We start from the raw sequence: 143,373 nt of genomic DNA on the forward strand, positions 1-143,373 counted from the left end.
CGAATACTTGACGATAACTGATAGGTAAACGAATGTTCCTGCATAGTGTTAGCTGAGATATGTTTTTTAAATTTGTAGAAACTCATTAGTAGAAGTATTTTTTAACAAGTCGCACAAATTAACGTATGAATTCGATTTGAAGTATAGTCATAAAGATGGTTTTAAAGCGTTGATATAAGATGAATAATCAAACAAACAACTTTGATGGGTATTCTCTCTGGCGTTTTAAATTTCGAATCTGATCGATTACAATAAATCACATAACACATCCTTCTTTTTATTTGTGTACTTGCTTATTTATCTATATTTAGCTAATTACTTTGTGTAGTTGTCAAATACCTCGCACAACTGGTATATGTCGAAATTACATAACATTATATTTTGCTGCAAAAAAAAAAACAATCAAATTACTGAAAAAAATAATTAATTAATGTGAAGGTGCATCTCTTTCTGTCTGGTTATGAATATATGATCTTGCATCCTGTCTTTATTCTGTGGCTTGAATTCTGACGAAATCCTAGATAAGTTTAGATTTAATCATTACAAGGTGTCTCCAGTCAGTACATACGATTTTTCTACTTCGGTTAAGGTTTGGGGAGGCTACGGTTTTGGATATTTATCCTTGTTTTCTGACGAAAGCACATGTTTTAATAATTAACATATTTTCATTTTCTTAACAACACAGATTGTATACTTCAAAATCATTGTTTGTAGGTTAGCGTAATTAGTTTTTTAAAAGCACGTGAAATGAATTCAAAAATAAATTGATATTCTGAATTAATGAATCTTCTGATTTATCTATAAAATCAATTTGCGAGTTTCTGTACATCAGTCTAATAACGTTCTAGTCATTATCTTTGTATCAGTTTCATCATCACGATGCAGTGTTCTGTTTTCTTTGATAACGAAGACCCTGGGGAAATTCTTTTTCTGCTTCTTAATTGAACATTGCAGCGTTATAATTTTACTGTCTCATCAAAATGCAACTTTAATACACTTTTTTACGGTACAAGTATACAGTGTAACAAGGGCAGTAAAACACAGGTTGATCGTTTGCAGTAAATCATTTAGTAAATCAGCATTTACCTGTATCCTGTTTAAAATTCGGAAAACCATGGCAGTGGTTAATACGCTCAGATATCACTTAGACATTCTCGAGCTCGAGTAGCCCGACGATTCAGAAAAACAGGTGAAATTTTAAATTATCACATATTCGGAACATTAGCAATAAATATTTGTTAATGTCAGATTAATGATAAAGGCATTACTTATAACAATATGCATTATTGCATGTAAACGTAGTCATTAAACCTAGAAGCAGCAACGATAAATCCTATCAATTTTTACCTAATTACGATGTTGTGTATTACGCCACAACGATGACTGTCGAAGATGACCTGGCCGGGCCCCAAAACTTCCTATCATAATAAATAATACATGTTTTTTTTTCGATTTTTGAGCGGAATGTGAACCGCATATATATAGTATGGAAAATTTCAGTCAGCAGTGCTCCTAATACATTTCGAAACCACATCTGTTGTCGGAAAATGTTAAAGACAACAGTGTCCTGTTTGTAAATTTAAGAATGCAAGTAACAAAATACTTAAAAAATAATTTCTGTTTACTAGATTAGAATATATCTATAGAAACGTCCGCTTTCTTTCTATCTGCTTTGGTGGTATTTGAAAAATCAGGGAAATGGACGTTCGTTTTAATTCACGAATGTTTATTTGCAAATAGCTATTTTTTTCCTCCGCGTATACACAGCAAAAATTGTATTGCTTTTGATGCATGCGTATCGAAACAAAACAAAACAAATTTATCTTTCATTCGCCGTTACAATAGTACAAAGCATAATGGAATATTCATTTCAATTTATTTAGCAAAATGACATATAATCATTAGATATATGAACTCCTGCAGGAAATCATCTACTTTTGGTTTATTTAACCGTTCTGATTATTTTTTTTCAGTCTGAGAGTTGTATGCTCCATAATCTAATTAATTGCTAACCTCTGTCTTCCACTTTTTGTGCACGGGTTGGAATAATGAAACAGTTACCAAACTGAACAGTCTGTGTCTAAAATCTATGTTCGAACTAAACCATAATCATATTTTATTATATTTAATATTTAGAATACAAATGGGTCTGCCAACTAAATTCACATTAAACAAAACCTTGATCATATTAATATTTAAAATTCAAGGGGAAAATTAAAGTTATATTAGAAACCAACAATATTTCTATCACCCTAACGTGCACTTGCATATATGCCCTAACGTAATTAGCAAATACTTTGATAACGACATCCACAATCTGTACTGTCTTGCGCTGATATATTGGGAGCTTATTGTTTTATACATAACCGCATGGGTATTATTAGGTTTCTAACTGATTTAATGTTGCTCTAAGTGTTTTCACGCCTTGGAAGTTATCAGACTTGTGGAACTGGCGGGAACACATGTTAAGCGTGCAGTTTTAAAGAGGCAGCTTCTGTGCCATATATTTGAACATCACGTTCAGTGTTGAGTTCAGAGAAAATGTACAAGAGGTGTTAAAACTATACTTGAACACTTAACAAACATACTGATATGTTCAAACATCTGTGTTTTACTGGAATCATTACAGTAATGAATCATTCTGGAGTGCATATATCAAGACGGTAAACTTTAAGATTAATTGGTAGTATATGTGTCGATTTTCATACATTCGTCCATGGTCAATTTACGAAAATTGTAGAGCGCCTCTGTTATCATCTTTCAGGATTCCCGTCATACCATACGTTATTTGAGCTGCGAACAGAGGTTTTAGAATCCACTTCTCTGGAGTTAGGAAACTGACTTTTCTAGTTTTAAGACTGAATTTTTTAATCTGGGTGGAATACCAGCCACTATAATGATATCTACGGGAACAGACTCTAGTCACATTGTTCTCCCTAAATTGTCCAGCAAATGCTGAAAATCGTTTTAAAGAGCAAGTAAAGTCTGTTGAAAAGTCAAATCTCAGTTTTGCCTTAAAAATCCTATACCGAAATAATCAGGCTTAATAATATTCAGGTTCAAACAATCATAGTCACCTCCTCTTACTGAGTTCAACTGCCTATGCATTCCTCCTACGTAGAGCATAGTTTCATCAGAAACTACAAAGAAAATCAAAATTCTTATATAATCTCCGGGAACTTGCTCTTCGTTTTTGTGATTAATGCAGTAATGAATTAAAAGTACTGTTTTCATCATTTTAGCACATTATCTTAGAACAATAACCCAGTAAATAGTTCCGACGAACTCCTATCCCCAATCTGACTGAACCAGCTTATTGACTCAGGATATCATAGAAGCGGTATTGTTAATAACCATATGTTTGGCCGCTGTATGTCGTTTTTTTAGCATTTCCGTAATTCTACCAATACCATTTATATTGCCTTATAACCCTATTGAATGAAAATATTTAATTTGCATATAGAAATATAATAGTTGTGCTCAAATACAACTTTACTCATAAACATGAATAAGTTGTTTGTCTTCGAAAGCCGAAATATTGTTTTCCATTGCTTGTCACCTGTTTTCCGCACGTACAACTTCAATTTTTTCAAGTCAAAATGCATGTATCTATATTGAAATGAAGAACAAATATCGAAATTCTAAATGCATGCTTCTTATAAGATTTATAATTCACAGTTTCAAGTGTTTGTTGAACACTTCTCAAATTTATCTGTTTTGCCATCCTATGCGTTAAGGCAAATTCGTTAGATAAAACGAAAAACGATCAAGAAATGAACACGTCACTTAGAAATGCAGAACCATTAAATGTACTTTGGTGCAAGATGTTGTTTCTCCTGCACACTGCGAGAATCAATCTTAGGATATTAAGGAAACGTGTTGCAGGACTATCATATAATAAACAGATGAATAGACAAATAATGAAACGAAGAAATTTTAAAATTGGTTAAAAGAAAGCTGTAAATGTTAGTGCTTTTTTACGTTATAATTTTAAAGTTTTACCGGAAAAATGGGCTCACAATGAATGAAACCTAGAATAAGGACTATGAAATAATAGTTATTATGGCTAGCCAAATAAATGATGCAGGAACAGAATTAGACGAGTGTTATCCGTCGAAAACAGGTAACCGCGTTAGACTAACATGCTAGGTGTCCCAATGAGCAATATGTAATTGTTACTTGAATGATCAACCTGCAATTCACTAACTTTGCAATGTATTTTGTAAGAGATAACTAACATGTAAGATTTAGTTTTGTACATTTAAATCGTTTTTCGGGAAAATACTTTACCGTTTCTCAGATAAACTTGATTTTGTCCTCAACTGATAGCGTGTCATCACAAGCTGATATCATGAGCGATACACTTGACATCTTTAGAATACGTTATTTTAAGAACACTGAAATGTTTTTCTTGAGATGACAGTTGATCAAACTCTATGGACTGAATCATGTTGTGGAAATACTCGAAATAAGCCAGACGCACCATTGAGTAAGTATGAAAAAGCAGATATGATAGTTTTGATACTAATGCTATTGTAAATTGCTAGTCATTGAATGAAAAACTCATAGTCGTAAGATTCAAGAAACTGAAAATATTCACAAACATATAAATTTTTATGTAAACATACATTTAAATAGAAAATGTTCAATATTTCTATTTGACGAAGTGTTCGGTATAAGCTTGAGTAGTATTAATCAATTTACAAATCTGAATGTGCAAAGATGTAGTTCCACTACATTTCGTGCATCACTATTTTGTCAGAATTATTTCACTAAAGATTCTAATTTTAACAATATTTCTTAAACGCGTGTGCAGAATTGAACTGCGCGTGGCCAAAAATTTAATAATGCATATATCAGAGAAGTTATACATGTGTAACGTTTGCATGATGTTCTATTGAAAACCTCTTCGATTACAACATTGCGTAATTATCTTAGTAGAAATGTCAGTTGGAACATAGTTATGAACTGAATGCAAACATGCTACAGAAAGGAGTGTAATGGTTTAAAGCTTACTAAGTGCTCTGAAGTACTTGAAGTGTTTTGTTAAGTGACATGCTATCTTAATTTGTTTTGCTTTAGGTACGTGATGATACAATTTTTGAAATATGTATTTACTCAATCACCTTATTTATAAGATTGTTACTGTTTAATCAGAATTTTAACTAACGGTTCATTCTAACAGGAATAGAAAATTTTGTAACTGGTTTAAAGCTGGTTCGATATGTATGGTAGATATTGCAATTATAGTTCTAAACCTTTTTGGCATATAATTATGTAGTATTAAAATATTTATCAAATAATAATCCCATCTTTTCCTTATTTTACAATACATTTGAAACACTAAATACCTTTAATTGTTTGAAGTATATTTGGCTAATATAATATAATGTTTTGCTGATACGTTTTTTTCTATTTATTTTTTAAGAAAATGTATTTATAATAAAATATTCTGAATATGATTTTCAGAACGTGCAACGTTCAAAATTGTATGCTATAACGAAGTTGGACACTGGTATGTCCGTTCTGGCCAGAAATACATCTGAGCCAGATATTTGCGCAGTCTTGATCTGAATTAGTCACCTACTGGTTAAAAACCGGTTTTGGGGACTATTGGATTGCATTTTCCGTCTATATGTCCGTCGGTTCGTCCGAAATTTCGTGTCCGGTCCATAACTCGGTCATTCATCAAGGCATTTTAATAAAACTTGGCACAAATGTTCCCCATGACAAGACGACGTGTCGTGCGCAAAACCGAGATACCCATCAACAACATACATGTTTGTAATAATTATAATCAATGTAGATAAAAATGAAGAGGTAGTAGTGGAAGAAGGGGAAGGGACCAAAAAATACAAACATACAGGAGAACGAAACATGAAACAACGGTCCAGCAAAAAAGCAGCGTGTAAATAATTGGATAGGTAAGCTTGTATATATGGCATGCCAACCTCACGCTGATCCTAAATTCAGCTGTATTGACGATTAACAATCAAAGTCTGAACAGCAAGAACCTGAACTATTCTAACGACACTGGCTTCATCATACGAAGTCTTGATTATGTAATAATTAATGTTGGTAGCATTAATCATTTGACGAAATTTTTAACATACCGCTTTTTTGATATTTTTACGCGCATTAGTTTTGCGTCAGCCGAGCAGTTACACTGCCCCTACGAAATTGATCCCGCTCCATCAAGCAAGTATCGGGAAAATGTTTACCTCTACGGCAGAAAATGGAATACTACCCTCAGGAAAGTAACGATTGAAACGAGACTCGCCGCTAAACACCACTCTTGCCCACAGTGCACGAGATGTTTAAGCCCAGTGGCGCCGAAAGTTACGAAAACAGTTATCAATAATCAGATCTACGAAAGCACTTAAACAGTCAAGACATGTTTGCCTAGATATACCGTATTAAACTTTGGTACTTTGAAGTGCTTTTGAATTTGTTATGTACAAACTTCAAATACCGGCCTTGAAGTGCAGTCGTTTTCTTTGGCCGAAAGAAAGCCGTCTCTGACGCTTTCAGATCGGTGGAAACGCTGTCGAAGACCAATAAACATGTTGGGATGACAAGAAAACTTGCAACGTTACTTACACTAACGCACGACACAAGAAGCTCAAACATTGTCAATTTTGCGAAGCCTTCGCATCTTGTAAATGGGTCAAGTAATTCTCTGATTAAATAAAGGTTCCGTAATTTGGTTTTAGAAACACAAACGTGTAAAAACGTTCAAAAAGTTGCGTAACATCATTCTATCAGTTTCGAGAAGCAAATATGAAAATGCAGTTTCTGTTTTAAGTCAATAGATGACTTTCAGACTTGCATACTAGATAATTATGTTGGTTATTGGTAGTATTGCCTCTCATAAATATTTATCTTGGCTGTGCATCACGCAGTCCAGTCGGCGTATTGGTATGTAGGCCTATGAAGATTTTTAGTAGCACACTGATACGGAAATTAAACACTGTACCTTTGAATAAATTTTGATTCAGAAATTTACTAGTATCATCGTGTTGCAGAGACATGGACCTTTTGTATAATATCAGAGGCCTAATTTCGTGCTTTTCGTGACTTGCCTATCTGTATTTTTTTGATAACACGACGTCTTACAGATTGGAGTGTATTAAAGGCATTGCCTCAACACTGCGCTTAACTATTTAGGGAGTCATCGTCTTCATACGCGGTCACAATGTGTAATTCATATTTTTGCCGACTTTTTAATGGCAATGTTTACAAGAAAAATCTAAACTAGACTTTGAAAAAACCGAAAATAAAGTGCTTTAAACCAATAGTTTTCGGTATTAAAAATGTAACTTGTCATAGTTTAAACAGCACTACTGTAATAAGTCATTGTTTGTGCCACAGTTTGAAGTTTTACTGCTAAAATTTTAAATCAGTTATTTTTTTAATTCATCAATGATGACAATAAAATGTGTTTTAACTAAATTGTTAGTTACTTTATACAATTTGCATCTGTATAAAACCTTGCAATATTTTAGAATTATTTATTTCAATTTGGGTAAATTCTAAAATGATACTTTTCTGAAAAAAAATGTTTATCCTTTCGAAACGCTTTGTTCCCCAGCAGTTATCAAACTATCCGACCCTATATTGTTGGCATGTGTTAGTCACTTCAAAAGCTAGTTTTGATGAGATTTTATATTTATAACGACAAATTATATAGTAGTTTTCTAATATCAAATGTTTGAGGAGAACCCCAGGCTTTCGTCCAGATGATTATTTTAACCATGGGACGATATCAGAGAAGAACTACCTTCTTTCTGCAAGCCAAATGGAAATATTCCCCGAAAAACAACACGAGCAGGACTCGAAGATGTTGCCATAAAGGCCTCTCAAATATTTTTAAAACGTGATCAGTTACCTACTCCATCCTTATTAATTAACAAACACTAATGGCATGTACATGTACTGAAAAATGATAAATATTGATTTTCGATATTTTAATTCAAACGTGCTGCTGCTACTGTCGCTTTACTGAAAACTGCATAATATGAGAAAGTACGCTTGGTTCTATAATCAATTGTCATACGCTTCACAGCGGTAATTGAGAAGAAAACAGAAACCCAATTTAGTGCGATTTCTTACAATGATTCACAGCTACAGCGATTTTAAAGAATATAAATGGCCGCTATTAACACAACCATACCATACATATTTACGTAGTTAAGTGTTAATGGAAGGGCGTTTGTTTCGTTTTAGTAGAATTTTATGTTGTTCTATGGTTAGTCTCATCTAATTGTTTTGCAGTATTACTCATTTGATTACACTAGACGTTTGATTACTTGGAATTTTAGTCAATTCCATTATCCTGCGGATAACAGACTAGTGAACGAAAGGTGTCGACCTTTATAAAATGGAATGCAATTACAATATGACTAGTTAGGCAGAGTGGGAATTTGTTTTCAGTATGCGTGTGTGTTCGGGTTTAACGTCTTCAGTCATATAGTAGACGGTGTCTACTTGTAGCAGTGAGCACAATGCCCAACTTTATAGTGCTGCCTCACTTGAATATCACGCCGTAGACACGTGACATGATACCTCACCCAGTCATATTATACTGACACCGGGCTGATCAGTCCTAGCACTACCCTCTTAATGCTAACGCCAAGCAAGGAAGCTACTGGTACCATTTTTTATGTTTTTGGTATGACGCGGCCGGGGATCAAACCCACGACCTCCCGCACCCGAAGCGGACGCTCTACCACTAGGCTACCGAGGCGGTTTTGTTTTCAGTAGTGTACATATACAAATGTATTTGTTTTTTTTACTATCAGGTTGATATAAATTAGCAAACGTTGGTACAACAGAAGCGTTTAAGTCTCGTCTGCTACAGTCTTCTTCATGAATAGGCACATAGTAGATTGTCTAAAACCATCTTTAGAATCCGGGTACGCAGATGACTATTTAATTTAATAATAAAATTATTTATAATACTGTATCAAAATATTAGCATAATTACCAGATAACTAACAAAGAACTGTCCAAATACTAATAAGCGTACTGTATAAACTTTTGCCTTACAAAAATATTTTACTGTTTCTGTCCAGTATGTGTTGAGACTTGATCGAAGAAAATGCTTTGAATCTGACACTGCCTTCGATCGACTTTTTCTACAAAATGAATATAATGACATCTTACACTCAACAAATTTCTTCAATTTGGCGGTTTAGGGATAAGTACATGTTTACTTTTACGAAAAGGAAAACGTGGTTCTGAAATTATTACAGCATTTGCATAAATGATTTTTCCTTTCTCTTCCCAACCTAATATACTCGTACAAAATTAGATTTTGAACCAAGTGGAATGTAAAGGTTATTTCGTACCGTATTAGAAGCTTGAGAATCTGAAATCTGAGAAAGTGTTATACTGAAATGGGGCTTTCCAAAGACGTCAGATGATTCAGTTATACTAAACAAGTGCAGTCTTATATTTATGGTGAAGGTCCCGTAATGATAGTGCGCACTTTATGATACACGAGTGTTTTTAAAAAGACCAATAAAAGTGGTTTTGTTGAAATGCCAAAAACCGGTACTATTTGAATTTTTCCTATGAACATTTTTTTTTAATATTAGATACATCTATTTCAACAAATGCTTATAACTTCATCGATCATTTATGCCGCCATGCCAATTATTTATGGTTGAAATGGAATATGTGCATAACCAATTTAAAATTTGTATTCAACTATGAGAGCCAAGACCGATAGCAATGTAGGAATTAAATTTTTCATATTAATTTAGTTTTTTTCTATTTTGGCTTCTGCACATACAATATTGCATATTTGATACATAAGAGAATATTAGGTTACTGTCTTATAAATTTAAATTTATTAAGTCGAAGAAAATATAAAAGTTGAGGCTCTAGCCGAGACTTTTATTGTTTCGTAGACGAACTTAATAAATTTAACTTTATAAGACACTAACCTAATAGTCTATTTATCCTACCTTCTGATCTAAAATCATTTTTATTTATTCATAGAATAGTAGAGCTATTGGACTCGCCCGTGCGTCGGCGTCGGCGTCCGCGTCCCAATTTGGTTAAGTTTTTGTATGTAAGCTGGTATCTCAGTAACGACTTGTGGGTATGGATTGAAACTTCACACACTTATTCACTGTGATAAACTGACTTACACTGCACAGGTTCCATAACTCTATTTTGCTTTTTTACAAAATTGTGCCCCTTTTTAGACTGTTGTTGTCATTCAGTTGACAAGGCTGTTGAATAGCCCAGCGTTGCTGTCCTCCGACAGCTCTTGTTAATTAAAATTCAGAATTTACCACCAACTAGATCTCCAAATTAAACAAAAAGGTCTTTAAACTGTCAAATATTATAAAATAAAAGCGGAAAAACAAAGGCTAACCTTGTTTTGTTTTGTACCCGACCTCTCTGTTCTGCTGAACATGAATGAATAATTTTAATTTGCTGCCAAGTGAAGTTTTGATCCGAAGTTCAGTTGCAAGTCGGATACCCATTCTCACCAAGCAAACGTTAGACGTAACTTATACACACGCCATAACGCCGCTTGACAGAAAAAAAAATAGGCAAACCGATTCCTTGATGATCTTATTCAATAACATTACATTCCAGATGCAATATATTTCTTGAAACAAATCCTGAACAAAAACGCTATAGATGAGTCATTTTCCGTTTCTTTCTCCGAGCGTTTCCGTTATAAAAACTTGTGGTAATTGCAAATACGGTATGCATAGGCTATACATTAGTGACATGGTCTCACGTACCTAATAAAAGCGCGTTTATAAAAATAATTCAAAAAAGTAGTCCGGCAAGCTTTATCAAGTCACTGACCTGATAAAGCAAAATTTATAAACACCCTGAATTTTTGCCTTTATTTTGCATAAAGGTAGGATAAAAAACAGTTACATGTATATTAATTTCAATTATTTTTTCAAATATTTATTACTGAGAAAATATGTCGGATATTCTAGAAGTATAACAGAAATTATACATTTTTATCATACATTTTTTATATTTTAACATGGACTTATTTTTTCGCGGCAGCGTATGCCATATGCAAATAGAAGCCACAAAATTATGGGTACCCATGCTTTGTTATCGGATATTGAGTTTATTTTAGGCTCTGTTTTACGAAAACATAAGCTAATTTCTAGATCAAATATTTGCTACAAAGATTTTTCTCTTACTTACCTCAAACTCCCAATTTTCTTAAATTTTCCTTTCCTTTACACAAACACCGACCATTTTGCGTTTTACTTTCTTAAAACATGTTGTTTGTTTTAATTAAACCGACGTGTCCGATACCGTTTGAAACTTTTAACACTGGCAGCAGCGTTAAGAGGTTCGCGCAGTAACAATTGTTGAAAATGCCCTAAATGAAAAGTTCGGTAGCATCACAGCTATAGCCTGCTATAGCTAGTCATGTATGTTTCTAAATGTAAAATTATAGACACTATAAAGGAGATAAATGTGTCTTTCTTTGTTTTGTAATCCTCGAAACAAAATAGTGTTTGAATCGGTATTATATTACACGAGCCAAAAGGTGAATCAAATCAGGTGTATAAGAAGGAATAAGCATACCTGTTTATAATTACAAGACTGATATGACTGAAAGACACTCGGTAAGCAATAATTGAAAGGCAGATAGGAAAATAGCATTTAAATACCTTCTGAGAACCCATCCGTCTATTTATCAATAGGTTGAGATCGCTTACAGACAGATATTGAGTTGGAATTTTTGTTAATTAAATCTTATTAGTAAACCGTGTATCAAATTATTACGTTATTACCAAGTTACATCAAGGAAGTTGTACGGAGACTGGCTGTCTGACCAGCAGCGTAATTATATAGAACCTGTTATCTCTTTTTATGAACTAACAAACTGGTGCTTTACATAAATGTTTTATCATTTCTTTGTGTTTTGGTCGATATGTTGTGATTTCTGTACTTGTTGCAGCAGCATACTATGTGGCTCACTACGAGATGACGGATGAAGCCCACATCATTTTATATGTAATAGCTTAAATTTCCAAAATTAGGCTTAAATTATATGTTTAGAATATTACCATGTTTTTAATACACTTACTGTACTTCAGTGTCTACAACTGAATTGGTATGGCGTTTTTTAAATGTTCAAAGTTTAAAATGTGTCCATTTACACTTGATGCCAATTTACACATCACCATTAATCCAAAGAAACCAATGAAAAAAAAATCAAACTATGGACTCACACATAACATATGTAAATGAATATAGCAATTAACCCTAACCCAAAAAGTAGATATAAAACACATTGTTTTACGCTATTTGTACTTAAGGACTAGCGCACTTTTTACTACGTGTAAAAACACTTTTCACTACCAAAGCTGAGCAGTTGAAAGACCATTCTACAGATATTTTCTAATTCTCCACATTGCTTATTAATGTGTTTTACAGTACACAATTCCAAGTGACAAAACCAAGTGACATTTTAGCATGCACAACTAATGATAACAATTGATAATTTACACTCTTAATTATATGCAGAATCACAACAGCTATTCAGCTATGAATTTTGCAACTGAAATATTAGTCGTTCTTGATATTTCTATTTCTCATCTCTGCTATGTAGGAATTTCATCAGCATCAATTGACTAATAATATCCGTTTTCTGGTAACATCCGACTGACGTGTTAGGACGTAATTAAACAGTAAGATAAGGACGTAATATCACTGCTCCTCATAAGCATCAAAAGCGCTTTGATTGGCTCGTGTGCAGTCTTTATATTAAAAACTAACACCATAATGTTTTCATAAATTACCTGGCATTTATTTTCTAAAAGTGTTGCTTTAGATGAAAAGTATTGTGTCTGGCTTTAAACAACGACTAAATTTATAGCACAATTTAACTTAAAGAGTACAGCTAATAAATATGTTGGTTAAATAACATTCAAGTTCAGCTAATGAACACTCAAGGTATTGCGTTTGGTTAAATAACCTCAAATAAGAGCAAATGAACATGTAAAGGCATTGCATGTGGTTACGTAAACAATAAAAATAGAGTAGGCATTGCTTGTGGTTACGTAAATCGCAAGCAGATCAAGTGAACATGTTTCAGGCATTGCGTTTGGTTACGCAACCTCAACGTAGAGCTAATGAACATGTCGTTTGAATAACAAAAAGAAGCGTATTTCCTGTTAAGAAGAATGAAAAATACGTTTACGTTTGAAAATAAATGTCGCGAAACACAACTTACAGTTTTCTTATTATGTGCGTTATATATAGTTTCCTTTTCACTTGAAAAATTAAAACTATTAAATTAATCTTCCGAATTTCTGCATCAAAGTAACAGATAAATGAGCCGTGCCATGAGAAAACCAACACAGTGGGTATGCGACCAGCATGGATCCAGACCAGCCTCCGCATCCGCGCAGTCTGGTCAGGCTCCATGCTGTTCGCTTTTAAAGCCTATTGGAATTGGAGAAACTATTAGCGAACAGCATGGATCCTGACCAGACTGCGCGAATGCGCAGGCTGGTCTGGATCCATGCTGGTCGCATACCCACTGTGTTGGTTTTCCCATGGCACGGCTCAAATTAGATTTCACGTTACACCAGAAAGTAGAAAATACAAGTTTCAGATCTTCAAACATACCAATGCCTAAAATCTCAAAGACTAAAAATCAAGAGTACACCTAATGAACCTATTCCGAAATTTTCTAGGACTAGTTGGCTTAGCTTTCCTGCTTGTTTGACACTTTCTGGTAGCATTAGATAGGCCTTGAATTGCATTATACTGAATACTTTAAGATAAACATAAATTCATGACTGCTGTGTGTTTACTCTAGCAAATTATGTATTAAAATGTAAGAAGCAGTGACGTTTTTTTTTCAAGTACATAAGATGTTCAACCGATACTCTCATCCTATTTAAACTGTGTTCGCATTACGACGCATGCGATCGCTACTCTCGAAATTTAAAGTAATCAGAATATGCACATTAGTCATACTATTGCTATATCCTCACAACCAGTCATTATGCCACTGTTATGTGATAGCAGTAGATATGAAAGCTTAAAGAAATCCGCAACTTTTAATGACCGCTGTTAAACAAATAAATTATTTTTTCAGAACTTGCTCTTTGTTGTGTTTTGCTGTGTGAAATTAGCAGCTTGATATAAGATAAATTTTAGTATCTAGAAACATACGCAGTAGCTGCTGTTCAGATATCGAGGCAAATCCATCGAAAGAGTAAGACATGCCGCCATGGAGGTCTCTCAAATATTTCATTTGAAAGGGTTGCTACTGCTGCTGTCGATTTACTGAAATAGATAACATGAGAAAGTACTTTTGGTTCTATATTGAACTGTTATACGCTTCACATCGATTATTGATAAAAAACAGTAACCAGATTCAATTGTCAAAATTGCCCTTACCGCTGTAAACACAACCACAACATACATCTTTAAAGTACGATGGCCGATCAAATGTTACTGAAAGGTTGTTTTTTGGCCTATTATTCTTCCACGTTGTTCTATGGCATTTATCATCTTAATGGTCTACGGCAGTGCTCATCTGACACCAGACATTTGCTTACTTGTGACTTTACTTGTTGGGGAATTTGAATCAACCCCGTTATGCCGTGGAAACAAGACTAGTGATTTAAAAGTCTCGGCCTTTATCAAAAAGATCCTTATTTGAACCAAACTTAATCAAGACCGATGAGTCAGAGTGGGAACTTATTTTCCAGTAGTGAGTATAAACAAGCATATTTGTGTTGACATGAATTAGCAAACATTTGTACAGCGGAAGTATTTAGTCTTATTGTCTACACCTTCACCTAGTAAGAGTCTATATTAAGTCTTCTTCAGGAGTAGGTACATATGAGATCACCTCAAACTATCTTTTAAAAACCTGGATATGCAGGTGATATTTTAATTAATAAGTAATTAAGTAATTGACGATCCAGTATAAAATAATAGAATAATTATCAGATATTAAACATAGACAGACTGTCCAAATATTTGCTGTATAAACGTTACCTCACTAAACTATTTTACTGCTGTTGGCTTATCTCATCAGTGATGAGACTGGATGCAACAATTGCTTTCGTAGTCCAATCATTGCTTTACCACTTGACTGTCTCTACGAAATGAATGTAATGACATCTTACACTCAACAAATTTCCTCAATTTAGCAGTTTAGGGAGAAGGACATGTTTACTTTTATCAAAAACGAAAACGATGTTCTGAAATTATTACAGCATTTGCATAAATGATTTCCTTTCTCTTTACCGACCCGATGTCTACTCGTACAAAATTAGATTTTGAACCGAGTGGAACGTATAGGTTATTTCGTACCGTATCAATAGTTTAAGAATCTAGAGATTGTGTAATAATGAAAAAAGGCTTTCCAAAGACGTCTGATGATTCAACGATACTTGTGTGAAATTATTTTAACAAGTGCACAGTGTTATGACTAAGAGTCTGTAATGATACTACGCACTTCATTTTTTGAAGTCGTATTTACATCTACTGTTTGAAATTGTATATCAAAACAAAATGTTTGCTCAAAAATGATACATAAAAGTTTTTCTTAAAAACAATAAAAGGCATTTTCTAGATTTTTCTATGGATATGATATGTTTTGTTTTTTAATTTTACATATATCTACTTCAATATACACTCTATAAATTCCATTGATCATTGGGGTAACGTACGGACAGGGTAAGTGTATGGCCAATTTGAAGTTTAAATTCAAATATGAGAACCAAGCACTCAAGCAAACTATGAAAAAGATTTCAAGACAAGCTGATTTAATTTTTTTAAATCTTGACTGCAGTTCAAAAGATATTTCATAATTACTGAAATTCTAAATTTCAGAATTCACAATTTTTTGTTGTTTTTATTTTTTTAAATGTCTAAGAAAATTTCACGGACATACTAAAATGTAACAGAAATTTCAAATTTTGTACCAAGTTTTATTTCAATGGACTTCTTTTCGCTTTTTATAAGTAGATTATATAATAAAAACAAAACCATACACATTATATGCATCCAATTTTTTCTAAGATATTTAGAAAAAGTACTTGGATAAAGGCTATATTTAAAAAAAACTTATTTCTAGATCAAAAAGTCTTTTGGTTCGCTTATCTCTGACAGCCTATATTGATAAATATGTTTTCCTACACAACTGTCGTTATAGCATATAGTAGTCGCAACTTGACCGCGATGGTTGACCTTAGGCTGATTATTCATATCGATTATTTCATTATAGTAATCAAGGGTGCTTAGGGTAGCCATGTATATTTATATTGAATTAGTTTGTATACATTGCAGTATCAAAGTATATATACTTGCATTTGATCAGTTAAAACTTTCCAATACACTAATTTATATTTACATAAATTTATATTTCCTTTTTCTCGTGCAGCTCGTGTTTTACGTACACTCCTTTTCAAGTAAGTAAGTAAGTAAGTAAGTAGGTACTCCTTTTCAATAATAGGTTGTGCCTCATTATGTATTATAATGCAAAGGTCAACCATCGGGGTTGAGTTGCGTTAACTATACTTGAATCTTGCATAAAAATAAACAGTAACAACTATATACCAAATTTTCTTTGCATTCCTTTTTCTTTCTTATAAATGGGCATCACTTTGTTCTTTGCATTTGCTTACCGACGTTTGCACTTCTTAGCACCTAAAACATTTTCATTCGTAATAGTTTTAGTACCATCCGCAACTAGTAACAGACCGGCAACTGTGATAAAGGTTTCGCAGTAACAATGGTCGGAAAACCCTTTAATAAAAAGGTTCAGTAACATCACAGCTATAACCTTGGATATGACCGCTTGAACAAAAATTTCACTACATTTATGTTTTTGGACACGTTTCGTTATCACTTTAGACCCTGCAGTGGAAACCTTTTTTATATACTTTGTAATTCTCGAAAAAAAAAGTTTTGAAGCAATATCATGATAAACGAGTCAAAAGGTGAATCAAATTGTGTAGAAATAGCCATACATGTTTACAAATAGCAGATTGATGTGATTTAAGGATCATTGATAGGAAGATAGGTAAGTAGCATTATTACATCTATTAAGTTTCTTACTAACGGCCCATTCGTCTCTTCATAAAAATGTTCAGACTGCTTACAGACAGGTAAGGAGTTGCATTATGGTCAATTAAATCTTATTAGTTAAACGTGTATCATATTATTACGCTAGTAAAACAATTACATGACGGAAGTTTAAAAGAGACTGGTTGTCTGACCAAACTGAACGAAACCTGATATCTGTTCTTACGAACGGTACCGACTGTTGTCATACGTAGATGTTTTACGTTGTGTTTGATATGTCATAATTTATGTACATTTTGCAGCAGTTTAGTATCTTCCCACTACAGGACGACGAATGGAAGGTCACATCATACTATATTTTTTAGCTATCCCAAATTTAGAAGCCAATGACTTGTTTAAGATATTGTCATGTCTTCAATATAATCATTTTAAACTACAACTGGATTGGTATGATCTTTTTTAAAAATGACCAAAGCTTATATTATGTCCTTTTGCACGTGACGCCAATTTACCCATCTTTATTAACACAAAGTAAACAATGTAAATAAGATTCCAATTTGGCGGCTTGCAAAAACATATAAAATGTAAATAAATCTATGTATTTACAATTAGTGTCGATATTACATTTTACGATATCTCTGAGTTATTATATACATTTAATACAAAATAAGGCATTACATGATGCTGAGGTTAACATGAATAATTAATGGGAATTCCTTTAACTTTGATGCAATCATACCAGTCAAACGTTTGAACAATATAAGGAAAAGGAAACCTTTTCTGATACAAAAATGAAAGTTCATCTTTTCTGTATTTACGAAAGCGTTATATTCTATAGCATCGTACTCAGTTGCAAATTATTCTGGCTAACCAGGATAAATGAGCCAGATCATTATTGCGCCTGCCACTTAAATATTAAATAAAACTCAATGAGTCGTCGAACATTTCTGAAATAGTGTGTGTATCCTTGTAATCAAACAAAATTTATGTAAAAATTTGCTGTGTGAATTCTTGTAGATGAGTAAAAGGGATAATTCATTTGAAAAAAAATCAACATTTGACATGATGTGTCGATCCTTAATTATAACCTCAAACATTTAAAACGTAAGTACAAAAACTGTAGAAAAAATATATGACTCGTTTTGCTGATGACAGTTACAGTCTAAATCTACACCAAGTACATTGATCATGGAATAATATCAGGATTAAGTAGAAAATTTTGTTTTGATCTTAAAGAAACAATAATTTGTGTTTTCCATAAATATTCTAATGTTGATAGCAAAATTGATTTTTCGCAAAATAAGGGAAATCCGGTAAGGGAATGCTTGATAAAACTGAAATATTTTAACAGTTTATTGCATTTTTGCAGTAAATGTTTTTAATCAAACATCATATATAGGCGCCAATATATGTATGTTCTGGCTATTCGTTCCATTGAAAATTATGACGTTTTTTTTTCTTGAACCGCGTGAGGAAAGATGTCAGATGTACGATATAATCGCTAAGTGGTAGAGTGCCGCTATCTTGACGACACCCGTGTTTATTTGAGGAGAACGTTCCTTAGAAGACTCACAGTTGTGTTGTCTGTCTGGTGAAATGACCGCGAGAATAGTGGTGGGATATTGGTAGAATTTCTATTAGCTACAATGATGCGATGACTATAGGTTGGTTTCAGAAAATGTTTAACTTCCGAAAAATTGCATACGTTTGGGTCAATTTCTATTTATTACTCATGTTTTCATTTGACTTCTTACGTGTTTAATAAGCACATTTCGTTAGAATCCACCATTATTACCTGCTTAAAAAAGTACCAGGAGGTTACACGATTTAACGTCATATAGTTCCATGCAGTAGAGATATTTAGCTTTCATCAGCAGTTACAAATATTTATAAACTATTATCGATACAAGAACAAGCTAAAGAGCAATTATGAACAATATTATAAAATATCATAAAACAACTAGAAATTAACAGGTAAATAATGAAGTAGTATAATTGCCTCTATTTGGCATTTTGCATTGGCTTCAAGATAAGTCAGGTTTTTATATCAAGGTTTATAAGGAATTGCGTCTTGAAATTATATGTTAAATATACCTACACGGAGTCTATTAGAAGGGTTTGTGCGGCTTAGATACTCATACGCATGAATTACTGACGTATACGTACGACTTATTAATCATAGCTAATTAACTTATTCGTACGACTAACTTATTCATATGTGCGTACTTACGACCTACTAACATACAAACTACTATGTACGGCTTAGTAACTCCTCTGCATGACAAAATAAATTCTACGAAGAACATAGAATACATATGAGTTAGTAGGTCGTACATATGACTTTTTTATGCCATACGTATAAACACATTACACGCTAGGGCGTTGGTGCTCATATTTTTTATATGTGCAATACGTTACGATTTACGACAGACAAATATATGCAACTTTCTGGATTGGATATTCCAACCAATTTCATTACACTGCGATCCATAACTTACCTTTATTTATAAACAAGATAAAGTTTTGCTTACTTAAGTTACACAAGGGAATTTTATGTAGAAGTAGACATATTATTAAGTTAACTGATACCACTTTAATATAACACAAAGTGTTGATTAATAAAACAAACGAATTATTGATATGGAAATGGCACTAGTACATCTCCTAAACATCAGAAACATTTAAGTTCCATTGAGTCTGTCTCCCTCACCTCGGTCTGATCTAAATGTATGTGTCTCTTTTTCGTAGACAGGCATGCACGTGCTTTCTTTCAAACGATATAAACATAATTAACATATAAGTAACAAAAGAAATTAATATTCGTCCTGTTTTTTTAAATTATGCTGAGATTAATATAAATAATTTGGTATTTCACCCGATGTCTCTAAATGCGTTTTCTGACATCTTTTTCTCAGGGGATCTCTCCCAATTTGTTGTTTCTCACGAAGTACAGTTCTGCATAAAAAGCGAGGATGGTTCTGAAATGATTGCATTATTTGCATAAATGAATTTCTTTTCTCCTAACAGACTTCTTACTGGTGCAAAGCCAAGATGAACATATTTTTGTATTCAAGTGATCTTCGTATCTATCAATATCTCTACATTAGTAATCTTGACTGTTCAATGATGATTATGTTAAAGCATGTTTGAAACGGTTTTAACAAGTTCAAAATCTAATGACGAAGATTGTTTAGGTTTTCTTTTTCACAGGTTGTCATACTGATAATTATATTCAGGAATAACCATATCTGGTCACATATACTACAAAATGTATATGTATATTTATGATAAAAAGAGATTTTAGGATCAGAAGTAATTAATAGTAAATTAACATTATTACCTATGTAAAGTTTCTTGCTGAAAGCCAATCCGTTCGACCATAAGTAAACTAATATAGCTTAGAGACATAAGTCTGATATATAGAACTAAACGAATGCTTTAAATCGGTAAAGGGTATATGAAATTATAACGCATAACAAAATTATTTAAAGCAGGTTTTAAAGCGACTGACAGAGAAAAAGCACCTGATATTCAGTATGAACTAATGTTCAACAGAAATAAGCTTACTTCTTGGTGATGTCATAGTGTCTTTTCGCAGCTGTTTACTGTTGCTTTTTGACACCATGTACGTCGTGACGAATGAATTCTGTTTTTGTTTTTGTAGGATTTAACGTCGCAGTTACAATAACACAATTACAGGTCATTTGGCGACTTTCCAGCTTTGATGGTAGAGGAAGGCCCCAAGTGCCCCCCCCCCCCCGTGCATTAATTATTAATTCATCATAGGCGGGCACCTGGGTAGACCCACCGACCTTCCATAAGCCAGCTGGAAGGCTTCCACACATGAAGAATTTAACGCCCCGAGTGAAGCTCGAACCCACATCGGTGAGGGGCAAATGATTCAAAGTCAGAAACCGTAACCACTCGGCCACTGAGGCCCCTCTGATGAATGAAAGTCATGCTGTCTTACATTTACCAGTTCAAATTAAGAAGCCCAGGATGATGCACATTTATATATTTAAATGAGATTGATTTATAATAACGCTTTGTAAATACTTTTTTTCTATATACATATCCTATTGCCAATGAGATGCATGCAAATTTTGTTTCAAGTATATAAAGCTTTATACAAATTTTATTGGTCAATGGTACCTCTGTTAAGTGGCTTGACCTGATGTTGAATAGTTAAGACGTTCTTTGTTGCTCTTTGTTGCGCCTGTTATGTTCACATACGCTATTTGTGCTCAAGAGGACTAGAACACTTTTTATTATGTGTATAAATGCGATTTTCACCTTATCAGATGAGCATCTGAAGAAAATGCTACCAATATTTTTATTTCTCGACCTTGCAAATTAATGTGTTTTGCAATTATACATAATGCTTAATTCAATATAGGAAAAAAAGGCATCAGCTCTAAAACAATGTGACATTTTAGTATGCATAACAAATGAATAAAATTGATAATTTACACTCTAAACTCCATGCAGAACCAAACCACTAGTTCAGCTGCGAAGTATGCAGCTGAAATGGTAGTCGTTCAGGAGATTTTTAGTTTATCCTTAAACGCGATCGCTTCTCTGCTATGTAAGAATTTCATCAATATTAATTGACGAATTATATCGTTTACTGATAACATATATACTGGCGTGTTAGGACGTAGTTAAAACAGTACGATGAGGAAATAATGAAACATCATGTGTTGTAATTTGGTTGGGTCGTTCATTTCATTAAAAACAACACAATGCAGTCTTCATAAATTACCTGCCATTCGTTTGTTTAGTATGCTCACGAAACAAAAAGTTCTGTTTCAGGTGAAAACTGTTGTGACTGGCTTCAATCATTGACTGAATTTATTACCAAGATATAACCTAAAGAATTCAGCTAATGAGCATGTTGGTTAAATAACCTTGAATTAGAGCTAATGGACATGAAATGCATTGAGTTTGGTTAAATAACCTCAAAGTTGAGCAAATGGCATTGCTTGTTGTTACGTAGTAAACTCAAAGTTGAGCAAATGGCATTGCTTGTTGTTACGTAGTAAACTCAAAGGTGAGCAAATGGCATTGCTTGTTGTTACGTAGTAAACTCAAAATTGAACAAATGGCATTGCTTGTTGTTACGTAGTAAACTCAAAGGTGAACAAATGGCATTACTTGTTGTTACGTAGTAAACTCAAAGGTGAGCAAATGGCATTTCTTGTTGTTACGTAGTAAACTCAAAGATGAGCAAATGGCATTGCTTGTTGTTACGTAGTAAATTAAAAGGTGAGCAAATGGCATTGCTTGTTGTTACGTAGTAAACTCAAAGTTGAGATGGCATTGCTTGTTGTTACGTAGTAAACTCAAAGGTGAGCAAATGGCATTGCTTGTTGTTACGTAGTAAACTCAAAGTTGAGATGGCATTGCTTGTTGTTACGTAGTAAATTCAAAGTTGAGATGGCATTGCTTGTTGTTACGTAGTAAACTCAAAGGTAAGCAAATGGCATTACTTGTGTTACGTAGTAAACTCAAAGTTGAGATGGCATTGCTTGTTGTTACGTAGTAAACTCAAAGTTGAGATGGCATTGCTTGTTGTTACGTAGTAAACTCAAAGTTGAGATGGCATTGCTTGTTGTTACGTAGTAAACTCAAAGTTGAGCAAATGGCATTGCTTGTTGTTACGTAGTAAACTCAAAGTTGCGATGGCATTGCTTGTTGTTACGTAGTAAACTCAAAGTTGAGATGGCATTGCTTGTTGTTACGTAGTAAACTCAAAGGTAAGCAAATGGCATTGCTTGTTGTTACGTAGTAACTCAAAGGTAAGCAAATGGCATTACTTGTTGTTATGTAGTAAACTTAAAGTAGATCTAATGATACATATTTAAGGCATTGCATGGCTGCGCATTTTGTAAAACAACCTCAAAGTAGAGGAAATGAACATGTTAAGACACTGCGTGCGGTTACATTAACGCAACGTAGAGCTTGTGAATATGTTAAGGTACTACTTTTGGTTTAAAAAACTCCAAAAATAGCTAATGAACAGTTCGGTTGATTAATTTCCTGATAAGGAGGATCAAACTTTACATTTACTTTGCAAAATTCTTAGTAGTGCTGTGTATATTTTTCTTTTCAGTTGAAAAAAATATAAATATTTAAATTAATCTCCCGAGTTTCTACATCACATTTATACAAGTCATTCGCACCAATGCCTTAAATGTCAAGCACTAAAAATCAAGAGTACACCTGATTAACCTATTTCGAACCTTTTCAGGACTACTTGGCTAAGTTTTCCTGCTCGTTTGTATGTTTTTGACTACTACACACTCGATTTGATATTTGGTAGCAATAGATAGGCCTTGCATTGCATTATACAGAATACTTTAAGATAAACACTTTAAATACTTAGAAATCCTGACGGTTCTGTCTTTTTTTTTAGCAAATTATGTATTATAATGGAAGAAGCAGTGACGTATTTTTTTCAAGTACTCAAGATGTTCAACCGATATTCTCATCCTACTTAAAATGTGCACGCATTACGACGCATGCGATGGATACTCTCGAAGTTTAAAGTTAGCTGAAAATGCACGTTAGTCATAATATTGCTATATCCTCACCGATAGTCATTTTATGTGATAGCAGTAGATAAAAAAGCTTAGGGAAACCCTTAACTTTTAATGACTACTGTTAAATAAATAAATTACTGTTTCGCAACGTGCTCTTTGTTGCATTTTGCTATTTGCTTCGCAGACAAGAAATGACTCATTTTGTAAAAAGTAACTATTAGTATATAGCAACATACACTGTAGCTGCGACAAAGGCTGAATCATATCTGGCGAATTTTAATTGCTTTCAGGACGTAACTGTTGTGATACCCGATAGCTACGGGTAACTGATAATTTTTACGACCAGCAGGTCCATCATAACGATTTCTCTTGAGCCAGATAAATGGAAGTAGGTATTTAAATATTAATAAGTATTTCGAAAAATACAGACGGTTAAGATGAATTACTATAAAGATTGATTTAATTGCCCAATTGTAAGAGAGTGATAAATAAATTTTATTTTCAATGCGGTAGGTTGTAAAGTACAATCTCAAGTTATTTTTGTACTCTAATAAAATAAAATGTCTGTGAGAATATTTACTGACAAATTTAACAAAACGTAAGTACTCAATTCTATGGGATAATAAACCAGAAGAAATTGCACGCAAATGTAATAAGAAAGACTGTGGGGAAGACAGCCTTCAGATGGAAAATATAAATGTCTATATAAATTCAATAAAAGAAGGTTGGTTTAAAAGTATAACAATGCGTTTCGAAGGAGATATACTGTAACGGAAATTCATACATTTGGTGTAAGTTTGACACATTAAAACTTCATATCAGACGTAGAAAATGTATCAAAAGAAATTTATTTTATTTCATTAAGTCTAAAAATAAAAACATAAACTTAAATGGTCTGGTGCAAAATGTAAAAACAAATATTATATATGAATTTAGAAAAGACCGGATTTTCACTTATGCAACAGTTTGAAATATGTAACACAGGAAAATCAGCTTTTCCGTCTGTCTGTCATTCCTTCAGTCCATCCGCATTTTCATATCCACAATAATTCTACCTAACATCAAAGAGTTTTTATAACATTTAGCACAAATGTACTCTATGATATGCAACATCAAGACCCATTGCTCAAGGTTAAACATTGGTCAAAAGCCAAGATTTTTGTGCTCCATTCCGCTCCATAATCCAACCATCCATCAAGGAATTGTTGGCACATTTTTGTTTCCTTCTAAAAAGCCGATGTTTCGTGTGCAAGACCCCTAGCTTAAAGGTCAACGTCACACTTGGCGGTTGGTTAAATGTTAATAGGGTATTAACAGTTAATTCGGTGTCCGCTCCATAATCTGCTATCCATCAAGGGATTTTAATTACTTTGAGTGTTTTATTAAAAAGAATAAGTTACTTAATACGTTATATATGTATTCTCTTAACTTAAAATTGTTATTTTGCTACGCTTTAATAAAACATCTTGAAAACATTCTGCCAACATGTTACTAAAAGTTTACTTCTAAACTTTAGTAACACTTCGCCCGTTCCTCTTTTTTTCTCGGTACCGACACCCAATTACGTTAATACATGTGTATATTATAGCGCGAAGAGGTTTCTCAACACCTGTTTCGTTGTTAATGATTTGCTTTTAAGAAATGCTGTTGCGTCTTCTTCAATCTGTCACCGCCTGTTTGCATTGATTGAAGCATATCACGAATAGCTCAGGCTTTCTTACAAAACTATTCAACGTGATTGCAAAAACTGTAAAAAATACTGAAATCTTTTAATGTTTGAACTCATTCGCGTGTCTGATAGAGCACACTTCTTGTATCAGTGGAGTCATTAAAAAGATAAACGTATATGCAAGAACATAATATTCATGTTTCAAACTTTTAACGAAATATAAATGGTAATTTTGTAGAATAAAATGTTTTAATTATGCAAGGACTAAGTTTAAACTAATTAAAAAAGGAAATTGATTGCGTATAAACATGATATAAATATACATTATTCATTAATTTGCCAAATTTAGCCAAATTTGAGCATCCTTTTCAAAAACATTTTTTCATGTTTTGAATAGATACTGAGTTGCATATAAAATGCTACCTGGTATAAATATCATTCAAACTTCTTTTATTATTTTCGTTTGCTTCTAGCATATTTATACCTTCACTAAGATCTCTATTGCTGGTACGCGTGGTCTCCTTGAAAAACATAACAGTCGTTTAAAAGATATACATTGAAAAATATACGAGTTGATAATATTTTAGACTCGCAGATTGTATTAATACCAAGATTGCTGGCACTGCATGAAAGCAACATAGTTAGCAAAGAAATTATTTGCCTTACAGAAAAACAATATAAAATATTTTTACTGATGACTTCCAAAGTATACCTGGAGCTTCTCGTTTAGTAAAACACCTCAGCTTCGTTTAGGAAATTAGTTTATGTCTGTCTACTAACAGTTGTAGCGTCACAAAACTGTCAATATAGACACGACAGTACTCATTATCTTTGCTATTATTTTCTATGTTAGATATGAAAGGACCAGCGGCTGATACTATGGGAAAAGTTCCGTTTTCACTACTAATCCAGTAAAACAGTAAGAAATATTTTAGTTTTATTGCCACTTTCTATATCATCTACGGATAAATCTTATTTCTAGATCACATTCAAAATCCTTAAGTGTAGGTAATTAATAAATCGTGTCTCAAATTATTAATATAACTTCTTAATGAATGAGTCATGTAACTTAGCAGAGATTGACCTAATGACCACCTTGTTACCTGAACGAAAATAATCTATTTATGAACTGCTAATAGTAAGCACCATTTCCCCCTTAGATGTATTTTCACTACTTTTTGAACTGTTTTTAATTTGATTTTATTGTTATAAATGCTACAAGATTTGAAAGAAAATTTACTACCTCCTACACTTAATTTAAACGCATAAATGTAATATTACAACATTTGTATAGTTCTTAAAGAGAAATAAGAGTGGCACATATTTTTAGATAATAGGATATTTTTGAGGTTTTCCTTAAGGATGTAGGATCGACTTTTATTTTTCTAACGTTAAGATTTTTTTCATACTCTGAGAGCTTTAAGAACATTAGTTTCTAAGACAAATAAGAGAAGAAAAAGCAGGTCACCGAACTCGTTTTAATTTTATTGGGCATTTTCTTCACCCACTGAAATTTTGTAATGGTGGAACTTTATATATAAACATATGATATACCACTAAATGTTACAGGGATTTTAAGTCTTACCGTTTACTATGAATACAAGGTTATATCAGTATTATATAAGCATAAATGTCACCAACAAATGTTTTTCATTTTTACATTCTGACATAATTACCCCAACCTTTTTATTTTCAATGGAATAAACGTATTTAGATCTACAAAAAAATCTGACGTTAAGATTTTCAAAATATTTACAGCTTTAATGACACGCAAAAATGCTTCAAAATGGAAAGAAATAAAGTTGGGGCCACCGTGCATCTAAGAGATTTATGTAGAAAAAAATGTTTAAAAACTTGTGATTTTTTTTTTTATTTTCAGTTCTTTTTGTTTAAATTTAAATTTCCTGGAAAATATAATGTGCTATGTTGAAAACATTTATTTTGGTTGTAGCTCATCATTATATATAGCAGTCAGAAAAATGTCAAATCGCAACAAGTAGAATCGGTTTTGCAAAATGGTACATTATTATCCATATTTTAATTATTTAACATTAATTTTTGGCAAAATTTTTGTTAGAAAGAAATATTCGAAGAAACATTTTTCAAAATTGCGGATATCCTGAAAAAACGCTCGTACATCCTTAATTGGACGGGAATATTTAAGGATACAGTTACAGAGATATACATTGTAGATGATGATATATGAAGCATTAGCATTCTACGAAGATCACACCTCATCCGCTGCGTATGCAATAAATACTTCAGACAAAGAGAACTATAATATCGGTTCTAACTATAAAACGCATACCTTTACAAAACTTACACTCGCAATTTCATTAGAAACCATGGTAATTGGAATTGCATAAGTACGACACAATGCCAGTGTTTCAGACAAGGACTGCAAACGATTTATAAGATATTTATTTCAAAGTATAACAACGATCTCAGAGTCATCGCGCATATGCTAATGGCTATTACAATAATACTAATTTTCTAATCGATACATTTATCTGATAAGAGCGAGGTTAAGTAAACCTCTGCGCTTACTATCGGATTGGCGTGCTGTAGGGTGATTATTATTAGTTGGTAGAAAGAGTCTCATTAATATTTTTAATTGGCTGTCTGGTTCAGTTTGTATTTCAAACGTTGGCTTATTTTAGATGACCTAATGAAATAATCCTATAACAGATATACATTAAACCAGAACATTACATGTTACCACCGTAATGTGCATAGAATTTCGAAAACAAAATGCGGAATTTGGCAACCTGGTTCATTTGGCTGGCATTGTTTCTGTTGCTTAATTTTATACAAAACAATTATTAAGAATGAAACATTTAATAGTTAAGACAAGGGAAATAACTAAAATTCTGGGATGCCCGATGTAAATTTGGGCGTGCATAAAAAAGTATTAGGCTGTCTGCTTTGGATATAAATATAATGACTTTCAGAAGATCTAATGCATATTTACCATGTTAATGACAGATAGGATGTTACTTTTTACGTGAGTGTTGTGGTGGAGCTTCAATGCAGGCTTCAAGCATTCCACTTTCATACGCTCTTACAATTTATAGTATTTGTAGTAATTCATTTGTATTGCAAAGGTACTTTCATATTTGAGCTGTTGAATAACTTTCCTTTTCTTTGGGATATAGACATTCTACGCAAAGTACATTATAAATGTTTTAAAACTATGCTGCCCAAATTTAAAGCTAATGACCAGAATACTGCTTGAAATCGTGCCAAAAAGACTTAAAAGAAAGCCTGAATTAAAGAAGACAAATCAATGATGCAGCGTTTTAAAATATAATGTTCTTTCAGAGATTCACAGTTTAAGCTAGAGCAAATAAGACCGAGACATACATTTGTATTCTACAGTATACACATTCACATTTAACTAACCAAAACAATGCAAAACGTCATTGTGATGTATGATATCCCATCTTGACATGTCATTTACGCCAGGACTTTAGGTTAGGTTGCTGTTTTTTTTATTATTTGTTACAACGTTAAAACTATAGACCCCTTAAAGAACACATTTGTGGCATTATACTGCAAATGAAAAACTGGTAAAGGTCGGCCGTAATCAAAGCAAGATCATTTTTTTTAAATGAAAAGGAATAACCAATAAATGATCTAAATAGCGAATAGACTGAGGTGCAGCTACATGTATATACCGGAATCAGCCATTTATTACAAATAAACTAGAAAACATCATTATAACCACTCCAAAACATCAGAAATATTTAAGTTTTATTAGGTCTCATTGTAACAGCTCCTTCCGATATGAGTCTTTGAGTCTTTATCACAAGTAGACACATACACAACCGCCTCCAAAATCACGAATACGTAGGTAAAATTTTAATTAAGTTCTTGATAAACCTGTATCTATTTAGTAACACAATAACAAAATAAGAAACATAGACGCATTGTCTAAACACATTTGGCGTACTATATGAACTTACGTTTCACAATAAATAATTGTACTACTTTTCGCCTTCTCTTTGAAGTTTTGATATTGCTAAAACGTCCTTGGTACACCACCCGTCTTTAAAATACTAATATATTTTTTCTATTAGAATCAGCAGTACTCAAACATTTCGCTGTTAAGAGTGCTGATCAGTTATACCAAATAAGAATAGAGGCTTTGAACATATAACATTTGCATAAATTACTCCAAATTGCTCCTACAAAATTAGATTTTGAATAAAGTGGAACGTAGAGTTTTATTCAATTTATCTTAGGTCGTTTCACTTAGACCTCTAAGGAAGGTCTTATTTCTAAAGAATTCAAACTGTTTAATGATACTTCTGTGAAATATTGTATCAAGTGCAAAGTGAAATGATAGAGACTTTGTGATAACGCCATGCACTTCAAGTTTTATTTACTTTCGGAAGATTATATCTAGCTTTTAACATATATTTCATCACAGATATGAAGTTTTACTATTAGAAATACAAATCGAAAAAAAAATAAAAAAAAAATGTCTCAGATCGGTTTAGAATACGTTGTTTCTTTCAGAAAAAATAGTTGTGGTCATGTACCTTTGAAAATGCAACCACTGTAAAACGCTTGAACAAAATAATGTTGTCATATGTTCTACAAGGCGTATCAGATAGTTCAGTTGTGTTTCAGAATCTGATAAGTGCACTACACTTTAGACACCTAATAGAGAAGCATCCTATATTCGTTAACATTTGAATAGAACCAGTATGTCAGATGGGGAACTTGTGAAAAGAGAAGTGCCAGGGATACGCGCAAGATTTTTATATATCTGCACATGTTCACACCTTCACCGTATCCAATGTCAAGGGCGGTGAAAGACCAAAGATGCAATTCTTAAACGTATCCTTCAGTGGTGATTATACGAAGGAATAAGTGTATCTGTTCACCAATACAAGACTAGCTAATATGATTGCAAGCACTTATTTTAAGATTAGCAATAATTGTTCAGCAGCGAAGTAAAGTAGCGTTATTTCCGCTGCTAAGTCACACACTAAAGTGCATTCGTCTTTTCAAAGGTTAACCCAGATCGATTCAAGACAAAAAACTCAAAAACGAACACAAGAGATGATATTATCATTGATTACTAGGTAGAAGTAACTGTGTATCCAATTATTACGCTAAACGAAACTGCGTACTATTGTCTCACATAATACATTTTTGCTGCGTTTCGTTTAATATGCCAAAGTTTCTTTACTTTTTAAGGCGGACAAGGAATATTTCTATTCATTCAATGTTTAATGACTCTGAAACCAACGAATAAGCCGTCTTGGTCAAATACTTTGTACTGATCCTGGTGCTGGTGAAATAAGATTTTAAGCGAAATTACTATCGGAGAAAGGTGAAATATGGCTTTCAGATTGCATAGTAATTTACTAGATGACAATCTAACAATGAAGTTACCAAACACTTGTCATTAGTAATATTATTTGCCACGGATTTATTTGTACTTACCTTTGGTGGGCAATTAGTAAATGAAGTAAAATTTTCATTCATTGTCCTAGTAAACATTCGGTGGTGTGAATGTAGCTAAACCCAAACAGAAAATGTATTTCACACAATTCAACTGGTTATGTTAACTTCCAAACAATTTTAAGCAATATTTAGTTGTTGTTGTTTTCTTTTTCGGGTTTTTTGTTGCTTTTGGGAGGGAGCGGGGGCTCGTGGAGAGGAAATTTAAACTGGAAATTTACCAAAGTCCCTTTTCGAAGTACGTTTCCTTGCATTATAGTCTACAATATTCATAATATTAAGTCTAAGGATTTAAATGTGACTGTTATTCTTGTTTATTTTTATTATTGTTCGCAGTTTATGCAGCAACCCTTTGTTTGCATTTCAGCGATGCTCAGTTCATATTCATACTCTTTAACGTTCAATGTCAATTGTATATGTAAACCCAAAAAGTAATACCTCAGAGTTTCAAGTGTAAGAAAATGTTATCGATTAATTATGTCTAATTTGGTCACACATGCAGAGGCTCATATCCGCCACTCAAGTGGGAGGTCCTTCGATCAAACATAGTCTAAACATTAAATAATGAATATTCAACCTCACAGTCCAATCCAATTACATACCAAAGGCTGCATTCGAGAAATTTGACCACATTTTAATTTTCTTCTCGTATTAGATGTACAATTAGCACACAGTCGGGCTTCACAGCAGTTAAGTTCTTCGGTATATTCTGTTGAAAATTATGTTTGAAAGAGCAGCCTTGTATATATGTTTGCACAGTAGTGATTTATCTGTTCATGAAATAATATCTCTGTTACACTCAGTCAGAATGAGAAATACAACACAAGCATAAAATTTAACTGCATCCACAACTGAGCAATGTTGCAAAAATACAGTATGAAGAAGAAGCTATTTCTTGTGAATTCTGTGTATATCTGAGCAATCAAAAAGATATATTTTAGTTTTTGTTTTTGCTGTTGGTATTGCGCTTAACGCCACAACGACAGAGTTATAGGTCATATGGCGACGTTTCAACTTTTGATGATGTAGGAATACCCAAAATACCACTCCAGCAATAATTTAACGGTCGTACAACCACCGACTTTCCGCAAGTCAGCTTGGTGGCTTGCTCACATGTAGAATTCTATGCCCCAAGTGATGCTCGAACCCACATCGGTAAGGGACTTGTGTTAGAAGTCAACGGCATTACCCACTAGTCCATGGAGGCCCCCAATATAAATATTAGTATTTTGCGCCAACCGATCCCTCGGGATTCTGCAGATGTTGTTTCATGGAACAAACGTGTGTTATCGCTATTCTTGCATAAAACACAACTAAAGTGCTGGAAACATCGAAAACAACAAGACTCTTCAGTTGACATTAGCCGATTGAAGTCGGCTGTTTCAGAATGTTATGGACACATGTTTCATTTATGCATTTCCGGGGCCTACTTAAGTAAAAGTACATATTTTATACATGTCGAGCGGACATTTACAAGTGCAGCATTTCTTGGCATTGAATTACTTTAACATTAAATATTTGTAAAATAAGTATGATTCCCCTTTTCTTCGATGTAATTGGAATACAATGAAAACTTTAGCTTTACACGAAACAGGTGCCGTGCTTGGTTAATTCAGTCCCTTTTAAATGTAAACAGTATCGTGTATTAGGAATCGCTACCGATATTCTTCATAACTGTAAAAATGATATCGTTAGGCCTGGTTAGAAAAAATTTCTTTGCACCCCTCCCCGCCGCGGTCAATGTTTAATAAACCAAAAAAAAGGATTTTTCCAACATCGCAATAATCAACATAGATTGCATTTAAAAACTCAAACATGCTTTGTGAGATCTAAAATTAAATTGACAAATATAAAATATTTATCTTCTTTTCATTAAATGTTCAATAACTATGGGAAAAAATCCTTCAAACTTAAAGTTTGCTTCAGCTTCGTCATGTTTATGCTTTATTTTACACAATCATCATCAGTAGGCTGCATAGATGTGTAAAGTAGAAAGAAACATTGTCAACTTTCTCGACTCAAATTGATTTTAAAAACGAAATTGTATTTTTCTAAATGTTGTTTGTCTATCATTTTCAGGGATTAAATCGCGACGCGTAATAATACAGATATACGGAAAGTCGATGCAGTCGCGTATCAAGACAGGAAGCACCCATTGCAAGTTGAAAGTAAAGTAATCTAAGGTTGAAAAAAAAAATGGCATTTAGTGAAAAGGCAGATAAAAATTTTTTATGAGTCTCTGACCTTTCGGCTTTGTCTTAAACTGATTCGGTGTCCATTTTAGTTCTACGTTGGACCTGGTACAGCATATCCTAAACGTTCACCAACAGCACGAAAATCTCTTGTTTGTACATGTTTTTCCCCTATTTGTGCATGCCCGAAATCGACAAAAAACACAAAATTTTTATTCAAGAATATATCAACCTTTGATGGCCTTTGTCATTCAGTTATCAAAATTATATCCTTTTTCAGAGTAAAAGGATATATAATCATTAAAACAGACTGGAATAGAAAAAAAATATTTCTAAATAAGCAGAGTTTAATTTATAGATAGAAAAGAAAAATTATTGACTAATTATCAAAAACAATTTTCTTCATTGGCTCTTTTTCTCCTACAGGTCGAACTTGGTTTTCTCATGTAGAGTAACATGTGATGAATTAATGATGAACTTATAAAGTGATACACTAATATTGACATGAACTTATAATTAAAAAAAGTTTTTGGTAAGTCGTGTATATACATAAGAATGTTGTTGAATCTTCTGACCAGCTGCAACATTGAGGAGAAACTGCATCCGTGGCCAACTTTTACACTTATCTTATCGACTTGCTTATACGCTACCTGGAAATATTGAAAAAGAATAAGATTCTTCCGAATGAAACAGAGATAGAAGGTAGTGTAGCTTGGTCACCAGCGTGAAGCTGCATCAGCGCACAATTTTATGCATCTCTTGAACTGCTTGATCGTAAGATAGCGGAATATATTGTAAAACTATAAATTTGACTGAAACATTCATTGCGTGTAGTGTAGATCAGTGGAATGCTTTCGCTATTATCAAATACCGGATAAAAGTGTGTAACTTATAGTGGAATAAAACTGAGGTCATCGGTACTCGTGTGATGACTTATGTGACTGTATCTTCGAAGAACCCAGGTAAGACAAGACATAAAATAATTGATTTTGTTCCTGCACCACCGCTTTATTTAATCCCTAAATTGTAGTGATGGTGTATGCTCTAAGTATCCATTACAAATCCTGTAATGTCATTATTTCATTATGAAAATGCTATATACATGTCAAGGTGATTTCAGCAAAAATTGCAAAGAAAGTAAAGAGAAATAGCTCCACAAAGCAAGAAAAAACTGAGGACTATTTGAATCCGCCATTATGCGACTCCATTTTTTTCGCGCCATTTTTCCATTTAGTGTGTGTATGCTATAACTGCAAAATAAAGAATGGTATTTTGGAGGCAGAATACATCAGAAGTTTGACATTCACAGGATGACATATTTAGCCCTCACATCTTTCATGGCGTTTACATAATTATTACATGTATATTAATTATCATCTCTTGCAGCATGGTTAATCACTCTCCATTTTTTAAGAAAGCAAACAAAAAATGTGATATGATAAAATAAAGAAAAGTTAAATTTTATCGCAATTTTAAAAATGCAGTACTACTGGGCAGTATTGCAGCGTTTAAATGATAAATAAATACAGTAATGCATTTATCTGATAAACAAATGCATTTTTTACTTAATACATTGCCTGAGTGCATAAAATTTTGGTAAAAGAATAATGGATAATTATGTAATATTTGTTGCTATCTTTTTCAATGGGAATTTAAACAAAATTACGACGACTGAAACTAAAATAACCCTCCAACAATGAAACATGAAGTATTGAGTTTTCAAGTTATAAGAGGAAATAGAAGGTACACTTGTACAATGTAGAAATCATTTGTTTGTTAAACCACCGTATAGCATGAAGCAGGATTCAAAGAGGCCTGTTCGGTAATGGTTAGGCACCAGATAGTAAGATGATTTTATCGTCACAATTTAGAGGGTTCTTCAAAAAATGTAAAAAGGTTAAGGTGTCGGCAGCCTGTGTATTATTATTATGTTCAACATTACTAATACATAAATATCTGTAAAGTACAAATAGTGGTACACCATCGACCATTTACATAAAATGAAAATAACAGTCTCTTTGTGTTTGTATATTGCAATGTCTGGTTCTCCGCGTACCAGAGCGTTTGCAATTGCTCGCACAGAAAGCAAAATAAAAAGCCCTTGTGATTCAAAAACCATGGTCTGTTCTGATGTAATATTTAAACAGACTTAGCGTAATTCCTACGTAGACAGGTCAGAAAACGTATACTTCCATTGAGCCGCACCATAAGAAAATCAACATAGTGCATTGCGACCAGCATGGATCCAGGCCAGCCTGCGCATCCGCGCAGTCTGATCAGGATCCATGCTGTTCGCTAACGGTTCCTTTAATTGCAATAGACTTTGAAAGCGAACAACATGGATCCTGACCAATGCGCAGGCTGGTCTGTATCCATGCTGGTCACAAACGCAGTGTGTTGGTTTTCTCATGACGCGGCTCCATTACAGTCTATTCTGAATCTAGTTTTGTATGATATTTGCCTTTTATAAGTATGCGGAAAAGCCACTATATGAATCTTCCAACACACATCGTCATACATAAAAAGTAAAATCATGTTGAAATGACTGATGACTTTTTTTTACTACGCTATAGACTAAGTCTGCAAGTACATTTAAAACTCTTATTTAACGGTACTTGTTATGAAATAGTTTAAATTAATACTCAGTTTTATATCGTCTGCTGCCATTCAGTTTCAGAATGATAAGCCAGCTTACAGAAAACCTTCATGATACGAATCAATCATAATAATAAATGTAACATAATAGCTGTTCAATGTTTACACTGGTGAATAATAAATATTGATGTAAGCAACGTTTGGCATTCACAGGTGACTTACCTATTCAAATACTTGAGGCTTGAACTGATATTCCCATTTTCTTTACCCTAAATAATCGTCATAGCATCTGTCGATCATAACTCTCGAAATTCAAAGTAATCGAAAAAGCAGTTTTGCCTTGAACGGGCCATATAATTGTTATAGCATCAAGATAAACTATTATGTAACTGCAATGTGTAGGAAACCTTAACTGATTAATGAAAACTGTTTAACAGGTTAATTACGATTTGTTTTCACAACTTGCACTTATATGAGTTATTGATTACAAAAAAATGTATAATATTTTACCAATTTACCCATACCATGTTAGATTTAAGAAACTGCGGAACGTGTTAGAATTGCCTTTGTTGTGACTGTCTCAAAAACGTAGAAAATGAAAAAAAGATCGAACAAGACGTTAACATTGATTGATAGTAAACGATGGGTGCATTAGCTCATTTGTAACGTTGTGAAAACGTTAAGGTAATTGTTTACTTTTGAAAGATCCGAACAGTTTGACATATAAGACAGCGTTGATTCGTAAACATCTAACTCCCGAATAATTTCCTTAAATGTCAGATCAGGCAGGAAACCACTTCTCACCTAACAGGAGGCTCGCCAAACAGCCGCATTGTCACGGTTTCCAGTAGAGTTTGAACCTTTGACGTCCCCTAAATCTTCAACCTCTCGTCCGCGAGGCGAATGTATAAACCATTAGGCCATGCTGTACGATATGTGTACCTGCAAGAACGTTAGCAAGATAGATGCACGTCAAGTGATTTTTATTCTAGTTAAGTAGTATGGTTTGCTCTCCATGTTTGCATAAATATAAAAAAATAGAAACAAGTCTAGCGATGAAATATCATGGATCATCAAGAACAAAATGAATCTCCTTGAATGAAATGACATCTTAACGACTTTTTAATGAATTAGTAACTATTAATATGTACGACAATGCCATAATTGATCATAAAACTCTGAAAGTTAAAAAATGGCCACCGAATGCTAAAATACTCGTATTCTAGGGCATTTATTCAAAATTTTACAGGGAAACTGTTTATTTCATTGAATGTAATGTACTATTGTAAGTGTTACAAATTTGTCTTTATTGCCTTATGCTTCAGTATAATACTTTAATGTCCCGTCGTTTTAAAAACGCGTCAGCATGTAATTAGTTCTGTTGAAACCGGTAATTTCATTAATGTGTGTGTTCATTACTTTACTAATTTCTCAGTTATAATTAATAAGATGTTAGCTATGCATCAGTATGCGAAATATATTTTCAGAAAAATGAATAACTTTATAATGCTGTAATTAGGATCCTTTTTTTTTGTATCTGCCAATTAATTGGTCGTTAACATATTACAAAGATTAACTGCAATGTAGAGGCAGATACGGTTTCTGAGATAAATAATAAGGACTGTCTACATGTGCTATTTCAAAGAGTTTAAAAGTGCTGCTTTTTTTCTCTTTCAGCTTATCTGGCCACTAAAAAAAATCTGTGTCCATCATTTTTAATTAATGATATTTGGCCATCCTTGTTAACCAAAGATGTTACAATTATCGGTTTCAAGTCAAACATAACAACTGTATCGGGAAGCGTACAAACCACTTGCGTTATAAAGTATGCATTATGAGAGCTTTTCGGAAAGTGAAGTAGAATCTTGAATTATATCGCATATGTAATACATAAATGTTTTATAACAATTAATAGAAAAAACCTTATCTGCTTATAAACACAAATGCCATAAACGAAAATATATTGCTTTTGATAAATGCTTATCATACAAAATGGTAGGAACACATTTATCATTCTATATGATAAATGACAAATTCATTTCATTTTTGGGCTTTTGTGAAAGAAATCAGTCGTTTATGAAGCTTTGAGCGAAAATCAATTCCGTTTAGTTTATTTAACTGTTTTACCATCATTCACACATACGTATTATATGCTATATAACCTAATTAATAGCTATGTTCCATTTCCATTATTTGCTCAAAAATGGGCAATTAGTGACATAGAATTTTAAAACTGAATGTACAGTTAATCTATATTTGGTGAAACATATCTAGTTTTACTCTGGCATTAATTTATTATCTCTTGAACTTACAGCCTAGTCAACCTCAGCAAGTGATTACCAACACATATCAAGTATAAAAAATAATCTGGTCTGAAGAAATCCGGAATATAAAAAGGTAAAGTTTTTTTGTTTAAAGTGGGTAGTCGACGAAAGTCCCCACCTGGATTATATCCAGCCGATCCTACGGCAGGAATCATATTTTCCTCCCCAGCATATAGTCTATGCCGATACTGCTGGAAACAGTGTCAATTTAAGTAAATCACCTAGCACTGAACACCAGTCGGGATATCAGCCGCGACCGGGAATCAAATCCGGACCGCTGGCGTTGTAGTACAACCTGCTAACCACTACGCCACTGACTCCCTAAAGTATATTAAGTTTCTTTTGAAATTAATTTGCTCATTATTTGAGAAAAATAACTAAATTAACTCGACAAAACAACCCCTTATCACTCCAAATGTTTGAATAAGAAGGAATTTCAAAAACGTAGAATTTGTATCAGAAAAAAAGTAGCACAGAGTTAAACTAGGACCATGTTCCGTTTTCGAATTTAGAGGGAAACCCGAGTAAAACTGATAAGCAGAGGACTACAGAAAACCATATGATAAACTTCATTTCGTGATGTGATTCCAAGCATTTCTTATCATGGTAATATGTTTACCGGAACGTAATTAAGAAAGACATAGACGTTAATTTTGATAACTGTACTTTCATCTGTTTATCTAATCTGGGCATTCGGAGGTGAAGTTATCTAACCTGTCAATCTAGCGGGAATACATCTTGACACATTTAAGTTATTAATAAGCGTATATCTTTGAAGAGGCAGCTTCCATTTCATATATATGATCGTCGCATATTACAAAGGCATATACAAAAGTAATAATAGAGGAAGATCCTTTAGAAGCATAGAAAGCAACCAAGGTAAATACTAGCAGACTCGATTCGATTGAGTCTGTTCATGAGAGGTTATTAATTTTGTTTTGGTAGTCATTTATGCAGTCTCTCCTAGCCTTTTTCATTATCTTATCTTGCGAAATCAGTAGATAAAAAGGAAAAACCAGAATGTACCTAACAGTTCTACAAGTAAAACTTTTCAACCTAAATAAATTCCGAAGCATGGAAACAAACATCTGAATGTGACATGTTGTTTTTACTTATTGGTACACTGTACTTAATGGGTGTAACTCAATAAATTTTAAGAAAATAAAGAAAATAAAAATGTGGAAAACCACAGGTCGCCCAACACGACATAAACGAAAATGTTGCAGGGTCGGTTTGATTGAGCCTGTTCATAGACGGAAATGGAAGTGAAAGGTATCCTCCACGCCCTCTAGCCCCGGTTTGAGCAGAACTCAACATTTACACATGTAATAAGTACCAGAATATAATTTAGAGACGTGTCGCAGTAACATATTACATTTAATGGGTCAATACACAGATATGAACGGGAACCAATTAGAAATTGGATACAAGAAGTATAAACTTAAATATCAAAATGAATGTTATTTTGAGTGATGTATATAGTTACATGTATTAAATCTGTAAAAATCTGTGCAACCGGGTCATAATTACATGAAATGTCAGAGCTAATTTCGCAATGTATTCGGTGACTTTTAGAAAGAGATTTAACTACTGCGTTTATGCTCGATTTATTCAGGTACAATTTATCTGAAGACATTTAAAGGTATCAGTCAGGTTCGAATGTTTCGGTGCAATCCAAGAAATACCTACTTTTTCTCATCTGATAGCTTGACTTCATTGAAAATGTACTTGACATGTTGATAATACATTATTTCCTTAATACCAAAATGCTAATGTCGTTGCTGTTGATCAGATGACATTTGATCTTAATCTTTGTTATTAAGATACTAGAGAAAAATCTTTGAATATCATAAAGGAAAAAAGCAGATATGTTTGTTATGGTAATTAGAGATGCTGCGTTGATACAGATAGCAAAGTAGATGTTATTACTGAAAGTATCAATCTTGTCTAAGCAGCCAGGAAGTTCACTCACTAGAGAAATGGAAACAGTATTCTGCATATTTGTACAACTGTCACACTTCCGTCGAAGATCGTAAATCATTATTGATATTCCAGTGGAGTTCTAATTAACATAATTCTCCTTAAATGTTGAACATATTTGGTCAATACATAGCCTGAACACAATTAACAATTTACATGTAACAAACAACTATTCGACTACAACATTCCTTCTTTTTGACTAATCCTTATTCAAAACTTTCAATAAATTAAATTTATACCCAGTCGAAGCATAGGCTTGAGCTCCTTCATGGTATACTGGCTACAGAAAGGATTCTTATTATATAGAGATGAAATAATTCCTGCAGTGTTTATATGAATATTCTGTTTTATTATTCGCTCCGAAGGTTGGACCTACCGTCTGCCTGTCCGTCCGACCAATAACTGAAAACACTTCGGTGCTTTATACCTTAAGCTTGTAGGCAGGCTGATCATAACCGAAAGAATAACTCTATTGATAAGGAGATGGTTGCCCAAAGGTCAAGGCCGATGTGACCTTGAGCTGAAAATCGGTTTCCGATCAATACCTAAAGAACACTTCGACCTTCAATTGTGAAAATTAGTATGATGACTGCATGATTATCAGTAGTCAGTAGATGTCCAGATCGTTTTGGTGGCCAGTAGGTCAAAAATAAAGGTTTCGTGGACCTTGAGCTGAAAATTGGTTTCCTATCGCTTGGCCTCAGTCGTCAAATTTCATAGGATGGTTACCCGTAGTATGTGGATGATCCCTGTGGGGGTTTGTGGGTGAGCTTTCTAGAAGAAATCAAATCACTTATAGCTCACATGAAATCTATTAATCAGCTTTCTAGTTACATAACAAAGAAAAAGGAAGTGACGTCCCGGACTTCACGCAATAAATCACATCAAAATAACGTCACAATTTACGTTACAGTTATGTTCGTTATTTCCGACAATTCCTGTTATTTTTTGGAAACATAGGTCAAAGGTCAGGGTAACTGTGACTTTGAGACTGAAAACGGTTTCCGTTTAATAACTAAAGAACGGTTTGTCCTACATTCGTCAAACCCCATGAGATAATTGCCTGTGGTCATTTAAGCACCCCTATTGTTTGGGGATCAGCAGGTCAAAGGGCAAGATCATAGTGATCTCGAGTCTGAAAATGGGAATGGCCATCATATGGTGCATTTGTGTTTTACAAACAGCTCCTCTGGATAATATGTTATTACAATCATTTTCGTACAATTAACTTAAATCCGATTTTAACTTGATGATACGCTGTAATGAGAGATCTTAACAAAGTGCTTCAAGGTCACTTAATTTTATTCATCATAATTATCATAAATCTGAAATTAATTAGAGTTTTGGTATGCGATGCATATCTCTATTTTTGGAGATTTTTTTCTTCTTTCATCTTTTTGTTTCTGCGGTGAAACTGCGTTGGGTACTTTTATTTTGGATGCAAATGTATATGCAAACATCTACACTGCTATGACGTTTCCATGCCTATGCCGTGTAGTTGAAAGCATGAAATACTATTAACTCTTGTCATTTTCAGTAATTGATTTGAGGCAGTAATTTCAACTACATATCCACGTTTATCTATTTGATTAGATATCATAGCACTGAGGCCGCTGTAACAGTTTGTAAAAGAAACACTTCGATCACTTTGAAAAATTTGGTGTATCCTTAATCGTTAACATAATTACCACATTATGAATTAAACTACATTCTAAAGAGGTCATTTTACTGACTTGCTTGGCAACTGAACGGAAACTATATAAATTACATACTATACCTCATATTATACATACTATCTCTTTCGAATTGCAAAGTAAGTTAAAAATTTAAAAGAGTAGAAGAAACGGACATTTATCGCCAGGCCTATCACAACATTTACACAAGCTGATTTTCCTTTCTCTTAGATGTTAAGCCAAGTTAAACGTTGAAGTATAGAGGCAAAATTGTTTTCACAACGTTTGCCAAGTTAAGGATGGAGTGATTCTACATGAAATTGATTTTTTTCAGTAATACTTCTGTTAAACAAGAGGAGACTACCTAATGAAAATGTTACAAAAACATCTGTGGTCATATTTTATTTTTTTTTCACGCGTCAAAATTTGCTCAATATTTTTTTACAAAAGACTGAGTGTGTTTTTGACGTAATCTTATATCTACTGACTTCCCTTCCAATTTGATATGATTTACTAATAAACGTTATTTATTGTAATAGGAAAAGATTAATTAAAGACATACTATCAATTGTAATGAACAGAAAGTTGTAATAAGACGTGTATCACAATGTTGATATAAATTATTTATTTAAATAAAATTACAGAGACAAAAGACTGCAGAGTATAAACGTCCAAACATTTGAGAAAAACTGCATCAAAGCATAACCTTTATGACTCTCTTGAACTGCCTGATGTTAGCTACCGAGAAATATTGTAAAACAATAAATTCAGACTGAGGTATATACAGAAAGTAGTGTAGACTGTGGAATGCATTCACGATGAAAGAACTGAAAGAAATTTCAGATAGTGTACCATATTCGAAAGATGATAAAACTATATTGTGGCTAGCTAGCGCTATCAGTAAACTCTGGTTGCCATTTTTGTTTACTTATACCAAGGTAAGACAGACATACATTTCGTTTTCTTTTCTTTCAGCTAGCCTTCCTTTTTGGGACTATAGATAATATAATACTAAATGCTAGCACATAAAATAACTAAATTGCAATGCACATTACATGCAATTACCGTCACTCTTACGCACAGTTTGAAAATATGGCCAAAGAAACTGATGCTATGAAGATATTTTACATTAGGCTATATTTCTTTTTTCACAGTTACGAAAATATACAGATATATCTCAAAATTTTATTTTTGTAAATTATATTTTGTGTCATTTGTTAGCTGACCGCTTCAGAGGGGCAGGTATACGTTTTCAATAAGTAAATGAGCCAGGCGAAACTTCAAGTAACGGCTTAGTCTGAAACGGATTGGTGCCTTCATGTTTAGATTACTGATGATTACTAGAAAAGTAATGAATTGTGCAGCACATCTCCACTCAATGTTTTGATAAAACATTATTCAGGTAATGACCAGTACAAATCATGTATCAAGACATAAAATTGTGCATCGTTGCTTCTTTGACGCTATAAACTAAGGCCAGTGTTTCCACAATACTATTCTGATTCCTAATGTTTTGACAGTACTAAGAAGTTTGACATTGTGATGATAGTGTACTATCAACAAATCATTTTATTTGCAATCGCCGATAAGCGATGTTCTTTCTCGCGTATATATTCGTACGTAATAGTGTACATGAAAAATGACAGTCGGTCAGGGTCTATAGTGAACTATAGTCTGTCCCACCTAATTTTGGACCTCAACTTTGGGCTGATATGAAGAAATGAAACGGAATCAAAGAACATAAAACACGTGAATAAAAAAAAAGTCACCCTCGAGAATTTCAAGGATTTTTGAAACAATCGTCTGGTTTTCCCGTGCGACTAAATTTCAGTTTCTCTATGGGAATTCGCTGTTGTTTATTTCTTGTCGCCATTGCCAAATATTCTCTATTTTGGAGGTTTTCGGGAAATTTTACGTGTTATTCCGTGGGGACGTTTCACACTTATTTTTTACACTTAGCTATTTTTCCTCCCGTGAGAAACAAAATGGGTTTGAAACAGAATTTACAATTTAGTAAACAAATGAAATTTTGAAAAATGTAAAAATGAAAAATAGAAAAAGAACTTACTTTGCACGAAAGAATCCGGCCATTAAGTAATGTAGCTCTAGATCTATTCAGTTATAAATTCCTTTAATCATTACTCCATTTATCCATAAATCCTTCCAAACGATGTCCAGTTAAATGCACAGTTTTCAAAGTCAGAAGTTTTACACTGGAAATCCATCATCCGAAAATTGATCCAGTCAATCTGCGGCAGTCTTTCGAAGAATTTCAGGCAAATAACTGAACTATGCATTTGAAACAATATCTTTAATCACAGTATTTTCCAAATGCATAATCCGGGAAGAACCTGTATGATACAAAGACGTCAGCTGCTTCAGCCTCATTAGAAAATAGCCTTCTACACATTTAAGCAGCTCACCATGACACAATAACTTTTAAACACTAAATTCCAATTATGTCATACAATATATGACGTCATTAAATATCTCGAGCGATCAATTGCATAGGCGGCAATGTCGGCTCTCTTACGCATAGCTACTCCAACACTAACTAATTAAGTATATATTGAAGCTAACTGAGACCCAAATTTAAAGAGGATAAAGCAAATTAGCCGTGTAGACTGTGCCAGTCTGGCTACATGGATAAAATTTAAATCAAAGGCGGGAATGATTCAGATTGCTTTAAGTTTAAGCCCAGACCTAAATCTTAGAAAAAATAGTTAATTTGTTTCCTTTAACATATCGATATGTACAGCTACTTTAAAAGAAAACGAGTAAAAAGGGATTTTTCTATCACCGACAAAAACAAATAACCTTGACGTTACCGGTTACGGAAGGTGCGCAGACCAGGATCCAGGGCCGGTTGAGGGGGCCCGTGCCCCCTCCAATTTGCTGAGAAGTGACCTATAGGCCTACTCATATTACTCATCAAAGATGCACCCTACTATTTTGGTAAAGGAATACTTTTTTCTCAAAATATGCACCCAGAAACGCACCAGAGGCCACCATTTTATACCTGTATTTCAAAATTTTCAATGGGAGAGCCCCCTGACCCCCCCCCCCCCCCCCCCCCACCCACTAACACATCAAGAGAGGTTAAGTAGTAACCCCTCCATTATTAGATCTATATTAGACCAAAAACTGCACCGGAAGCAACCATTTTATGCCTGTATTTCAAAGATAAATGCACCAGAGGACACCATTTCATACCCCTGATCCATGTTGTTCGCTAACGGTTTCTAATTGCAGTAGGCAGTTGACCAGCTTGCGCGGATGCTGATCGCAAATGTTGGATTTCTCATGGCGCGGCTCATATTTTTATTTTGTCTATAGGTCTACCATGCCTACCAATAGCACAAAAATGTTTAACATGCCACTTTGGATTTCACTGAACGGCCGAGTATGAGAAATAAAGACGCAAGGATGGAATTGAAAAACTGGTATTATGTTATTATAAAGAATAAAGGCAATTATTAATTTGTTTCACGTAGTCCCTTATATAGGCGGTTGTCTCAAATTGAAATATGTATATTTCAAATCATTAATTGCATTGAGGAATAATGTTTTACCTTGATCGAACGGTCATAAAAACACGGGTGGTAAACGCGCAATCCAATTCCCACTGGGAATACGCTAAAAATTGGTTGCGCGATATCCGGTGCTGGTGTTGCGCATCAATATATACAAAATCGAGGTAGGTGGGTTTTCGTTTTTGTAAATAATGACACATTTACGTGTGTTTAGAAAAAAAGCAAAATGCTATTCGACACAAAAATGAATAAAGATCATATGTGTGAAATACCAACTTATTAACTTAGGAGTCAGCTCTGTTATAATATCACGAAAACTCTGCTGGCTCGAAGGGTCAAAAAACATGAAATCATGAAAACAGCAAATTTTCTATATCTTGTGCCTTCTTGATAGAAATGTGACGCTTCTAATGATCAGACATGTGTAAAACAGTCATGAATATTACATACACTTGAATGAAATGTTGCTTTTTGGGGAAAGATTGGCAAAACATAATCGGGAATGGGGTTGCGCCCCGGGAATGTAGTTGCGCGTATACATTACATACATTATGATGTACATGAGCAACTCCATTCCCGATGTGCAACCCCATTCCCTATGATTCTTTGTCAATTATGTCCCTGTAAGCAGGGACTGAAGCAAAAAATACTGATATTCGTTACTTTATAACAGTTGAGTTATCATAAAAAGCATCAGATGCCCTCAGATTAGGCACATGAGGTCATAAACTTCCATTTTTTGTTGATTTCATACTTTTTTCACGCTTCGTGTCGCCTGAGTTTTTGTGATAATAGAACCGAATCATAAATTACAAACCAGATATTTTACACATATAATGTATTATCATATTTGTGTCGACTTGCATTTTGCTTTTTTCGAGAAAATTTATTCTTGTCTCATACTAAGCAATGTCATAACTTCACATGCCTCAATTTCGTCTTTTTGTACGCGCAACACCAGCACCGAATGTTGCGCAACCCATTTTAAGCGTATTCCCAGCGGGAATTGGATTGCGCGTTTACCACCCGTGAAAAAATAGTGAGCACCAGTCAGTACACAAACATGTATTCATGCTATTTAAAAGCAACCTTTTAACAGACGGTTATTATCCGAATCTTTGATACGAAACCAATAATGAAAATTAGTTAAATGGGTTGCGCGCATCTCCGCTGTCCCCACCTCTATTACGATATCTACGGCTGAAAAAAATGATACGCACTTGACTTGAGACATGTATTTATCATGTTTATTTTACGTCGATGCTAACGAGTAAGTACAAACACATTTTCAGAAAAAAGAGCTGAAAACCTGAAACGGAAATAACTTTAACTCGAAGTAAAATGTTAATTCAGGGTCTTCCATACAAGAAAATACTACAAGTTTTGGACAGAGTTTGTTTTAATTTTCCATGTCTGTTATTCAACAATAAATGACGTCGCTAACTGTGAGCAAACCCCCAAATGACGTTTGTATGGACGCCGCCATCTTGAAATGGACGTCGCGTCATTTTACAATGCAAGTCTATGGGGAAAAACATAAAATCTTGACTTTTAACTTCATTTTACATTTTTTCAAAAAAATGAAAAAGGTGCCTAGAGATATTAACCGTCTGGTATTAACGATGTCATTTTTGATAATTTTATATATAGTATGAATAAATTATCGGAGGTCCAAAATTAGGTGGGACAGACTATAGTTCTTGTTGCAGCAAGCATCTTGAGAAATATACAGACTATGCAGTATTATTATTATTATCATTATTCTCTTATAGTCTGCATATCAGAAATTTCCTTTTAGATGACATATTTTGTAAAGTAGACACAATTGTTTTAAAATATCATATTTATCAGAGACCTTGTCAACTGCAAATAAAAGTGATATCGACGAAAGACAAGAAATTAATTCCAGCAAAATCATCTAAGGCGAATAATATTATATATTTATCTGAAAAACGACCATGCTTTCTTTACCTAATTGCATTTTTCGGTGCCTAAACGGTAATTTTATTAGACAAATGTATTGTAAGTTACTTTAAACGTTGATCAAGTCTAGGCATTGAGTATATTTTGAAACCGCGCATCCAACTCTTTTTCCATTATGTTTATCAATATTTAATTGTACATAAGGAGCATCCCGCGCAAGATTATATAGTAATTGCATTGGAATATACACGCAACACGATACGTAAATAGTAACTTTCCCACTATTTTCACATAAAAAAGAATCAATGTTATATGTTTTCTTTCTAACAGAAAGTATGAAATACAGACTAGAAAAGCGTTTGAATGATATATTTTGTATATTGTCCTATATCAATCAGATTTTAAATAAGTTAAAGGCAAGAATGTCTCTTCCCTTCAGCACATGTACTCCACCATCTACAGAAACAATTCAATTCAATTCAAATTTATTCAGGCATAAGATCATAAGACATTATATATAACTTGTACAGTAAAATACATGTATACAATAATCAATATATTGAAAATGGTTTGATTAAAATTTTATAAAAGTCTTAGAATAATCAAGCTGATTAATCCATGAAAGATTTAGTCAAGTATATTTTATAGTTTATGACATAGAAAAGTAATATGATCTTAACGCCTGGGATAACCCATTAAAGTAAAACAAATCACTTATTTCCAATAGGGTCGGAACAATATGTGTTTTGAACTACTTTAAAGCCATGTTCAACTGTTTACTATTTGCTGACATTCGATTTGCTAAGCCATGAATGTTTACAGAAAGCCCGAATGTCCTATAATGTAAAGTTCTTTCTGTTGCACGTTTACTCGGGTAAATTATACACAGCGCAAGCTATGTTTCGAATTCACTGAGGAACTACTTATTCAAGTTCTCGAGGCTTTTAAGTGATATATTCCTTGTACTTATGTTTTATAATCATCACGGCATCTGTCGATCATAACTCGAGAAATTCAAAGTAGTCTGAAAATGCAGTTTCATATTATTGTTATAATTATCACATCCAGATCAGCCATCATGCAACTGAAATATGTATGAAACCTATAGTATACCTATAACCTCAACTAAAATTTAGGTTTTTCATAGCTTGCCTCAGAGCTTTGTTGCATTTCTGTACATCCTTGGATAACAATAATATAAATCTCTTAATACAAAAAAACCAATGTACTACCACATAGAAATAGAGTAAATATTATACCTAATTACAAAACTCCGACAAAATAGATAATTAATAAGGTATAAATTGCATTAATGAGGTAACATCTAATAACCGTGTTTTACATATCATTATCTTTTATTAAATTACTAAATTTATACATATATGCGTTTACACAATGTCAACACATGTATCTTTGCGGTGTTCTCTCTACACTAGTTAAAAACAATTATTCACGATGTCTTTTTTTTTTCATTCTTTCTTTTTTTTTTTTTTTTTTTTTTTTTTTTTTTTTTTTTTGATAATGTAGAAAAACTCTGAACATGTGAATATCGTTTGGTAAAACAATATTGTTAAATAAAAGATAGATATAGAATTAAAGAATCAAAATTTAAAACATTCGAAAAGGTAACTTAAGTACCGGAGCTAACTTTGACTGATCATAGGATGTAAACAAAGAGTGAAAGCATCTTGATCATGTAGGTACTTGACAGAAAGTGTAAGAAATATGTGTTCTTCGATTGTAAAATATCCAACCAAAACGATGCATTAACTTACCTCACTTATCTAATATAACCACTAAATCAAAAATGACTGCTAGATTTTGTGAATTTCGTCTATTACCAAATTTTGGAATCGGGCGAAAACAATACGTAGGTAAGTGATTTCCCTATGCAATGTTAAATAGATGAGAAGTTTTCAAAATTTTGTTCTAGAGTTAGTACCATTCGAGAGTGCGTACGAACAAGCTATTTTCTACGCGATATTTTTCTGTCGTACTTGCACTGATTAAATCACTATTTATAATATAGTATTTCTATATATGTGTATAGTTTTACGACACATTAATATGATTCTGAGTGTATATGCTTTTAAAACTAATATTAAAGCGACGTATTATCGTGACAAATTTGTGAAATCTGCAACATAGTTTAGAAAAATGATGATATGGTCAAACATTGAATATACAGTTCCGAGCAAGTGGCAAATTACAACCCGTTTTAAGCAATACAGTTTGTCACTACATTATTATATTTTAATCTGGCTATATTATGACCTTTTTTTACTGGAAATAAGGCAAGTTTATGGCATTACGACTTAACAATTGCACATTGTTATAACGCCGTCGTAAAGTCAGAAAATATCAAACATCAAGCATCATTTCTGTATATAACCTACCTTTTTAACATTTGCGCCTTTGCTATGGTTTCATCATATGATTTATAGCATAAAAAATTCTTATGAAAATACATTGAAAAAGTCAAGCACGTAACATCGCGAAGAGACAATGAAACTGAATCTATCTGCTTTAATATTGAATCATTATTTATATCTTATATTTATATCATTTTAAATGCGGGGGTTAAAAAGTGTTCATATTTACGTCATACTTTTTCTCATGTTGTAAATAATGAAGTGCAAATATAGCCACATTCTATAGAAAAGTATTGTGCATCTTTGATAATATTTTAGATATAAGTGAAAACACATAAATATTTATTTCACTATCTTGTCTACATTGAATATTTCTGCTAAAATTCAATCAACATTTAAGACAGACACGTCTTCAAAACGGGAGTTTCATGTAAGAAATCGAGAGACTTATACATAGAGAATAATAGGTTAGTGCCGTAGATGAGAAAGTTTATCTGGCGAGGTGGAGGAGGTTATCGGGTGAGCCGAAGGCGAACCTGATAACGTCCGGAGCCGAGCCAGATAAACTTTCTCCATCTTAGGCACTAACCTATTATTCTATTTATCTTGTCATTACTTCATTTTCCGATATTTGGCAATTTATTTTACAAAATTAAGTGTGCGACAACCGCTTTAATGACGTCATATTCGTAATGACGTCACTTATATAATGACGTGATTACCGGCAAAATCGCAATAACTTCTTCGTTTTTAAATAAAAACTCATTATTTGACCACTCATTTTCTTAGTTCGGACATTTCCAACACAATGATGATGGTTTCGTTGCAAAATTTCTTATGACAACAATATCGATCATAAGGTCACATGATCAACTGACCGTATATCACTGGTCACATGATCAACTGACGGTATATCAAGAAAGATATACGGCACCCTGATATCGGGTCGAAAATACTGCAAGTGACAGGATAAGTAAGAGTACACTGTAACATCAATGTCTTATTTTATAGTAATATTAATAGTAAAAACATCAAAATTGTTTTCTTGAAAATAATGGCGTAAATCTCACATAATTCAATGTGGAACATTTGCGCCGCTAATTATACAAATGTATATACAGTCATTCGATTGTAATGAAGAGAATATAGAAAGAAATAGCTTTAAAGTTGTACATCTCAATTTTACAAAATATGGAAAGTACGTTCATTTCCTAGTATTTGTTAGCATGAAAAATAAAAAAAAATGTAGTTCAATGCGGTAGTTGGCGTGTTAGGATGTGATTATAAAATAACAGACATTGATCATTGAAGAAGTACATGAAATATTACGGCCTCCCATAAACATCAAACACACGCTTTAGCTTTACCCTGCAATATAAAAGTTTAACTTGTTTTTTTTTCACGTATTGGCATCTGTGCGATGCACTTTTAGTGAAAGGAAAAACACACGCGGATGAAGCTGCATTAGCGCTCTACTTAAAGTTACGACTGTCTCGAATTGCTTTTGCATTTTATTGGTAGCACGCTATTGAGGTATATTGTATGATAAAATATGTGCAGAGACTGTCAAAATCAAGTTAAATGCTTTCATTATAATCAATGTACTTTCAATGCGAAAAAATAGATTGAACACAACAACAAATGCTATACACACCGATATGTGAAAAATTATCATGAATTTCAGAACAATTGAGACAAATTTTAAATAATCAAATACGAATAATACATTTACAATTTTCTAACAGTACAGTTAATATTACACAAGTATCTAAAGATCTAGAAAAATATATTCTTAAAATGTGGTATATGTTTACAATATATTTGATCAATAAAGTGTCTAAAGGACATTGGACATTTTTGTATTAGATTGCCTATCCAATAAGTGAAAGCTGAGCTAGGGCAAGACTTTTGAAAGAGCGTAAGAAAGATAGTAAAAGATCATTTCTGGATGTATTCTAGTAATTTGTACAAGTTTGTGAATAAAAACTTGACTTTATTGACATTTCTCCCTCCCATTTCTATTAAAATGAACAATAATCATTTTTCCGTTTTAAACATCCTCCCCAACCCCCATAATTATTATATACGTGTGTTGCAAAAAAAAATGGTGCTTAGTCACAGGAGGGAAAGTGTTCAAAATTGAAAAAAAAGAACTACCTACAGGGTGTGAGTACATTTTTGTTACATACAATATTTTTGACAATTATTTCATGCGTTTCCTAAACCTTACATATCGATAGTTTTTATTATTTTTTGTAAATATTTCAAACAGAAAACACTATAGTATATATATATCGAACAAAATGTCAAAATACCCCGACGTCACAATCACTAACACCGACACCCACATAAGTAATCCCGACATCATGGAACTAACCCCGACGTCGCCAACATTTATCCCAACCCCGATGCAAGTGGCAGAACTATCTAATCTTCTTCTTTTTCTGTATAATTTGTAAATGCAAGAGTTGCATAATATTGAAGTTACATCCACATTTATGTCGATGCTAGCTAGATAGGTTCTGTGCCATTGATAGACTGGGCCACTCAGTGTTCTCCTACCATTATATGTTGTTTTATTCTTTTTTGTATCGGAGTAATACAAAGCACATTTACCATTATAAAGGTGCATGTATATAGTATATAACTCTCACTATAATACCCGGTCAGTATTGTACATGTGTACTGCATGTGTCAATACAGTATGACAATAGATGTATAGATAACAAACAATAGGTTATAATCAATGCATCAGTTGTCATGGACACTCGGGTGAAAAGAACTAAAGTGCAGCTGTGTGACCAAAAGTTTTGTTCCACTTCTATTTTTTGCTTTTCAGTTATTCTAAAAATGTTAATAAAACTGATAATCTGCATTGTAAAAGTTTATTTATTGTTTTAAAACATTTTATAATAGACATAGATACCTTAAATGCATATGCTTATTTCACTGAAAATACACGTTGCACATTTTATAGAAACTATTACCCTTAGCCGCAAAATGCTAGAATTTCAACAAGACAAATATAAAATAAAAAAAATGTAACAGTTTGATAGGAATATAACTTATTTGTGAGTATTTGAAACCATTATCAAATTATCTGTTATTGAAATCATGAAATTGCATTTAAATTTAGGCAAACTCCGTAGCATTTTGTCCGATGTCCTTGCAGTAAAATCACATTATATTTATGAGGCAGGGACATCGTAACAAAACTGAAAACACTTCTTATTGTGTCACTTCGCTGAAATAAAATCAAAATTTATTTGACATTGAACATATTTTATAAAAAAAATCACTTATTCAATTACAATCGGTTATGTAAATAATAATTAATGTAAATGCATTCAGACATATTTTTAATATTTTGAGACAGTAGATTGAACAGTCTAGAATGCAATGTATACATTCCAAATAACTCGATATTCATAAGAATATCAAGTGTAAAACTTGAGTCAAAAAGGAAAATAGTATTCAATTTGCCACAACTTTGCTTGCAGCAAATATATGCTGCTGAAATTTTATCTGCTATTGTAAAATGCAAATTCAAACAAAGGTTCGTCAAAATATAAGGTAATTTAATACAGCGATAGCTAAAAGAAAATCTAGCCTGTGTATGCTTCGATGAACAATGAATGATATGAATAACATGAAGAAGCAGAGTTAAAGTTCAAGTAACGTTTTAGATAGAAATACATTAATGCCTAAATGTGAAATAAGCTTATGAAACCCAGCAATGACATACTTTGTGCAATACAAATCCAGGAACTGTTTTCAATGAAAAGGCAATAAATCAGTAAAACGGATAATTAAACAGTACCACTATAAACTAACGTTAGCGTTCTTCGAAATACTATTTGGTAACTAATGTTTGACATATCTGAGCAGTTTGACATTGACTTGATAGCGTATTATCAAACAAATCATCTGATTGGCAATCACCGATAAGCGATGTTTCTTCTTGCACATACATTCGTACGGAATAGTGTACATAGACTACATTGTTCTTTTTATAATAGTTAGTCGATCAAGGTTTATGGTGAACTTCTTCACTGGAGAAAATTACGGAGTATTTGATATTATCATCCGTGAGTATAAATCCTTGTGTAAATTGTAATATGCACAAAAACGCCTGTTAATACAAGTAAATAAAGATTTGTTGATAATTACTTAATTCTAATGTTTCATGTGATTATGTACGATTTTTTAGTACATCTAAACTTTTTTAGAAAATAAAACATAGTAGAATAAATTGAACTACTGAAACGTAATCAGTTAAATGTTATCTGTTCTCAAGCTGTACCCGTGCATTAGCATAGAGCCTTATCTCGCAGATAGTTTATGCCGCGAAATCCAAGATGAATGGATGGATGGGTGAATGGATAGACGGAATGACGGATGAATGGGGGAGAGTGAGAGAGACAGGGAGAGACAGACAGACAGACAGACACAGACAGTTTAATGAGGTAAAGCCAAAACGATAGTCAAGTAAGGTATTTTTCGTTTGTTTGTGCACGATTAGCATTGAAATCAAATATGTTATGATTTTCCTTAACATTTGGTATACAGAATGGTGAGAATTGTGAAATTTTAAGAGAAGAGTAACTGAATATTGTTAGGTGTAGAGTTGGTTATATATCAGCATAAAGCTTTATTATCGCATTATTGAGTTGATTCATGTTTTATATCAAGGCTCATAGAGCATCGCGTGTCGCGTTTGATTTTCTCTACATTTTAAATGGGATAACACACAGTAAAAGGTATTAAACTTACTTGTTTCAGTCTACATAGTGTAAAGGTTTAGGAGTATATCAGCAAAACGCATATTTTATAGACAAGGAACACAAGCTCTAGCAACAATGCACTGTTCATTAAATGCTCTACCGTACTGCCCCGTAATATTGGATGTTTTTCTCCCTCCCCCCACCCCCGCCTTTAAAAATGAATACAATTTGTAAAGAAATCAAAATAAACATTGCTGGAAACTACATTCCAAGAAGTAATGTGACATTTCAGCACTGGGACAAAAATATGTAAAGTTGTTTGAAAACGGTGTGTTTTAAAAGCATTGAACTGTCCGAAAGCCTGGCTCCTTTATGCAGTCCGTTTCCGGAGTTCAATGTATATATCAATTAATTGACATAGTGTTGTGTAATGTACATGTTTTATATGCTGTTCAGTGTCCATGTAAATAGCTCTTTCTTTCTATGATCTGAAGTTGCTTGAAGTTTTTTTTTTTAAATTGTGGGACTAACCGTTAGAAAAAAACATAGAGAGAGTACTAAAAATATTTCAGTTCCACAGCAAGCCGCCACCAGACAAAAAACATCAAATTAAATGTTGGTGATGTAATAGATTTATTCCAAACGTTTACAAATGGTTATTTATATTTTCATTTGCACTGTACACTTTAAAAATGAAGAAAATATCTTTCATATTATACTGGCTTTTTCTAACCTGGATGCTAAAGAAGATAAAAAGTAAGGGTAGATTTCCCGGAAGCACAGAGCACCCAAAACACAGCCATAGATCAAAAGGTTTTATAACGGGGGTATAAACTTTCTGAACATATCTGAGCATATTTTAGATGTTAAATGATTATAGATTATTGCAACAGAGGCCTAGATTGTCGCTTTTTTGTATCTAGATCTTACAGCTTACAACGACGAATTGTTATTTAGAAATAGGTCTAGTAATAACCAGTTTTAAAATGAGCAAACATCAAATACTTAGCATCGTTTTCTCAGCTTCTTTTAATGATAATAACATAGCATCATGCCACTTGCAACAATTTGACCTAGTTATTTACAACAAACCTATTTCTTTTGATCATAGTCTTAATAAGTTTTTTGCAAATATCAAACACTTTGCATCAAGAAAAGACAGTGGAACTGATTTTCTTGACGAGTTTCTGTTTTATTTTGGGAATTGATTAAAACAGAAGATTGGTGGTTATCTCAGTTAGAATAAGGTGATATATCTTAGTTACAAGCGATTGTGGTTGATCCTAAGAAACTGTTGAATCCCAGAATCTCTTTCAATTCCTGAACGTTTTGATATGTATCGTTACCAGTAAATGCATTTGTTTGTTTCACTTTTCCTATAGAATCTCAGTGTTGGCAATGGAATACAATTGTTATAAAATCATGCGATGCATCAGACGATTGATACATAAACAAATGTAAATTATGTGTAAAAAGGGAAGATAAATAGATACCAAGCTGTATTTGAGAACGAATCATGTTTGAGAGACTGCACGTATTGTCAATGCCTAATATCAGTAATGCCAGATCCTGGAAATTGCATTTTGTAGTTAAATTTGTCTTGGAAAATGTAAAAAGTGCAAATGTTTGCAAAGGGAGGATAAATCAGTAATTCTAACACGACCAGCAAATAACCTGCATACATGTAGAGCAAAATCTATCTCGGGTTATTCTGCAATAAACCACTCGCGTGCAATGACGTCATCCGATTCAGGTGCGTAGCACGGTCGTAAAAAGTAGTTACCATATTTTCTATCACTGTTGATACTTGTATGTTGTGTTAGAATCGAAATAATAAGTTCCCAAGTGTGATAATAATAAGTTCCCACGAAGGCCGTAGGCCTGAGTGATAAGAACGAAAAACTCGGGTTATTCTACGATAAACCACGTTTGGGAACTTATTATTTCTTAATTATTCAAAAGGAAGCGTCAATATCCTCAAATTGAAGTAAAACGTGGAAACATACACAAGGAGAAGATTATCCAGTTGGTAATAAAAACAGTTATTTATTTTCAAAGCGTATTATATCAATATCATAAGATGCACATGTAAACGTTTAGGCTATGCATCATTTGAAGGGTGTTCAAACAATTAATTGTACAAGATGGACCATATTTTCGTATGTGGTAATTTGAAAGGGACATAAAACATGAAATAGTACACGTTTAACCTGACAAAATACGTAAATTAAGCAATAGCAATGCAGGTATTTACAAAAGTTATACATATAGTAAAATATAGAATTCTGTAAATTTCCAAGAGCCCGTAACTCCTAAACAAGTACATCATGACAATATGCAAACGGTTACTTCTTATGGACACATTTCTGTAATACTGCGCTAGATGTCTTTAATTCTGCACAAAGAGTAATTCTGACTAGTTATATTTAGTTATTGAACGATTCGCCGTATTCTATAAAATTCCAAAGAGTCATGCTTTAAAACATTGTAGTGAGCTGGATGCTTTAATATCTACAGGTAAGATATTCCGACATGGACCTGAATACAGTAAACTTCGTTTGAACAGTTCTGATTGCGTATTAGGTATATGAAAATTTCTGTTCGTGTTTGATCGTAAAATTAAAGAGGTGTCACTTGTCATTTTCTTTTGATTGTACATTTCACATGTATAATTTGGTAACAGATTATTTGCGTCTGATAAAACAGGCGCTGATCAAAACGTTGCATGTTCAGACAATTTAGAGTTTAATCGAAATCTGAGTAACTTGATCCTAAAATAGTTCTACATGCACGTTTTTGTAATCTAAGAATTTTCTGAATATTTTTATTCATTGTACTTCCCCATATTATACAGCAATAATCTATATGCGGTTGAATAAAAGCTTTATAAAATAAAATTCTATAGTTTATATTAAGAAATTCCCTTATCCTTCATTGTAACCAAATGTAAGAGGATATCTTTTTGCAAATTACTTTAAAATGTGAATCCCACTTAAGATCATACTGTATGTAAATACCAAGGAGTTTTTCACTTGGACTTTGTTTTAACATAACATTTTTATACAAAACAGTTAATTCCTTATTTTCAAGTTATCGCGCATTTGTTGCATTGTTATAAGCATCACTTTTGTTTTCTCGGTATTGAGTTGCATACCATTCTCTTTGCATCATATTTCTAAAACTGATAGTGCGGAATTAAGATTTGCTTCCAAAACAGTTTTGTCATTTTGTATAGAGTATAATGTTGTATCATCTGCATATAGATCTGTAGATGATACTATATTTCTAACTGTGAGCGGCAAGTCATTTATAAATACAAGGCAGTCTGAAAGACAGCTAAATCCCCCGCCACTGCTATGGATAGTGAAAGGGTAAACCTTTGATTTTAGCTGTGACCTTGACCTTGAACTGACATGGCTGACTCATGAATTCTGCACAACGTCTTGATGAGGTGATCATTTGACCAAAGTTTCATGAAAATCCTTCAAGGCGTTTAGGAGATACAGAGCTGAAACCTTTGACCTTCAGTTGTGACCTTGACCTTCAGTTGACATGGCTGACTCATGAGTTCTTGATGAGGTGATCATTTGACCCAAGTTTGATGAAAATCCTTCAAGGGGTTAAGGAGATACAGAGTGGCCACCAAATGGAAGGCTCAAACTTTCGACCCTTAGTTGTGACCTTGACCTTGAGCTGGCATGGTTGACTCATAATTTCTGCAAATCGTTCTGATGAGGTAATCATTTGACCCAAGTTTTATAAAATTCCTTCAAGGGGTTTAGGAGATATAGAGCGGACACGAAATGGAAGGCTCAAACCTTTGACCTTCAGTTGTGACCTTGACCTTGAGCCGACATGGCTGACTCGTAAGTTCTGCACATCGCCTTGATGAGGTGATCGTTTGACCCAAGTATGATGAAAATCCTTCAAGGGGTTTAGGAGATATAGAGCGGACACGAAATGGAAGGCTCAAACCTTCGACCCTAAGTTGTGACCTTGACCTTGAGCCGGCATGGCTGATTCATGGGTTCTGCACATCGTCTTGATGAGGTGATCATTTGACCCAAGTTTTATAAAATTCCTTCAAGGGGTTTAGGAGATCTAGAGTGGACACAAAATGGTAGGCTCAAATCTTTGACCTTGAGTTGTGACCTTGACCTTAAACCGACAAGGCTGACTCATGGGTTCTGCACATCGACTTGATGAGGTGATCATTTGACCCAAGTTTCATGAAAGTCCTTCAAGGGGTTTAGGAGATATGGACCGGACATGATTTTGTTACGGACGGAAGGACGGACGTTCTAACGAAACGGTCTTTATGTGACTCCCCCATTGTTCTCTCTATTGTTCTAACAGTCACATAAAAAGAAAAATAGTCACATAAAGAGAACGGAATGAATGACATCAAAGAGAAAGTACCGTTATGCAGTCACTTAACCATCATTTCGCGGGCACGGAAAGACGGAAGTACGGACGGAAGGACGGACGGACGGAAGGACGGACGCAGACCATTCCTATAATCCCTCCGCCACGGCGGGGGATTAAAAAGAAATAACAGAGGCCCTAAAATAGACCCCTGTGGTACGCCGCATGTAGTTTTATTACAACTACTTGATAATGCGTTATTAATTTGCACTAACTGATGACGATCTGATAAATATGATTTGAACCATTTGATACATAAGTCATTTCATTTATAGAGCTCCATTTTTTTTTTCAAAAGAATACCGTGGTCAACAAGATCAAGTGTTTTTCTAAAGTCTATCATTACGGCTCCTACATTGTCCTTTCTTGTTCGAAGAAGAACTCTAAAACTATGGAAGGGATTCTATTATAACTTGACGAAATGGCAGAGCTAATAGGACGAAGTGCATTGTACAAGATCCTTAAATTTTCTTTACTAGAGGTTTGAATGATCTCCCTTTGATTAATTTACTTTCCCGGCGCATATGTTTTAAGTGCTCAAGGGATTTTGTTACAACTGAGGAAACTGCAGAGAGATGCAACATACAAGAACCTGACCTATACCGTTCGTGTTGTTTAAATTATCTCCATTTATTTTATCCGGAACACAACTCAAAAACAATTAATAAATACAATGTATATCTCCATTTAGTAGATGTACTTGAAACAACTGAAAGAAATTTAATTGAATTTCACGAGTGTGGCAAGGAACCATAACTATTTCATGAATATTTACCACAGTATTTCTTGACCACATTTTATCTTCTGTAACTAAGATGCAAATAATTCATGATTTGAAAGCAGCCATCTTTCGCAAGAAACAATGACCTTGGCGGGATCGACGGTTAGAACGTTCTTGTCCAGCCTGGTTGTTGTTATAATATAACAATTCCAGTTTTAATTCATTTCTGAAATTACGTTGACTACATAAATAAAAAAATATGTTTCATATGTTTTCCAAAAGCTCTTTGAAATCAGTTTCCCCTCAATGAAAGACAAAAGAATATGATAAGATGATAATTTTGGAACGTTTTTTTTCAAAAGGATATATAACTTTTTACCAATTTACACTGGTTATGATACTTGAAATATATTTGCTAGCAAACTCATTTGCTATGTTCAACATCATTACATACATTGTTCAAGGAAAATAACCGTAAACGGTTGCCAGCTGCGTAGAAATAGAATCAATCAACGTGTATAATTTCTCTCCAAGTATTATTACTTGCTCTATTGAGTGTTAAGTATACTGTCCGTATTTCACAAATTGGTACGGCGGAACAATTATTCATCGTCATCTTACAATTGATAACAATCGAATTGCCAACGAATGTGTAACACGCTATGAATACAATTTGGCCAGTGTGCCAATGTCATTAACGGCATTTAAACTGAGAGATCTTCAAAGAATGTGGCTCCCAAGTGAAATAAGCTGTGAAGTAAAAATACTAAATAATGATGTTTGTGTCTGCTGGCCTTTAGAATAATATGACTTTCAATGACTTTATAATGAATTTGTAAAAACATTTACGAATGATTTTAAGAGAAAATATGCATGGATCACGCACAAACTGTCTCAATCCAAGAAATAATGACATTGAAATAACAAAGTTAAATGTCCTGCTCAATCAAAAGCAGTGTCATACATGGAAAAAAAGACCTTTGCGATCATCCAGCCACAAAACATTTAATTACTTGGGAAATGCATTTGTAAACTTTTATTCAAATTGCTAGCAGTCTGACAGTCATTACATTGTAACGGATATTCTTCCGGATACTAACAGCGTAATGAGCAAAGGGACGTAGGAAAGTGATTTTGACAAGCCGTTTAATAATATCAGTTTGAAATAATATCAAATAAAAAAATCGAGAAAACCGCATCTAAGCACTTTGAAATTAGAAAACTGAGTCAAATATTTCAGTTGTAATGCAAACAAACAGTTAAATGCACTTTCAATATGAAAAATAAGACACACGTTTTTTTTTAACAATCATTGGTTTCTTTACGTCTCATAATATAGACTTTACGCTTCTTATATTTAAGCGTGTCCATGAATTTTAGATCTTATCAAAACCGCAAATGATTATTCATTTTTATTTATTTCAATGAGTCTTGCTATTACATCTTAAAGGACAAAGCAACCAAACTGATATATGTAGGATCACTCTGTATAAAATAAATATCCTTTTTCAACATTTTCATCATCGTGGTTTCGTGATTTCGACTTTAACCGTCGTAGTTTCGAGTTTTCACCATCGTGATTTCGACTGTCACCATCGTATTTTCGACTTTTCATCATTGTAGTTTCGTGATTTCGTCTTTCGAGATATGGGGTTCAGAAATAAAAATATGGATAGTCCAAACGGAACACCGTATTTCAAGAGGTAGAGACGGTGTATGTTCTTTTCCCCGTTATGCCAAAACAAATGATGAACTGCAACAATTTAAACACTTCCAACGTCCTTTGTATTGTTTCCTCAGTTACATAACGAGATAAGGTTTTCAAAAACAGCCTTTTGCATGATTTCTAAAATTATTATTTTATTCTACGTCGATGTATTCAACACTTAATTTACAGAAACAAAAACACAATTAGAGGTAAACTTTCATAATCAAATTTTGTAATATTTTTGTTCAAACCATCTTTGACTAATATGACAGAGGCCTGCTTTCCCTGTTGGATATTCTTTAACACAGCTGTACTAATAATTAGAGAAGTCGGGCCTCAATTTTTTTACAGCCTAGATAGCCTAGTGGTAGAACGCCCGCTTCGAGTGTGGGAGGTCATGGGTTCAATCACTAGCCGCGTCAAATATATTCAGAACGGGAATCCCGCGCGATCGGAAAAAAAGATTAATGGCGACATATACCAAACTGTTAGACAATTTATGTAGGTCACAAAAAGACATGACGCCAGTTCTGCAAGTGATGTAAACATGCCAGTTTCGATATATCGATATTTATGTAGTCTGTAATTGAACAAATCTCATTCTCTGCTACACATGAACAGTATCCTATACCTATTTGCTAGTCAAGCTTACGTATCGCGTGGAACTGCACAATGATTTCAAATATCCGTATATAATTAAATGTTATGATAAGCGTTTCCGCAAATAAGCCCCTACCTTTCTTCTAATGATTTGGACCCGGAAGATATATTCTATTTTGATAGTGGCCTTTCAATGGTTATGATTAATAGTTTCCATAGGATCTCAGAACTACATTGAACAATAATGGAGTCTTTTGAGCAATAAACTTTCCATCGTCCATAGTTTCCATTTTACCATCATATTAGAAAATGCCGGCCATTTTAGTCCAGTCTGTGGCAAGCAATTTGCCAAAAGGATATTTTTCATGATGGCTGAGTGATGAAACGTTTGCTTCCGTCTGGCATTCTGATTTCACTCTTGGAAGTTATAGGATAATTTTATCAGTGGTCAAGGGCTGTCAAACAACATTTTAAAACATTTTTGGAGAATTTTCATAACAATTCTACGACAGAATTCTTGCTATCACAAGTGTCTTCCTTGAAATAAATTTGTAAACCGCAAAGAACGTATGGCGACCATTCTTAGACCCCCTAATTAGAGAATGGTTACTATATATCATTATTAGCTATCTGTTTCTGATAAGCAAAGGTAGTCTACTTAAATTTATTATTCGTGTAAGAAGTCTTTTAGCTCTGTGCTTTTTAATGTTGAATACATCGACTGTAACATGTAAATGCTGTAGATATTAGCTATGCTCACTAATAGCTGCAGTAGAATTGTGAATGTCTGTGTACATGTAAGGGCCGAGTACATATGATTTTGTGACGAGTTGAGAACTCGACTATCCATTACAGGTTCAAATTGTCGCTCTCGCTTTCCACGCAAGGACCCAGAATGAACCAACGGCAAAGAAATATTTATGTACTTTACAAGAAGATCTTGATAATCAGCAGAAGCTGTTACTGTAAGTGTAAGGATTGAGTAATATTTTTTCCAAAAGAATATAGCTGTAGAGGAAGTTATTGCACTGGCATATTTTGTGATTATTGCCGAATTTAGACATATTTGAAATATTAAGATGTAAGACTTTCTGATGCCGTTTATCATTTTTCACCCACAGTGCATTGGCGTCTTTGAACAACTAATACTTGCGTTTGCCTGTCTTGACAGAAAACTAACTGGCCTTTCCTAAAAGCATCAACATGGCTTTATTGCTTTAGCAACAATAATTGTTTCGTATTTGACTGTGTCCTTACTTTTCAGGGTTCTATCACAATCTCTTTACAAAGATGCCAAGTCTGTCCAAGTGACATTAAATGCGTTCTCGAATACTAGAACAGAGTGTTGTTTTATGACACATTTAGACGCCGTACGATTAACATTCCGTACATAGTTTCGATATCGTGCAAAGTTTTGCAACAGGGGCTTATTGTTGGTTTGGTGAGACATATTGATTTTGTAGATATAAACAAAAATATTTATGACAACAATACTGGAGAGATTTTTACAAGAGAAGTTTACTGATGTATTTCAGACAGAGGCTGAAGCATTTCTGAAACGATTGTAAATGCTCCATCAGGTCAGTTTTCAGTAGATACAATTATGTATATTTACGGAAATGCAATATTTCATGGTTTAAGTGTTTCGCGACACGTCAATTTAAATGGGTCAATAGCGCCGATATATGAATGGTACAGCAGCAGCCAGCAACGAATGTAGAAAGTAACTGTTAAATGTGAAAGTGAAATCAAATATATTAGCTATACTTATTATTCTGTTTTATTCTATAGATGTGTCCATTTGTGTAACATAGAAAGACAGAGTTCACTCGTTCAGAAATATTCGTGAAATAGTCCACATGTACTACAATATTACAATATATTAATATACACTATTTTGAAGGGTCTGAGTTCAAGTCCCGGCGAGGTGATTGTGATTTTGGTTTTAAGTTTTTAAATCTATTGATATTATTTTCAATCATAAAAGATTATTATTTTTAGAAATAAACGGGTTTCTATATTTGATTTACATTTAATTACTATACAGTATAGAAATAACTTCACCAAAGCATTTGTTTTATTACAAGTTCCTTTAAAGATGTACTATGCTCAACTTTTACGTAAATATTTTATCATTTCATATTGATTTAAATCTAGAAAATCGTAATCATACATATTTATGTTTATGTTCATTTGTATTAAATAGAAATACAAGAGTTCACTCGAAAGAAAAGAGTTCACTTATTCAGAAATATTCGTGAAATATTCCACATGTAAAATAATATTACAGTATTTTAATATAATACATTATGTTTTGAAGGGGTTGTGAGTTAAAGTCCCTTTTACGTAAATAGTTCATCACTATAATATTGATTTAAATCTAGAAAATCCTCATCAAACATCTTAAACTTGGCTAAATATGTAAACTACCTGTGTATGCTGCAATCACAATTACATGTCTTTGTAGCAACAATCATTTGTTCAAAACAAATTTCCAGGTTTTTAGTGGCGTAAAGGATTTATACTGTTTTTACTTACATATTTATGGGTATGTAGCATTTAAACTTTACACACTACCCGACATACTCAAAAACATGTTTATTTTATCATTCCGTAGATAATATTGTTATTATTGTTAATTGTTTATATATTTTTATTATTCAAATTGGGGCATTATATATCTTTAATATTGTATAAATGACGTTCCGTTTATTCAAAATATTATAATGCGAGATAACTATGTATGTTTGTGATATAAACTACAAAAATACTCACTTTTAGAATCAAAGGCAAGCAACTCTGATCAATCATTTGAAAATGATGATAGATTTATTTTTTTAAATGGCCGCCATTTTGATGACGTCATAACTCGTCCAGTCGCAGAATTCAGACTGGCGACATGGCTTAGAATGAACTTCAGACATTACGGAACAAATTGGTATATGTTACCATTAATCTTTTTTCCAATCGCAAAATATGGCCCTAAGCGAATACACTATGATTTTAAGAAATAAGTAATGGCTATCTGAAAGAAACTGCTTCGATTGGAACAATTTACTTGTTTACTTCAATTATATAGCATGTCTGTAAGGCTTATTATATATTTCTTGTCTTGGAGAAACACTTAAATGCTTCATTTCTATAAATCAGCCTGCACGATAGAATCAGCGTTATTATTTTATAGGGATAACGCATGTGTTTTTGTGTAATACTCTCGAAAGCCTTGAAAACATTTTGCTCATGCCATGTGCCTTCGAGATTTCGACAGACAATGTCACGTCCAAAGAACGCATCTTATTTTGCTTTGTACTTGCTTCTGTTTTCACCGGGTTCAGACATCAACAAATCCCTCGATATTCTGAGCATTTCATAACACAAAACATATATCCATTAACGCTTGCCTGGCTCAAAACTTATACAAAGGTAAAAACAATGTATAGTTTGTCCACCAACTTAATCAAATGTTCATGAAATACTCAGGAACGCTAGTGTTGTTTGATCATGTAGTCGTTATTTCCTTTTGAATAATGCGTTGTAGGGCCGTAATACGTTTACGCTTTCACATGGAACGAGCACATTTAAAAAGAGCGTGTGAGCGCAAGAATCTCTTGGTTAACACACGTTAAATCTCCTGTTTACCCTATGGAGAAGAAAACAGTTTTATGCTAGGTTATATGTACACACGAGTTTAACGGGAACATACTGAGACATCCAATGCCTTGACATGCCCGACTTCCACTTTAGAAAGAGTGAAGACATGCCTACTTATAGCACGACTGGCTTCTAACTTTGCTCAGATTTCGTCCATTTTGTAGTTGAATACCAGGGAAATATTATTAAGCAACGGATTATGTTGAATTTTTATAGAACCGAACAATACCCTGTTGAAAGTGTAGTCGCAGATATAGAAGATCAAATATTCTTTGTTACAAATAAATATCAGACGCCACTGAATTCTCCAAAAAGACTGCCCTTTCTTATTATTTAAGAAATAACAAGTTCCCAAGTGTGGTTTATCGTAGAATAACCCTAGTTTTTCGTTCTTATGCGAAACAATATATCACTCAGGCCGTAGTTTTTCGTTCTTATGCGAAACAATATATCACTCAGGCCGTAGGCAGGCCTGAGTGATATATTGTTTCGCATAAAAACGAAAAACTAGGGTTATTCTACGATAAACCACACTTGGGAACTTGTTATTTCGATTCTAACACGACATGCTAGTATCAACAGTGTTAGAAAAAAATGGTAACTACTTTTTACGACCGTGCTACGCACCTGGATCGGATGACGTCATTGCACGCGAGTGGTTTATTGCAGAATAACTCGAGATAGATTTAGCTCTATACATGTATGTAGGTTATTCGCTGGTCCTGTTAGAATTGTTCTTTTCGTTCTTAATTCTGATATCTGGCCGCTAAATAAACGCTTGAGATAATGTGGAATGTAGTATCTGCCTTACAATTTATGTACAAGGACATTCATTGATGCAAGCATCAAAGACGCCACCAAGTTTTGTGTCCGACGTACATTTATTGCAATATGAGAAATCACCTAATTATTAGTTTGGTTAGTCTGACTGGTTACAAATTATCAACATTAGCTCATATATATATTATAAATTGTTAAAGGCATGAAGAATAAGCATGATAGAAAAGTATTACCATGCAATGCAAATCCTCTACCTGCAATGACATTGACATTGCGAGTAGGTGGTCCCTTTACATACAAAATTAAAGTAATTATTTCACCAACTAAGGTCAGCACCTGTAAAAAGGTCTTATATGCAGTAGCATGTGTATGAAGTTTCACAGAAATGCAGTTTGTTGGGAAATGGGGAAATGTTGAAAGATAATTATTTCAAAGTTGTGGTTCACAGAAACCATAATTTTTATTATCATATAATGTAATGTGTGTTTTCTATTCACTGATGAACTGGATAAAAATTGAACTTGAAGGGACAGAGATAAACGAAATTAAGATTGTAGCAGTTAAAACATCATATTACACCAAATACAAACACTTGCTGCGGTTCAACTAATTTGAATTTACCCTGGTAACAAGGTATTACTAACCTACCTCCTTAAGTTTCCTTTTAGAGCTGAGTATATCCGTATATGTATAATATCTGACTGTGTGTTCCGAGTGATTATACATTGTTATATGTATAGGAAACTAGTGTAATTCATTCTAATATAGATCCTTCTTTGGCTCTTGTTGTTACTTAATTTAAAAGTCGAACATATGTTTCATATGATAGATGATATTCAATTGATTTAAGACAAACTATTAATAAAGCCTTAACAAAGATGAACTTATAATGATATCACGAAGATGTTAATAAGAATGTATCAAACTATTGATATGGATATCGTACTGTCAACAAAGTTAGACGGCAACAGAACTGCTAAGATTGAACTTACGGTGAAACTGCTTCAGCGGCTAACTTTTTCGTATTTCCTCTTTTGCTTATTTGTTTTAATTAACACCACGATACAAGGGTATATTGCAAAACAGAATGGATTGTTCATGTCAGGAATGCAATTCCTTAAACCAAGATGTTATCGATTCGAAATAGTTGATCGTGCATAAAACCGAATGGTAGGTGCTGTAGATTTATAGCAACTTTTATTTCCTAAATTGTGGATAATTAATAAGATGATTCAATTCTATACATAAATTTCAAACAATATTTGTTAGAACAATCATATATCTATTACATTAAAAAATCTTAATTACAGCCGGTCATGTCATTATTACTGATCATAATCCAGCATACTGCAAGATGTTGCTAATCCTCTTGAAATACGAACATCTATTTTAGAAAAGCAGTTAATTGAAATATTCCAAATAAATATCATCTTAAGGATGTAGCTTTTAATTTTCAGGGTATCCATCATTTTGAAAATATTTCTTTCTAATGAAATTCATGCCAAAAATTAATGCTAAATAATCAAAATATGACTAATAATGTACCATTTAACCAAACAGATGCTACTTGTTGCGAAAAATAATTTTACCCTTATTTTTGGCTGACATTTGCCTAAAGTTAATGCAAGATGTACAATAGGGTAAGAGTCGGTAATTTCAAATATCTATTAATGTAGATCAGGTTTGGTTCTAATATTTTTCTGACTGATATTTATAACGATAAGATAATAAGGAAAAAACGATTTCAACATAGCACTTTATATTATCTAAAAAGTATAAATTAAAACAAGAAGAATTAGAAATATAAAAATCACCTGTTTTCAAGATCTTTCTAAATATATCTCTTAGATGCATGGTGACCTCAACATTTTTTCTTGTCATTTTGAAGCATCTTTGTGTGTCATTAAAGAGGCAAAAAATCTTAACGGCAGAATTGTTTGGTAGATTTAAAGTCTTTTTTATTTCATTGAAAAATGGGTGAGGTAAGTAAGAGTTGTTAGTAACATGTATGCTTATACAATATTGACATCACCTTGTATTCATAGTAACCTGTAAGACCTGAAATCCCTATAACATTATGTTGGTAATTATATGATTTATATGTATTATAAAGTAGCCCCATTTTTTTAGCTTTACTTAAATTCAGAAAATGCAAACGGTAGGCGAAGAAAATGCCCTATAAAATAAAAACGAGTGCGGTGTAATGTTTTGAGTAAGCGGACTGAAAACCGAGAAAAGTATATTTTTCTACGACTTCATTGACTGTTGGAAATATTGCTCAAGTTCGAATCACATTTGAGTCTACACACATTGATTCCTATGATAAATAGAATGCTAATCCATTATGCAATACAGCTCCGGTAACTATTTTCGATGAAACAGGTAAAATGTTACGTTTTAACCAAAATCATTACAGTGACTGAAATTGAAACCATTGCCTCTGTAACACTTGAATGTTCTTTGGTATCTAACATTTTGAAACAACTCAGAAGTTTGACATTAGGATGATGGTGTATTATCAACAAATCATCTTAGTGGCAATCGCCGATGAGTGATATACTTCCTCGAGTATAAAGTCGTATGGAATATTTATATAGGAAACGCTGTTCTTTATATAACCGTCGAGTAAGTTATCATGGTAATCTGGTTGATGATATAAGAGACGTCTGGATTAAATAATTAAATACGGAATATCCGATTTCTTCATCTGTGAGTATACAAAGATTCGTTTTCTGTGATATTCATGACAACGTTTCATGATAGGGGGTGAATATTCTAATTTTGTATACACCATTAAATGAAATCATTCGTATGCTTATGCTTCATTTTGAATTTTATACATCTGATATATGAAGAATCTGACATTATCAAATTGACTTTAAAAATACGTATTACATGTAAAGTAATAATATGGATAAATTGAAAATTTCGTGCTGTTGCAATGTACTTAAATGGAGACTTGAAAGAAACGCTTTTGTCTGATATGAAATAAGGCACTGCCGCAGTCGGGAATCAATCCGGCTTCAACTCATCCCATAATATTTGAAAACATTTGAGGGCCCCCGATAATGTTGTTATAACATCTGGCCCAACCCTTTTGTATATTTACATTGCTGTATTTATGTATGTGCTTGCTGTATGTGTGTGTATAGAATATGTATATATGTATACAATAAAATATGATTAAATTGATTAAACTAAACAATTGAAAAGAACTGTCTAATGACGGCACGGACAGAAGAGCACATTTTTCTAGTCAATAGTAAATATCTTATTCGGTATATCGCACGTTACCGTAGATGGATCGATCCCGATTTTCGTCGCATCGCGCAGGATCGATTCCCTATCAGTTCCAATACTGGCCATATTTGTACTGATGTGCAAGACGTTGCAGTTCGGACAAGTTATGTGGATGCTTATTAGACACAAGGAAAAAGCGTATTCTTCCAAAAAGTCCGAAGTCAGACGCTTTGTGCACGTGCCGGAAGTGCACATTTTTTCGATAGTATATATCTCATTCGGTATATCGCATGTTACCGTAGAGGGATCGATCGCTTCGCGACGAAAATCGGTAGGATCGATTCCCTATTAACAATTACATAACATATAAACAATGTATTTGTACTTGTCAGTGTATGCTTGTCTTGTCAGGATATTACCTCCGAAAATTAAATTATGATTTATAGGTCTGCCTGTTACAACGATGATATGTTTCATTACCCTTATCAGTTCTAAAGTGTCTGCTTTGTAGAAACAATGCAGATCTATAAATGTTAATTTATATGTACTTTCTAATGTAAATACATACATGTATACATGTACATACTTCTGAAACAACATATAATCTTTTTACAGCCCGCGCCTTTTTCATATTGTATTTGTCCGTAAAGTAAAAAAGAAAAGAAATTGTACAAATGTAGAAAAGTATAATTGCAACAAAATCGAGAAAAATAATATTGTACTGTGTCAGTTATAAGAGAATTATATAAATGTTATATCTGATTTCGTCTGCTCATTTATTTTGTATAAACGTGTAGTGGTCGACAATAAAGCATTGCATGGTGGAATTGAAAGATAAGAGCAAATGAGATGTCTAGGCAAGGCTTACATAACTTTATTTTCTCCTCAAATGCATCAGTATTAACAATAACGATGTGTATTTGCTTCGCGAAACGTAACTGTATTGCATGTTATGTTATGATTCCGTTTACCATTTAGACAGGAAAAAGTATTGTAAAGAAAATGACCTTCCAATAAATCTAAAGAAATATCATTTGGAAGCATAGAATTCAACTAAACAAAATAATAGCAGAACCGGTTTGCCTGAATCTGTTCTAGAGGATAAGGTAATTGAAACACTCCCCAAGCCCCCTTGTACCGGCTTAAGCGGAATGCTGTTACATAGATATTGAAAGGACTGCATGATGCCAAGGACCAGAAATTTTAACAACACTGAATCCAAGTACGGGGAAGCTTTCTTCGACCGCAACACGTAACAAAAGCTTAAATAAGAATAATAGAATTTCATCTCACGTGACAACACCAAATAGAAATTACACGCTAGAATGTCCAGGAAATTTTTTTTGTAAAATGTTTCAATCCCATAGTACACTCTGTGACATTTGTTACTTCAAAAACTTTAGAACTATATTTCTTGTCGGTCTCCTCTGCATGTGAATTCAACAATATATTATGACACGCTGATTCGCCGTGTGTTAAACGAAACAACTTAAAATATACAATTGCATACAAGGCTAAGCATTTTTATTAAGTGTATATAATTTTGCGTAAAAATGGACGTTTGGAATTCATGTGTCTTACTTACTGAAGTACTCAAGGGCTTTTCCTACTTAAACGTTATAACCTTTACGGCATCTGTCGATCATAATTCTCGAAATTCCAAGTAAATCATCTGAAAATGCAATATCTCTCATAAACTGGTATCATCATGATCAGCCATCATGCCACAGAAGTAGGAACACCTTGTCAATTAATTGTAACGTGAAAACAAATTGATTACGTTACACTAGTCTTTGATCTTTTTTGTTACGTTCCCAAAAGGTAATTAGCTCCGGCAAAAGTACATACTCGTATCACGAAACGAATAAAATAAATGCCGCAGTTAATTCACGAAAAGCATGGATATTCAGATAAGTCTTAATAATACATATTTACTTTATTATTCAATCAATTGCGAGCTGCTATCCACTTATACATTAGTAAGTGTTCAAAACCAAATTTTATTCGTAGGAAATAACTCCTGAAGCTGTATAAATTTTATGCAATTATGTGTCTTTGCTTCCTTAAACATATGCAGTTAGGGCGAGGTAACATAAACAAACAATTTGAATCGCCATTTTCAAAGATTAGAGCCTCCCAAAAACGAACAATTTGAATCGCCACTTTTAAAGATTAGAGCCTCCCAAAAACGAACAATTTGAATCGCCACTTTCAAAGATTAGAGCCTGTCCAAAACGAACAATTGGAATCGCCACTTTCAACGATTAGAGCCTTCCCAAAACAAACAATTAGACTCGCCACTTTTAAAGATAGAAGCCTCCCCAAAACGAATGCCTACAGCAAGGTATAAGCAAAGAAACAAGAGAAACACCTTAACGGGCCTAACGAAACAGGCCAGAGGACAAATGTCAAAACAGATCAGTCCCATTTGGTTCAAAGAATTATCTAACATGTTCGTTTGACACAATCAAAGAGCTTATCATTCAACCTTAAAGTTTCAGTACCAAACATTTAGTTTGTCTCGAAATAATCTTTATAACGTTTCATAATTTTGCCCGATATAATTATATACACGTCAGAATATAGAAATAATCCAATGACCGATATACACATGGGAGCAGGTACCATGGAACAACAAAGATTTACATTGTGTATGAGAATGACACTTCTTCTAAATAAAGCAGGAATAAAATTATATTGCAACTACAGACAAAACAGGTCATACATTTTCTCTTCAGTAAAACTGTTTGGAAAAGACGGCGCCACTTTAATATCATTATGTAGTCCTGTATGAAGAAACATGGTATTTTATCTTTCGTGCAGATTCATTCAAATATATGTGATTATATATTGAAAGTGCTCTGTATTATTGTGATTATAGACAAATTTGTAAAACAGAATTTTTAAAGTTGTATATCGAAGATGCCGCATTCTATAGAACGAATTAAACATAGGCTGATAAATAGTGATAGATAATAAACAGACTCTCACGTTACAAGAATGACAAAATTTTCTTCTGAATTCTACGGTAGGTATATTCCAAACATAATACTTACAAAATGTAACATAGTGCTAAAAGGGCAACCAAAAACTACTGCAGTACATTTAATTCCATTAAAAGGATTGAGTATCTGGATGCCCTGAAGACCACTTCTACTCAATACGGCATAAGGTATCGTAGCAGTGTACCAAATCGTTGTAATATATCGCAAATTTCAACTACGAGAATAATAACTGCAAAATGTTGGTATTACTATATATAATGTGTTCATTTCTCCTCAATACATTTTAACGTCTTTTATTTTTTGAATATGTACAAAGTATGCTTATAGGATTTACTAGTATTAACGTTCAAAGGAACCCGATTATAAAGACAAATTTCAGCGTTTTAATGTTAACCCTTTTGCCGTCAGGTACAGTGGTAGTGAAGCAAAAAAAAGCAAGTTGTAATGCTTCCGTATAACTTTTATAAGTTCAAACATTATTTCAGAACATGCAGCAGTATCTGCACGATTACATGATTTTACATAGATTTGTACCACTGCAGATCAAAAGGAGTTTGAATTAGTGCTACGTGTATCAAAATCTATTAAGAATCTACTTGTTAACACTGTATTTTAAAAATACTTTTTAGGAAAATTTGGTCCATTTATCAGCAGTCAAAATAGAAAACTTTTAACAATTTATTCTGTTGAATTTTGTGATAGATGATAATTCATCTTTTCTCAAGTTTATTCAAATGGTTGCGCTTTTAAGCATTGCAATATTTGTATTTTGTGGGTGTTGGTTCGATACCTGACAGCATCAGTATATGCTGTTGGTATTCATCTTTAACTAACACATCATCTTGTGAATTCATACATGTATATTCTTACGGGAGATAGAGATAAAATGAAATAATTTGGACGTTTTTTGCGTATTGAACATAAATACCTTATAGTAATAAGTCATTATTTAAAAAATATAAATGCAAAATCTGCATAATATATCTTTATGAAATTTATTTTAATTAATTTTCTTTAAACTAAAATCTTCAAAAAAAATTAAAATAAACATAAGAGCTTCCAATTAGAATGGCAAATATTTACACTTATAATTCGTCTTTGATTTTAAAGTCAGTATTAAATACAACATATTCATGCTATGCATATTCAGTCCGACTAAACCCTACTAGCGTTTCTTAAAATGTTTATGCAGTTTCCTGTGGTACATGTAATACTGTGTTTGAGGTAAACAGAACATCGTGATTTACATTGTTATAACATCATAGCAAAACTTAGTGCTCAAACGTTGTGAATGCGCGAATGTTGTGTTATAATATTTCTCGGGAAATTTTGAGTAAGAGAAGGTTAAAAGTATATTTTAGGAACATAACGATAAGAATAATAGTATTATAAACAGATTCATGTCATATAAAAGTACACTGCACCAGGCTATAAGCCAGTTTGAATGATAGTTTTACTGATACAGAATAAATATGCAAATTTAGTTTTTGCATCAAAACTCTTGATAAAAACTATATGCAATATGACCAACAAATATTTTTGTTAATTACTTAAGACGGGATTGGAATTCTGATATACGCTTGGTTTAATCAGTTTTCATTTCGAAAACAATTGAAGATATATGTATACAGACAAGTGAACTACAAGTCAGCTAACAAAAACAAGTCTGCAGTGCTCTTTACACACTCATAAATAGCTTTTATATATATAGTAGAGAGAATTTATACGAACTAAATCACCACCACAATATACCAGATCAATTACGGTAGAGCGCTTAGCAGTAGAAACGAACACGTACATGCCACAGCAAGTCCACTAACCTAATAAGACTCGTTTCGGTGCTGCTTTATATACTAGTCCGAATTGTACTACACATTCGTACTGGTTCAACATTTGCATATATATACTCAAATCTCTGTTTTCATGTCTCACAAATCAGCAGTGACATTTTAGTCTTTTTAACTGATTGGGACCAGAGAAGCTATATTTTCTCTCTCTGGAAATTAACTGGATCTCGAGGATACATTATATATATATATAGATAATTTGCATTAAGGGATATAATTATATTCAGAACAGTTGACTTTCCCATACGTGAGATCCGCTATATATATATATATATATATCCCTCTCCCCTCCCTCTCTCTCTCTCTCTCTCTCTCTCTCTCTCTCTCTCTCTCTCTCTCCTAATATATGGGACACATTAGGAGATTTTTAAATGATATATGGTTAAATACAATTAGATGTTGTGTGTAAACATATAAAATTTCATCCCGATTGATATTAACCTGCAACATATGTAATGCTCATTTTTCTGTTCTTACGCAACACATGCTCTACAGTTCGTTGACATGTCTTTTAAGGTTATTGCCTTTTAAAAGCATGAATACACACTGACATCTAATGGAAATCAAAGAAAATGAACTTATGTTTTTATTACATACATGTATGTAACACGACAAGATGTATTTATAACAATAGCAGTTATACTGATATTTCTGAATTACAATACGGGCAATTTGTCTTGATCGTGGATCAGTCTTAATCGGTTTGCCTCGTACACTTTTATTTCAATGGTTTAGATTTTTTTAAATTGCTATTTATTGCAACCATCTGAATTCTGACACGGCAATGTATTTTATGTAAAGGTCAATATTTTGATATAATATTGACCATTGACCCTTAACATATTTATTCATAAACGTATGTACTTCAAATTAATGATAGTAAAACCTTCATGGCGTTCCAGTTATAATATTATCATATTGTTCATCGGGACAAAACACAAGTTTATGCTTATAAAACCGGAGTTTCGACCCTAAAATTAATCCAAATTGATATATAGAAAAAAAAACAAATTGATTATGGTTCGTGTTACTGATGTGTAACAGAAATTTGACATGAGTTACACTGAAACACGTTTATAACTCACAATATACCACATTTAGTATGCAATGCTACAAGATAACATATAAATTCACAACGCTCACAACTACTTCAGTTAACCATGAGTAAATACTGTTTCAATATCTTAACGCATTGCAGGCCGCATTTCTAGTGCAGTGTAGATATTGCCGTATTCAAATGAAATATATTTGCTAATAAGATTTTGCCAAGTTTTTAAAAGGGCAAGTTTGCTCTAGATATGTGACCCCTATATTACTCCTAATCTCGAAATACTTGAGAATTTCTTCAAGAGTATTTATAGTATAACTAATTAACAGAAAAATGTTTATTATAAGCAAGTACATTAAGAACACGGACTGATTAAATCAAAGAAACAAATACTAATAATTCACTTACACTATATCGCTAGGATAAGATATTAAACTTAGATATTGTGATTCTCATGTAATATATATGTATGTGAAATATAATAATAATAACAATAATAATATATGGTATGTCGTCATGGTCTCGCTACGTAAGATGAACCTTTCTGTCTGCCAATAAACTCATTAGTTACGTTCGGCATCATTACAAAGATTGTTCAACGAAATTACTGTTGCCAGATGTGGTGTAATCGAATCAGTCAAAGAAAATGATTTCTGTCCAAGTATTGTTACTTGCTCAGTTAAGTGTTAAATATACTGACCGGATTTCGTAAACACAGCTAGGTTTGTATGATTCTCTGAACTATTTGATATTTGAACAGTCAAATATCAATTAGTCTGTCAGTAAAAGTGCAAAACTTGTAAATCAAGTTTTGGTAAGTCCTGCGAACGATAAGCAACATTTCAACTGTGATGTCGTCAACGGAGGTCGTCCTTTTTGTAAAATAACTAGCTGTGAAATAAGAACGACCTGAGGAACTTTAGTGTTCAAAATGCTAGGCGATCATGTTTTATTCCAGACATTCAAACAGTGAAAATTTAGTTGATTTATAATGTAATAGGAAATTGTTATTTTGCTTAAAATCTTCATTGTTCCATCAGCAGTTTCTCAATATGCCATAAATATTGACCTTGAAATTTCAGAATTAAAATGAGCCGTGCCATGAGAAAACCAACATAGTGGGTTTGCGACCAGCATGGATCCAGACCAGCCTGCGCATCCGCGCAGTCTGGTCAGGATCCATGCTGTTCGCTAACAGTTTCTCCAATTCCAATAGGCTTTAAAAGCGAACAGCATGGAGCCTGACCAGACTGCGCGGATGCGCAGGCTGGTCTGGATCCATGCTGGTCGCAAACCCACTATGTTGGTTTTCTCATGGCACGGCTCATATAATGAAATACAAACTTACCTTTGAGATAACATTTAATTGTTGGAAATACATTCGTAAATCTGCATTTAAAACTCTATCGGCCTGACATTCATTACACTACAGTGGGTAATACACTGTATTCTTCCTGTTATATTCATAACTACAGTGTTAGGAATAGTCTTACAAAGTCTGTTGAGATCAAATAATCTGTAATAATATTAATTTCTTCATACTGACACTGATATTTTCTCAGAAAAAATTTTCTCTCTAGGCTCATCTCAACAGTCGTTAGAGACAGAGGCAAGAGATATTGTAAATTTTTTCAGAAAGTGGTATCAGAGAGGATTGATTTTATGGCCAAGTGCTTTACATTTTATGACTCTAACGACTGATGCCAGTCTATGTTTGGAAATCAGAGCGACGTATCGTATCAAAGAAGAAACCGAGAATTACGTATCTTGTTAAAGAATAAACTGAGAATTTACATTATTACAGATGTACGTTGAAACTGGAAACAAAATTACAATAATCTAATGGTATATTGGTAGATAATTATTTTCGTGAACTGACAAAGAGTAATCAGGCAGATCAAATGAACTTCAAACAGAAACAGTTTCTTTAAAATACATTTGTAAGTACATGCTTGCGCATGAGAAGGACGATTTTAATTATAAACAGAGAATAATACTAATAGTTATATAAGCCTATTTCTCGCTAAAGAATTCGAATTAAACAATGCGAATTCTTTCGCGATCATATAATTATTACATAAATATTGTCATTTAGTCATTTTATTATCATATGAAGTGCCGTCTGTGCATTTAGGTTTACAATCACGAGAAAAACATCTGATGAACGTTGTGAAAACAACGCACACGTCTGTCCCGATGCGAATATTCTATAACTAAGAATATTGAATACATAGATATTTCAACTGGGTCGCAATCATCTTTGGCATCATGCGGTGATATTGCTGAATGAGACTTTGTGATAAAGTTGAAATATATTTTAAATTAGTAAATAAAAATGTAATTTGCTCTTAGCCAAGGACTTAGTGTACACAATAATAGCTTATGTAAACAAAAATATAACTCTTTCCTGCACCACAGTCTGATTTGGACGCATAAATATATGATACTTTGTGCAATAATGTAATATATAACTGGATAATTGACACAAGTGTAATGTAAGAAAACTACCTAATTTTCACTCATACGTATTACAAATCCTACTGATTGCGAAAATATATCACTTAGCTTGATGAAAGCAGACAGTAAGGTTAATATACGTAGACAAGGTCGGTGAAGGCAGTTTCTGGCCGAAACACAAATGGACCTTTACAGTTTTACAAAATGACGTGGCTCTCTAATATCGGCACGTCATTATAGGTCATTTGCAAACAAAATCGTGTATCGTAAACACGTTTTTCATACCAAGTAAAATAAATAGCTTACGGGCTGTTTGGAGTGGCTTATGCAGCTGGTCAAGATGGAAAAGTATCATGTTGTTGGTCATTTTACGCTTCATTTATCTAGTGATAAAATCATAATTGGGATTTTACGGTTGGGTTAGATATGTATCAAAAGATGACATTTACTATATAACAGACAGTTATTATTTGTAAGTGTCAATCATTTCATTTAGGTATTTATTGAAATACCATACTTCTAAATTCCTATCGCTTTTATGGAAGGAAAGCTTTAAGGATAAGGCAAACGTTTGGTACTTACAGAATCACTTTGATTTCCATATCCTTTCTGAACAATTAAGTGATGTGGTGAAAAACAGAAATCGGTCAAAATTCGAGGAAAATTATTTTTTATTGTGTTAATATAACTGTATTATATTTTAATGCAACGACATTTAATATAAGTCCCTTTTACTCAAGGGAAACAACGGTTTACTCCTTTTTCATACTTGTTTGTTGATTTCCCATTATACTTGTCATTAAAATTCAAATTGTTGATTTCCCATTTTATTAAGTCCCATTTCAATGCTACAGAAGGTAACAGTAAAAATATTAACTGCAATATATTTTTGTTAACAGTCTTCAATTCATATTTCTAGACACTTGTATACTTTTACACAAATATATAGGCAGCAGTTTCATCTTTCTTCCTGCTATTTATCACCATTTCTCTCTTTGTTAAATTTTAATTGGTTTTAACTTTTTATAAATATGTCTGTTTCTGGACAAATTTCAGTACTGTCACTTTTACAATCTACAAAAGGGTATTTTTGTATATCGTTCTTTTCAAAACGTTGATCTTTGACCGGTAGGAGGAACTGCTAAATTCCATCTGCTGTAATGCATGTTTTCCTATATCTAGAGGTTAGGAATGCATGATTTTACAGGAGATTATTATTGCGCAATGGTTGCAACAGTTTTTTTCTTAGATTATGAATGATGCAATTTCGCCCAGAACACTAAAACTGTAATGCTGTTTACCACGATTCTTTCGCTGGCTGTAAGTGCAGATGGGAAGATAACTGTTAATGCGGTAGCGAGGCAATCTTTTTCTTGCATGCAATATTCAACAAATAAAAGTGGAAATAGATTTCCTCATTGTACTTTTTTCTTACATTAACATATTAACAAAGCGTGCTAACTTTACCTTTCCAAACAGGAAGTACGTCTTGACATCTGCAGTGAAATTTATGTTTTGGTAAAATAACGTTTGGAACAAAGTAGAATTATGAAGGTATTTGATTTTTATCCGGTTTTACGTAAACAACAATATTAATGCACAAAATTTCTAGTCGTTTACCATAAAAGAGTTACCTTAATGACGGGGTGTAGCTGCAGTTTTCCAGCACCTGTGAAAACCTCGGACTCCCAGTCCGGTATGCAAGAATTCAAAATCTAAACTTTGAACAGGGAAGAAGACCTATATCTGCTTTTCTCTTCCTGTCAAAGACAATCGTAGACTTATTGCAAAATTGTTTTAACAACAAAAATGTAAGCAAATATATATATATGTAAGACACTAGTGTCATCTGTTACAATAAATTTTAGCTGCTACACGTGATCTCTGTAAGAGGTACATGATAAATTAAAGCATTATTGTGTTAAGTATATTAATGGCTTCATTTGTCACCGTTTTACAATTCATGTATTTCCATGAGCCTCACCAATAATTACAAATGTGTAATTAGCTGGATTTTGTGTTGTCCAGCGCTTTACTTACCGTTGTTTGAAGGGCATATAATCTGAGGTGGAGGCAGTGTAATGTTCTGATATTCAAAGGCATAGTTGATGATAATTTCTTTTGTTCTAAATTGACTATTTTGACACAGTCACCTTTGATCCTTGTAAATTTGTGGTTACGTTTGCTTTAAGTTAAAAAGAGTGTAAATATTGCGGTTGTAATAAAGAGCCATTGACACAGCCCTTACTAAGGATGATATCACAATTCCATTTCTATTGCACAAGCAGGTAGTAGGGACCTCCTTGGCATAGTGGTTAAAGTCGCTGACTTCGAATCACTTGCCCTTCACCGATGTGGGTTCGAAACCTGGCCCATGGTGTAGAATTCTTCATGTGGTGAAGCCATTAAGCTGGCTTACGGTAGGTCGTTTATTCTACTCCAATTCCTGAAACAATACCTGGAGAGGTACCTTAAGTATACATCCCCCAGCAAAAACTGGGGAAAATTTGTCGTTGTTGGGCGGCTCATTACTCAGCAAAATAAATATTAGATAAAAGTATAGAACAGCAAGTGCTATAAGAAAATACTCAAATTATATAGATCTACAAGTACAAAGTATCCTGACCACTTCAAATTACAAACGAAATCACGTTCATTGAATTCTGACTACTTAATACACATAGTACTACCACTCTCAACTGCTGGTAATCAAACAAGGTAACAAAATGTACGGACCATCTAATGACGAAGACCTACAAACGTTTTAAAGAGCTACACTAGTAATAAGAGAGTCAGTGCTTCAAACTGTTATACACTGTATCGTTAGAATCCTGTATTTCGGCATAGTAGTTATATTTCTGTGACACTTTAACGACTTCCTCGTGCATTCGTAATGTTTGACATTATTTATGCTTGTCATTCATTCTAACTCGGCTTAATTCCACGTTCGTTGAGACGTGACGTGATTTTCAAACAAAACGTTGACCTTTCAAATCATCTCACGTAACAGATTGTCAGCAAATTCTTGCAGCAGACAGGTCATTTGTAATTACAGGGGCAGAACTGGTGGTAGCCATCAATACAGAAAATGATCAGCGAGACTAGTTGACCTAAGACATCTTGTCTAGATATATTTACAAGACAAGCTGATGTTACTGCGCAAGAAATTTAAGGATTGAACATAAATACTCGTACAAAAAGCAATTAAAAATAGATTATTCAAAAACTCTTTTTTGTTGTCTTTTCTCTACATTATTTTAATTCCTATATTATTTTAGAAGTAAACGTATTTTTCTGCAGTTTTAATTCCATTCTGTATAGAAAATGCTAAGCAGACGGTCAGTCACCAGCAAACACAAAGACAGGTAAATTTTCAATTCCTCTGACACTATTATAGTACAATACAAGAAGGAGTATTCGTATTTTACTATGTCACATAACCTAAAGTTAGTTCCCGTCCTGGTACGTTTTAGCTCAGCTTTGTCCGTAACAAATAAAACAAAATTGGGCCGTGCCATGGAAAAACCAACATAGTGGGTATGCGACCAGCATGGATCCAGACCAGCCTGCGCATCCGCGCAGTCTGGCCAGGATCCATGCTGTTCGCTAATAGTTTCTCCAATTCCAATAGGCTTTGAAAGCGAACAGCATGGAGCCTGACCAGACTGAGCGGATGCGCAGGCTGGTCTGGGTCCATGCTGGTCGCATACCCACTATGTTGGTTTTCTCATGGCACGGCTCAAATATGTATGCATTAAACACGCTGATAGTCAGAGTTAATTAGCGTCTGGACATTCAGATTGGTCAATTTGCTGGAAGATAAATCGTGTTAGTCTTTTTTTTTAATTCCGAGGCGGCTATTAGATTATATACATCATTTAAATTCCCACAAGACAGATGAATGATCTAATCAATGGCTGAGGAAGATGAGACTGATTTGAATGATATGTTTCCTTATACACTAGTGACAAAACAAACGACTCTAGTATATATAACGAATGTTGCAATTCTGAAAAAACATTTACTATTCTGTCATATATATATATAATGGCAGAATACGCTACTAGAAAGTATGTATTAACATAAACATCGCAATAACGTACGAAAGACAGATTTCACAAACGATAACATCTTGAACTTAAAATTTGCTGTATCTGTTTGATTGTAAAACTTGATAAGTGTAAATATATCTCATCCAAAAATAGAAACAACATAAGTATAGCTTAATGATTGTGACATTTTGCAATCGTTTGTTTTGTATTAATATTTTTGGTTAACACATTTCGTGACGATGACACATTATCACAGCTTGACGGTTTTAAATGTCCACTTAAGACAAGATTTGAAGCTTTAATGTTTTTTCCCACGGGCATGGAAACACATATTCTATATCTACTTAATGGAGATGATGTGAACTTCCTGGTATACGTTTTCATGTTTTTGCTCATCGTGTGTCTGTTTAAGCTCCATTAAATTCAAATCACGTGCATGTCAAAGATTTAGATTACTTCAATATATTTTGTATTTTCACAAATTTCTTGCTTTATATTGTTCCTCTTCCGCCTCCTGTTTTTCAGAACTACTCTGATTATTCTTGTGTTCCGCTGGTAGTATCAGTTGGTGAGGAATATAAATACTTCATCAAAAGACACCCTGGCATTAGTTGTCGACCAGTGTTGCATGGCAACCAGGGCTTTGCGTACACTTCTCTCAGCCCTAGAACTCTCTGCCCATCAGAATCAGAGAGGTATATACACCAACTACTTAAAGATCTTATAAAAACCCAAACTCATTAACAAATTGACCGATTATTCTTGTCGTGTAAAATAATATTAAAAATGATTTCACCCATACGACTTTAAGTGAGTGATAACTCAATCCGTCTTCCTGTTTAGATTTATATTTGTTTGTATTTTCGGAATGTATTCTGTAAAGCTGAGAAGTAGTGAAGTTCCTTGTTTTTTCGGCGAACGCCGTTTAAGAACGAATTCGTGACCTGGACTGACCCATGCCACGTGACTGAGGTTTGCAAATCAGAATACTTTATAACGCATTATACATTGTGTAGATAGTTTATCAAAATGAAAGATTTATGCAACACTCTGTCTGATTGGACGAGAGGGTGTCTTTTTTTTCACTCTGCTGATTGTGCAACGCTGAGTGAAATGCAGATGAAGCGTTTGTCCTTAATAACGCTGTTTATAGTTTTATCGCTCGGTATATTTAGAAGAGTATTGATATATCTAAAAAGGATAAGTAAGTTTAATAAATATAATAAAAACCTGTTCAAATACCAACATATATGAATTTACAGAAAAAGCTGATAGGGTCTGCGTATCACATCAATAAGGGTGTGATTGGTCTTGTAGGAAGAGGTGTCTTCCAGACCACTGCTGTTATTATTCGTCGTAGAATAAACGAAACAAAATTGCACTCCTACGAAACCTTTGTGAAAAATTGAAAGAGAACAATTTAAATTGTTAAAGTGTGGTGTTTAGTTTTGCTGTTTGAAAAATGTTAGACAGATTATAGAATAACACAAACGATACGAAAACCTCATAAACTTCTTGTCTTATTACAATTCGCCGACCATCTTTTTTAAAGATTAAAGATATTTCTTGTTTGGCATGAAATGATTTTGAGAAATGTGCAGTGTTAGGAGACAAAAATGTGTATGATGCAGAGTCCTTTTTGAGGAAATATAGTGCAATTTCTTGTATATTAAAAATTACATTTAACTACAAAATACAAAGTCTAACTTTTATTACAATGTAAAACAATGAATACATAACAAAAGCACGTGTTAAAATACTTATATATAAACTTATATATATATATAAAGTCTTCCCGACTTGCCAAATAGGTAGGTGTTTGTTTCGTAACATGAAATATACATTTTACACTGTTTATATACAGTATGTTCACTACAGAAATAAGACCATCCAAGCCCCATAATTCTTAGCCATATAGTTAAATAGGTACCAAATACTATACCATAAAATCAAAAAGTTATTATTCAGTTTGAATATAAAAAAATAAGGAAAATAATTTGGAAAACGACTTTTGATTTGGGCAACATCATGTGTTAAGAAACTCGAGTCAGGCTTTTGCTGCGTAAAGTCTATATGTCGCGGAGTACACTATTTGTTACATTCAACATCATTTCAGATATTGTTGAGAGAAATTACCGTGGTCAACTGCGACTAAATCGAATCAATCAACGTATATGATTTCTATCCATACATTATTACTTTACAGATTGTTGCGTATGCTGACCGGAATTTGCATTATAGTGTGGCGAAACCACAAAATTATAGTTCGCCATCTTATGATTGGTATTTGCAATACAACGATAACAATCAATAGACAAGCGATCTTCTAGAGAACGTGTTAAACGCTACTTTCGTCCTCTCTTGCAGTCAGTGTACAAACTTTATTAACCGCATTTAAGTTGAGATGTCCTAGAACAGTGTTGTATTTTGCTAGTAAAATACCTGCAAAATGGAAACGACTGCGGGCATTTTTAATGTTCAAAATGCTAAATAAACATTTATTTTTCTTTTCTGGAAATCCAGCAGGTTTATACAGACTTCACGAAAAAGATTCAGAGAACATATCCACAGATTATGCATTAACTTTCTTAATGCCAAGAATATTGACATTGAAGTGTCAAATCAAGGTGTCCCTAAAAACTAGAAAGGCAGTTAAATCAATGGTTATAAGACACTTGACATCACCCATGCATGAATCATTTAATTACTATGGGAATTCATTTGTAAAGTAACATAGGCCCGACATTGCACGTATTTTAAGTGATTAATATCCGCCCCCGCCCCAACCCCAACCCCCCGTTAGGAACATAGGCAAGTCATTTCATGTCTATAAACTGAAAATAGCGCATCAAACCGAAAGAGAAACTGAGACAAAATAGTTAATATAGGATAATGTTTTAAAAGTTCGAACAGACATTAAATTGTTTTTACACTGAAATCTGAATGTTACAAAATTTAAACACTACAAAACGTATGTACTATCTGTTTATGCGCTGAAGCGACGAACTGGAGATTAATTTTTTCGCGAATTAGGAAAGTGTGACAAAGTGCAAAAAAAACATCTGCGACAAAACTATTTTAGCGTACAAAATAATAAATTGCTTACAATGACTCCTAATATAAATATTTGGTCAGTAGTGTTAGCTATATGGCTGGTCTATAACTAAGTTGCTGCTTAAAAGTCCACAAATGTCCTTGTGAGCAGGTCTTTAATTATTTCTTGCGGCCGGGGTTATTGCTTTAACGACAAAGACACAAAAGGCAGTGACGTTAGGTTTGCAGAAACTTCCGATACAACACTTAAACAGTTCATATCAATTGAATGAAAAGAAAATGGACAATCCTCAAAATTAGAAATAGGCGTGGACAACGCTGTACCCTAATGAAAGTAAAAACGTTTTCTTATAATAAACATATTGATTTTGTTATTCACTTTCTATTTAGAACACTTTCTTTTCATTGTTTTTGGTCGAGATAAAATAAGTTTTGAGAAAGTACATTTATTTATACTGTGATTGGTTTAAAGCAACAGGGATGTTCTGTTGAATCGAATAGAGGTCACAAAAACTCTATTTACTGTAATACAGACAGTTATTTTTGACTTTTGAAAATTTCACATACTAGTATAAAGTTTGATATAACATTTAGTGTGTTTTTGAAATATTTATTCAAAACACAAAATGACGCAAAACGTAGAGTTATTTCCCAGTCAAAGTGTATCTTAGGAGCTAAATTAAAAAACATAACCCAGTTGATTAATGTAGTGGCATTCTGTGTTCCATATCATCTTTAGATTGTCAGTGTAGTGAAAAACAAACGGCACTGGTCAGAATAGATTTGATTAAGGCAGTGATATTTTGAATCATTTTATATTTCATCAAAATCTGAACGAATGACACAGTGTCTCACAAAAACCGGAAACCGTGTTTCATACATTGTGTCACGAGCAGTGTTTTACAGTCTAAACATTTAAGGAGGGAAGAACATATGTATGTCATACCAAGTTGCACAACTGGTCGGACGACTTTTTTAAATGATCAAACTTTTTTAACAGATTTTCTAGCACCCTCTTTATTTTTTGACCCAAAAATTCGAGATGCCGCTTTTTGTATCGGGTACAATTTCTTTCTAAGATATACAATTGCTGCTTCATCATACAAATATCATGATATGGCAGTAATTGCACAAGTTTTCATTAACTAAAACATGTGACAGTCCATTTTTCATTCAAAGTTTCTTTATTTTCCCTTAAATACATTTACTGGTGTAATTATTTTGTTGTTTGGTATTTCATTTCCCGTTTTCAGCCGGGCTAGTATCAAGAAATATCAACACTTTACTAATATCTTAATATTCCTTGACTTAATTCATGTACGATTTTTCATTTAAAATAGGCTTTATTTTCGTACAATCGCTTTTGTATCTCTGAGAACTGTAGTGGACAGTTTGGCTAATGTAACTAGATGTTGAAGGCAATTATATTAAGCAAACAAAAGAAACAAAGATCCAAATGGAATAGCCACATTACAAAAACGTGCAATCACACTGAAAAGATCAACTGTAAAACTGTGTGAAATTTGAACTTGTTAATTGTGTATAAAGCCTCTTGTTTCGAAGTTACAGATTGGTGCAATATGTGAACCCCTAACACATGTAATGGTCCAGAACGCATGATAACTAAAACTGCACAAAGCCTCAAATGTGCAAAAATGTAGAAAGAAAACCTAACAAATATACTGAATGTGTCTAGTGTTATACTACTTTGGAATTCTTCTAATCCCCTAAATAAGTTACCATAAAAGTTTATTCTTACTGGTCCTATTAATAATTTTATAACTTAGTTTCTGTCAAAAACTTTGTTTTAAATAAAGAATTCGGTGCTCCATACTTATTTCTCACAGTGAACCTATCAATATTTTACGATCTCGCAATCGTTTAGTTAATTAATACGGTCAAATGACTTTCTGTTAATTATTTATGAATAATTTAATAGTAATTGAGTATAAATATATATTATGTATTTGTGTGTTTCAACCAGATTAAACGTTAATCTATTGTACATTTAGCAATGCAATTTAGTCTCGTTTCTGTAAACCTGCGATAAGAGTTTGTGAGGTTTGCCCTTTTTGTAGAGTTTGTTTTAAATCAGTTGGTATGTATCAATTTTAGTAATCAACAGTATCTGTGTTGGAGAGCTGCATCGCAAACATCATTTCATAATTACTTACTTATATTTGTTAGGCTTCAGTTTGCTTCTACAACATAAGTAAAATACTTTACCACACGTCATTTGTAATTACTGAGCCCATTGGTAGTTTCAGTATGTTAAGTCGACGTGTACCCTGTGTAAACTATGGAAGCCCTGGAGGGACAATTGATTTCCGTACTTCCCACTTCTAACTTCTAACTTTTGCACTTCTCACTTCCAACTTCTTGACTTCCTACTTCTTACTTCCGTACTTCTGACTTCTAACTTCCACACTTCTGACTCCCAACTTCCTGACTTTCGACTTCTGATTTCCAACTTCCACACTTCTTACTTCCGACTTCTTGACTTCTTGCTTTCTTCTTCTTACTTCTGCACTTCTGATTTCTAACTTCCGCACTTCTTACTTCCGACTTCCAACTTCCACACTTCTTACTTCCGACTTCCAAAGAGGGAAAGTTGGAAGTCAGAAGTGCGGAAGTTGGAAGTCGGAAGTCAGGAAATTAGAAGTCAGAAGTGTGGAAGTTAGAAGTCAGAAGTGCGAAAGTTAGAAGAGGGAAGTAAGAAGTCAAGAAGTCGGAAGTAAGAAATGTGGAAGTTGGAAATCAGAAGTCGGAAGTCCGGAAGTTAGAAGTCAGAAGTGCGGAAGTTAGAAGAGGAAAGTAAGAAGTCAAAAAGTCGGAAGTAAAAGGTTTGGAAGTTGAAAATCTGAAGTCGAAAGTCAGGAAGTTGGAAGTTAGAAGTGCGGAAGTTAGAAGTCAGAAGTGCGGAAGTTAGAAGTAAGAAGTCAAGAAGTCGGAAGTAAGAAGTGTGGAAGTTGGAAATCAGAAGTCGAAAGTCAGGAAGTTGGAAGTGAGAAGTGTGGAAGTTAGAAGTCAGAAGTGCGGAAGTTAGAAGTAGGATGTCAGGAAGTTGGACGTGAGAAGTGTGGAAGTTAGAAGTCAGAAGTGCGGAAGTTAGAAAAGGGAAGTAAGAAGTCAAGAAGTCGGAAGTAAGAAGTGTGGAAGTTGGAAATCAGAAGTCGAAAGTCAGAAAGTTAGAAGTCAGAAGTGCGGAAGTTAGAAGAGGGAAGTAAGAAGTCAAGAAGTCGGAAGTAAGAAGTGTGGAAGTTGGAAATCAGAAGTCGAAAGTCAAGAAGTTGGAAGTCAGAAGTGTGGAAGTTAGAAGTCAGGAGTACGGAAGTAAGGAGTAGGAAGTAGGAAGTCAAAAAGTTGGAAGTGAGAAGTGCAAAAGTTAGAAGTCAGAAGTGGGAAGTACGGAAATCAATTGTCCCCCGAGGGCTTCCATAGTAAACTGGCATTTGACATCATTACTACCGACGGATACATTTTACTTTGAAAGTGTAATCGTGAGACATCCTTCTTTTCAGGAAGTGATTTCTTTGTGACTTATAGACCACAGACATCATGTCTAATACAACCCGGCTTTAACCTCTGTTTCCTGTGGGAACACATTTAGATACTAGCGGAGTACACCTTTGAAATGTTGTACTAGAAAAAGTGGCCGCATATTCAACAACCTTCAACAACTCCACTCTTTCATTTTATTGACTTATTGCAGTGAAAATAAAATGTATTAATTTTACATTTTGGCATACAGACACTACATAGAAAAATGGCGCGAAAAAAAATGGTAGTCGCATAATGGCGGACACAAATACTCCTCAGTTTTTTTGCTCTGTAGAGCTATTTTCCTTATTTTCTTTGCAATTTTTTTGCTAAAATCACATGACAGATCTATGCTTGACATGTAGGTAGCATTTTCATAATGAAATAACAACATGACAAAATTGTTCATGGAAACTTAGATCATACACCACCAGTATAATTTGGGGTCTCATTTTTTAGCTGATCTTGCAGTTTGTGTGTTTGACTGAAATTATTTTTCTTGCATCAAACATGACCCCCACTTTTCTTTTGATTTTTAGTTAGCACTGACAATATTCTTCAAGAAAATGTACAGAAATTTAAAATGGGTCCTGATGTGTGCTGCGGTCATTGGAAATAGATCAATTTTATATAGAATAAAGAACAACAACTATTTAGTGTGTTATAACCTTTTAAAGAAGCGTAACAAGGATAACAGGATAACAGTGAATAGTAATTTTATTGAGCAGTTACACGTATACAAGATAATCCTACATGTACAATCAAAAGTCACATAGTGAGTGAATCTTGGTGCTGGCCGCCTTGTGGCCGTGCCTTCTGTTTAGTGGGCGAACAGGTGTACACTATACACTACATTTGTTCTCGCGTGACCGCAGTTATTAGGAAACTCGGTATTGATGAACCTATGTATACATGTGATTGTTGATTTAAGACAATCGCGGCTCAAGAACACTACTTTTGTACGTCAGAGAAATGTGTCGATATTTAACAGAGATTATAACAACAAACAACTTATTTACACACACAAACATATATATATAATCTGCATTTTCAAGGAAAATAAACTTAAAATGAAATTCCAGTCATAAGTCTTAAAATAAAAATGTCTTGTCTTACCCTAAATGTACATATACGACATTTTAAAGGTTCAGTATTATAAAAAATACTGGCTGTCGTAAAACTGCATCTCTTTTATGCACCTCTACTTATCAATGTTTAAGATGAATGGGCGGCCATTAGAAATCAAATAATATTAAAAAAATCAAAATCTTGTAAGAATGAAAATTCTCATATGATATCCAATGTACACATATTTTCGTATAAACCACATACTTAACGTAAACATACCAATTAACTAAGGAGGATCGATTTCACAAAAGATAACAGTTGCTATATATTGATTGTATAACTTGATAGTGTTGCTGTGTTAAACCACCATCCAAAAATAGTTATATATACAATAGATATAGGTTAATACTTGTGGTAACTTATTTAAGCAAACTTTACATAATATCTTGGTTGATGATGACAAATAATCATCATGTAACGATTGTATTTCGAGAGTAAATAAGAGTTCATTTCTGCTCTTTGGCAGATTTTCTTAATAATTTCACCTCTCTAGTTATTTTATACTAAGTTAGATAAATTGTTAAAGAAGGTTTTAGGCTTATTATAACCATGGTCATTTCAAACAAATCATTAGTATATTAAAAGGCTACATTTCAGATAAAAGGGGATATCAAGGGCATACACCTAAATCAACTGATTCTGGTTGTAAACCATTTCAGAAAAACTGCAATTTGAAAGAAAGGAATTTATATTTCCAGTACTATTTTTAGAAATATTGTGGGTTCTTCTGTTTAATCTTTGAAGAAATGTAGTAGAATGTAGTGCTTTAAGTATATCTGATGCAGTTTACTGTTGTTGTTGTTTGTTTTTATTTTGAAGAAATGCTTTGCATTGTTTGTATCTTATCAATAGAATTGAACTACAAAATACAAAACAGAATTTTGTCATCACAAGAAATATTCATTCATTCAAAACAGTTATATAAACAGTTGTAAGTAATAACAGACCTCGTAGAAATGATTAAATGATAACTTTGAAGAAAAAAACGAGAAACTTCGTAAAATCATTGGTACATTTGTATCCCTATGATGTTATTGGCGCCGGTAGCCGCTGACTAAAACCACGCAAGTTTCCATTAACAATGAGACAATGCAAGCTCTTCTTGATAACAACCGTTTAGACAGACTTTCTTTGTTAATGTTTTGCACAACCATTCATTTGAGTTATGCATTAAGTCTGACTTATCAAAGAAAATATGTGCTTAATATCTTTTTAGTTATACATTTGGGCTGTGCATTCGTTATTACTTGTTTAACTGGGCTCCAGATAAACTTTGAGAAATCTACTTCTAGATGTTGGGAGTAACAAGTACATTGTGTTGATCTTTTATTTATTAATTATTTTTCACTTTTGACAATAATTCGTATTTTCTGCTACAGTCAAACATTTAATAATTCTTACCGGATTTTAGTTATACGTCAACTTTCCAAAATATAGTATGTAATAAAATGTTCAAATATGTATACTAAAAACGGTATCTTTAACTGGCTTAAGGTTAAATCCTACTTTCCATAACTGTTTTTTATACATTTGTTATAGGTTTGAATACTTGACTTACATTGTGGAGAATCTTACTGAATCCTTTTAGTTATTTAACTTCGATTTTTGAATCCATTTAATGCCCTGATTATTTAAGTTTAGGCGCAGTATTTAAAGTAGTGCTTTTCTAACCGTGTAATTTTGCACATTATTTATTTAGACAGCTTCTTTACCTGTTTCGACATTAAATGAAAAAAAAAAAAACTTTACATGTGCATTTTGAAATTTGTGTTTTATTTGTTTAGCTTTGAAAACCATATGTAAGACTGACTTATAGCCAAATATTTTATCATTACACGTTTGCAACAGATATTCTTTTACATGTATTTTAAGCAGTAATGCGTTTTTTAATCCATTAGATCTTAAAAGATATTAAACACATTCCTTCACAGTAGCCATTTTGAGAAATGAAACGTTAAAGCATTTTGTTACATGACAATAAAATAAACTGTTTATAAACTACCGCAACACGATAGAAGAAATTATACAACTTTATACGCTTGAATTATTTGTTATATTGCCTTTTTAGTGTTTACAACATGTGGAATGTATGTCTGATTGTGTTCTTTTTATCTTATTGGACATTTAATTAAATTCTATTACCCTTTGATTATATTGAGACATGTATCTAGTTACCTCCGGTTATTAAGTGTATTGTTGATCGAAATTATTTGCAATTTAGACGTATTTACGCCGTGACAAAACGATTAATATAAAAGTTACTAGAGCCTGAAAAATACAGGAATTGTTTTTACTTTGGATTATTTATCGTATCGTGTAATAGACAGCTATCTGACTTGATGAAAATTATTGATGTCACGGCTTACGTAAAATTTGACCTATATTTATGAAATGAAAACGGTATTAGTAAATTGAAGTGAAATAAGGGACCCGCAGGTAAAGTTTTGATATAATCTCAATTAAGGCATATCTGTTATATATTAAAGCTATTTGCTCATAGATTTTGCGAAAACTGTGAACATGATAAAATATTTCCAGTATATCTGGTATTGTAAAATTAATAAAAAAAAAAATGAAAACGGCAAGCAACAATTAAATTTGTCATATTTAAAGATTTTTATACATTTTTTGTAAGTTTTGAAACAGTTTTTGATAAAATTCACTGATCTATAAGTTAACATACAAATACATTTCAATTTAAGAACGAGCCATTTTAATGAGCTTCAGTGCAGCTGCTGATGAAAGTTTATGTTCTCAAACTGCTCCAAATTTCTAAGATAGCTCCGACGTTAATTGTTCTTAAATGCCAGAATAATAGGCTATGCACATTGCCAGCATGTTTTTAATGTCTGCAAATTTTATTGTTTAATTTTTCTTCAGATTTTATTACAGGATTTGAGCCGTGCCTTGAGAAAACCAACATAGTGGGTATGCGACCAGCATGGATCCAGACCAGCCTGCGCATCCGCGCAGTCTGGTCAGGCTCCATGCTGTTCGCTTTTAAAGCCTATTGGAATTGGAGAAACTATTAGCGAACAGCATGGATCCTGACCAGACTGCGCGGATGCGCAGGCTGGTCTGGATCCATGCTGGTCGCATACCCACTATGTTGGTTTTCCCATGGCATGGCTCATTTAAACCATACCACCATATTTAAACGTTTAATGATCCAATTTGATTTAATGATAACTGCTGTAGAAATTCATTGGTTCTTAAGTGATATGATATTAATTTTTATACATTTGCACGTGTGTGCACCAATACTTAGCCTTTACCCTGCTAAATTTCTAAAATAGACTGGTCCATCATTCAGTTCGGGCAGTACCATTTATTATTCTAAGGGGTGTTCACTGAAAATTTACAGACTGAAAAGTGAACAGTGCAGACCATGATGTGCAGGCTGATCTTGATTACTATATCTAATCACGTTCTGCTTACATTCTTTAAATTATTTCATTATATTATAGCAGGTTTAATACCACCTGCAAATTGATGTAACCTGATTTAATGTTTGATTAAAAAATAATGTTTGGTTCGTATTTTTTGGGTACGGATAAAAATTATTCGCTTCGAAGTACCGCTTTACCACGGGAGTCCAAAGTCTGTGCATCAATAAAAAAACTTAGCGTTTTATTTTTTAAAACATTCATTCATAATGCACGAATATCTTGAAATCCGTATCTAGGCGATTAAATATATGTACATTGAATCCGTCCCAGGTCTAAATTTAGCCTTAGATTTAAAATGCCATTTCTGTAACTTTTAACAGTGCCCTAGGATAGTTTGCAGTGTGAAATAAGTATCTGGAATTTCAAAGTGTTAGTCTAAGTCAGACTCTAAATGTTAAAGAATATTTTAAATATGTATGAAATTTACCTTTTACGATAAAAAAGAAGAATTGTATATTTCAAACATAAAGGGTTTGAGCCTTTCTTTTTCTTCGTCCACAGCCATATTAGAATATAATACAGGGTCAAACATTTATAGGTTATTAGAATTGTACCGAGAAATATGCATGAGTTCTGCAGCGGAAATGATGCGCGACTTTAGGAGCGCAATATCATTCCGCGAAAGACGAAAATTAAGAGTGTGTTATAATTACGTATAGAATTGTGGATAAAGAAAAGAATACAAAGGGATATATGAATTCATGTAATCATTTATTCGCAATATAACATACAGGATGCACAAAATAGTAATGCATATAAAATACAAATTTATTTCTAAACTTATAGTCATAGAATACTATGAAAAGCAGCTGTTTTGTATATTTTAATCCATTGTTGGCAAGTGTTATTTTTTTGTTTGATGAATTTGAATTTTATAGTATATAAACTTCAGCATATTAGATTTTTTTCTATATCTTCATAAAACATTTTCTTACTACTTTTTACGCATGTTGATTACAATTTAATATATGAATTATGCTTTTACATTCAAACATGTTTATTCAAAAGTGATTATTCACTAAACATCTGCTTCTGTGAACAATTAAGCTGGTTTTGAAATGGAAATCCTAAACTCACATTTAACATCAATATTGTTTATATAAAAGTTCCAGAATGCTGAACTAATAATAGATAATGAATAGAAAAGTGCTTGAAACACTCCCCTTTAAGTTGAAATGATCTGATTGAAATCACCAAATATTTACTAAAAGAGATCTTGTAAAAAGCTCACAAAAGTCCGTCCCACATAATTGATAGATTCGTATCATATGTTTTCAAGAGCTATTTGTAAGAATTGCAGAAGACGCCGCTCGATCTATTATCTCGAGTTCTTTAATACCTGCAGGTGTTAACCAGGATGCAATAATAATGAGGCACCGTTTAAAGATTTGAAATGATACTTGAAAAATCTAGATTTCGTTTTTATGTTCTACTAAAACACCGAGTGAATGGTGCAGATATATCCTGGAGTATTGTTTACTGTTAGACTAAATTAGAAATGACGAGAAGTTGTTCAACTGGACCACTTCATTCGATTCAGTATGATAATTGAGCCGCGCCATGAGAAAACCAACATAGTGGGTTTGCGACCAGCATGGATCCAGACCAGCCTGCGCATCCGCGCAGTCTGGTCAGTATCCATACTGTTCGCTAAAAGCTTCTCTGCTTCCAATAGGCTTTGAAAGCGAACAGCATGGATCCTGACCAGACTGCGCGGATGCGCAGACCAGCCGCGCAGTCTGAACTGGATCCATGCTGGTCGCAAAGCCACTAAGCCACTATGTTGGTTTTCTCATGGCACGGCTCATATGTAAACGGTATTGGCAGGAAAAAAGACAAAAAAGTGAATAATAACATTTTGTCCTTAGTTTGCATCGATGAAGTCCCAATCATCTTAAATTTATGTGCTGTTGCCTATGTCGTTGTATGTGAATGGTAAAGAAACTTAACTACAAAAAGAGACAGACGTATGCATATTCATTTATGTAATGCGGTTGTTAAAAACCAACCACGCAGTGAATCCACATGTTACTATTATAATGTTTAAAATATATTACAATACTTGACATCCCGCATTTAAGTAAATATATCCTAGATGTCGAGTTATTTAACAGTCATATCAGTAAATAAGTAAGTAAGTAAATATTTTATTATTGTGACATGTACGCAACATAATATATATATAAAACGATATTTCAGACATATCAAAAAGCACCCGGCCCAGTGGGCCTATAAGTCACCAATAAATGAAATTCATGTAATACACATGTGCAACTAATGGCTTACAATAATATCATTACAATAATGTGTTTATTGGTAAAAGAAGTCAAGAACTAAATATCTTTACGAGATTTGTGTTCAGCAAAAGTTAAAAGATTCTTATGAAATTGTCTTAAAACAGTTTTTAACTGATCATCAATCCATTGATTATACACAAGAGCGACAACATTATATACAATAAGTATATATAAATGGGCGACAAGGTATTACTGTACAGTATAAATACAGTTATTATGTTCTAGTAACGGTTGATGAGTAAATAACGTTTCTTCTATAAAGATAAGCTCTCACAATGTATTTAGCGGTTTTTCTTGGATAGGAATTAAGCACAAAGGACATTTTGTCAATCAGTGTCTCATCAGTGAAATCTCTGTTGCTTAATAAATCACCAAATATTCTACTCCTTATTGTTATAGAGTTCACCGCTAAAAATAAAGTGTATTTCTTTATCCACAATTCGCGCAGAGTATATCTTCGGGTCGCTCACAAACATATCTACTTGTCTCTAATCTTAGCGGTAAAATTCCACATCGTAACTGACTTAATAGCGATCGTTCATATTTATTGAAATTCATCAGCATTTGAAATTATGTTTAACCGTCTATATGTTCGCAGTTTAGGTACCGTTTGAATTTCCTGGGACCATTTGTTTGCATAATACGCAGTAATCAAGTTCTTTGCTTGAGATTTTGAATTGAAATGATGGGATAATCCAATAAAATCCATTATCTGCTTAATTTCACTACACAAGTTATTTGTGCACTTAATGAAGTCAAAATTAAACACTCATTTGGTCCGTCTGTTATCATTCATTGAGATAAGTATTCCAAGACCGCAACATAATGCCCCATCTCCGGTACATGCTAGGTATTTTCCCCATTAAGGGCCATTGTGGGTGCAAATCTATGAACTCCTAGGAAGAACCTTAATGCACGGTGTTGAACATTATCTACACTCTGGTACTGTTTAAATTCTCACATGGAAGCGCTGTAGTCTAGAATAGGAGCAACACATGAGTAGTATAGCTTTTCGTAAGATCGAAACACAATGTCTTTCAGATGGTGCACTTTACTGATGATACTTCCCAACGTCCGGCCAGCTCTTTTTGACAATACTTCACTGTTTAATATAAAGCTGTTCTTTTCGTGAAAAAGTATTCCAAGATATTTGTATTGTTCGACCGTTTGTAGTACATTATCTCCGATTTTAAAACAATAGTCACTTCTCTGGGTTCTACCTCTCCTAAAATGCATACATTTGGATTTTTCAGTGTTAATGATGACCCTCCATCGTGTAGAGTGTTAAACATAGTTTGTAAATTTATTTCCGAGCCAACTATCAGCACAATATCATCTGCATACATCAATATTGACACTCTAAAATCATCCATAGACATTCCGAGTTCAAGGTCGTTGACTTTCTGGACAAGGTCATGGAGAATAGAGAAAAATGTGTAGGAATTAAGTTGCATCCTTGTTTAACAACCGTAGAGTAGTCAAACCAGTCGGTCAACTTGTTATTCATTCGGATACATGAGCTTGAACTGGCGCAAACACTTTTAATGGAGTTGTATATTTTCCCATCAACTTTATTGAGAAGTAACTTGTATAACAGCATGTCTCTGTCTATGAAGTCAAAACATTTTTTTTTTCAAATCGATAAAGGCCGTAAAAACATTTTTGTTGTTTCTTATAATGCTTTCAAGTGTTTTTTGACAAGATCTGTTTTTCCTAAAGCAGTTTTGCTCATCGGCATGTAGTCCCTTACTTTCTAAGTAATATGACAGTCTTTTATTATCCACCGCCGGTGAATCGGGATGGGGGTATTGAAATGGCGTTGTCCGTGCGTCCGTCTGTCCGTCCACAGTCATTTCTCAGTAACTAGCAGGTAGAATTTCATGAAACTTGAAATAAACATGAACCAACATACTGCGATGATACCCGTCAAGTTTGTTTTTTCATTGGTCAATTTCCCTTAGAGTTATTGCCCTTTGATTTAATGAAAAATGCCCAAAAATGTCCGTCCGCAGCCATTTCTCAGTAACTATCAGGTAGAATTTCATAAAACTTGAAATAAACATGAACCAGCATACTGCGATGATGCTCGTCAATTTTGTTTTCTGGATTCAATTTCCCTTAGAGTTATTGCCCTTTAATTGTTTAAAAATCCACAGATTTGTACATAACAAACCAACCAATTAGTAGAATTTCATTAAACTTCTTTCATTCTTTTCTATGAACATTTTTATAAACATGTGAAGTTGTGTACCCACACCTGGTCACCACCTTGCCTTGGTCACACCCCTTCCCCCTCCTAACCCCCCCCCCCCCCCCAAAAAAAAAAAAATTCATTCCTTTTTATTTTTTTATTTAAACCTTCCATGAATATTTTCTTAACATGCAAAGTTGTACCTTTTCCCCACCTCAATCTCCACTCAGTCATGCATGCCCACCACCCTGATCATGCATCCCTCCCCCTCCTCCCCTCCCCATTTTTTCCATTTTTATTTTTCCATCAATATTTATAATCAACATGTGAAGTTTTGTACCCTCACCCGGTCATCCCAACTGCCCCCCCCCCCCCCCCAAAAAAAAAGCATTCATTTTCTGTTAAAATGATTTTGACTAATGAAATTATTTGCTTCTTAGTAACATCCTTAACTTTTTGCCGGGTATATTGTTTTGCCATTCCTCACCACAAACCATTTCATTGAATTTGCTTGTTGATAAATGAACTGTAAAGCTTACTGATACATAAAAGTAGACTAATTCCTCTGTAGTGTAACGGTACTCTCTTGTCTGAACTAGGGTCTTTAAGAATAGGGTATATAATCGACTTTCTCCACACGGACGGTATTATGCTGGCGTCGAACACAAGTTGTAATACCGCTATAGTTGGGGGATATTTCAGGACATCGTAAGGGATCTTGTCATAATTGCAGGATTATCCTGATCTAGCGTGCATAATAATGTCAGATATTTCTTCAACAGATATGTTTCTATTGAGCTGTAAATTTGGTGTGTAAAGTGGGTCTTTAATGCTAAGTTCCAATAATTGTTTGTGTATTTTCGAGCGATTAAAGTGCGTTTTATCAAAGTCACTGTCATCGTCACGATTATAGAGGTCCTAAAGTCTGCCTTCCAGCGTTTGAAAACAAGACTTTCATCCCTGAATAATCCACCGTTTTCATCAACGACCTCACATGGTATTGTTTTGTCCTTTCTCGGACCTAAGTTCTGTATTTTTAAATTTTTAAATATATCTTCACGCCCCGCATCACATACAATTTGTCATGTTTTAGATGAAATGCAGAATTTAAGTTACGAATTCATGCTTATTTTATAACCCGTTGATAGCGATCACAAAAATCGCATTAATGGATTATAACTTCAATACTTTAGCGTATATAGGATATATCCTTCCTTGCTCATTTACGTGAATTCATATATTCGTAAATATATAGCTTAATCTTTTTCGTTCTAACTTGCAGCAGTTTACGGAAATAAGCGTTTATTCAACATTTTAAGTGTTATTGCGTGTGTTAAAAGAAGGTTACAAGTGACTTAACATTTTTGTTATAATGTTTTAAATATATTTCTGTGTACACGCAAGCGTATGTGCATGTAATACATGTATTTCATTGCATTATGTTATTGTGTCACAGATGATAAAAATCGAGGTAGTAACAAAAATGAATGATGACTGCCAAAATACCCCGCAGCACTTGAAAACAGCATATGTTAAATTAGGATTAATATCAGTATTATGAATTTTATCTTAATTAGTCTGTAAATAGTTTTTTTCTATATGCTTTATAAATACATTGCTTTTGCATTAGTTTGGTTACAGGACATTCCGCAGACAAAATCCTTCCACACGGAGACCGTTCAATTCCGATATTTTCCTCTTATTTTGTGTGGAATCTGTTTTTAAATGGTTTCTACCTTTTACTCGAAAAGTGCTGACCGACGATAATGTATCTGTCCACATGGTTGTATACAATAAAAAACCTAGGTCTGCTCGGGAACCAACCTGATATTGATAATTCCCAACACGCCCGGATAACATTCAAATATCTTTTTTTCTAAACAATTGTACCTTAAGTGATTGAAAGATAGCAAGACATTTCTTTCATATTGTGAACCAACAGACATACAGACAAGCGAAGACATGTATCCCAACAGACAATCTAAGACAAACGCTATTTTGTTATTTGCGTTTATAACAGTTTGTTTGTTTTGTCTTCTATTTAATTGTTGAAGTTAGTTTAGCTTCACAGTACATTCTGATTCAGTTCTTCCATTCTTCCTTTCAAGTTTCGTTGAACACAAATTTCATAAAGATTTTGAACTCTTGACTTCTTTCACTTGTAAAAACATTATTGTAAGCCATTAATTTCACACGTGTATTATACGAATTTCATTCTTTGGTGCCTTATAGGCCCACTGGGCCGGGTGCCTTTTGATATGTCTGAAATATTGTTATATAATTATATATATATATTATGTTACATGTCACAATAATAAAATATTTAATTACTTTACTTACTTACTTATTGTTCGAAACACAAAACATTTTTTAAATTAACGTAAATGTCATTACACTTAAAACCATTGTCAGAAAGAGCATAGTCACAGGAATTGAAGTAAACACGTGACTTAAGAATGACGTTGCTGTTGTTTTTGATACGTAATTGTAAAACTTGCATTGTTCTTTTTCCTGTCATCTGCCGCTTGTATGTGTATACACGTTATGTTTACAAAACTTGTTTTCTTTTCCAGGGAATGACGCGTGGAGAAAACGACTAACACAGCAATATTGGAATATTATCTTACTAACGGTTTTAAAACGCAAACAGTACAATGTCGCTTGCGGACGTGCGGGCATGTGATAAGTGTATTGACAGTTGAACTGCAGATCACACCTGATTGAAGTAAAATGCTGCAGGATATTGTGATAACATCTTAATATATAGATAAAGGACATTGGTTCTGGTCTAGCTAGGGTGACAGAAAACCGCTTGATTGGATTGGTCTATTTTCTGAAGGGATACGACAAATACAATTATTTGTGTCCTTCAGCGGGCAAGAAATTTGTTTATTCTACAATGTTAATCTTATTTAGTGGACTGTTGGCGAAATTTGACAAAATATACAAATTTGATTAAGTTACATATTGGATTACTAGATGTCAATGAAATAAAGGAAGCTACAATAAAACGTGAAACGGTGGCAAAGTCAATGATTGTTTTGTAAACTGTTGAAATAAGTGACTGACATTTTGAAAAAAGTAGTTGGAGTGAAATTAATAATAACGGAAGGAGTATAATTAATAATATATAAGAAAAGGTAATTGAAAGAGAAATTCAGACCCGGAATCGCTCTGTGGAAGTAAATGGAATAATGAGATAGAAAATCTCGTGAAATTCATTTGGGGCTCTGATAATTAGTTTTAAATAAGAAATATGGAAAAGATGATATATTTATGAAAAAAAAGTATTTGCGCGGACTGTTAAATAAATATTTATAGTACAGTTTGTCATGATCACCTTAGATCAAAGGGCATATTTTAATACCATTTAGATTCTGTAACTGATCTGTAGTGATTAGTTACGTTAACCGTTATATTACACTGTCGGCTTTACGCACACACACGGTTTTGCGTCTGTAAGCTATTAACAAACTTTGCTATCCTAGAATTAATTTACAGAATGAAACAAAGCGTTTCGCACAGAGTTTAGCATGGAGGCGGTTGCGGGATATATCTGTTGTGAGTGGTTCAGTAACAGTTATTTAATATGATGCACGTAAAAATCGTCGTCATGGAAAACATGACAGATGGAACAGTCCCTTACTTTGTCTCTCAAGATGCTGGACTGGCAGACTCTGAAATTCAGAATAAAACGGAGAATCTTTTTCAAATATCAAGTGTAAAGAAAAATAATAGTGTGATAAGTTCTAGTGTACTGTTTACGTTTGGATTTTTGAGTAATATTTTAGCGCTTATAGTTCTAAAACGCTCACCGTCCGACCAAAAGCGGAAGCTGTTCTATAGACTGGTTGCAGGATTAACGATGACTGACTTAATCGGAACAACTGCAACCAGTCCCGTTGTGATAGCTGTGTATGTCAATGATTTCCGGTGGATTGGTGGAACGCCTTTATGTAAATACTTCGGTTTCATGATGATATTTTCTGGGGTTGCTACGACAACTATCGTCTGTATAATGGCGATTGAAAGATTAATATGTATTAGACATCCTTATCTATATTATGCTCAATTACGGAAGAAACATGCAACAGTGTTTCTGTTTAGTGCATGGCTATTTTCAGGATTAATCGCTAGCTTGCCGCTAATAGGATTTGGTGAAATAGTACTCCAGTATCCTTACACTTGGTGCTTCTTTGATTACTATACGGATAACCTCGCGCACAGGGGATTTAATTGTCTATTTGCTATATTAGTTTTATTGACAATTTCTGTGACAGTGACATGTAATGGCATTGTCTTGTACACGCTTTTTCAAACAAAAATGAGAGGAATATCCCGCCAAAATAGCAGAGACTCGAGGACTTTTTCCGGATATAGCAGACGATACACTGAATGCCAAATGGCTGTCCTACTTATTGGAATAACTGTTGTGTTCAGCTCTTGTTACCTTCCATTAATGGTAAGTATGCGTCCATCAAGTAAATTGGACATTGTACTTTTCGCTAATCACCTCTCAATTTCTTGTCTGTTTTTTATTTATTGGAGCTGACCTATTGTAAATATTGTATGCCTACCACGTTTATTGTCTTTACTTGGTATCATCTTTATAAAATCCGCTAGATGTCACCTCGATTAAGAAATGTATACGTTTCGTATTGTTGACAATATCAAGACAAAAAAATACCAGTTATACAGTCAAGTTGAATCAGTGTGTAAACATGGCTATGGCATTATCTAACGCGTATTCAAGCGGAAGTAATGTGATTAATTGACTAGATTTACCGAAAAAAGTTGGTTGTATATCTCTTATAGCTGAAGAATGCGCCAAAAGCAACATAATTTAAAATAAATATGTAAGTCACGAATAAACCATTACGACTACATTTCGAGAATTCTAACTATGATTACAGTGAAAACGTACTACAATTATCTTATCCAAAAGTCGGCAGGATAGACATTTGCTGAGTCTACGTCATAATTTTGACGTCATAGCGTCAAACGTCATAGTGGCGCTTGAAAAAAACAAACAAATATTTAGGATATAGATAATAATCCTTGATAACGTGTTAGAGTCGAAACAATAATATATCTCAAACAGTGTTTGCTCTTGAATAAAATTATCATTTGTCGTCCACATACTTATTATTATATCACTCGTGGTATAATTCCTTCGCATCTGAACTAAAGGCATTGATTTTATTCAAGGACAAATTGCTGCTTGGGATATATTTTTTCTTAAATGATATTCTACCTGTATCTTTGGTAACTGTCACTAAATGATCTCCAATATGTCATTTTGAAAGTCACTGTAGAGTACTGTAAATATTTCTGTATTTTCTAATATTTCTTACTTGATAATTTGGTTTTAATTATTCATCGAAAGATTAATATTTGGTTCAGAATAAGTTTCTGTATTTTTGTTACTGAAGCAGAATGGCTTATAGCAAATGTTAAGAGTATTTATATTCAGCATTTGCATTTCTTTGATCATTGACGTTTATGGCACGCCTATGGCAAGCCAATTGTCCAATAATTACGTGAACCCCGGTTCACGGTCGAAAAACTAGGATTAACGATCGATAAACTAGGTTTTTCGAACGTAAAACTAGGTTTTTCAAATACTAACCTATATTTTCGAGCGAAAACATAAGATACCAGGTGTAAACCATAGTTTACGCTCGTGAACCCAGGTTTACGTTCGATAAACTATGTTTCTCGATTGAACTATGAATTTCGGTCGTTATCCTAAGTTTACGAGCGTGAACCTATATTTACGAGCGTAAACCTTGGTTCACGTGCGTGAACCATGATTTACGAACGTTAACCTATGTTAACGACCGTAAACTTGGGTTTACCATCGTGAAAATGGGTTTACGACCGTAAATATAGATTCACGCTCGTGAACATAGGATAACGACCGAAATTCATAGTTCAATCGAAAAATCTAGTTTATCGAACGTAAACCTGGGTTCACGTTCGTAAACTATGGTTCACGCTCGTAAACCCAAGTTCACGGTCGTAAACATAGGTTCTCGCTCGTAAACATAGGTTCACGTCCGTAAACTATGGTTCACGGCAAGCCAATTATCCAATAATTACGTTCTTGGTCGAAAAATTAGGATTATCGAACACTAACCTATATTTTCAAGCGAAAACGTAGGATAACGGGCGTAAACCTTAGTTTACGCTCTTAAACCCATGTTTACGTTCGATAAACTAGGTTTTCCGATTGAGCAAGAACCTATGTTTACGAGCGTGAACCTGGGTTCACGAGCGAAATCCATAGTTTACGATCGTGAACCTATGTTTACGACCAAAAACCATAGTTTTGTTCGAAAAACCTAGTTTATCGAATGTAAACCTTGGTTCACGCTCGTAAACCCAAGTTCACGTTCGTAAACATAGGTTCACGTTCGTAAACATAGGTTCACGTCCGTAAACTATGGTTCACGTTCGTAAACATAGGTTCACGTCCGTAAACTATGATTCACGATCGAATAACCATGTTCACGCCCGAAATTCATAGTTGATTTTATAATCCTAATATATCGACCGTAAACTATGATTTACGTTTGATAAACTAGGTTTCCCGATTGAACTAGGAATTCCGGTCGTTATCCTATGTTTACGGTCGTTTTCCTATGTTTATGCTCGTGAACCCCGTAAACTATGGTTTACGAGCGTGAACCTACGTTTACGACCGTGAACTTGGGTTTACAAGCGTGAACCTTCGTTACGACCGTGAACTATGGTTTACGGCGTTATCTTATGTTTTCGCTCAAAATTATAGGTTAGTATCCAAAAAACCTGGTTTTACGTTGGTAAAACCTGGTTTATCGATCGTAAATCTTAGTGTTTCGACCGTGAACCTGGGTTCACATGATTATTGGACAATTGGCACGCCAGTTGTCCAGTAATTACGTGAACCCAAGTTCACGGTAAAAAAAAAAACTAGGATTAACGATCGATAAACCTAATTTTTCAAACGTAAAACCAGGTTTTTCAAATATAACCTATTTTTTCAAGCGAAAACATAGGATAACGCCGTAAACCATAGTTTACGCTCTTAAACATAGGTTCCCGCTTGTAAACCCAAGTTCACGGTTGTAAACATAGGTTCACGTTCGTAAACTATGGTTTACGAACGTAAACCGGGGTTCACGAGCGTAAACATAGGAAAACGACCGTAAAAATAGGATAACGACCGAAATTCGTAGTTAAATCGAGGAACCTAGTTTATCAAACGACGTAAATCATGGTATACGGTCGATAGATTAGGATTATAAAGTTATCTATGAATTTCGGCCGTGAACCTATGTTTATGAGCGTGAACCTCCGTTTACGAACGTGCATCAATGTTTACGACTGTGAGACTAGGTTTATGACCGTGAACCATAGTTTACGGACGTGACACTTATGCCAGTTGTCCAATAATTACGTGAACCCATGTTAACGGTCGAAAAACTAGGATTAACGATCGATAAACTTGGTTTTTCGAACGTTAAAGCATGTTAATCCTATTCTTTCGAGCGAAAACATAAGATAACGTCGTAAACTGTAGTTCACGCTCGTAAAAGTAGGTTCACGTTCGTAAACCCAAGTTTATGGTCGTAAACAAAGGTTCACGTTCGTAATAAACTATGGTTAACGCCCGTGAACCCCGGTTCACGCTCGTAAACATAAGATAACGACCGAAATTCATAGTTCAATCGAGAAACCTAGTTAATCGAACGTAAACCATGGTTTACGATTGATATACCAACTATCAATTTCGGGCGTGAACATAGGTTCACGACCGTGAACCTATGTTTACGGCCGTGAACCTATGTTTACGAACGTAAACCTAGATTTACGAGCGGACTAGAACTTATGTTTACGGGCGTGAACCATAGTTTACGGTCGTAAACCTATGTTTACGACTGTGAACTTGGGTATACGAGCGCGAAACTAGGTTTACGTTCGATAAACTAGGTTTTTCGATCAAAACTATGATTTTCGGTCGTAAACATAGGTTCACGCTCTTGAACCCAGGTTCACGCCCGTAAACATAGATTCACGCTCGTAAACTTAGGATAACGAGCGAAATTTATGGTTCAATCGTAAACCTAGTTTATCGAACGTAAACATGGGTTCAAGAACGTAAACTATGGTTTACGCCCGTTATCCTTTGTTTTCGCTCGAAAATACAGGTTAGTATTCGATAATCCTAGTTTTTCGACCAAGAACGTAATTATTGGATAATTGGCTTGCCGTGAATCATAGTTTACGAACGTGCATTTATGTGTACGAGCGTTAACCTATGTTTACGACCGTGAACTTGGGTTTACGAGCGTGAACCATAGTTAACGAACGTGAACCTAGGTTAACGTTCTAACGTTAAAGTAGGTTTCTCGAAACAGAACTATGATTTTTGGTCGTTATCCTATGTTCACGAGCGTGAACCTATGTTTACGGTCGTAAACACTTGTTCACGGTCGTAAACCTAAATTCATGGTCGTTAACATAGGTTCACGTTTTGTAAACTATGGTTTATGCTCGTGAACCCAGGTTTGCGCCCGTAAACATAGGTTCACGCTCTTAAACTTAGGATAACGACCGAAATTCAAAGTTCAATCGAGAAACCTAGTTTATCGAACGTAAACCTGGGTTCACGAGCGTAAACTATGGTTTACGCCCGTTATCTTATGTTTTCGCTCGAAAATGTAGGTTAGTATTTGAAAAACCTGGTTTTACGTTCGAAAAACCTAGTTTATCGATCGTTATTCTTAGTTTTTCGACCATGAACTTGGGTTCACGAAATTATTGGACAAATGGTGTGCCATAGAAGTTGGTCAGATAGATTAAAATGAATAAACTATATTTAGGCTATGTTAAACCTAAGAAAGAAGAAACGTCGAAAATGTGTCTGCTGAAGAAATACATGTTTATGATATCAGTGATTCCTTTTGGCCACAATTTGATGTTTCACGCCCAGCTATTCGAATATATAATTGAGAACAACTTAAACATTTAAAAACTTACATCTATATGTCTTTTTGAAATACTGTTATGCTTAGAAAAAATTGATGCTACTTATATTAACTGCTGATATGACTGAATACATGTCTACGTGCACCAAATACAAAATAAAAAGTCTATTTACATCATTTTTCTTTTGCGTGACTAAAGATCACGAGATTTCTCAGTACTTCAAATTAGATGTACATGTGTATCGCCTTGAACTCACGGAATCCATACTATTTCCCTTATTATTTACAGCAAAAACAGAAAATATCAATAAAAACGATTTTTCATTTTAAAAACTGCATTGACCTTAAACCTGAGGTATGTCCTTTAAGCATTCGTGATATGAAAGTAATTATCTTTTTTTATTTTGTTTTCAGATAAGAATTTTGATAAATCAGACCAAACTTTTACCAGTAAATTTACGGACAGACTTATTAATGATACGGTTTGCGTCCCTGAACCAAGTCCTTGACCCCTGGGTCTATATCCTGCTTCGGAGAGAAGTCGTCTGGAAAGTGGCAAATACACTGAAAAAACTTTTCTCAAAACAGTCAAAGGATAGTGAAACAAGTAAATTCATGCGACAAGACTCGTCTGCTGTATTAGCGAATGATGTGCAATATTCATGTTGTGCGTTTTGCTGGCATTGTCTGTGCGACCCTCCGCAGACACAAAGGGCTGGAAGTTTTTATAGTGATTATAGGAAAAATTCAATATATTCTGCGCCAAGCAGTCCTACAAACAATCTTGTCATGAATGTTATGAAAAACGTTGTGATACCAGATTCAAGTAAAGAAAATTCCAGTCAAATTGATAGACGCTCCCAAGTGATACTTGAATTGAAAAGACAAGCTTCTATGGATACAGATGTCGTCTGTCAGGAGCCGACAACAAAGGACACCCGCGTGAAATTTTATTGCAATGGGTCATCCTCTTTTGAAGAACTGGAAACCCAGATCTGTAACAAATTGGTGGAGGATGAAGAATTTGATGACTACTCTGAAGTAGACAGTGTGTGATACAGACATTCTAAAAGTGATATAAATGACACAATCATACAATTTGTTACCAGTCATGAAATATGTGCTACTTTGTTCTCAGTATTTGAATAATTGTACATTCGTCTAAAGGTTTTGTTCCGTCTTTCGTAATGAAACAAATGACATTCGTGACGCATTGAGACAATAGTCTATAATTTCAGGAGAAAAAATCCGTAAGATTTCCCCTAAATTACAGTCCTAACAAACAAATGAGAAAGAGCATAATATCGTATAACACTCGTTTCATTGACGTTCATTCATCTTACATAAATGTAGAAGGGATATTCTATTGACAGGATAGAGTTTACTGTTCGGTAAATGAGTTTCTTTCACGAATACAGACCAAAAACCATTTATTTGATATGAGGTTATAATCTCAGTTTTCTGGATATATATGTCAGCTGTTTAACTTTGTGACAGACGAATTGTACATTGATTCATGATTTACTAGTCGAAAACAAAACTGAATTTATTTCATCATTCCATTAATTTTAGAAAATGAAAACTGAATCTTTCAAATGTTAACATTTATTTATCATATTTTCCATGCTGTAGCTCGTACTCCTTTTAAACGAAGATGACAGTTTATTCCGTATAGTCAATTTCATTTTTTATATTGTACATTTTATCATTTTCCAACATCACTTTGTCTCTGGGGTCTTTGACATCGATTCATTTGCCCCTCATCTAAGTTAGTTCAAAAGTCATTTCATGACTTTTTTCTCTGGTTATACCTAGATACCCCTCTGTGCCTGACACAGAATATGGAGCGCCATCTTGGTGCTTCCTCCACCATTTTTATTTTGAAAAGCTGCCATGTGATCTAAATAATGTCGTTGTGACTATAAAAAGCTCTCGCTCTCTAGCTTATTTCAAATTTCTGTTTGTTATTATTTGTTAATTTAAAATTATATTTGAAAAGGTCTATAAAGTGTTCTGAATTTTATTTCCTATACATCTAAAAGAATGAAAATGGCATAACACATGAATTACTTAGTATATATATATATATAACAGCTGACTTGTCCCGCCGTCCATTCGTCTCGGAGTCAAAATGTCTTGATTTCACTTCTCTCACACCGCTGGTCGTATTTTAAGAAAAACTCTCGGAATGCATTTGCTCATATCGTCGCCATGCTCTGGTTCACTGGTTTACATGCAGTTACTGCCCTTTGGTTAGTTTATTTTGTGAGCTCATCTCGTCCTAAACCAGAGGAGAAGTAATGTTTTGACTTGATGGTGTTTCTTAGCGTTATTGCCATTTTATGAATTCACAATTCTTCTTAACCCGCTGGTCGGATTTGGGTAGAACTTCACACCAATTATTGTTATGAGGTACAGGTTCGCATACTGTCATGTTCCGGTTCGATGATTTATTTCAGGAGTAATTGCCCTTTGACATGGAATTCTGTTTGCTGTATCTGCTAAACCGCTGGTCGGATTTTGATGAACTATGATTGCAATATTAAGATGGAATTGTAGTTTTTCATTTTACCATCGTATTCAGTTTACTTGATTTTTTATCATGTTGTTATATGAGCCGTGCCATGGGAAAACCAACATAGTGGCTTTGCGACCAGCATGGATCCTGACCAGACTGCGCGGATGCGCAGGCTGGTCTGGATCCATGCTGGTCGCAAAGCCACTATGTTGGTTTTCTCATGGCGCGGCTCAATTATACTTTTTTGGTGTTTTCTTTTAAATTACGAAACATTAACAGTAGATCTTTTACTAAACCGCTGGTTGAATTTGGACAAAACGTCACACCATTTATGAATTACACATTTCCTTATTCATATAATTTTAACTTCTCAATACTTGATTTGATAAAGTTCTTTTTACCGTATGTGTTGAAATTTATTTCCACATTGTTCTATTCCCGAAGATAGTCTTAACAATTTTGATGCATTTGATATATTCGGTTTTCTTTATTTTACTAAAACACCTTTCTAGTGTCTATTACCTCAGTGTATAGTTACTATATATCGTGATTTTTGTCTGTCACTTTCTATTCAGTTATTTAAGTAAATAGACGCTTTACGAAACTTGAACAAAAATTTCCTGGTAGCTCCGCTTAAACTGAAAAGTGAAAAATGTTGTGGAAAGTGACAGTGCTAATTTAAAAATATTCAACGGCAATGTAAAGGATTTTAGTTTTATGTATTTAAAACAATCACACTTTGTATTGCTATTGTTCATATTGTTTGTTTGTTTCATTCTACAAGCCAAATAAAATAACTTTCTTAGTCAGTGTTGGTCTATAATTGTAGATAAGTATTGTTGATGTAGCGCTGGCTTCTGACCGATAGAGGCAGAATTTGATCGTTGCCGCAGTTGAATAGATAAATGTTTGTAGTGCATTATGAAGCGCATGTTAGCCTTTTCTTTTTCTTGAAGTTCAAGTTAATTGTTTGAAATAGCTTTTAACAACTGCTTCCTCAGAATGGCATAATTTAACGCTGTTTTACTTAACTTTTGACGAGACAGAAGCGGAAAATGAGAATGAAGACATTTAAATGTTACCTACTTAATTTTATGTAAAATAAACCAAAAACCGTTAGTACACATTACATATTCAGCAATTTCGCGATCATTCAATCAGTATTATAAACAGTTTCTATTAGTTTTAAAGTTATTCTAGGTTCAAATAAATTTTATTACACTCTCATACTGCGTAATTACGTAGCCTCCATTTAATGTTTATAACGCTTATAATTTTCAAATTTTGAAAGGATGAAGGGAAAACCCATAAAGACTGAAAAGATTATATACATAAATTTATAGCTGACGTAGATTCGCATGAGTGCACTAATTACCTTACACAGCCTTTGACGTAAATTGTATATACCATTTAGGCCTACTACTATTTTTATGCCCCATAGTTTATAGTTTCCTGCCAGTGAAAAAGATACTTGATATTTTCACTGTGAAAATACCAGACATATTTATTCTAATATTTCGATAATTCAGTGAAATGTAATAAACAGAAATGCCACACGTCCGTTCACCGTCATAAGCTTTGTCCGGAAAATAATGTTAATGACGATAGAAAAATGCTGAGCGCAAGAACTATAACTTTATCTTGAGTAAATTTTAAATTAACTTCCTTTTTATTTTTTTACTATTTTGTTTCTTTGCAATTTCTCTAAGGAATGTAATAAACTTTGATGTAATGGTAAATGTCATTTGGAGGAAGTGCTGAGTACAAAAAGTAGTTCCGTCACCCTTAATCTTCAAATGTTCGACCTGAATTTGCATTACATGGATTAAAATATAGCTAGCAAAGATATTTCATTGTCATACGTCATACCTGAAGACATTAGCTATCAACTGTGTTTTCTGTTTTAATAAAGGTGACCTTGACTTTCACCTTAGTGATCCCATATAGAATCCCAAGCTTTATCTTTAAATAAGATACCTACACGCCAAGTTTCATTGCAGTCGTCACTTTTATCTCGAGTCACTGAGCGGAAACTGTTTTCTTTTTTTTTCTTTTTTTAAGTACCTTTGACATTACCCTTAGCCCTAGTGACCCAATATGCAGTCCCAAGCTCCCGTTGCATGCAAGCTATCGACTTGCCAGGTTTCATTGCAATCGGTCACTTTAAACTCAGATTATTTAGCCGAAAGTTTTTGTATTTTTAGTAACAGTGACCTTCAACTTGACCCTACAGCACAAAAAAAAATGGTAAGGCCCGGATCTGAATTTGAAATGTTAAACGTCTGTTTAACATTACGGAAGGTACATTAGACTAACGCTTTAGTCCATTGCGCCACGTTAGAATTTTCTAAATATGCAGACTAATTTAGTGATGCTGACATTGAACTTTACCTCACTAACTTCATATACAGTATAAACGTGTTACTTTTAAGCTATATTTAGGCCGAGTTTTATTTCAATAGATTATTTCCCTCGAAAGATATTGAGCGGACACCGTTTTTTATGCAGTTCCTAAGAAGCTTGTACCGGTTCTTCCCAGGAAAGACGGCTTCGTGTGTATCGGTGCTATACACCGGCGTCTCTCTCTCTCTCTCTCTCTCTCCCTCTCTCTCCTCTCTCTGTTCTGGGGGTTCTGTCTCACACTGTCCCTCTGGTCAGATCGCCCTGTGTCTATACTAGTAGAGGGTGCATTTGACGACCTGAGTAGCTGCCTTTGCGCTAATATATGTAAAGCGCCTTTGAACGCGTTTATCATGTTAAGGGCGCTATATAAATCTGGTATAATAATAAATAATAAAAATTCAAACTCCTTCCTTTATACCAAGTTTCATTGCAATCGGTCACTCCTAACTCTAACTATGGAGCGGAAACGAAGTTTTGACGCCACACAAAGTTTACTGATCATACATCGACACAGATATCTGCACATCCCGACCCACATCGCCACTACATCTCTAATGCAATAAAAGGTAGCTGTATGGTAATTTTCGATTTAGACCGTTTGGATAAAGTATGTTATTTACAATGAAAGCACTTAACAGAAATCGGGAGGCGTGCCTTTTTGAAATTACCGCATGCGATCATAAACTAACATCATAGAAGATCGCATTGCCCAATAAGCAAAATGCCCATCTACATAACTAGCAATTAATTTCGCACTTAACGTAAATAGTTGGAATAAAATTAAAATAAAACTCAATTGATGCGTAAAGCTTATACGAAGAGCAGTAAATCCGTCTCTAATTGTATGCGCATGTTATTCAGAATACTTTCCCTTTAATTTTGACTCGGAAACTTTATTAAGTAAGAGAGTCTGATGGGTCTAATTGTAAATAAAATTGACTACCAGTATAGTGGACGCAACTTGACCCCGATGGTTGACCTTTGTATTATAATACATAACGAGGCACAACCTATTATTGAAAAGGTGTCTACGTAAAACGCGGTATACAAACTCATTCCATTTAGATATACACGGCCACCCTAAGCACCCCTTATTTCTACAATGAAATAATCGATATGAATTATCAGCCTAAGGTCAACCATCGCGGTCAAGTTGCGACTACTATATATTGCAATAAAAATACTTCTTATTGTTAATAAAAATAATGAAATAATAATAATGTTGTCAGTTCATCCCAACCCCCATCCCTGCACACACATGCAACTTTGAACGTGTTGTTACATAAAACGAAAGAAAAATGTTTTGATTGAGTCACATAATTATAAGGGCTTCGTGAAATTAATATCTTCTTCATGTTATATTCTATGTTTCTTAATAATGATACCAATACTTAAAACAGTTATGATAACTTTACTTAACGACAGTGACATATTTTGATGAAAGCAGTCTAGCATATGGTCCTCCGACATAATGACCTTAGTATGTCACATAGGACATGAATTTAAAAAAAAAACGCAAATGTACAAATGGTTAAAGAATAAATGTTATTTGTTATCCGCAAACCCAAAACCCAAAAATGAAAGCGGTAGTTTACATTTAAAATGCAACAGTTTTTGTAATTACGTCTGCATGAAAATAAATATTTATAATAACAGAAATAGACTTAAGAAAACATAACAACAAATTATACGAAAATGTAAACACTGCAAAGACAACACGTTATGATAAGACATAAAGAGGAAAGAATAAAGACGAAAAACATTAATATATTGTGACAGATTTGTCATACAAATTATTCACAACTAAACAGACACAAAAATAATAAAAACAATGCAATTAAACACAATTTAGTGAGAAACAATCGAAAGGAAATGTGTAGATAATAATGAATACTTTTTATGACGTAGATAAAAATGATAACTTTAATGGAATCTACATTGTCTGAGAACTCATGAATAGGAAGAATGAACAGTGTACACAAACGCACTGATATTGTGGATAGTGGTGATCAGAAATATGTCTGCTCAAATCAAGAAATATAGTAACAAATAGTCATAACAACACCATTCCCCCTGAGGCTATAATACCCTTATTGCGTACGAGTTTTTAAGCCATACCGTATCATGTACGAGCTAGTAAATCGTAGATACGTCTACATTTTTTTCTGACATAATCATGCTTGTTTTGCAAGGCAGGGTGGTGCGTGTAAAATACATGGAAGTCAACGTTTTTCAGGTTATAAAATTGAAAGGATTTTTCTCTGTCAAAATAAGCACCTTTTGTAAATATAAATTCCAAAGGAAAACGCTGATAAAAACAATACAGGACATTACACAAACAATAAATCAATCTGCATAATGCTATATGTATCTCCCCCCTTATTCATACAAGAGAAAATATTTGAAGTTTGCAATCATCTACACAGTTGTTTGAAACTGCAATTTTGGATTTGTCTTTTGAGATACAAACTGAGTAAGGAAAACTCATTCGCAGCTTTCTGAAGCTTAGAATTTCCCCATATGGTGATAACTGAACTAAACAACAAGATCCTTCACAACAAACAAAAATTGACTCATCTTTCCCGATAACAGCACATCGAGGTCCCTTGATAACTTTATCTTTTACATGGGTCTTTTCACCAGTTCTGGTATTTATAAGCGAAATGGTATTTGTGACTTTATCTGTCAATACTAATATTTCCAACCTAGGACAATAAACACACTTTGTTTCTCCTAATTTATAACGTTCTCTTTCAAACTCGACATTGAAATCTGAAAAATGTTCAAAATCTGCAAGTTTGCAAACTGGTCTGTCTCCACTTGCTATACCTATAGCAAATGTTCTGTCAGTTATCACTGACATTGAGTCACAGGGCAAAAGAGTGTGAATTCTTTTAATATGAATTAAAATATTTTCTTTATTTACTTCAAAAAAGTCAATAAACTGCCTTTCTCCACTTGAAATCAGAAGTTCATCATTACCGAATACGTAAAGATTCTGTGGTGCATATCGGAGACGCTGTTCACCTATGACTTTCAATGTTGTGTTCATGATAACACACTTCTTGTTCATATTATCGGCTAACACAAGTCTGTCATTTTGGAGGAAGTCCATACCTGTGTACAGAGGATTCAAATGTTCATGATGAGAATGGGGATTAACAGCTGTGACATGTTTAAACTCAACTGCATTCGGTTCCGGTAGATGGTCAGAACCTTGTTCTTCCTGGTCTGTGCGGATTGATCCTAAGTCAGCTGGCGAAGACAGAACAAAGTCCTTCAGTTTATCTGAATACTGAACCGATATATCCTTGTCAAGATTTCTCAGACTAGCTGCTTGTATTTCTATTCTTCTCTTGTAATCTTTCATTACTTCATCCATCTTTTTCTTGAAAATAAAATGCTGCGACGGTGTCATGGACTGTGGTAAACATTTAACATTGGTCAACGTGTTTTGAATATCACTAGCAACCTCAGATGTGTGACGTTTAATTTCGTCCATTGCATTAACTTGTGCAGCTTCAAACATTTTCGCTTCCTCAATTATCTTCTCTTCAAACCTGGTAAATGTTTCAAGAACTTTCTTTCGCATAGCATCTATGTTATCAGGTAACGTTGATACCCGACTTTTAAAGCGGTCTTTATTTTCCTGGTATTGAACGGATATTCTTTCCGTTTCTTCTAACAGTTTTCTGAATTTAAAATCAACACTTCCGGTTTCTGTTGTTGGTATTTCATGATGTATTGCACTTATTTTCGATACATTGCGACAGGAATGATGAAACTGGCTTAAACACTCTCTACAGCATAACTTACTGTCGTGTTCACAGTAAAATTCGTAATACAATCCGTGAGTTTCGCACTGGCTAATCTTTGCTAAGTCAAGGAAATCATTAGATTTTCTCCACTCATTGATATCAACTGTCGTATGATGTCCCATAACAACATAAGTCTCATGATCCTTGGCACAGACAGAACACTGAACTTCATCACAGTCTGCACAATAAATCACAGCATCCGAGCGTTTACTTCTCTTTGAACAAGGATGGCATAATACTGTTGTTTTGCTCGGTTTAATTGAAAGAGTTTCGGCCATGTTTAAAAGCATCACATGTACTACTTCCCTATATATTTATAGCCGGGACGATAAGTTTATCTCAAGCGTTAAATTGTAAACAAACTATCAACTTGAGACATTGGATCAATATGACATTATAGTTTTATTTATTTCCATCCAGAAGGTCTGAGACCCATGAGGCAATACAACAAATACATATAAATATGGCGACATGTAAAAGACGTATATATCCTAATGACATATGTAAATTTCTCATAATAATATTATTATTTAACAAGCTTATCTACCAACAACATTCTATCCAATAAGACATTATGAATATACATGCAAAATACCAGTTCACACACAATCTGAATTATAACGCTCTGTATATCACACGTACAAAACTAATATTTTCTATTAAAATGTTTTTATAAATGTTTCTGTCATTTCTTAATATTCCAAAGTTCCAGATCGACTCACAACTTGCTCGAAAACGAAAACTAACAAGGTGTGACATCTGGATTTTTAAAATTTTTAAATATCAGACAAAATAATACATTAGATACCCGGAACAATATATTTTCTATGTAAATATTTAACATGTCCATTTATTGAATTTTGGAGTGGAACAACATAATGCGATAAATGCGCATATACTAAGCGTAGTAATATTGCGTCTACGTACACTCAATGAGTTTATTAGCACGACATACAGTCACGTCTTGCTCGAAAGCGAAACTAACAAGGTGTGACGTCTGTATTTTACAATAAACGAACCTCAAACAAATAAATACAGTAGATATACAGAACGTTAAATTTTTACTATGTAAATATTTTATAAATTCATTCGTAGAATTATGTATTTAAACAACATAACGAAATATATGTGTATCTACCAAACATAGTAATGATGCGTATACATACACTCAATGAGTCTATAAGTATCTTTATATATTGTTATAAACTATAGATCAGTTAGATATCTTAGACAACGTAATATGTTGATTTCTAAAAAGTGTTGCCTCTGTAAAGTTCCATTGTTCTAACTGCAAATGCCTTTTCTACATAACTGCTTAAGTTTCTTATGACACGTTTATTTTCTGTAATGATTAATTCAATAAATTTCTGCATATTTGGTCGCCTGAAATAATAGGCTGGTATAAACTGTTTTCTTAGGTCATTGTACAAAACACATTCTAAAATAAAATGATATTCATCCTCTAATCTGTTACATAAGTTACATTTTCGTTCGTTTACTGGGGTGCTTACAGGTCTGGTCCAACGACCAGTTTCAATGAACAGTCTATGAGAAGATAAACGTAAACGTGAGAAATATATACGAAATTTCTTAACATTAACGATATCCAAATATGGTTGAAATCTATGATTAGCAATATATCTATAAAACAAAGCTCTACTGGACTCATTTAACCTAACCAGACCAATTTTGTAAGAATTGATCTTTTAATCTTTGTCTTACATTATACAAAAATATCGTAGAGTCTCCAACGGTCTGAAATAACCATACTTCATAAAAACCAAGAGTACACAATAAATCTTTTAACAATGAACACCAGTTTTTTCTGTTTGGGTGATCCATGATGTCTTGTTTCAACATTAAATACACCTTTTTCATATATCTATTTTCATCGGACGTCAGTAACTTTATCCAAAATTTTATAATATTGTAATATCTCATATTCTGTAATGGCATTCTTCCTAGTTCACCGTATATAAAGTCATTTTGGGTGTTTTTCTTTACACCTAACAAACGTTTGCAAAATTGCATATGTAACCGTTCTACAGATTTACTTGGATTAAACCCCCATACTTCACTTCCGTAATTTAGAATAGGTAATATTAATTTGTCGAATAGTTCTAACCTATGCCTAACAGATATATCTGTAAATTTGTATAGATACTTCTCCATTTTAAAAATAGCTTTAAGTGCTTGGCCAGCAATTGTATTTTGTGCCTCTGAAAATGAGCCACCTGTGGTGAAAACAATACCAAGATAAACAAATTTATTAACAATTTCAACAGTATTACCATTAAAGTATAAATTTATGTTTTCGGGTAAACGCCCACCTTTTCTGAATATCATAACTTTAGTCTTGGCAATGTTAACTACCATTTTCCATTTATTACAATAATCTAATAATAGGTCTAAGCTGGATTGTAATTCTGTGCTACTGTTTGCAAATATGACTATATCATCTGCATATAATATCAAAAACATTTTGAACATATTAACGTCAACGCCATCAAAACCATTTTTAACATACATATCTTCTATATCATTAATAAACATCGAAAAGAGGAAGGGAGATAAACATTCACCCTGTCTCACCCCTAAAGTGCATTCAAAATTATTACTTAACTCGTTACAACACTTGACTCTTGATTTCACTGTTGAGTACATAGATCTAATAATATTCAAAATATTGCCCCTTATACCAAGTTGAATTAATTTTGACCATAAATTATCTCTGTTTACGTAATCAAACGCTTTACTAAAGTCAATAAATGCACAATATAATTGTTTACCACTGTTAATCATATGATTGATAATACCATGCAACACAAATATGTTGTCAATCGTGCCCAATTTAGAACGAAAACCTGCTTGTGCCTCTATATATACTCCATAATGCTCGGCCCAATCCTTTAAGCGATTATTTAACAAACGTGTGAAAAGTTTACCTAAGGTACTTAGTAGAGTGATACCTCTGTAGTTATTTTCATCATTTATACTACCTTTTTTATGTAACGGTATAACAAAACCTTCAGACCAAGTTTCAGGGAAATAGCCCATTTCAAAAATTTTATTAAACAACGATAACAATACAGGTGTTAAAATTTGCTTACCATGTATGAAAAATTCATTAAGATATAAATCCGGGCCTCCAGACTTGTTTAAACGTAATTGATTAATTGCTTGCAATAAACTATCACTCGTAAATGGAACGTTTAACTCCTCAAACATAATGTTAAACTCATTTTGTTCATATCTATTAATAAAATGTAATACATCTTCATCTGCATTGAAAAAATGGTCATCAGGATTATTTACTGATTTAAAATACTGTTCAAAAACATCAAGTGAAACATTTGTTTCTTTGACACCTGCACAATGTTTTAACATTTTCCAATATAACTTTGCATTTTTATATCTGGCCTCTAACAATTTACAAGTTTCATCTTTATCATACTCACATCTAGCTTTCCTTATACAAGATTTATACTGTGACCGGGCTTCAACCATGCTTTGCCTATTTGTTTCTGTCTTTTCATTCCTGTATAGATTTAAGGCCGCATGAAACAATCTGCGTTTATCATCACATTCTGTTGTGTACCATTTCTGGCCCGCGGCAACACAAATATTAGACCGTTTACTGTCTAAACTACATTTAAATAAGGGGGAGACAACTTCATCTACAATATTGGCAAATTCATTAACACAAGAATCAATATCAGTGTTGTTTACACACTCGTGAATACTTTGTTTAAATGTATCAAGTTTAATTCTCGTCTCGGTAGCAGAAAGACTTTCTATATATTCGTTTGTATTTTCACAATTCCACTTATATTTATAATTCACCTTTTCGTAATGATTATCACTACATATACCGTTTAAATCCGACTTATTAAATACAAAAGTGAAATCGACCAAACAATGATCAGATAATATATTTGGTTCCTCTACTCTGAAAAATCTAGCATATTTAAATAAATTTTGCGAGCTGATTACATAATCCACTACGCTCGACCCTCTGCTGCCAACAAATGTATACCTACCAATACTCTTGTCATCGCCAATCCGGCCATTCATAATACGTAAACCAGTTTGCTTACATAAATCCAATAAAAGTAAACCATTGTTATTTAAACGACCTTTATCTTGTGAATAACGTTGCTTATATTCATCGATATTATAATCGTCAGGTAAAAAATCATTATGTGAAAAATTGTCATCCGCTACAAAATCTGCACAATCAGATGTGTGCGAGTTCATGTCACCACAAAGTAGGAAATTAAAGCCATTTTCGTATTTCGAATCTAAACTTACAATGTGTTCTAAAAGTCTATCAAAGGTATGCGAATCAGACATTGCTTGACGACTACTATTTTCTGGAATTACATAGCATAAACATACAAACAAATCATTCTCTAAGCCTAACTTAGATCCCTTTATTTTTATACAGATAATGTCATCTTGACTTTGAAATACTAAAGTCTCAGAGGAAACAAAATCATTTCGCAAGTATATTATTATACCCCCTGATGAACGTTTGGCAGTTTCCTTATTTTCCGTTCTATGTAACACAAAATGTTCGAAATTTTCAACTTGTAGCTCTGTCAAATCATTAGACCAAGTTTCAGTGAGTAAGATCAGATCATGATTTTTAAAAATAGTCTGTACTTCTGGTGATAATAATTTATTTGCTCGCCTTGTCGAAACACCCTGTATATTCAACAACAATCTGACTAAAGTACTTGATCTTCTAAACGAAGATCTGAGAACGACCCATTCACATTCGTCTTCTGTATATTTTGGATTTCCATTATTGCTATTTTTATGTTATCCAATCAGGCGACTTGTTCGATTGTCAAAGAGTAAGAAAAATATGCAGTTATTCCAGGACTCGAACCCGGGACCCCTCGCTTACAAAGCAAGTGGCCTACCGACTGAGCTAATCGGCTATCTGATACATTACGACATAAGAATTGTAAATATCAAAAGTCAATGCTAGAGGTAGATTTGCAAGATATTGTAAGCTAGGCTCTGATTGGCTAGTGAAAGGGCCGTCAGAACGAGGCAATGAATAGGTCGTTTTCAGATCCTATGCGTAGCGTAATAGGAGATGTACTTTAGTCAGATTGATTCAACAATACACAACGTAGCGAGACCTTCTGGTCAATGACCTATTGTCCTACTTTCACACCTGTAGGGGAAAATCCGTCGTCTGCTGAATTGTCTACCTGTGTATATGTGCTATTTATAGCACTGGGTAAAACCGTGTCATTTTTACTACGCGTTGTGCTTGAACTGTTCTTTCTGTATGGTTTAGCCGAATTTGAGCGATTCACTGACCTGGATACAGCCCGAGAATTTCGTGCACGCCCCCTCGTCTGGGAATTTGTTGACTGTTTATCCGCCTGTGACTGACATATATTGTCTGCAAAAATAGATTTGAGTTGTGTCTCTTCAGTATTTTGCTTGTCAGTGCTAATTTGTTTGTGCGAGATAGTGCCTTTTTTAACTGGACTATTACTACTGTCTGTCAGCGGAACAGGGACATTGACATTAGACTGCATTCTAACATTTTGCTGGGTTTCACTGCTTACCATGCTTGTGTTATTTAACACTGAGTCGGTCATTTGCTGACTTTGCGGATCAACAGTGGAGGTATTAGTGACTGAAGGACATTGCGAGTTGCACAAGCTATCCTGAGAATTTGTGCCGGGCATTTCCATCGGACTTGCCTGGGATAGGGTATTCATAACGCTAGGAACACTTGCGTCTACATTACCAGGAACAGATGTTTCAGGTAGTGACTGTACATGCGAGTTGGTTTGATTAAGAATTCCTGGAAATAATGCTGAGTGCATATGCACTGGACTATTTACATACCCTGGATTTACAGGACTTTGTAATATACCCGGTTGCTGAAAAATAGGAGGAAGGGCAAATTGAAAGGGAAATGGATATTGTGGGGGTGAGTGGATGACATTTACGGGTACAGACGTACTGCCCTGGGATACACAAGGTAAATTGTTACTAAAGTTACTGTCTCGAACCTGTTCATTTGCACATGTATCAACACCGTTCGACGGGTTTACTGATTCAACAAACTATCAACTTGAGACATTGGATCAATATGACATTATACTAATCCCCAATGATAACGTATTTCCCGCCGAAAAGTGAGGACGAGTCTAATTCATGATAACTGATGAAATAACAATTCATACTGCTTGCATATTACTTGACAAGCAAATATTAGTATTTCTTTCATTTTAAATATCCTCGTAGTATATGGCAACATAGCTCAGTTAGGTAAAATGCAGACAAGAATTGGATATAACCGAATCGTTTTGTGGGTTCGAATCCTCATGAGTTTTTTTCAGATTCTTTTTTTTTCTTTTTTTTTTGGTTTTTCCTATTCGTTTTCATTTTTGCTTCCGTATTTTTATTTCTTTCTTTGATGGTTTGTATTTGTATATATGTCTTTATATAACACAATAGTATGTTCATTATTTGCATGGCTTATAGTGCATGCATTTAATCAATATCACCTTTTATATATAAAATTCATTCTGATCTGCCATATCGCCTTTAGATACCTCTCTGTCGTGTTGTTAAAGAGCTCATGAAGGAATCTTAATTTTTATGCAAAAGTGAAATAAAAATGAACTGTCGATGCTGAGTTTCGAACCCACACGGCAAAAGATCTGTTGAACATGGACAGTATGCTTTACCACTGACCTAATTTGTAACTGATACAAGATCTAGAAATATTTAGATTACAACATGTTAGAAAATGTTGAATTCCCTATGTTCCATTTTAATCTATTTATAGTCATGTTTGTAAATATCAAGTTATCGTTGGGGCATAGTATGGTTGTCAAGTGGGTGACTTAAATAAACGTGTTAAATTTGTTTCAGATTTGTGAAAAATTAGCGAAGGCAGGTTACAGGCGAGTTCTTAAAGCATCGAAATGGTATCAAAAGGTCATGGGTTCGAGTTTCGCTCCAGTTGCACAGAGTTCGTATTGTGACAGAATGCATGTATTCAGATCGTTAAAAAGAAAATTTATTTGATACTCATTATTGTGTATCTTATGTCTTGATTTATTTGCATAAATTGGCCATATAAATCAAATGCATAACTGGTACGAAATTCAATTACAGTCTGTTACGCTCGGTAAGAGTAATCTGATCAAATCATTGTGATTTAATTCGCACATATACGTGATTATAATTGAGCCACGCCATGAGAAAACCAACATAGTGGCTTTGCGACCAGCATGGATCCAGACCAGCCTGCGCATCCGCGCACATCCGCGCAGTCTGGTCAGAATACATGCTGTTCGCTTTCAAAGCCTATTGCAATTAGAGAAACTGTTAGCGAATAGCATGGATTCTGACCAGACTGCGCGGTTGGCCTGATGTGTTAAAATGTTTGAAAGGAGAAAATAGGGTTTACATGAGCATTCTGAAAAACGACACTATGTAAAATATTTGCTTTTGTTAGACTAATGTCTAATCTTATATTCAACGAGAACGGGGTTTTTACTCCAAAACACGCCGATGTACAAGATCGATATCCGGCTTCGACTTGAAGAACAAGAGACAAATAAATATTTGTAAACAGAGGACGTTTGTATCATTTTCTAACGCATACTCCAACTTGCTTATCGGTATTATAGTTATGTATTATAGTTATGTTACAGACACAGATGTAATTTCAGTTTTTAGCTCAACTATTTGAAGGTTTTCAAATAGTAGAGCTACTGTTGTTACCATTTTGTTGGCGTTGGCGTCCTTGCTTCAAGGTCCAAGTTTTACTACTGTTCTCTAAATTGGAACTTACTACATGCTAGGGCTTTGTAGTTAAGCATGTTTCCATAAATCTGATACCCAGACTCGTCAGTTGTGTCATGTATATATATTTTATGTAAAGTACATATCTCGAAATACTTTACAAGATACTTCGAATTCTAGGCATACTTAATCTTTTATATAGTTGTATATTATTGTGTTACATGCTTGGGCTTGTAAACCAGCAATGTTTTATCAAAATGCAGACTCCTTGTTACGATTATATTTGTTAAATTGACGTTTTTAAGTATAAACTGCTTGCACAGATCAACGTCCAGTATAAAAATTGCTTCCTGTTGCAAAATATCATGTATACTTGTAGATGTCTTCTTTTACACCATATTTTTATAAGAAACATTTTTTCTGCACTGTATGCATTATAATGCTTATTTTCTATGAACACTATGTATATATTCATGTTGAAATCCATATTAGCACCTAAAGTAAAGTTTTAGAATTAAAGCTACCTGCTTTGATTGGTAACAAAATATTTTATGTTAATATTTGTTTGCACTTTAGGCTGTTTTGCACACTACAGGTATTTCTATTTCATACAGTTATTCAATACAGTTTTTCGCTTTCACATGGCTTGAGCTTATTAATCAAAAGGGAATTAGCTGTAAAGTTTCACTTATAGATATTTGATGAACACATAAACCAAGGTGGTAGTTTAAGATGAAAATAGTGACAAATTAGTTTAAGTATTGCTTGGTGTCCGTTATCTCAACACATTGTCTGAGATTATATAAATGTGTAAATAGATAAAGATATTCCATGCGGTTTAGGGATCTTTATAGATAATACTTTGCTCTAATTGTTGATAACGTTACTTTGCAACAAAAATGGCGGCCTTGACTGTTCATAAGTTTATCTACAAGTTGTTTAATGTTCATGTGTTTCCGTGCACCATTTTGGTTCATGCAAGAATTTTATAAAAAGGATAGACATAACGTCTTTCAGGACTTATTGCGTTATCCGAGTTTTTATTTACAAAATGTAAACTGTAATAATTTCAGAGAAAATGTCAAAATACTGTATTCTCTTGCTGTTTGCGTCATATTCTTTTTTTTATTTTTGTGATGGAGGCAGGCATTGTCTCTAAGGCACTACCTTTTAGCTATTTTTCAAGAAACCGCCACCGTTTATTGTTCCTTCTCTTGAGAAGGAACTCTTATGGTAAACATTTCACACTTGACTGAGCAGATAATGGATACAAGGGTTCTGTCAAAGGCATCCGAATACCAATAGGGCGTCGCCGTCTTTGACTCATGCATATTAATTACAAATAGCCCTCTCCCAGTAAACACCTGACGTCGTACCGACGTTGGTTAAACGTTGGTTTTTGGTCGCGACGTCGGCGACCTGAATCCAACGTCTAACCAACGTCATATCTACGACGTCTAATAGACGTCAGACTTAGACGTCTAGAAGACGTTGGAATTAGGTTGGATAGAAAGTCTGATAAATGCTTTTAGTTATAAAACTAACTGGTATAATTTTGCTAGTATTGTTTAAAGATATTTACTTGTTTTCATAAAGGCCTGGACATGTGCTTATTAATAATAGTTCATTCTCACAACAAACATTATTTTAATTATGTTACAATATCGCATGAGATTGTCTATTTTCGGAGACGGATTTTTTCACGAACTTTAAACTGTTCAAGATAAAAATGCATCCTATACACATGTATAAATTACTCTAAATTCACACAGATCTTCTCTTCTACACATGTTGTCTATTAGTCACACATTCGCGAGATAAGCCTGCATCGGTTTACACAGTCTTCCTGTAATTTGATATTTATTGGGATAAGATAGAGCAAGTTTATAAATACTTTACACAAAGGGACGGATCCGCAACGTGAGTAACAGATTTTTAAACATTATACTTATTTTAAAAGTTATACTGATTTATATTCCGTATTTTTTTTTTTAAAAAATTGACTTATTTTTGTTTGTTACTTTAAAAAAGCAATTTCATTTAATTACATTTTACGAAGTTATAGAATATTTTTTTCATAGAATTTAAAATATTACATATTTGTTTGGCACGTATTAATTATGCTCTTAGTAATAGCACTAGTATATCTGTATATGTTAAATAATGAAACTGTCAAATTTTATACATTTCAGGTGGAAATGTTGGCGGAGTTGAAGAATCATGCAAAAATGACGAAACTTGAAAGTTTCAATTACTGCATTACTTTTTTGACTTATTGTATTAGACTTACGTCGCCGTAATATGAAATAAAGATGATAAAATACATGTGTTGATTATTTGTTTGATTGCAAATTACGTTGAAAATTTGGTCAGATTTTGGTTGAAAAGTGGTTAGATTTAGGTTGGAAAATGGTCGGATTGCGACGTCTAGCCAACGTCAGGATCCGACGTCTAAACGGTTTGCAAATCCAACCAAAATCCAACGTTAATCCGACGTCGGGGTCCGACGTCTATACGACGTGTAACCGACGTCAAATGCCTACTGGGCTGTGTGTGTAACCAATGTGTGTTCGTACGTCTTTACGTAAATCTATCGTCAAATGTATGTTATCAACAGCAGGCTGACAAGGAACAATAATTCGTATAGAGTACTAACCCTTGTATTGAATATTTGATACTGTAGAATAGAGATTATTTTAATGAATATGCATGATATAAAAATAGACTCCTGCCAAATAATCATAACAAATGGTCTCAAAATAGACTCTTGCCAAAAAATCATGGTTTTAAATAGCATCAGATATGTGCAATTTGCAAATGCTGTCGTTCAGGTTTGCAAATGTTTCCTTTCATTTTCAACCTATCTAGATCATTTTCTTGCGTTTCGTAAATGAATGTGTGAAATAATTTGTGTAAATAATATACAGGTGTTCGCTTGTGTTAATCACGTGACGAAAACATACGGTGGAGTGCTACTTCTGCAAGGAATTTCGAATATTTTAATATTGAATTAAAGTAAACTAACAGACTTTCATCACTGTGATATTAAACATCTGTAATATGATACTAAAATCAGATTTTCTTAAAAGACAAATAATTGCATATGCGCTAGAAGGAACCTTTTGGTCAGCTAAATCTTGTATAATCTTAAATGTTCCCTCGCATGTTAATAATGTCATACAATTGGAAAACTAAATTCTAAACCTTGAACACAAAATGATAAGCACAAAATGACGAAGCTATTATAGTTCCATCTCAAGGGAAGGAACACTTAGGGTGAACATGTCACACTTGACTGAGCAGCTAATGGATACAAGGGTATCATCAAAAGTGTACGAATTCCAGTAGGGCGCCGCCATCTTGGACTCATGCATATTCATTACAAATAGCCTCTTTGCGTCTTTGTGTTTACGCATCTTTAGTCAATATTTAGTGAAATACAACTACGTAGTAACAGACCTACAAGAAACAATAATATAGTTTAAATCATATAACTCCTAAATCTAACATCATACATGTCATAAGGTAGAATCGAGATTGATAAAATGAATATGCATTATCTAAAAATAAACTTCCGCCCAAAAATATCGTCTGCTATTCTTTTTCTTGGTTGCATTCTTTGCTTCAAAAGGATCTATTTACAGATTTTATTTTATATTGACGTTAAGTATTACCATCAAAACCTACTGTACTTATAACGTAATTCGAGTTTTGTTCGCTTTTTGCACGCTTTGCACCGTCACCGTATTACAAAATTTCAATTACTTCCATTGTTTTTATCCAGAACTGTATAATGCATTTTTTCACTTTACTGAGCTATAAAATGTTTCGAACTTTGTAATATCATGCGTTTTGATAAGTTGTTTTGTAAGATTCAAGCGGTGAAAAATTTGGTTATATAATAGTTGTCTTGCTATCTGATATAGGGCTTATGGTGTAAATGACCCCTTTTGTTGATGGGGTCACTCCGTCAAAGGTCAAGGTAACAGGGGCCTGAACATGAAAAACAATTTCCGATCAATACCTTGAGAACCAATTGACTCGGAATGTTAAAGCTTCATAGGATGACTGGTTATGCAAAATAGATGACCCCTATTAATTTTGGGATCACTCCGTTGAAGGTCAAGGTCACAGGGGCCTGAACATGGAAAACCATTTCCGATCAATAACTTGAGTACCACTCGACGCAGAATGTTGGTTTAAACATATTTATTTATCAAGATATACATTACATATAATATACGTACATATAACATCCATACAATACAAATATCAAGACAAGTGGATTGAATTGAAAGCTGCTAGGACTTATAGTAATTCTCTCCACCCAGAATGTTGAAACTTCTTAGGATGATTGGACATGCAAAGTAGATGATCCCTATTGATTTTGGGGTCACTCTGTTAAAGGTCACAGGGGCCTGAACATGGAAAACCTTTTCCGATCAATAACTTGAAAACCACTAGACCCAGAATGTTGAAACTTCATAGGATGATTGGACATGCAGAGTAGATGACACCTATTGATTTTGGGGTCACTCTAGTAAAGGTTAAGGTTGCAGTGGGCAGAACATTGAAATCCATTTCCGGTCAATAACTTGAGATTCGTTTGACCTAGAACCTTCAAACTTCATAGATTGATAGGACTTAAAGTTAAGATGACCCTTATCGTTTTTGGGGTCACTTGAGCTAGGTCAAAGTCACAGGGGCCTGAAAATAGAAAACTTTCCAACCAATAACTTGAGAACCACGTGACCTGGAATGTTGAAACTTAATAGGATGATTGGACATGCAGAGTAGGGATCACTCGATCAAAGGTCAAGATCACAGGGGCTGAACAAGGAAAACCGTTTCCAATTTATAACTTGTGAGCCACTAGGCCTTGAATATTGAAACTTAGTGGGATGATTGGACATGCCAAGTAGATGACATCTATTGCAGCCAACCATCAGTGTCTTTTTGACTTTCGCTGCTGTCCCCTATTGACTACTTGCCTATACGACTGTGCATTTGGGGAGACATACGCTTTTCTACAAAAGCATCTTCTAGTTTACCTATTGTTTTGATAATTTTAGAAATCTGCATTGTATAAATTTCACAACTTAAAAAGGTCATTTATATGACCATTCATCACAACATTATTTCATGTCTTGCTTTCTCCAGGCATAGCGGATTTTATGACGTATATGGTAGGCACGGATAACGAATATCAGAATTTAGTCCAAGCCTGTCAATCATCAAAACTGGACCAAACCGGTCCTTACTATTCTTTTTAGCGAGGACGCTCTGTAAACAAAGAAAACATTTTGATTTATCCTCCACCATTCCCTACACCACATATTCAATAAGGCGCTATACTCCTATATTAATTTCAGATCTCTACATTTAATGTTGACTTATTTGATGAGAGGAATATGCAGGTGTTCGCTTGTGTTAATTTCAGATCTCTATATTTAAGTTTGACTTATTTGATAAGAAGAAGTCTTTTAAAAGTATTTCAAACTTTAGCTCTAGTGGCCCCAATAAGGAACCAAGTGCCCCAATTTGAACAAATTTGAGAGAGGACCTCATTATGATGCTACATACTAAGTTTGATGAAGATCCATCAAACGGTTCACGAGAAGTTCTTTAAAGGATTTTCTATTTTTAGCCGAGGTGGCTTCTAAAAGAAACCAAGATGAACCGTTTGAACAAACTTGATAAAGGTCCATGCCAAGATGCTACTGACCAAGTTTGGTGTAATTCTGACCAGTCGTAGAGATATTTAAGGTACGACCCACCTAATGGTAAATATTTCAAATGTTCAAAACAATGTTACAGCAATATAATGTATCCAGTGAGAGACTTGTATGCAAAATTTAAACAACCTTTATCATGCCGTTTTTTTATAAATTTTGTGTAATTCGTGATATTTCCTCAGGCTCAAGTGGAGACAAATTTCAAAGTGATGGACACTGTCCAAAACGTTTGCAGAGAATTCATTTCACCATCAATTTTTTTAGGATGCCTCAAGTAAAAGGATTTAATGAGACATAATTCTAACTGCAACATTAAAAAATTTAGGTCGAATCCTGTTTTAAATTTTGCTCACTTCATTCAAAAATAACTTTGGGGCAGAAGTAAAACCTACCTACATTTCTTCCACAATATGTATTCTAAAGAGTAAAGGCAAAATAGAGAACTTTTACCGCATGTAACTCAGTGTTTTTAAAGATGTCTAACTCTGCCCCTTTCTGTTTCAGAGGTAAATTCACTGTGAACAGAAAAAAATCACTTATAAAATGAAAATTTTTCACTTTTGTACAATAAATCAATTATAAGTCTTGAAAAAAGTAAAAACTTACAAGAACAAAAAAATAAAAAAAAAAAAAGGGAAAAAATTTGGTCCCAGTGGGGCTTGAACAACTTATGCCCTCTGAAAAATGAGCTAAAAATAGGAAACTGATACAATCCACCAATTTAAAACTTGTGTTTTTTATTGACATTTCATAATATGAGATGACGGCACTTACAACGTATAGCAATTAGCTTACATGATTATTAAATGTTCAAATGCAAAATACTTCATGTCAAATGCTTAAAGTCTAAGTGCAAATTACTGCATGTAAATTCTAATCACTTAATTCTTGATATCAAAAACTGTCATATTTAATTGTTTATAATGAAATGATAAATTATAATTGTTATTTGAGAACTGCAGAACAATGCATGCGAAAAGCTTATTTCTAGTTATTTATATACTCTTTTATTTATTTTATTTATTTATCATACTCTTTTGTCATTGTCCTTTTTGTAACATAAATTTGTCCCTTAATATTAAGACACAGTGTTGGTTCGGCGTTTGCATGATCGAAAGGACTTGCTTTTGCTCCTGCTCAAACAGTTACAACATGATTATTTCTAATAATTGAAAGATACATTTATTAGTTTGTGAGATGTAGATAATTAACGCCTAAAGTTAAATAATTTGCAATAAGCATTTGTCATTTGGCAAAGGAGGAAATATTTGACATCAAGCATATGGCATACAGCATTTAGTTTTTAGCATTTGTCATTACGTACAAGTATTTAGCGTTAAAATACTAGTACTTGATATCAAGTATTAAGTACTATGTATTTAGCATGGTGTATCGCTCTGCCGGAGTATGATACAGAATAATTCGATCAGCCCTGTTATCCACCCTGTCAACTTGAGTAATTTTAACGAGAGAAAAAGACGGCATAATGTGACATGTAGAAATACATATATATTCATAGCAAATATGTAATGTTTGACAAGTAATAAAAAAATGTTGTATCCGGGTAATTCACATGTTGTATCCGGGTAATTCATGATAATGATTGTACCAACTTTTAACACTTATGATTAAGACGTGGTAGCTGACAGGAGGATAATTATATGACGCATATATATAACAATAAAAGTGGAAACTCGATACACTAAATACGTTTTCATTAAATATAAAATAAAATCGCTGGTTCATTTTCACTGCAAATCCTTATTTTGGGTAGGAATATTTGATTTATGTAACGTTTGTTAAGGCATTTCGGTGGATATATCATATACAACCCAGTGAAGGACGTAGATTTTACAACTCTGTCTGCTAATATGACAATGGATAAAGGTGGTATGTTCGACGCGGAGGAAGGACCACCAGCGGGCCAGCATGATGGACCACCTTGTATGCCACCTCCTAGTGTTACAGGACCTCCGCCACCAGGGACTTATTGTATTGCTGCGGAGCGATTGTGGAAAATAGTGCCTCCAATTATCATTTCAATTGGAACAGTTGGTAACATATTGACTGTAATCATTTTACTGCGGTATATGAGAAAAATATCATCAACTGCAGTGTTTCTTTTGACGTTGGCGATTTCGGACACATTGTTCCTATTAAATACTCCATTAAGAAGATGGATAATTGTAATATGGGATAAAGATGTAAGATATATTAGTGAATTAGGATGTAAGTTTTCTGTGTACCTTACATATTCGAGTCTTCAATTATCCTCTTGGATTCTAGTTGCAGTAACTGTGGAGCGATTTATCTGCGTCGTGTGGCCGCACAGAGTGAGGTTGGGATGTTCTCGAAAGTCTGCAACAGGTGTTGTGGCAGTTCTAATTCTTATCATTTTCGGATCAAACACGCATATTTTCTATGGATTTGGAAGATCCGATTTGCCTATATTTAACAATCAAGGTCTATGTGCGCCACTTTACGAAGGTTACCACACATTTTGGTCGAAAATATATACATGGATTGACTTTGCAGTCGTTTTTCTTGTGCCTTTTGTGGTTCTACTTGTTGCAAATACAACCATCATCTATAAACTACGTAAATCCCAGAACCAAAGGAGAAAACTAAGCATAATCAAGAGGGAAGGGCATAGGAATAAGGCGAGCGACACAAGGACGGTTACAATAATGCTGATAGGTTTGAGTGTTGTGTTTTTCATATCCCTTACACCGGTGTCCATCTATTACATATATAGACCTTACTGGCTCGAGTCAATTGATAAATGGCAGTGCATTGATATATACAATACATACGATTGAAGGAACTGCAAGAGTTCGTATCCGCGGTTACTAACCTTATTGGTTATATCAACTCAGCTTTCAATTTTGTTCTTTATACAATGAGTGGATCAAAATATCGCGCTGAACTGAAAGCATTTCTTCTGTGTCGACCTGGAGGAAAGGAGGGCTTATTTGGAAGCAGTGGTTCAGGAGTCCGGCGTCAAGGAACAACATCAACTTTAGCGTCAATAAGCAGACAATCTTCGAGGACGGGTATTGACAACAATGAGGCAAATGTAGTGAATCTTGATCCTGCTGGGCAGACAAAACAAAACAGCATCAAAGCAAGTGTTGGTGATACTTATGAAAGAGATGAAGATACGCTAAATAAGAAACCGGTCTGCCCGGACTATAGTGAGGAACTTGATAACAATGCCAATACCGAAAGTATAAGACTATAAGGGATCAAAAACAGCTGTAAACTATACTGTTATAATACTTTTACTGTACAGTACACATGTATAATAATAGAAGGGCCGTCGGAGGTTGTAGCATGCAGAATAAAACACGTTTGAATATAATCATTTGCAGTAAGCAGTTTGACATATGATGTGCTTGCTGAATCTTTATCAATTGTAATTACTATAATTTCATTTTTTCTTGTACAATACTTTAAAAATGCAAATGTTATTTAAAACTCTATGAATGGAATGCAAACTCGATCGTTCAAACAGCCAATCAAAAGATTGTGAATAAAAAATGTAGCTAGTTCGATATCCGGGTGTGTTCTCATTAATTATTTTACAGAAATCAGTTGTGTTTAAAGTCATTCGTCTTCCACTTATCTGTCGTGTAGAGAAGTTGACAGCTGCATGTGGAGAACAAATCAACACTTTTGCAGAATCCATAAACATGTGTTGGGATAAATGAGCGCCGTTGCATAACCATTACAGTTGGAAAATATTGTATTAGATATGAAACCAATCAGATGAACAATCATTTTCCCTTAAAGTTACTATGTGCTTGAAATAATCAGGCTAGCAGAATAAAATCATCGAAAACAGCTTTTTTCTAATGCTAAATGTTTATACAATTTATCGTGTTTATCAAATGGTCGTCCCCTAATATTTCTACAGAATTCCTATAGAATTTATAGAATTAAAACTATGTTTAACAAATAAAACCCCATTCGTACAGTAAGCCTGTCCTTTAGTTCAGTAGGTAGAGCACAATGGCCGGATGTTCGATGCCCGGTCGCCTTGTAGTTTGACAGAAGATAACGTGTCATGTGCCCTCCACCTTTGTGATACATTGATGAATGAGTATAAAGAGACACCAGTTTTATTAATTGACCTCCATGACATAATGTTGAAAAATGTTTAGCAATCAATCAAACGATCGGCTAAAAAGTTAGAAATAATCACCCGAAGCCAAATGTTCATATTTTGCTCGATCTCGTTTTTTTGGGCGGTGCGTAAGCTCCGCCTCCAATGGAATTAAGACGGGAAAATGAAAGCTCGTCACTTCTTAGTGCAAAACGGCAAAGCGCATCCACTTTCTACATCCTCTCATAAAGAAGAGCACCTAAAACAAAGCGGATGAATATGACCAATATTGCGGCTATTTTGTCTGGTTCCCGTCGTACTATGTATTTTACTACGACAGTGAAGGAGGGGCCGGTAAACCAGACTATTTTTACACTCTGACGTCATGAGGGAAAACCCCACTTGGTTTTAATCTGAATTGTCTAAAATATATACAAGTCAGTGATTTGTAGCCTGGCGGACTACTTTTTAATTTTTTTCTTAAAACGACGTCAACTTGTTCTTTCCAATAACTGCAAAAAAAAACAACATATCTACGCGATTATTATTATAAACTGGACTTTTATTAGGTTCGTGAGACCATGGTACAAATGTATAGTGAATGCATAACGTATTTGCAATTACTACATAAAAGTTTTTATAACGGAAACGCTTGAGGAAAGGAAAGTGACTCATGTTAGCATTTTTCAGGATTTTATTTTTCTGCAATTCAAATTAGGAAGATATTGCATCTGGAATGGAGTGTTATTGAATAAAATCATCGAGGATACGGGTTGCCTATTTGTTCTGTCAAGCGGCGTAATGGCGTGTGTATAAGTCACGTCATTTGTTTGCTTGGTGAAGATGGGTAATTCGGTAAACAACTGAACAGCTGAACTTCGGACAAAATTTTGCATGGCAGCAAATCAAAATTATTCAAGAATGTTAAGCAGAACAGAGAGGTCGGGCAAAAAGCTAAACAAGGTTAGCGTTTGTTTATCAGCTCATAATTTTAGTCCTATCAATAAGACCTGACATAACATATTTTAACATTTTGACGTCTATCGGTTATGTCCGGTCTTATCGGATCGCTATTTATAACATGTAGCCAGAAGTGAACACACATCATGTCGCCTTTATTCTTCAAATTACGAACAACATAACCCAATCCAAAGTGAAAGAACACTACTTACACCGAAAATAATCCTTTTTTCAACTGCATATGTGAATAATTACAAAATAAAAGTTACTTTTCATGTATAAATATCGAGTTGTTTCTTTCAACTGTATGTATCGCTGTGTAACGTGGTGTGCAACATTGCTGGTCTATTCCGAATGTTGTGTAAATACAATTTATTTTGAGAATCAATTTTAGACGAAATATTTTCGCTCTAAATCAATTGGCAAATAGTTCACGTTGTTTTTCGTCTAAGTCGCATCTAAATATATTATAACCTGCTGCATATGCTTGAAAAATGGCGGAATGTGTATTGAAAACTGTACACAATTGGCATACATTGGATATAAGGGTTTTTAAACGTAAATTTAAACAATATATATTACTAGAATATGATAAATAACGGTAGGCTAAACTGTTTAAATCTGCGTACATCGTATATTTTACGTTTGAGAAAATGCTACATTCTAGATATTAGGGCCCTTTTAGACGTTATAATGCAGATTAAAAATGAAATATAAAATAATGAATGTTGAAGGTAAAATGAGCATGTACACATCTAATATTTTGGACTACTCTTATTTTATAATATTTTTGATTTATTTCAAAGGCTCTATTCAATAATTTAGCTTTTTGTGTATTCTAGTATTCTACTGTCAATTCTTCTTTTAAATTTCTTGTACAGGCGCGCAGCTGCAAATAATACTCGTAAAGAGGGGTAATGCAGTATAAATAGATAGATAATGCCGCAGTGTTCGAAATTCGCGGTAGTCTGACAGCCCGTGGCTACCAAATTTCAGCTCGGGCTACCGATTTGCTGCAGGTACAAGCCCGACCCGGCTACTGAATTTTCCTAATTTGTTTAAAAAATCATGCTAATTAAACGAGTACTGCATCCAGACTGAGAAACGCTTATGGAATTATTGTTGGTTTTGCACTCTCAAGTGTTGACAATCAAACACAGTGTCAAAGACGTAACTGCAGCGCTAATTGGCTGAATACAATCACCTCTAGCGTAACAGATAATTTGATTAGCTTTCATACTTCTCGCAAAAATCTCACAAGTACCTGTCGTAGGCGGAGCTTAAATTATGCTATCAGCGTGTGTGTAAATGTGTATTCAGCACTAAGTCTTGTTATTACATCTTGCAAATTGTCAACGGTCCAAGTTGCAGTAATTGGCGAGTGCGGATCCTAAAAAATCGGACGGTAACAGTTTAGATTTTGTTTTGGCAAGGAGTGTCATGTCCGATGCTTTTGGACTCTGACGATGCTGATCTGGACTGGAGTATTTAGAGTTAAAATTTTTCAAAAACATGGCAAACATGATTGTACTGTATGTCTTTTTTATTACTTCAAACATGCATAGAGATGTCTGTAAAACAAAATGTTATATGGTGCAAAAATTATGTATTTTAAGGTTTTAAAGTTCGGGCTAGTGAAATTGGTGTCGGGCTTGGAAAATTTCCAATCTGGTAGCCTGAACGGGCTAGTTGATTCAAATCTGAATTTCATACACTAACGGTTTGACGTATTAATCTTCAGATTTTTATGCAAGGTAGCAGGGGTGGCAAAATCTGATTTTGACTTGTTTGTCCTTTTTGTCAGTTGCTATTTTGTCCGTATAGTAGTTATATAGTAAATTCTAGTCAAATAAGACTGGTCCGTACAAGCTTTGGGACAACCTGGGCAATACAGACAATTGAATTTGCCACCCCTGGGTAGTCGAATGTATTTGATGATGATCATGAACGGGCATTAAATTACATCGTCAAAGGTAGTTTGAAAGTCAACAGGTGTACGGCTCCAGTCGCATTCGGTTTAATAATTACTAAACGCACATTTTTACAAATTGGTATCCAAACAATTGGACCTCATTCTATTAGTGTACAGTGAAAAACAAATTGTTTGTGCAACAAATACCACTCCAATTAACTGTATCCTGTCGATTTGCCATTTTCGGAATCGATAATAACTTACCGGAAGGTATTCCGTAAACCACATGACCGATTTTTGGTTTCACAACCTTTTCCATGTTGAAATTAAATCTTAATCAAGAAAGAAATCAACTATTGTTTGTAGCCACAGTTTTTCCTTATCAAATAGGATAGATCACCCTGACGTCACGCATCAACACCAGTCCTGTTTATCTGGTGGTGGGCAAAAAAATAATTATGTCTCCCCCAGGAGACATATTGTTTTTGCCCTGTCCGTCCGTCTGTTCGTACGTCACACTTCATTTCCGAGCAATAACTGGAGAACCATTTGACCTAGAACCTTCAAACTTCATAGGGTTGTAGGGCTGCTAGAGTAGACGACCCCTATTGTTTTTGGGGTCACTCCATCAAAGGTGAAGGTCACAGGGGCCTGAACATTGAAAACCATTTCCGATCAATAACTAGAGAACCACTTGACCCAGAATGTTGAAACTTCATAGAATGATTGGTCATGAAGAGTAGACGACCCGTATTGATTTTGGGGTCACTCCGTCAAAGGTCAAGGTCAGAGGGGCCTGAACATTGAAAACCATTTCCGATCAATAACTAGAGAACCACTTGACCCAGAATGTTGAAACTTCATAGGATGATTGGTCATGAAGAGTAGATGACCCCTATTGATTTTGGGGTCACTCATTCAAAGGTCAAGGTCAGAGGGGCCTGAACATTGAAAACCATTTCCGATCAATAACTTGAGAACCACTTGACCCAGAATGTTGAAACTTCATAGAATGATTGGTCATAAAGAGTAGATGACCCCTATTGATTTTGGGGTCACTCCATCAAAGGTCAAGGTCACAGGGGCCTAAACATTGTAAACCATTTCCGGTCAGTAACTTGAGAACCACTTGACCCAGAATGTTGAAACTTAATAGAATGATTGATCATGCAGAGTAGATGACCTCTAACGATTTTGGGGTCACTCTGTGAAAGGTCAAGGTCACAGGGGCCTGAACATTGAAAACCATTTCCGGTCAGTAACTTGAGAACCACTTGACCCAGAATGATGAAACTTCATAGGATGATTGGTCATGCAGAGTAGATGACCCCTAACGATTTTAGGGTCACTCTGTTAAAGGTCAAGGCCATAGGGGCCTGAACATGGAAAACCATTTCCAATCAATAACTTGAGAACCTCTCGACCCAGAATGTTGAAACCTATAGGATGATTGTTCATGCAGAGTAAATGACCCTTATTATTTTTGGGGTCACTCCGTTAAAGGTCAAGGTCACAGGGGCCTGAACATTGATAACCAGTTCCGATCAATACCTTGAGAACCACTTGACCCAGAATGTTGAAACTTCATAGGGTGATTGAACATGCAGAGTACATGACCCCTATTGATTTTGGGGTCAGTCTATTAAAGGTCAAGGTCACAGTGGCCTGTTCATGTAAAATCATTTTTTGGAAATAACTTGAGAACCACTTGACCTAGAATGTTGAAACTTAATAGGATGATTGGACATGAAGAGTAGACGACCCCTATTGATTTTGGGGTTACTCCGTCAAAGGTCAAGGTCAGAGGGGCCTGAACATTGAAAACCATTTCCGATCAATAACTAGAGAACCACTTGACCCAGAATGTTGAAACTTCATAGGATGATTGGTCATGAAGAGTAGATGACCCCTATTGATTTTGGGGTCACTCATTCAAAGGTCAAGGTCAGAGGGGCCTGAACATTGAAAACCATTTCCGATCAATAACTAGAGAACCACTTGACCCAGAATGTTGAAACTTCATAGGATGATTGGTCATGAAGAGTAGATGACCCCTATTGATTTTGGGGTCACTCATTCAAAGGTCAAGGTCAGAGGGGCCTGAACATTGAAAACCATTTCCGATCAATAACTAGAGAACCACTTGACCCAGAATGTTGAAACTTCATAGAATGATTGGTCATAAAGAGTAGATGACCCCTATTGATTTTGGGGTCACTCCATCAAAGGTCAAGGTCACAGGGGCCTAAACATTGAAAACCATTTCCGGTCAGTAACTTGAGAACCACTTGACCCAGAATGTTGAAACTTAATAGAATGATTGATCATGCAGAGTAGATGACCTCTAACGATTTTGGGGTCACTCTGTGAAAGGTCAAGGTCACAGGGGCCTGAACATTGAAAACCATTTCCGGTCAGTAACTTGAGAACCACTTGACCCAGAATGATGAAACTTCATAGGATGATTGGTCATGCAGAGTAGATGACCCCTAACGATTTTAGGGTCACTCTGTTAAAGGTCAAGGCCATAGGGGCCTGAACATGGAAAACCATTTCCAATCAATAACTTGAGAACCTCTCGACCAGAATGTTGAAACCTATAGGATGATTGTTCATGCAGAGTAAATGACCCTTATTATTTTTGGGGTCACTCCGTTAAAGGTCAAGGTCACAGGGGCCTGAACATTGATAACCAGTTCCGATCAATACCTTGAGAACCACTTGACCCAGAATGTTGAAACTTCATAGGGTGATTGAACATGCAGAGTACATGACCCCTATTGATTTTGGGGTCAGTCTATTAAAGGTCAAGGTCACAGTGGCCTGTTCATGTAAAATCATTTTTTGGAAATAACTTGAGAACCACTTGACCTAGAATGTTGAAACTTAATAGGATGATTGGACATGCAGAGTAGATGACCCCTATTTATTTTGAGGTCACTTGATCAAAGGTCAAGGTCACAGGAGCCTGAACAGTGACTTGAGAACCACTAGGCCAAGAGTGTTGAAGATTAACGGGATGACTGGACATGCCAAGTAGATGATCCCTATTGCAGCTAACCATTAGTGTCTCTTTGACTTTCGCTCCTGACCCCTATTGACTTCTTGCCTATAGGACTTTGCATTGGGGGAGACGTGCGCTTTTTTACAAAAGCATTTTCTAGTTTTACATTGTGTATGGGATTAGAATTTTTAATACTTAATAATTTCGTTCATTTTTAGATATTAAAAAATCAAAAAAGTTTCGAAATGCTAACGATATTCATGTTTCGTTATTCAAATATCTTTTGAAAATGAATAACCGTTTTAAATGTCATATGATTTAAATAGCGCTGTACATGCCCTCAACTTTCAGGACACCATAAGTTATTTTACACTAACAACTTCTTTCCATATATTAAATGGCATTTTTTCCCAATCTGAACAGTTATCACGCAGAAATTTTCACACTTTTGAGCAAGTCTCAATGAAACTTAATCAGAATGTTACCCTTAATAAAACTTTTGATGAGTTCTTGATTGGGTCATCTTAGCTCTAAAACTAGGTCTCCAGGTCAAATCAAAGGGAAAGCTTGTAAACACTTTAGAGGTCAAATGTTTGGCCCAATCTTAATGAAACTTGGTCAGAATGGAACCCTCAATAAAATCTTAGAAAAGTTTGACATTGGGTCATCTGGGGTCAAAATCTAGGTCACCATTTAAAATTAAAGGAAAAGCTTGTTTACACTCCAGAGGTCACAATTTTGGCCTAATCTTAATGGAACTTGGCCAGTATGTTACCCTCAATAAAGTCTTTGACGAGTTTGATATCAGGTTATCTTGGGTCAAAACTAGGTCACCAGTTCAAATTAAAGGAAAAGCTTGTTAACACTGTAGAGGCCACATCTATGGCTATATCTTCATGAAACTTGGTCAGAATATTAATTTTGATATTCTTTATGTTAAGTGCAAATTTGGGTGAGGTGGGTTAAAAAACTCGGTCACTAGGTCAAATCAAAGGAAACGCTTATTGAGGCCACATTTATGACTTATCTTAATGAAACTTAGTCAGAATATTAATTTTGATATTCTTTATGTCAAGTGCAAATTTGGGTGAGGTGGGTTAAAAAACTCGGTCACTAGGTCAAATCAAAGGAAAAGCTTATTGAGGCCACATTTATGACTGTATCTTCATGAAACTTGGTCGGAATGTTAATCTTGGTGATCTTTAGGTCAAGCTCGAACTTGGGTCATGTCGGGTCAAAAACTGGGTCACCGGATCAAATCACAGGAATAGCTAGTTTACACTTTAGAGACCACATTTATGACCATATCTTAATGAAACTTGGTCAGAATGTTAATTTTGATAATCTTTAGGTCAGTAGCTCAGGGGAGCGATACATGGCCTTCATGGCCCTCTTGTTTTATTTTCTCTGACTCACTTAATAAATTTAAATTTATATGACAGTAACCTAATATTCTCGATTTATTTCATATTTGATGTTGCAGGAGTGTAATACAGCCATCAAATAAAAGCGATACTACACTTTTGTAATAAAGCTTTGACATTGACGTGATTTATAGTATAGGCGACGTCGGTCAAATTGACTTGTTTATATAGCAGAAGAAAGTCGAATATTTGGTGTTTCGACAAGAAAGGCTTACATGTGATAAAAAGAATTCATCTTACATTTGTGACTATCCACGTTGAATTTATTAAACTCTTTGAATATAATTGATAAAATGTGGTGTTTCACATTTTATCATGCAGTCTACCTTATATTTGGCATGAGTGTCATCGTCGGTCAGACGAAGTCTCTTGCGCAAACCACAGGTTCCTATCTCAATATCTGACTTTCATCTAAGATTGTTACAAAAACAGCTGAAATGCACCGCCCCATCAGTACTCTCAGTGCTTTGATTTATGATGAATTCGGGAAGGTCGAATTTATTGTATGTGGCGTTACCTTGGAGTACGTTTTTTCTATATATTCTTCTTTGAGAAAGCTATGTTATATAATAATAAGAAATAAAAACTAGTTTCGAAAAACAAAATACATATTTAGATATTTGCATTACCTTTACCTGTACAGTAAAGATATATATACTATATCTATTCGTCATTTTACCTGGGTATTCATACGCTTTACTCCCATTGCAGTAGTTTGATAACAAAGAAGTAAAAAATAAGAATATTTAACAAGGCAATTGCTGGGAAGAAGCAATTTTGATAACGAAGTACCGGCTTGCAAAACACGAGCGCAGGTTAGTATGCAGATACTAATCTGCTAGTCGGATTAGTATTTGCTTAATAACCTGCTCTCGTGCGCTTTTCAGGTTGATACGCTCAATACAAACCCTATCAAAACAAACGAGCCATTAGCTAGGACCCTGGCAAATTCATGAGTCGGAAAAAAATGCCCAGAAGGTAATACAAAAAGTAACTACATAGGCGTCTTTTGCATTGATAAAAGTTATCGAAAATGACATTCATGAAAGTAAATCGAATTGCAAAAGTATGAATTTTCAAGATGGCGTCCAACATGGCCGCCGAGTGTCAAGAGTGTACTACGGAAACTAATTTATGATTTCTACAACAAGTTAAGAAGTGAAATGTCAAAATAAGTCCATATTCATATCTATATACCATTGATCATTCAGTAAAACATGAAATATTTGTGTATTTATTTTGAGGTTAAAATCTAGGACAAGATTTTACGTCAACTATTTATATTGTTTTAACTTTTTTCTTACATCGATAATAGAACAAAAAGGTATATATATCATATTTTTCAGTTTGAACTGAGTGATTTGGGTCTGGTTAATTAACTACAATACAGATAATTATTTGGGTAGAGAAAAGTAAGCTGGAAGTTTCCACAAAAAATGGCTGATATCACTGCGAGAAAATATAAAATGTCAACTTTTGATGATTTTCAGGGAAGAATAGGGCGAATGTCTCGCATATACATAGCACTTCATTATTATGACGTCATTAATGACAAATGACTAACAACAAAGTCAGGAAAAATTCTAGCAAATCGTCTAAATGTTGAAATAAATGTGACAAAATACTTGGTTATTTATTTCTAATATTAAGAAATATTGATATTTTCTTGAATGCAGGAAAGACGTGAAAACAAATACATTGTAGATTTAAATATCTGTAAAATGTATATTTCAGAATTGCAAGAATTGATTTATACCTAGACACAGGCACCCAACAAAGCAGTCGACTCCATTCCGAGCACATACACAGTTTTGTAGGCATCTTGTAGCACGGCATTTGCATTTTACAACTTTAAAGTTAGGCGGTTTGCAAGTTTTAAGTGTAGTAATTTGGATCAGCTTACCATCTTTTAACACTCGTCCATAACATGATACATCTGACAGGATGATATTTTTTGAAAAACCACGTTTATATATACATCTGGTACAGGCATCTCAATACGTGGTAATGAAATGCGTCTTCTGTGGGTGGTAATGACCGAAGGTCCTTCTCTGTTGTAGCAAAAATATGCTGTCTTAATTTATTTAGACTTGCAAAATCACTCTGGCGAATATAGAGTCTCACAAAGAAAACTCTTGCCTCATCAAAGTTTGTATCATTAGGCACAATATCTTCTGTGCAACCAAAGTCCCCAAGGTTTGGAAAAGCACCCACAAGAGATATAGTTACTGCTGCTGCTTTCTTTTTTCCAATTCAAAATGGATTACTACAGCTATCACATCCGCTTAGTGCTTAGCAGCACAATAAAGTTGCAGTTACTGTCGAAGCATATTCCCCTATCTTCTGCACTTAACTTCTAACAACGTCATGAATCGGAAATAGCGTGTTTGCCTTTTGAATCCAGATTTTCTTAAGATCGAGCCTCGGGGAATGATAAATACATAACATAACAATGTCGGTATCTGTGTAGTAAATAGTTACAATTCTGATGCCGTTTCTAGCACAATATGCTAAATGTACCATGATTCTGGTGTCGGCTTCTTTATGATTTTCACATTCCAGTTCCTCAACTTGTGTTAAAGCTTCTCTATTTACGATAATACTTTTCTGCTCTTCATTGAAAGTTCCACTAAACAGGAATGTTGTGTTATCAGGCAGCAGTTCTTCTCTTCTTTGACAAACCGACTCAGAGACATAATTCAGTAAGTTCTTTTTACTTTTGCTACTTGGAAGCACAGTTGACCATTCTGGAATAAGAACGTTATCACATGGAATGAATTCGATAGTTGAAGTTTTGTAACGGCGAAGGTGCTCATGAGATTTGATACTCTTCTTTGGCGGGTAGTCATATCTATCACCAACAACATGGATAGTTTTGCATCCGTCTGGGACAATACGCATATATTGCTCAATGTAAGCTTTCGGGAGGTCAAAGTATCTAACAGTCCCAAGTCCACTGTATTTGTTCACAAATGCCATTACATGTACATCAAGTATGTAAACTGATTGTAACCGATCTGACTGACTTGGACATACATTTAATGGGATACTATCTAACAATGGGATCACATTTATTGCCCTTTCTCATCATTACTGTATTTCCTATACTTGGTTCAAAGAGTGATGAAGGGTGCTGTGTCCATTCATACGAAAACGCTTCATCACGGGTTTCCTCGTCAGCAAATTGCAAATAGCCATTCTATACATAGAGCGTGACGTCACACATTCAGTGCGACAGTATGAAATCGCTACCGTAGCGACACAATGGCAAATAGCATAATGCTCTTGTAACTGATGGTTCCTGTTTATATATTGATGTCAGCGTTTGCTCTTTATTCAGCGTCTTCAATGTTTTCTTTTCAAATCCTTGAATCTTTGGAACAACAATCTTTTCAATTTTACTGACACGAGCACTGTCAATTGCTTCCTGTCCTATATCATTAGCTCTAGTTATATCTAAACTCTTCGCAACTTCTCTATT

General features: G+C 34.0%; 2 protein-coding genes and 1 long non-coding RNA gene across 5 annotated transcripts; all 3 read left to right on the forward strand.

Annotated features, from left to right (window-relative positions):
* Positions 1-33,630: 33,630 nt before the first annotated feature.
* LOC123524978 (prostaglandin E2 receptor EP4 subtype-like) lies at positions 33,631-109,545 on the forward strand. Of its 3 annotated transcripts, none has more exons than XM_045303634.2 (3): positions 33,631-33,895; positions 99,824-101,712; positions 106,637-109,545. In XM_045303634.2, exons 2-3 carry the CDS (start codon positions 100,840-100,842, stop codon positions 107,276-107,278), a joined length of 1,515 nt encoding a protein of 504 aa, XP_045159569.2. In that variant the 5' UTR covers positions 33,631-33,895; positions 99,824-100,839; the 3' UTR covers positions 107,279-109,545. The 3 variants fall into 3 exon arrangements, with proteins under 3 accessions (XP_045159569.2, XP_053394260.1, XP_045159568.2); XM_053538285.1 differs by lacking the exon at positions 33,631-33,895 and adding an exon at positions 91,332-91,400; XM_045303633.2 differs by lacking the exon at positions 33,631-33,895 and adding an exon at positions 91,408-91,749.
* Positions 109,546-124,534: 14,989 nt separating this feature from the next.
* LOC123523546 (uncharacterized) lies at positions 124,535-125,075 on the forward strand. The gene is made up of 2 exons (XR_006681134.2): positions 124,535-124,672; positions 124,945-125,075. It is a non-coding gene; the product is annotated as an uncharacterized LOC123523546 (long non-coding RNA).
* Positions 125,076-130,131: 5,056 nt separating this feature from the next.
* LOC123524977 (C-C chemokine receptor type 3-like) lies at positions 130,132-132,041 on the forward strand. The gene is given in 2 exon segments (XM_053538286.1): positions 130,132-131,261; positions 131,264-132,041. Coding segments are annotated over 2 exon segments (1,368 nt in total). The 5' UTR covers positions 130,132-130,358; the 3' UTR covers positions 131,729-132,041.
* The last annotated feature ends 11,332 nt before the right edge of the window (positions 132,042-143,373 follow it).

This window comes from Mercenaria mercenaria, chromosome 3 (assembly GCF_021730395.1).
Source record: "Mercenaria mercenaria strain notata chromosome 3, MADL_Memer_1, whole genome shotgun sequence".
NCBI classification, from domain to species: domain Eukaryota; kingdom Metazoa; phylum Mollusca; class Bivalvia; order Venerida; family Veneridae; genus Mercenaria; species Mercenaria mercenaria.

Excerpts from the sequence above, each read along its gene's own strand:
- LOC123524978 (XM_045303634.2), top strand. The coding sequence starts at position 100,840 with ATGATGCACGTAAAAATCGTCGTCATGGAAAACATGACAGATGGAACA. Across the intron at positions 101,713-106,636 it reads CTTGTTACCTTCCATTAATG|ATAAGAATTTTGATAAATCA; the intron begins GTAAGTATGCGT and ends TTTTGTTTTCAG.